Raw genomic sequence first — 123,475 nt, 5'->3', positions numbered from 1 at the left:
CTGTTCAAAGCTTTTGCATAACCTCATGTATATAAACAGAACTCCTTGATAATGTGATAAAAGTATCAGGTTGAAGTTCGAATTTCTCCCAGAACTCCAATGAATGATAGTTAGCATAGCACCATAGAGCAAGTGACACTAAATGAAACTGTTGAAATAACCAGAACATCTGCTTAACTGGGAAAAAGCACTACAGCAGGTAGCAGTCCCTGGCCTCACCTTCAATGTGCCTTGCAGGGGGACAATTAAACCAATATGCAATAGGCAGTCCATTTAAAGTTGCCTGCAACATAGCCATGCAAGACACAGCAACACAAATATTTGAGATTTTGGGGAGGTTGTCCTTCTATATAGGCAAGCCTTCAAATTCACGTTTTTCAGAAGAGGAATCAGTCAAATTAAATTTCAGTGGTAAAAACAATTAGTTCAAGCATGCATCCATAACAGAAGTCAGGAAACTAGAAATGTATTTTAAATAAGGGAAGTGAAACCAGGAATAAGATACAAGACAACAGAAATAGGAAGATCATAAGTGCAGATGCCTTGAATTAAATTCAAGGCAGATGGCCAAGGCTTCAAGAATTACAGGAAAGGGAAAATACCTAATAGTATAAGACACACTGAATTCATACTTTTGTCCATGCTGCCATTTAGGTCTAATCCTGTAATTTGTTTTGTATTGAAACAGATTGCAGAGCCACACAAGAAACAGGTTCATGCCCCAAACAGCATAGGAACAGGCAAAACAGGCAGAGTACACAGTGGGGAGAAGCATTTAAGTTCATAATGAAAAGCCCACCAGGGTAATTGGAAATCATAACTCCCAGATAATGACAAAGTAAGTGGCCTAAATTCATTTCTGGTAGAGATTAAAAATCAAAATCCTGCTTAATCCAGTCTAAGATAGATACAAATATCTCCTCCTTAGCTATTTCATAAAGCATATAAAGCATAGAGCAAATTATAGTATTAACAAAACTTTATATTAATACCCCTCACTGTGGCTACTGCTCCAGTTATTTAGCTTTATAACTAAGAAGCATGAACCCACTTCTTAGCAGCTTTGAGTAGTCCAGAAAATGATGCATTTAGTCTATGCACTGACAAGGAGAGGTGAATTGCAGCTGCCTCAGAGGTGGCTGACGTTCATGGGAGTACGGCATTTTGTCACACATGCCAAACCACATGCATTGTGCTGGGACACAGGAACAGCAGGAATAACTCCATTGCTCTCACTAACCCTGAGCCTGCTTAAAACAACCCAGTAAAGACAGTGTTCATTATATTTTCTGAAACACTTCTGTAACAATTTCAGATTAACAGTCAGGTTTCTAAGAAAAAGGAAAAGATGATCCTGGGAAAAGAGAATTTGGTAAGTGAGAACATCTATACAGCACAGAATTACACGGAGCAGGAAAAGGCTGTCTGAAGAAAAAACCTTGAGCATTCAGGCAGAGGCTTGAGTTGAGTCTGTTTCACCTTCTCACCTACATAGTAATTTATAGCACAAGCAAATTAAATGTAGACACCTTATATAAAAAAATTGTTACTCTGCTTTTTTATTTCTGACATATTGACTTTCATCACTCTGAAGTGATGAAACAAGATGCAGTCTCCTAATAAAATCTACTTACTTGCTAGTGTCCTGTCAAGATCAGCAATAAAGTCTTCCAGTTCTTTTGTATCTCCAAGCTTTGCTGCAAATTAAGAAGGTCAGCACAGCTTAAATATGACATTTCTCTGGCCAAGAGAACCCCCTGGAACTAACTGTACAGTTCCCAAATAATTTTCAGTGGTATCAAACATGCTCTGGATTATTTTCAGAAGTGTCTTCCTGACCTCTTTCCCTCAGCATGGTTGCTAAGATGTCCAAATGCATTCTCAGAAGATGGGAGAGAGCAATTTAAAACTTTAGTTTTCCAATTGATAAAAGCAAAGCAAGCCACTCAGTCTCCTTAAAGCAGAGGTTGAAGTGGGAACTAAAAAAACCAGGTTAACTAAACCATGTCCTTGCTACTATTGGATTCTTCCTTGTTTTGATATATATATATATTATATATATATATACACATATATATACATATACACACACACACACATTTATATATAAATAACTTGGATAATGCATTCACAGCCCTAAACAAACCCCACCCAGTTAGCTCCCAGTTCTGTCCAAATCTAAACCTCTTATATCATGTGAATCAGTGGTTTGCTTTGACATCAGTGTATGGACCATGATCAAGGACATAAGTTTGGATCCAAACATCCATCCAAATTTTCATTCCTAACAGAGCAACCCATCCCATTCAATCTACTTTTACTTCAAGTGACTTCCTTATCTCATTTCTGTGATATATTCCAAGCTGGTTCCAAGTCCATTTCTATCATTTCATCAGGAACAGTATCTTGACCTTTAGTACAATTCCTTGCCAAGGATTTCCTGCCAGTTTAACTTTTTTTTCCCCCTGCATATTAACTATGGCTCATTATTTCTCCCTAGTATCATGCTCCTCAGTAAAAACCCATTTTACCAGTTACTTGTGACTGGTCAATGCAGACAAGACCAATGAAAGCATGAAGAACTGAGTGCACACACAAGACTCATAATGAAAGCACCATGTAGTACATAAGTATGGCTGCTCCAGAGTTAGTCTAAGCTACCCAAATGAAACACTCCTGTGGAGTTGGACCAGCTGCAAGAGACTCCTTTCTGAAACAGCACAGCTACAAAGGAGGACGTAATTACTACATATATGGTTATCAGCAGTGCAAGGTCTACATGCATCTGAGTACATATTAACTAACCTGAATGGTAGCATATGGTTTCTGAGGAGTCACCTAACCTACTGCACCCTTGTATTCAAGTTAAGAATTTCTGTATATAGACAGGACACAGGCTACTTCATTACTTAAGTTAGAAGTAACACTTAACTCTGAAGTATTCCATAAGTAGCATCACAATTTTAGGTCAGCCAAAAACCAGTTTCCTTTAGCTTGGTGGTTCCAAGTCAAAAGAGTTGCCAGGCCACTTGCAAAGTGTGGGTACAGTGTGCTGTTGTGTTGATCATAAACAGTAACAGCACTTGCACCTGGAGCATGATTAGTTTTGCTGTCATCATAAAAAATGAGCCGAGTCATGTATGTGAATCCTTGCTCACCAGAAGACTATTCAGGTGAAAATGTGGAAGAAATGCAAATAAAGTTAAGTTTACCTTTACATGGAGTTACTGATGGAGATGGTAGACTTGGAGTAGATGTGGTTGGAGAATTCAGCTTTTCATCACTGAAGCTGAAACTATTTCTGTAAAGTGAATCTGCACCTGCAGGAAAAAAAAATTACATTACAAATTAGAATACCTATAATTAATACCTACTGCAAGCCTGCAATAGCCTTAAAGAGAAATGGGAGGTTTCCAGTACAGGCAGAGTCTGTACAACTCAAATTCAGACTTCACAGCCAGAGGAACAAATCAAATCATCTATCATTTGAAGGAAAAGCACATATGTTAAGCAGCAAGCCATCCTAGGACCAATCCTTACCACCTGATGAGGAAAATGCCAGCTTTCCGCACAGTCATCATCAATGGGGAAAAATTATAGGAACGCAAATTATCCAACATCCACTAAATTAGGCCTGGCACAGCCTGCCTGATGTATAATATTCTGGGAAACTTTGGTAACTTGAACTTTTTCCCAAAAGCTATTAGAAAAACCTAAATAAGAGTCCTAGCACAGGGACAGTTCCCCAGAAACATTGTTATCATATAGACCACAACTGCATAGTTTGCCACTGCAATGGCAGTAACAGAGCAAAAAGCAGTGTCTAGTTAAGAACAGAAATGCCTACATGCCCCATACCATTCATTAATACCATCTTTCTCTGATGCTGCACATAATCTGTCCAGTTAGGTTTGAACACAGCTGTGATACTGTATTCTGCTAAGTTCAGGGCTGAAAGGTCTGATTTGCTGTAGAATCAATACAATAGCTGTGACATCCAACTTATACCACCTTTAACTGATGAATACAGAATATATTCAGCATTGTCCTCACCCATGAAAAGTAGCTTCTGAAAAGCACAAAAAGCAATCTAAGGGAGGAGAAAAGAAAAACCTACCTAACTGCTTTGCATTGATATTTCTTACCAGCACTGTACAATGCAATATGAACTCCAGCACATGAGTGGACTGAAAGTAGCAGTTAGAGATATAACATTTCTTTTTGAAATCAGCTTATGGGCCAACTTTAAACCAAAACCACATTTTTTAAAGCCAAGATGCATAGCCCAGTGAACAAAAAGCTACTGAAAACATATCATTTTAAAAACAATACTTCTGATTTCTGTTGCACAAAAATATGAACTTTCACAAAATACAGCTACAGGGCAGAAAGCTCTGGGAAAAGGAGACTTCAGTCCTTGCTCTCTACCAGCTGCAACAGCCAAGATTTGCTCATTCACCTTCAAAAAAAGGCCTTGGAAGATTTCCATTGCAAGACAAGTCCAACATCCCCTGCAATCTAATAACTAGAGGCTAATGCCAAGGATCACTCATCACTGCTGCCCATCCTCATCCAACCCTTTCTTTTCCACTGTAATGCGAGTTTATCATTCATTACTTATTTTGTGGCTCTGAAGTTTGTATATACACACAGGTAGCAGAATCACACTATGATTTACAGTTGTTTAAAAAAAATCCTGTCTCTTTAAAGGAAATCCTTAAAAAGTCTGAGTTAAGTTACTAAGTTGATCTACATGAGTGAGGCTAAGGCAACTGCTGCAAAATTAGAGGTTTACAACAAATATGGATGTATTTTGCTTTGGCAAAGTAATTTGTAGTTAGTACTGACCTTTGCTGTTCCAATATATAGTTAAACCACGAAGCAAAAAACCACTGCAAAACCATGTAAATATAGAATGTTTCCATGAAATAAACAATTGAAAGGTTCCGGACAGTAATTCACCAAAGAAAGCAAGCCTCAGACTTTCCCTTTTAAAACAGGCAATGGAAAAGTTTTGCCATCTGACTCTAATATTATGTTCTTTCTAATATCATCTTTGATTAGAGCAGTTTTAAGCACTCATGGCTAACTGCTCCTGCTGGATTCAGTGCAGTTCTTTTACTGCAATTTTCAGTGAAGAAAGTTTTTGAGAAATTGCATCCCTCAAGCTTTGAAAGAAGTCTTAAAATTCCATTAAAATGTTTCTACAGATCATGAATTCATCACAAACAGTTCAACACTGAATGAACAGACTGTACAACTCACTCCCAATCAAAACACAGCCTATTTGATTAAAAAAGGAAGCAGGAATTTCTAATGCCATCAGTAAACAGGAGAAGTGTTTCTGGTATAAAGAGCTCATTTCACAATGCATATTTGCAGCCCTCAAGGACAGTGTTTATTTTGAACATAATGATGCTTACACTTTGCTGCATTGTTTAGTCTTCTGCCTAGAACAATCAAACATCTGTTCCAATACAGACAAAAATCACACCTTTGCCCTGCCTAAATTTCTGGCCTTAATGATTTAAAAGATTTCAAATCACATAATTACAAGTTACAAGGAAGTGATCTAGGAAGCCTGAAATTCAGACATACAAGCATGCTTTCTCATTATATGCAAAACTTACCATACTGCTCCATCACACTACTTGCACAGCAGCATTTCTAATTCCAATCTTCCCCTTTAATAAGGCTTCCTTTTAAGGAGTAAAAGCATAAGGGAGACAAACAGGTATTCTGAAGGTGCAAGAACAGGAAATCTTACAAAAAGGTATGCACATCTTTTCCTTAAATTGAAATACCCGGAAAGCAACCTATGTACCTGAAACTTCTGAATTTTCATCCCCTTGAATGTGTTAGGTGATTTCATAAAACGTGATTTCTCCATACAACTCGTTTCATTTTTTCATTATATTGTATTGCCTTCTTGTTAGAGACAGGTCATCAGAAATTTGAGGCAGCAATCTACTTCCTTAAAATATGCTACATCATATGAAACTGGGATTTATTGTTAAGATCAAAGGTCCATGTACTCAGTGCTCTGTCTCCAGTAGCAACTCAAACTCTTCTGTAGGCATCTGGTGGTGCAGGAACAAACCAATAGCTGCCAGATATACTCTACCAGTTCCTAGCAATGCACAGATCAACATACTCCTTAAGGCAGCAGTACCATCTTAGCATTCAGTAGTCACTAACGAATTTTTTCCATGACTATCTAGTTGCTTTGACAGTGCAAGCTTAACATCCACAATGCCTTAAGGCAATATATTTTACAGTTGAACTATACAATGTGTGAAGAAACACCTCCTTTTATTTGTTTGAAATCTGCTAGTTAAATCTGATGTTCTCATAGTGGGAGAGATTAACAGTCATTCCTACTTCATTTTCCTAATGCCACTTTGGATGTTCTGGAAGACTAGATTGTCCCCACTGAAGTCATCTCTTTTCTAGGCTGACAGACCTAGCCTGTTCAGTCATTCGGAAACCATTTCACATCTTCAGTTATTTGCATCGTCTTTTTCTGCATCTTTTCCACACTAATGTATAGATTGCAAGATTGCAAATGTATACTGGCTTTTCAGGATGACTGCAGCAGTATTAATAGTGGCCGATGTGTCATCTTTAAATAGTGGAGGCATTAGCACAGCCACACACATACTTCCACGGCATGTAACCATGAATACTTCTATTACACCAGGCATTAGTGTTAACAGGAGGCAATTCAGCCCCTTAGTAAATCTGCACCTGCTCAGTTTTGAAATCACAGCATTAAAGAGTTCTAGAGGCACTGAGGGCCTTTTGATGTGTTTAAAAGCCAGCAGGCATTTGTGTCAAAGCATTTACACACTCTTAAAAGTTACTGTGAAGATACACTGCAGGCTGTATCCATGCAAGAACTTGAACTGATGAACTTATTTTCCAATGCTTTTGATACAGAGAGACTAGAAGTTGAACCTGTTTCAAGAAAATGCACCAGTAGCTAAAGTGTAAAACATTGCTGAGAGCACAACAGATTATGGTTTAGCTTTTAGGTGTTATTATACCTTTGGCACAAGAAATGCTAAAGCATTTTCCTTCTCAACCTTTCATTTAGTCCAACTTTCTATTCACTATTCCAAGTCTAAACTTGGAAGACTCTTGTGCCATTGCTACATACTATACTGGCAAAGTGCATTGACTGGGCATGCAATTTATATAGGCAAGCCTGCATTTTTCTTTGCAAGCTTCTTCCAAAACAAGAAGCAAACAATATCTGTAAAAGTTCAGGTTTTTCAAATACAGCTGCATCTGCACTAAAGGTTTGACAATACAGCACTATTACAAATCACACTATAACCTCCTACATGTGCCATAGCTAGCAAAAACTTCTAAAAGCATCTCTTCACTTAGATGTTTCAGCATAAATGATGATCTAAAGTATGAAGCTGTTATACTTTGATTCTGTTGAATACATCAAGTTGAAGCATAATTAGTATTCATTCTGGTAGTTCAGCAACTCAAGAGTTTCTATTATTGGAGTAAATTACCTATTGCATCATGATTTCCAGCACTGACCCAATCAGCTGTTGTGTTTAACACAACACTTGTGGGCCAACTAAGATCATCTATCTGCACATGCTAGCATTCTTATTACTGTAAGGGCTACAGTCCAGCATTGTTATGCACAATATTTAACCACAACCACGGCAGACCTTGGCCAAAGATCATTTAGTCTAATTGGACAAGGTGCAGGAGAACCAAGTATTATTGTGCTCATTTTCCAAAGAAGTATCTTTGAATTCTGTTTTCCACCTAAGAGGCTGAAATGAGTAATAAGAATTTCAATTAGTACTTTTGGTGCTAGCTCCCTCAAGAGGAGCTTCTAAGGTAAAAGCAATATTTAAAGGATTAATTGTATTGATAAAGATCTTTTGTAAATACTTCTGTTTTCTAAATTAAACTGCCTCATCATACAAGTCCCAGAAGAAAGGCTTTCTACCTTATCCTGCTACAAAACAGCATTGTTCCAACATAGCCAATGTTAGTAGTTTTGAAGAAAATTAAATTTAAAACTGGTTCATATGCCCTGAAATAAACGATTGCAACAGTTTAAGATGTTACTGCCCAATCTTAGAATCCCACACTAGACTCAAAGATATAGCTGCAGGAGTGGCAGAACAATAGATATGCCTGACCTTCAGCCACTCCACACCAGCTAGGAGGATTAGATTAGTACTATCTTTTCTTGTTGGCAGTGTAAAGTGTAGTAGTCTGAACTGTTCTGTAAATACCTAACAAATCACAGTTGGAATCACCAGTACCACTAGATAGCAGGATTTTGTAAAGATGGAAAGTGCCTTTGTGAGCAAGAGCAGAATTCCAACTGTCTGCAGATAATATTGTTGGAATTTCTTTTGCTGTTACAGATTTTGTGTTTTAACAACTTGCTCTCTCAGCCTACTTTCTCTTCAATCCTGTGGTAATGTTTAACCTGAGTGTTTCCACAGGAATAGAGAGATCATGAATTCAGCAGTATACCTTCAAAGGACAGAGACCAAGGAAGGTAGACACAGGGAAAGAAAAACCTCAGTTTGAGCAAAGAGCCTAGACAAGCAGAAAACTCCGTGTCTATTCTTAGACTAGACATAGGAGTGTAGCTGGATTACATCAGACATTTCAGCTTGTTTTATAAAAGGACCTCTTCATAAAAGTCTGCAACTCTTCTCCAATCCTACTATAATTCCAAATTAAGAAATTTTCTGCACTGAACGATGTCTTTGGGAGAAGGGTTTTGCTGGGTCTTTTCTGAGAAAAGTATAGAGTTTCTAGCAAAAATATGCAGGGAAATAGACATTTGTTAATTTGAAATAAAACTGACAGTGCTAGAAGCTCATTCTGACTTCACATTTTTCAAATTAAACTAGAGTTTAGACTAGTCTAAGTGAGTTTACCACATAAGAAAATCAGGTTAGCTAACTTTTATTTCCTTTCCCTCAGTCATATCCTCATATGCTTGGCACAGTTGGATTCCAATAGACCACTTAGCATGTCTCCTACTCCAGTTTATGGCAGTGTCCAGAAGACAGCAACTTCTTCAGCAGAACCACCCTTCACATTATGCATCATTAAATGAGGAATCACACCACAGGTTGGAACCTGGAAGTTTGGCAAGTTCCTGACACATGATCTTTGATAACTTTACTCAAAGCCTTTAAATCCCATCTACCTCCATTAATGTATTCTGTCTAAATCAGTTCAGATGTGACAGATTTTTGTTTTCCAGGACTTCCTGAAGCTCTCATCTGCCATTTTGCATGAGCATGCTGTTCCTTACGAAGCTTCCTGCTCCGTAAGGAAACACCTTCATTTTCCTCAAAAGACCCTCCCTGTCAACTCTAATATAGCAATTTTAAGTATTGTTCACGATGAAGTTTTGAACCACAGCACATATGCTAAGTGACTATAGATAGGCTTTAACCACATAAGAGGAATGAAATCTTGATGCTGTTTTGTTTTCTCATGTTTTGCCAACAGTAGAGCATTTCACTGTATAGAAAATCTTGAAGCTATCTATTTTTGGTAGGAGTATGCTAGAGGTTAATGTAGCAGAATATCAGAGACTACACAAAACACAGTAACATGAGGGCTCTGCTATTGTAGTTAGTGAAAGACTCGATTTACAGGCTGCTCACAATTCATCAGCTTGAGTCAGTAAAGGCAGGCCTCATCTTACACACTCCAGCCTCCTAAAAGGTTAGTGTGTAATCTAAATCAGGTGTTCATTTCCAGACCTCTCTCCCTGTGGAGGGAGGTCTAGAAGACTTGCAAAGTGTGATTCATCCACTCTAGGAAACAGATGCATCAGCCTCAGGAGGCATCTATATACATCCACAGACTACAGAAAAAAACAAAGTGGTAGTTAGGCTAGATGTCAGAGTTTGGCTCAGGTAACATTAAGTGAGTTGTCATCCCTTGATGACAATGATGTTATAAAGTGCTCTGATACTAGGGAAAAGCAATAGGGATAGCCTAACCACTAAGAAGACTGTTCCTAATGTTTTAGTGTTAAGTCCCCAAAACTGCGTAGTAAGTCACTGAATTGATAAAGAGGCATAGCAGAAGTTAAAGGAGCAATTTTATAAGCAGGCGAAACTCTGTCAGCTTAAGTTTTGTAAAGCCACCTATATAGTTTCTAAACTAAAAGCTTTCTAAGATATACTTGGGTTTATTTGGTTTTTAGAACTTCTGACAAAGCAGCCATTGATTCTATTGCTTTCAAGGAGGACAGCAGTTTTCTCATTCTCACTCTTTGCAATAGGAAAGATGTATTCTCTCACTGACTAGCAAGAATAAGAGGGGTAAAACTTAAAGGAAAAAAAAAAGAAAAAATACATGATCAAAAAAATCAGTTTGTTTTACCTTTCCTGTTCAAAGCTGCCTTGATATGAGTTACTTACTTCTCTTGCTCTAAGCTCTGTGTGCTGTTTATATATACATAGCACATGTTGATGTAAATTTTTAAAATGACAACTTCCAAGCGGTGAAGACACCTCCACTGATTAAAACAAACAGCTGATTTAGTTTCAGTCAGTTCTTTGAAGTATTTCAGCTCACTCTCATCCAACTGATATTTAGGCTAGTAAAATACAACAAAGTAACCCTGAAAGTGCCCTTTCTAAGGGACTTGGTCTTCTAAACAGACAGGATATCCCAATATTTTACCACCCAGCCAGTATTTCAACCTTCCTTGTGCCAAGTTTCTCAGCCTTACCTACTGTAAGGAAAGAACAGGTCTGAGGTGCAACAAAACTCTCCTTTTCCTCACTGCTCCTCTTCAACTCTGAGGGTCCAGAAGGGGAAACAAAAACGCCAGAGGACTTTTGTCCTGACCTCTTCGATAGGGTGTGGGAGAGACAGGGCACAACCGATGCCTCTGGCCTCCACGGGGGCAAAACCAGGAGGGTCAGACGCGGCATTCTTGACAACCAAGAGAGTATGTAAACTGTGTTTTTAAAAAAATGTGGGTTTTTTTCTCCCATGCACCTCTCTCTTAACGAGGGGGATGCACCAGTTAAACACTTTTTTGATTTTCCCCGGTCTGTGAGATGGCAGGGACACGGCGGGGGGCCCCGCGGCAAGGCGGCAGCCGAGGCAAGCCCGTTAAGGGCGACCGCGGCAGATGCGGCGAGGGGAAGGGGCGCGCACGCACACAGACACACTCACTCTCGGAGTCGCTGAGGCCACTGCCGTCGCTGACGCTGGCGCTGCTCCGCCGCTTCATGCGCTCCAGGTGCTCGCCGTAGTGGAAGCGGCGCCGGCCGGCCGGGCACGAGAAGTCCTCCAGGACGGCGTCGAACTCCCCCAGCGCCTCCGCCAGCTCCCCGCCGTCCTTCAGCAGCGCTGCCGGGCACCGCCGAGCCGCTCAGCGCCGCCCGCCCGCAAGGCAGAGGGGCCCCGCCGCCGCCCCGCTCCCCCCGGGCGCCCGCCCCAGCCCCCCACGGCGCCCCCAGCGGCCGGGCGGCGCGCACCCACCTTCCCCCACCGCCCGCTGCGCCTGAGGCGACTTCATGGCGGCGGGCCGCGGCGCTGAGCGGAGGGCTGCCCCGCTGCTGCTGCTGCTGCTGCTGCTGCTGCTGCTGCTGCCGCCGCCGCCGCCGCCGCCGCCCGTGCCTGCCGCCGCCGCCCGTGCCTGCCGCCGCCAGCATCGGCCGCCTAGCCCCGCCGCCGCCTCTTATAGCCCTCCCGGGCTGGGGGCTGAGGCGGGCGGGGAGGAGGCGGAGGCGGCGGCTGCGGCCCGCCCTGCCCGGCGCCGCGCAGGTGTGCGCCGCCACAGCGCGGCCACGGCCGCCCCGAGAGCCTGGAGCCCGCGGCCGCGGCGGGGGGAGCCGGGAGAGGCCGCCAGGGCCCGGAGCGCGGCCTGCCCTGCCCCCAGCCCGCGGCGGGGCCCCGGGGAGCTGTGGGGAGCGGGCCGGGCCCCTGCTGCCCGCCGCACCTCGGAAGCCCCTTGCCCGCGTTTTGGGCTGCGGCCGCGGGGGCTGGTCACCGCTAGCGTTTAAATAACCACCACAAAATAAGAGCAGTTTCACCACGTGGAGCAGTTTCACTGCTCTTTTTTGGAGTATGCTACCACTGCCATACCCGAGTTTCCCACCAGGTGATTGGGGGGCACAAGGGCTCTGCAACCATGCGCCAAGCAAGGAGGGCGCTTGCTGCCCGCTCGGCATCAAAGGTCCTACTGCTTCCTGGAGCTTCAAGACCGAGCACAGCGTGGACACAGCAATTTAAGACTGGTTTGGTCACTCACCTACAAGCAAGCCAACCTAGATGCTCGATCTGAGGCTGGGGTTTCAAGAAAATCATCCATCTAACAGCTTGCTGCTACCAAAAATGGAAAGCCTTGCTCCTCTTCCTCTGATCTCCACCTCTGACAGCTCGATCAGCTCTGGCACTCCTGGCACTTCTTTTGGCTGATTCAGTTTGCTAGTCTAAACTAGTTAGGATTCAGAAGGGGGGTGCCTGTGGTGGCTTTCTGCTGGGCTGGTGACAGACAGCTCGTGGAGGGATACAGCAAGCATCAAACCCAGATGCAGGGACTGCAGGGAATCTTGCAAAAAAAGCACTACACTGGATCGTCATCCTTATCCAGTTGGGACACCTATTAGTCCCCACTAGTAGGGAGTACTGGACAAGACGAAGAGGCGGGCACCTGCATTTTTCATTTGATTTAAGCTTGCTATGAAAAGCCGGGTGAGCCTGTGGCTTCGCCCGTGGCAGCAGTGCCACTTCAGCTACTGCCAGGGGTGCGTTCCCCGTCACTGCACTTGCTGCAAGCCATTTTGTTCTGCCACCCTGTGTTGTGCCGATGTCTGTTTGTGCTGTCCTGTGGTTACTTCTTGGCCAGATTATTTAGTGAGCTGCTCAGTTAGTGAACCCGGCCACAGGGGCAGCTGGGCCGGTACGTTAAAAAGGGTGAATTGAGGACAGGAGCAGATGGCGGCAGAGATGCAGGGAGCTGCTCAAATACACAGACTCACAGTCTGCGCTGTATCAGCCAGGTTGCTCTCCAGTGGAGAGGTTTGCATATTCTTAGGAGGAAGATAATTGCGCTTGTCCCTAAGTCAGGTTAACCTGATGTATATGCATCCCATAGCTACCCAATGTTGATCTTTTCCTGTCTCTCGCTCATTTTAAATAAAAGCTGGCTGAGCAGCTAAAATATCAGTTGTGTTAAATACCCACTGGGCAAGATTCTGTCACATTCAGTTACAGCCAGTAACCCTGAAAACAGACATCAGGTGCTATTCCATGTGTATGAGTCAGGAGCTATGATTACATTTGTGTGTTGGTAAGAATATCTGGAATTAAACTATAAAAGTTGAGGACAGGGAGAGGGAAGAAAAATATTCTCAGAATCACCTTGAATGTGAGTAGTAATGACAATTTCTGACATGTTTTCATTGCTCCTGCAAGAAAAAAACTGAGAAAAGATACTTTCTATACAATAAATCATCAGTATTTGATGGGGTTTTGGGGTTTTTTTTTTGCCTTTGGATTTAGCAGGCAGCGCTGCTTCAGTATGACGGAATGGCATAAGAGGCAGACGATACGCAACATCATCCTCTCTGGCTTTCCTTCTTACGGGTATTTTTGTAGCACCTTGGAGCCCTTCTGTGCTGTGCAAATGACAAGCAAAGAGATGGTCGCTAACCTAAGGCACTTCCATGCATGCAAAGAGGCCGCACCTGGATGTGTGCAATGTGCTCATCCAAGGACTTTGAAGATGAGGGCGGTGGGAACTGACAACAGTGCCCTCTCTTTCCCTGAAAGGAATCGTTTCAACGGCCAAGATGGAATTACTAGTCCAAATGTCTGAGCAGTCCAGCCACGAGTAGCTCGCTTCTGCGGGAGATGGGGGAGCTGGTGTCAGTCACAGAGGTTTTACTTTTTGCACCGAGTAGAATTGTTTTGCCGGAAGAAACGCTGAGAGGAACTGACAGGTCCTTAAGTGCAGGCAGTGAAAGCACTCGCGCAGGGACGCAGCGTCGGCACCCTCTCACAACGATGGAGAAGAGGCACCCACCCCATGCGCAGAGGAGCAGCCTGACAGGCAGACTGTCGGCTCTGCAGCAGCGAGGAGGTGTAGTGCTGCGTTCGGCCTGCATTTGCTCTCTACCAGTCCCTTCAGAAAACACTGTTCTCTCTCCCGTGGACAGCTGAAGGTCTAGAGAGCAGGAATCACGTGAGAGGGGAGACCCTCACCTTTACAGAGCTGACCCGTGGCAGAAAAAAGTAACCAGGGCAGAAGTGTGATCCCCCCATCCACACCATTTGTGCCGAGCCTGCACACCAAAGCCTTTCCTCAAGCCTCCCCTTGCCCAAAGCTGTGGGCTATGGGACACCCCTTGTGGGGAAATGGCTAACTGCCTTGTGATTCTGGAGTCTCCATCCTTGGAGATGAAAAAGTCTTTGGATTACTTGGAGAAAATTGTTAGCAATATGAACCTAAAAGCAGCAAAGTCCACTGAATATATCATTCCTTTTTAAGTTCTAGCTCAGTGCTATTTCAGTACAGAGATAAGTTGTTGGAAATTGGAAATAATTTTTGAGGAATTTGGCATAAACCATTATTTACTTGAAATCTATTTTACAATTACTTTGACATTTCTGTACTGGCAGTAGATCTTGCACCTTGCCCAGGACCATATCCAGTCAGGTTATAAGGTTGGAGATCCACAACCTCTCTGGGCAGCCTGTTTCAGGCTCAGTCACCCTCACAGTGAAGAAGTGCTTTCTTATGTTCGGATGAAATTTCCTGTGTTTCAGTTTGTGCCCATTGCCTGCCATCCTGCTGCTGAGCACCACTGAGAAGAGTCTGATACCAACCCCTTTACACCCTCCCATAAGTTATTTATACGTATTGATAAGATCCTCCCTCAGCCTTCTCTTCTCCAGGCTAAACAGGCCCAGCTCTCTCAGCTTTTCCCTATAGGAGAGATGCTCCAGTACCTGAATCATCTTCATAGCCCTCCGCTGGACTCGCTCCAGTAGTTCCATGTCTTTCTTGTACTGGGGAGCCCAGAATTGAATACAGTGCTCCAGATTTGGCCTCACCAGGGCTGAGTAGAGGGGAAGGATCACCTCCCTTGACCTGCTAGCAACGCTCTTCCTAATGCAGCCCAGGATACCATTGGCCTTCTTTGCCACAAGTGTGCTTTTCTGGCCCATGTCCAAGTCGTTGTCCACTAGGTCCCACAGGTCCTTCTGTGCAAACCTGCTCATGACCTTGTTGGCCTCCAGCATGTACTAGTGCATGGGATTATTCCTCCCCAGGTGCAGGACTTGGCATTTCCCTTTGTTGAACTTCATGAGGTTCCTCTCTGCCCATTTCTCCATCCTGTCAAGGTCTCTCTGAAGTGCAGGACAAAGAACTGGTGTATTATCACTTCTCTCAGTTTTGTATTATCTGCAAACTTTCTGAGAGTGCCATCTGTCCCACCATCCAGGTCATTAATGGACATATTAAACAGTATTGGCCCCCATTTTGACTCCTGGGCGACACCACTAGCAGCTGGCCTCCCACTGGACTGTGTGCTGATGATCACAAACCCCTGATTCTGACAGTTCATCCAGTTTTTTAATCCACCTTACTGACCATTTATCTAGCCCATACTTCATTAGCTTGTCTATGAGGATGTTATGGGAAACAGCATCAAAAGCCTTCCTAAAGTCAAGATGGAGAACATCCACTGCTCTCCCCTCATCCATCAGACCAGTCGTCTCATCGTAGAAGGCTATCAGGTTGGTTAAGCATGGTTTTCCCTTCATAAATCCATGCTGATTAGTCCCCAAAACCTTCCTGTCATTCATGTGTCTGGAAATCATTTCCAGGGTTAGTTGCTCAATTACCTGCGCAGGTATTGAGGTCAGGCTGACTGGTCTGTACTTCCCACAATTCTTCTGGCCTTTCTTAAAGATAGGGGTGACATATTCTCTCTTCCAGTCCTCAGGAACCTCCCCTGATCGCCATGATCTTTCAAACATAATCAAGAGTGGCTTCACAATGACATTGCCCAGGTCCCTCAGGAATTGCTCAAGTCCCTCAAACTCAGATTTGTTGTTGGCCTTCTCTTCACTTTAAATGTTTCCTTTACACTCAAATTTACCATTTTCATGATCATTTGTAGGCATGATAAAGAAATGATTCCATAAACTTCCCTTCTTTATAGGCATGTGTTTGGGCACCTTCTTCCCTTAACAAAACCTGAGCACTGGGCTTAAAAATCCTTGGTCATGTTTACTGCTCCACAGGCAAGTGTCTTACCATTTCTTCCAGTAAATACTTATGTTTTCTACTGCAGCTCCTCTTTCTCCTAAGCAGTCTGTGATTCCACTGAATGCAGCTGAGATTTAGCTGGTGAATTTTAATCTTCCACTTAAACCTTTAGCTTATACGTGAGGAAAAAAAGATTGATTTTTATGCCTATCAGTTCTGTGTTAAAGATCATATACCCATGCAGCTGTATAAATATTCTTTAAGGGCCTCAATGTGCTCCAGCTCCCACATTAGATGTGTTTTTGTCATTGATGCCAACAGCAGCAGCCTACATCTGACAAAATGAAAAAAAAATCACTTTAAAGTGCAGTGCCCTGAAACTCTGCAGACTGACAAACCTGGCTGTTCTTTTTTTAAGTAGAAACATCCAACATGACTTGTAATGTAAGCCTCAGCTGTTGAATCCTTCCCTTCTTCTGGGCAGCAGCCCTAGAAGTGAATTTAAAGTGAATTTCTTCCTGACCATTCAATAGTGTCTCCAGATTCTCTTCAGCTGATGATACAATGTTTACAGTCTAACTTGTGGTTTTCTATTGCATTTTTAATGTCACTAACTTGTGAGCCACATGGCTATTTAAACCAAAAAAATCATGTCTGTGAATACTCTTCAGGGAAAGACCTTTAAAACATTAGCAGGTACTCTGATGTTGCCAGGTTGCAAGGTTCACACGGTATTAGTCTTCTGAGTGAAATATGGACTAATCTGGGACACAAAACTTTATCTTGCTACATTGAGGAGAATCTGAGACCTGATTTACACAGGTATTGGTGCTTGCAGCTTGAGTAATCTAGTTGTTTTCACATGGTTTCCCACAGATACCTACAGATCCATGAACTACTCCCGAGGCATTCATGCAAGACGGGAAAAAAGAAAAGTAAGAAGTACTGGAAGTAGATTAAAATTCATAGTACATATGCAGCTCCACTGGAAACTGGGGCCACAGATGGAAGGAATTTGCAAGTCAGAAATGGTTGAAAAGTTCTGGTCTGATCAATCACTTCTTTCTCCCATTTCAAAGATTGGAGTACCCCCAAAATATTGATCTTTCTGAGTAAACGCCATGTTCCCACAATTAAAAGCAGACTTTTAATGAAATCCAATTCCATATTCTCAACAGGTATTAATCTTGGACAAAGCTAGAATGACAGATCCCAGCCAGTGGAAGTAGCCTGGGGTTTTGAACGTATAATTTCTAGAGGTCTTTTAATAATTTTAGTCTGTTAAAGTAATAATTCTTTAAAAAGTAACACTACTAACTTTTAGCTGAAGGAAACCAAGGGACCCCTGAGTTTAGACATCTGTAGAGGAGAAAACTGAAAAGTGTCACAGGTGCCAGTGAGACTGAGACTCAAGGAAACCTAACTCCTTGAGCCACAGAGCAGAAATAACCAAACAACATGGTTATAACTTGTCTTGCCATTCAACATAACACAACCCTGCCCTCTGGATGCTGTTTTATAGGGTGAGACAGTAGTTAACATGCCATTATATTTTATCCTTCATGCTGCGCATGGAATTGCCTATTTGAGTGAATTGCTAAACTTATTCCGTAATGAGGACAGCTGCCTAATTAAAATTTGGCCGAGATCATCCATGCATTTTACATGGGTTACCTACTAGCATCAGAGGCATAACAACCTACATTTGCTACCAGCTGGGCTAAGTACAAGCCTGTGACCAGTAGCTGAATCCAAGACATCAGTGGGAAGACTGTGGCCTATAGCAATAGAATTAATCTTTTTGAGAAACTGCAGATACAACCTTATGCCAGAGAACTTTCACAGGCCTTTCCTTTGTCTTCTGCCAACTTTTTTCATTGATCTTAAACCTGAACCTGTACTTAACCCAAACTGCCGTAATTCCTTTTTTTTCCTTTCCAATTAATGCACAGTGAATGCTAACTCACAGACCAGGTCACTGACCCTGTGACTGTGACCGTGGGAACCAGGCACACATCCTCCTGCTGAATTTGGCCAAAACCTGCCTCTACTTTCTCCAACCAATTACACTTCTAACCCTTCTGCTTGTGAAATTAACTGTCTAACTGGGCACACAATATAACCAGTGCAGTTTTATCTTCCTCTGTTTTTCAGTAACTCAAGGCAGTAGCTCTAGGAGTTTTCAATTGATATATTTAAATAAATTATTTACTCTGGAACCTATTTATGACAGTTTAAATGTAACCACCATTGTTGCAGCTGGGTTAAAAGTCCCTGAAACCAATTGGCATAATTGCAAACTATGCTTAAGTAGCTGGAAGGGTCCTTTCAGTGTAAGCTTCTGTCCACAGCAGAGATATGCAAAATTTCTCAAGAATTTGAGTGTCCTGGTTCAAGGGACTTCAGCTGAGTATTGTATGGGAAAGGAGGAGTTCAGGTAAGGGGGGGGGGGGGTGATAGTGTGTAAATAAGAGATAAGGAAGTTTCAAAATAACTCGACTGAGTTCTGTTTAATGTGTTTTCGAGAGATGCTTAAAGTAACAATGTGACTTAATCCAAGGTACTTCTATATCAGCAATCTGCTGTGGAGCAATAATAATTCTGTTGCAGATCTGCTTTTGTCTCCTGTTGCCTTCTTGTTATTTCAGTCTCTAAGTCATTTTGGTGTGCAGGGAGTAACTTCTTTTTCCAGAGGAAACTTGACTGGAAGAACCAAGGACAGGAGACATATAGGTCTCAACCAAAGACTTGGAGTGGAAAACATGGAGATGGTCTTTCCTTGTCTGAGTCTTCCCGTACTCATGTTCTTTCTGCATGTTTGTGTTACAGAACTGCTGGGGGTACCTAGCATTGCCTCAATTTCTTCTTTAAACTGCCATTGTTTAAAATAAGCTGAACTTTAACTATCTATCTGGATCAAAAGAGACAACTGCTGACAGCTTAATGTCTTGTCGCATTTGCAGAAACACTTCTAATATCAAGTGGCATGACAAGTCTTTCTCTTCTTTTCCTCATCAATCACCAGGTTTTTCCAGCGATGCCTGTGTTTGTTTTATTAGTGCAAAACATTGGTGATACCCTGAAAATAGAATGTTTAGGAGCAAAGCAAAATGAATGGAAGGCAATATAAAAGTAAACATAAGGGATGTATTACATATTACAACCAGATTTTGGGGAACCTTCATTCTTGAATTGACTGAAAGTTGCAACAAAAATTCACGTCTGTCACAAAATCCTCAGAAGTTAGCCCAGACTGCAAAAAGTATGCATTGACCATAAACGATCTAGGCAGTACATAACGCTATGGTGGCAATGGAGACACATAAGGAGTGATTACGCTCCTTTTTAAAGTGAGATAGAACTAGGTGTAGGAGAAACCAGCCAAAACACAGCATGAAAGCTGTATTAAGGGAGCTGACTCTTAATGCAGGGGAGTGGATGATGTCTAGTAGACTTTTCCCTGCCAGTGAGAAGGTGCAATCAGAGAACAAGCAGAGAAAAGTGGTAGAAAAGCAGTATGACAGCAAGAGAAATGTAAGCAATGGGACTTTGATGGTAGGCCAGGAGGGGGAGAAGTTTTGGGGTGGGACTGCTGTCTGGCAACTGGAAGAGAAGAATTTTGATGCCTCCTTTTGATTCTTCCTGTTTCGGAAAAACAAGGGTGCGCAGGTATCCTCTGCATGGACAGGCTGCACAAGAGATTGCCCACAAGGCTGAGTAAAGGAAAGTCTTTGCTCTTCCATTAACTTCTGCCCTAACAGAAGTCATCCAAACGAGCTTGGTAGCAGCAAAACATCAGTTTAAAGGGGTGATGTGACATTTTTAAAAATTTGGAAAAACTATACACAAGTGCAACATAACAACAATTTTAACTTCTGTATTGTTAGGTTGTGGGCTCCAACTCAGATTGAACAGCTGTTTCTACCTCTGCCAGAGGCTACTGCTACCAGAGCAGAGCTGGTATAAGTTAATGAATGTGAGAAGCTGAGTTATTACCTTTCTGCCAGTATTCATGACTACTACTCCATCAAGAGACTTATACCATTTCAAATCCAAATGAGAAATTGTCACGGTTTTCCACACGAATTTGCTCTGAGCTATTGAGAAACTGAAGCGTTAAGACCGCTGAATACTGTGCTACTTCAAAAAAGCACTACCTGTGTCAAGAGCAGAAGGAACGTAGAATCAAGAGCAGATGATTAAATGCAAGAAACAAACAGGAATTTAAGGCATATGAGTCTTCTATTACATGAAAATTGCCTGACACACAAACCACACTGGAACCAAATTTTAAGACTCGTGAAGCGAAATATATAAGGCAACTCTTATGTATTAAAAATAATAAGACCTCTCTCATAACTCATCTCCATAACTCAAATAAAAGGCAGTGGAATCTTCAGACAGATATATTTTATATCAATGCCATTGTTTCCTGACTAAAAATTACTGTTTTTACTGTTTCTGTTACTATATCTCACATGGTCACATATATGTGGCCTGCTTGCTTGGCTCATTCATCTTGTAGTTTATATCCAAAGTTGTCTGGGGACTCTGTGCTTCCAGAGCCCTAAACCTGGCCAAGAAATCTAGATTCTAAATTGAAGTAATTATTAATTACAATAATCAAATATACTTGTGGCCAAAATACCTGGCCAAAAATATACTAACCATACCCAGGGAAAGAAAAATTTTCCTTGACTAAGATAAATTCTTATAATATTGCCCTAGGAACGTTGACTATCCTCTGGTTTGGGTTTTTTTTCTTTTTTAAAATTTACATGGATTTCCATTTTCTCTGTCTTACTTGCCCTTGTATGGATAGAGCAACACTTTGTCTTTTCCATGTTGCAAAAGCACCTTATTCTTGTATTGCACCAATTTCAAGGTAAGTCAACCCAGCATGGTCACAAGAATGGGGGAAGCCAGGGAAGGGAGTGGGTGCAGGATGTCATTCCCAGCCTTGCTACTGAAGCAGTCTGAAAGAATAGAGTCTTACTCTCCCTTTTGTGCTCTATTGGCATTAAGGAGGTAGGAGACAGAAAGAGAAGGCAAGATCACTTGTTTGCTGAAGACATATGGCTGCATATGTTATAAGTGTAGTTCTTTATTTACTTACAGTGTAGTAGTGCCAGTCACGGACCAGGACCCCATTGAATCAGTCACCATACAAACATGGAACAAAAGTAGAAATCCTTGTGCTTTGGTTAGCTAGTAAATCACCCTCATTTAAAGGACAGGGAATTGCATACTTACGGTTGGGAAATAATCACACTTTTCTTCAGCACACTGGACCCACTCCTGCTAATCAGTGCATAGGGGCTTGTGCAGATGGGAAGAATAGAATCACTGTTAGGGGCAGTGACCACGTACCACATCCAGTTCTTTCCTCTGACTGCTTGAGACAATTGCATTTCAATTTCAGAATAATTATTAAAAGCCCTGGGTTTTGTCCATTTTTCTCAGCCTAGAATAATTTTTGTGACAAGCCGTAGCAGCATCCTCTCATCCTCCCAAACGAAAGTTAAGTAAACCATGCTCTAATTCTCGCAGCCAGAGGGATGACCTGTGACAGCAACTTCATCCATATGCTCATTTTCTGTTTCCAGCTTCTATTTTATAAATAACAGGCTTTCAAAATTGCCCATGCCATACTGCTCAGAACCAATTTATTAGTGTTATTCCTACAACAAAAGATTTGCATGCAAAACCGCAGACACAGAATATTTACAGAGGAGGACAGCAGTTAAAAAAAATAAATATAAAATGCCACTGGAAAACATAGGCTTTGCCACTGTAAAGACTAGTGCTAAAACCAGCTCTGCACATCTGGGTTCATCTGCTATCATACTGAAAGCATGTGTATTAGGCCATTGTATCTGGGATTACTTCAGCCACAAGTCTTCTATAAGGCACACCTCAAAGAGCACGTATCAACTTACTATTTGTATAGCATTGCACCTGGCTTAGCACTTGACACAGAAATGAATTTCTTGTTATGTAGAGCTAGGGAAGAGAAAGTCTGGGGAGATAGTAACAAGTGATGTCTTTGGAGACAGGTGGTGGTCAGGTCCCCTCAGCCAACCTGTATTGTGGTAGGTCATACATCAGAGCTGGGACAGGCCAGGGTGGCCTTCAGCCAGCGTGGTCCTCATTCCTCAGGAAGGCCAGGGCTTCTTTCAAGACTGACAGCGTTGATCAGAGGTGGTCTATTAATAAAACAACCATGGGCAGAAACGGCTTCCCTGTGATGGGTTATCTGTTGCTGCCATTTCGTTGATGCCCCTTCTGCTGCTCAGAAATGGCTGGTGTCCTGATATTGTCCTTGAAGTGCATTAGGAAGAAGAGTGCTTGGCAGACTGAGGACTCAGAACAAACCCATAAGGATCGTGGTTTGTTCCAGAAATATATACCTTTTGTGTTCAGAGTTGGGGGAGCGGAATCTGTGCCTTCACAGAACAGCATTCACAGCCTGATTCAGCCAGATACTTGATTAGAGTTCACTGTCTTTCCATGTCTATGTACCTATTGTTGGTATAACAGATAACATCATGCAAAACTCAGAACTACCACCATCACTGACAACTACTGCAGGCTTTGGAACCTGTAGTCCAACAAATCAATAATGATTGTCTCTAGATGTGTGTATTTATACATACATATGGAATTAAAAGGGCATTGTTAACTTAAAGACATATAGTATGATTTAAGTATGAATTTTTTGTACATCTGAATTCTTGAAATTATATATATTCTCCTGACTTGAAGCAACTACATTATTAGAATTGGAGTACAAATATGTTGGACATATATGGATTTTTAGCAATATGTTTTAGAGCACTATATATAAGTGCTAAAAATGGCTTCTGAAAACATCACCAATGCATTAGTGTAGCATTTTGTGACAGCAAATGATGGGGTGGCTGGATGTAGCTCCAAAAGACAGGTATCCTGCTGCCTTCTTCCTCCCCTGCCCTTCCTGCCCCTCATTTCCTCTCCTCGCTGCGTCTTTCAGCCCCCTCACCATGTGGCTCCCATTTGCATTTGACTCTTTCTTGAGCAGCTTCAACTTACTCAACCAGCAGAAACGAACCTACTGGTTTCGCTGGGTAAGGTTCCTGCTAAATTGTTGATATAAGTCTGTTCACAGAAGTGAACAGTATGTGCCAAAGCCTAAAGCAAGGTGCAAGGCTGGAGGAAGAGTACGGCAGGGAGAAGACAAAATGTTGTTCCCCTTTTAGCAACAAGAAACCCTATGCATCTACATCTTTCAGCACAATGTGTAACACTCTAGGTGGCACATCATAATCCAGAAGGATACAAGCCTCACAAATCTCAGCATTGCAATAGCTATTTTTGGATGTTTGGCACCCTGGGGTGCACATAGCCTTGAACTGGGTTCAGAGGTCCTGACAGCAAAGTTTTCCAACCATCTCTTGATTTTTGAAGAATTCTCTGCTTACTAAAACAAACAAACAAACATAGGGAAATTGTAGGCTTTCAAAGAAAAGATTTACATCTATGGATATTGCCATTGGTTTACTTGTTTTTAGTTATCACTGTGCCCCACATAAGTAGCTTATGGATGCTTCAACATTTTCAGGAATGCTGTAGCCCAGCAAGAATAAGGCACCTACTAACATTTACAGCCACATGGGAAGGGTTACAGGTAACCTCTGCCCACAGTCGGAGCCTGCTGTAGCCTGGAAGCTCTGCAGTCTGCTCAGTACTGCTCAGGGCCTGGGTTAACCCTCAGTAGGTGTCCTCATCACCCAGGTTGGTACTCTAACCCCTCAGCTAATGAGTCATGGTCTCTTCTATGGCCCCAAAATAGTAAATTTATCCCTGGCAAATCTAACTGCTTCAGCCGCTGTTTTGAATGTCCCTAAAGAGACATTTAGGCATACAGGGAATGTTATTAATAGAAATAAAAGTTCCTTCAACTTCCGGTGTTCTCTAAGTGCTTTTGAAATTTAATCAATGTTTGGGCCAGCTAAACTTTGTTTAAACATCTTCAGTGACAGCTAACAGGCTCCTTTGGTGCCTAACTCCTTTTGTGGATCCTTTAACGCCTTTCACACTGATAGTTACAGGGCCAGGCATCAAGCAGTTACAGTTTGCTTGGAATTATTGATGTGTTTTATGGCAGCTTATTACTTGCATTATAAACCCTCGTCAGGACTAGAACTGCTCTGCGCTGGGAGCTCTATACACAACACAGGAAGATAGCTCCTAGTCTAAGCCTCATTTCCTGGTTTGCCTTAAGTTTGACCATTTATCATACATAACCGGCCCTGGGAATACCATCTATTTCCTTCTCCTCCCTTAGCACATAGCTAAAATACCTCTATGAACCTCTCAAAACCTGAATCTCCTCTTCAGCTTTAACAGCAAGCTCTCAAAGACTTCGTCTAGACTTGAAATATGTTTAAGCATTAAAGTTTGAGCAATGAACAGACAATATATTTAGTCTATGATGAATTAACTGAAGTGAATACCAGGCTTCAAGGCTGATGCGTTCTCTTCAGAAGCCTGAGGAGAGGGAGGTAGGACTCGGCTGATGTACACTTTCTGCATATGTAAGGGCTCCCCAGAAGGTGATGCTGGTCATATGTGGACTAAAACACCTTTCAAAGCGTCTCTTTCTCTCAACTGGTGTAAAAATAAGCCTAGGCAACCATGTCATCAACTCCAGAACTCCAAATCCTAAGGTTGTCTGGGTTGTATGAACCTAAGTCTAAATCAGTCATTTAAGCATGCACAGAAAAGCAATGATTTCCCTGAACTGCCTGAAAGAAAATAAAATAGATATTTTCTTATAATATTGTCTTATTATACAAACAAGAGCAAAAAGAATACCTGAAAATAAAGACAGCTGTTGCCTTTCATCACTGCAAAATTATTCTGCATGCAAGACTTCCCTCTAGTGGAAAATCCGTGAACTGACTGCTTTCTGTTATAAACTGCAGTTTAAACATGAAAAAACAAAGGCCAAAAGTACATACAATGATACCGTTGAAACAATAAATGGCCAGCATCACAGTTTCAAGCTGAAAAAATATAACTAGGATCCATTTTCGAGCTCCCAAGTACATTCATTTTCAATTATTTATCAGCTCACCATGTCAACTTCAAATCAAATCATGTCACTATGTAAAAGAAAATGGCTTTATCTGGTTCTGTATGTTAAATAATAACTTCCCAAAGTGCACAAACACATCATGGGCCTGCACATGTACATTGCATTTACACATGAAAATATGATTTGTATGTCTGACTCTTTTGTCAGGGTTAAAAGTTGAAGTCTTCCTAACTGAGGGATTCATTTGGGGAGTCTGGAGATGCTCAAGCAGAGCAGAACTAAGAAACCCCCTCCGCTGTCATCGCTAATTCTGAACTAAACTTTTATCATCCATAGGACAATAGGGTACAGTGTTTTCCATTAGTGCCTGGGCTTTTGGAACAGGCTTATTCCTCATGATGGGAAGTTTGTCAGCCTTTGGGTACATCAGTCTCTCTACATGTCTTTCTCCTCAGTTGTAGGAAAGAGAGAGGGAAACATTCATGTAGGACAGCAGTGCTACTGCAGGACCCCACGGGAAACTGGATGCTGGGTCAATTAATTCTCATTACATTTATGTTGTTAACACAACACTTTGGTTTGTGCAGGGATAAATGATGGAGATTTATAAAAGAAACAAGCCCCCAACAAAACAGTTCAATGCAAAGAATTTCAAAGATTTCATGACACTAGACAGATAAGCTTTTACTACAATTTGTAGCAATCCAAATCAGTCCATCAATAGTTTCTCATAAAGACTATGTGAGACATCTTGAAGATTTTGCAAAGATAGGTGATGAACATATGCAGTCTACCTACTCTCTGTATATGCCATAGCAAAATACTTTATGTAATTGCTGTGTAAAAAAAATCAAAACATTAGGTGCTGTGAGAGAGGAAAGGCTGCAGAACATCTGTTTTTTCTTTTGTTAGCACACCTACCACAGGATCAAGTCACAATTATGCCCAAGTCTCCCTGTTGCATAAACGCTCCAGTAAGATTAGTTACATGTATTTAGAAGCACCAGTGCTACTACCGGTTTTTCAGCTCCTCCTAGAACTGTTTCACAGGCCTCTGGAAGAAAAGGCAAAGCCACAACCTTGATAAAGCTGGACTGAGATGCCCAACAACCAGGAAGAGGTAACTCCCTGCTGCCAAAGGAGGCACATCATTTTCATTTTTAACACCCAGCTAATCAATATCGCTAAATAACAAGCAGTAATGGTTCCTACTTCAATACACTGGCAGTGAATCCAATACGAAGCACATTTGCCACCCAGCAACACACAGCACAGTTTAAGAAGGGCTGACCTATCTGTTTGCTGCTGCTGCTCATTTTGGTGATCATCCGATATTTTGGGAAGCCAGTTCATCCCGTTAACCACGAGAAAACTAGGTCAGCCAAAAAAAAATATTTCTGCCAGTTCAGCAAGCTGAACTGGCTCCCTGCTAACCCACACCCTGAACTATCTAATACTCTGAGGCATGTTTAGATAAGTAAGGTCCTGCATTCACAGGCAGCAGTTTGCTATAGTTTTCCTGCATTTGCAGGTTTTCCTCCTGCATGGACAGCAAACCATCTTAAGCAAACCAACCTGCAGGTTGTCAGGGCACACCTTATACCTTACTCCTCTGCAATACAGACTAAACGTGAAAGAGATTGTGAGAATACATCTCAAGATTGTCAATCGTTTCCATATGGTATTTATACATTCAGTGTTTCTTGTTAAGCTACTGAATCTTGCCTATAGAAGAATACAAATCTGCTAGAGCAAAACAGCATGGTCTACTTGATTACAGTCAAAGGCTGTTCTTTGTTTAAAAACAAATGACCGCCACCAGGGTACAATACTCAAGCTCTGTAATTTGTCTGTCTTTAATAATTCTTCCAAGCTGTTCAGGTTTAAAGCAGGAATGATTTCCAAGACTTTGCTATAGCTAGTCTTGTAGATGATCAGTGCTTCACTACCAGTCTACACCAGGGAATTTCCCTTATCAGAACCACTGCTACAAACACAAACATTACCAGTCCTTCCCACAAAGATATCTACCAATTAAAATATGCAATATATTAATACTTAGTTTATACAGGTCTGCTTGTGAGTTGCCATAGAAGCATCTTAAGTTGACTTACTGAAGGCCTGATGAAATGCATTAATTAAATGAGGTCAGGCTGGAGTCTCAGAACATTGTAGGGTAACATAGGTTGAGTTTACAGGTTGCCACATTTGGCAGCTTTGTATTTGACACTCTTTCCATCTCCCTGGGGGTCAATAGGTGGAATAGGTGGCGCTAAAAATAGCAGAGATCCTAGCCTCAGGCTTCATGTCTTTGCTTGGCTAGCCTCATTTCAGAAAAGATAGCCATCTCAGGCTTGAGATCTGAGAAGATCTGATACAGACTGCGCTACAGGAAAGGAGAGCTGAGGCTGTTGGACTCCAAGTCTTCTTCACTCCCACAAGCTGACTGGATCCACACTGGCCACAACTTCTTGACGTAACCCAGCAGTTATTTTGATCCCAGTGGACTGATAAAAAAGGAGAAGCCACCTCCTACATTCACTAGAGAAGGAAAGGTAGTTAGGGATGGGAAAGTGGAACAAGAAGGACACTTGCAGCAGAATAAATGACTTTTGAGATGACAAATGGCAAGGAGAAAAAAGATAAGACAGCAGTGCAGAAGTAAACATGCAACAATGAAAAAGAGATTAAGTATAAAACAAAAAATGGAGCTAGGCTAGCTGAATATATTTTAAAGTTTAGTAAATTGAAATGTGAAGTGTTGTGAGATTCAACATACAAACACCACTAGGATTTATATAACATACTCCTATACAGTGATTTTACACGTGTCAGAAAGGTGAACTCTGCTATAGCACATTTCCTCTGGGAAGACTTAGCAGGCCTGTTAGGCTTGATGCCTTTTCTAATGCAGTAGTCTTGGAAAGACATTATATGTTTTTAGAACATTTTAATGATAATAAAAAAATTTCCCTTGACATGTTACTCTCCATTATCCTTTGTTATCCTTCCCGTACCACCCTAATCTTTCTTCACAATGGTCTATAGGATTGCCAACATCTATTATTCCAGGCAGTTTGCACCTGTGATGCCAGTCCTAAGAAAACAGACAGCTTGTCTTCTAATTCTAAGGAAAAAGCAAAACCACCCACAGGGTGACAGAAGTATCAATTTTTCTATTTTCAGAATTCTCAAAAGAGCTTCTAGAATTCTACAAGTCTAAAAATCATAAAGCTATTAAGCTACTTTCTCAAGTGACAAACTGCTGAAAAGCTACCTCAGGTATTTTTGCTAGACTCTGATTTAAAGTGTCAAGCTATCATATCCAGATGGCTCAGATGCCACTCTTACCCTTCCATCTATAGCGCTGCAGCCTTCTTCGGGAGGCTTGGATTCAATCTCTAACAACTTAAATGTGATCTCTATATAAGACAGAAAGACTGAACTAATTAATGTCCGCCCCTTATACTGGCTGATAAAGTCCTTCTGGGGTGCAACTGAGGCAAAACAATCAGATTACGGTCAACTACCTTTCGCTGCTTGAGATATCTTTGAACAAGCTGTTCTAAAGCAACTGGCATGGTGCATGTAGGACCTTATTTCTCAGGGTAGTATGTTGCCTACACACATATCAATGTGCTAAATACATATTTTAGTCACTTACGGAGTTCATGTTAAACGTTCAGTGAATGTACAAGTGAGACAAGATGACTTTTTTTTTGGATAAACTACTGAACATGAAACAGGCTGAAGTTTGAGGTCCATAGGATATGCAAGAATTCCAAACCAAAGGCAAGTGTGTACAAAATAATTTATTACAGCATAACATATGTTGGCAATATTTTACAGTGAGTTTTCCATTCAACAATTTTGAATCTAAACAGATGACACACAAAGGAGACAATTTTAACTAGAACAGTTTATTTGTCTTAATAAAATCCCCTCTTCATGAATTTATATTTGCCTTAGAGGGGCTAGTTAATATTACTGAAATTATTTACATTGCAGTGAAATAAAAACAAACTGATCGAATGATTCCATTACAGTTTCCAGAAAACTGATTTTCTGTACAAGCCACAGTATAGTTATGTTTTGATAGCAGTTCTTATAGGATGTAAAGCTGTCATATGTAGCCATTTTGTCCAGCAATATTATGCTTTAAATAGCTATATTAGATTTAGACTTCCATTTTGATGTGTTGTACATTTAATAGTTAATGCACCAGAATACAGAGTAAGAAAAGGTTCCTTGTGATTTGTGGTCAGCCTCTTTGTGCTCCCTTAAATAGTTTTTAAACATAAAACACACTCCTCGCATACTATTTGCTTTGCAGCACCTAAAGCAATAGTATTTAGGCAAGAGAAGTACTAGTTTCTTGGCCGTAAGTCCACAGCTAAGACTTTTAATGGAGGTAATACAGTAAACTTACCAGTGAATTTTTACGATGTAGAGAGGAACCATATTCCCCATTACTGTACCTTATGCACCTGCCCAAAACTGGAGTAGCTTTTTCAAACTACATGAACAGATGGGGAGAAATCAAAAGGAAGACGAGCAAAGCAGAAGATGAAACAAGGGCAGACAACAGTATCAAATTCATTGTATTTTCAGGGAAATGCTTGAGAATACTCAAATTTAAAAAGTTAAACTGCCCTTAAACTTAAGGAAACAATAACTATGGAACACAAGGTAGAGAGAATACAGTTTTCAAAAAACTTTGTTTATACACAAACCTAATCTTCATATCCATCAACACTGGTTCCATGTAAGACACACAACTGACAAAAACATGCAAACTGCCAATGCTTTCATTGTCACTGTGCTTCAAAAGAAACCAAACCGACCAAAGAAAAATAATAAAAAACAGAAAAAAACCCAAAGAACAGTAAAAGATGAAGAGGGTAATTCAAGCAGCACTTCATCAGTCTTAATCTGCTAAAAACGCTCAGATGATAATTTTAACGAGATATGATCATATTTATATGTATATGTAGCAACACTTAGGTGAAAGCAGTCTTTAACATCCATAGACTTTTTTGTGGTGGAGGGCTGATGCAATATTAAAAGACTTAAAACTGTACAAGTATAAACATGAAAAATGCTGATTAAGGATAATGTTTACATAAATATTGGCAGTTTTTGTTGGGAGAAGAAAAAACAAACTAATAGCATACTCCATTTCATTTAACTATCCAAATATTTCATTTTATACCTGTTAAAGATATTTTAATACAACCTGGAAAAGTAACCCCGATCTGTACCCAGCCAGTCTGTATGTGATGAGAGTCAGAGTTTTGTATATATGTGTGCGAGTATGTATAGACACACGCACAGAGGCTTGCACACACTACTTCAAATTTCATTAGACAGCACATCATGGTTAATGGCTGCGTGGTTCACAGATGCAATGCTGCTATCATCCTCGTTTGTGGCAGGCATAAAGGCAGATGTAAAAGGAAACAGTTTATGACATGCTGCTTGATATTCTTCACATTGAGTGTGGCAGCTTCCAAAACTGCCATCAAGCAGTGCCTCAGAAACCTTTGTTAATGTCTAAAGAAACAAAAGTAACAGTTAATAAATGCAATTACAATTGCTTTATTATCACAGTTAAACAATACTGGCATGAGCAAATTCAGGTGCTCTGTTGGTATTTACATTACTTATAGTCACTTAGAGAAAAACAAAATTTACTAAAGTTGTTCTTTCAAATAATATTAATTTATCACTAAACACAAAGGATGTGTACTTAAGTATGTGTTATTTAAATCATATATACTTCTGGCTCTAAATAAAACTGTATCTTTTACCTTCACATTTTTGTCTCTCATATTTTTATCCAATCTTGTAGCAATGGCAATTGCTTTTTCTTGTCTTGATTTGTCCAGGAAATACATCATCTTTGCACCTATTGCAAGAAAGAAAACAGTACTGAGATATTAGCACTGCTAAATGCAATACTGCATTTACACACATGGAATCTGAAAAATTATAAATCAATGTGAATTAGGACTTCTTTAATACATCATCTTTTCCTCCCTTATTTATCGTTTAAAATTAATGAAACCAGATGCTAAATTGTAGTTCATTAGGAGCATAAGGGTAGAATAACACAGCAGGTCTGTTTCTGCAAAAATGAAAAGGCTCACTTTACTGAGGACATGTCAAAACACAGTCAGGAAATAAATGTAAAGTGTATGTTGATGACTAAGTTCTTCAAATCAGCAGGTAAAATGAAATTCATCCTACAAATCAGGAAGTGATTAAAAGACGTTTTCTCAGGGATACCCTGAATTCTTTTGAAAAGTACTGGAGTTATGTGAACTGACAGAACAAATAAGTTATTGAACAATTTTGGAACGCATTCCAGAAGAACGTCAGACCAGTACATCTGTGTGGCAGAAGGTAAGGTCAAGCAGAGATACTAATCCGGGGCTGAAAGAACTAGCTGAGGTACAGGGAAAACAATAACAAGTTTGGTGCTTTGCCTGGACTAGACAGCATTGCTGAGAAGTAAAACTGTTATTGTGACTATACAGCTTCTTGGACCACGAACAGTTTAACAGAACTGTCCCAACCATCTTTGCAAAATACCGCGTTGTTCCTTATACCATAACTAATTTAATTTAAAATCCTACCTTAAAAATGCAGGCATGCCATTGACTATCCTTTTCCCCCAAAACAAAATCCAGACACACTGCACTACATTATCTACTATAAAGAGCAAAAGTCTTCAGAAATCATTTCACCTGAAGTTATGAAAACCCACATTCTCCGAGTGTATTGTCTCATTCTTGCTCAACTTACTTCCCCAATTATTACAATTTATTTTTCCTAATTAATACAACTTTCTTAATTCTTACAGCTTTTTGCATCTGAAAGATTTCAGAACAGAAATTGCAAGAGTAAATATATTTGGGGTTGGGTTATCACTGTCAAGACACATACTAAATTCAACTTAGTTATGTTTGTTTAAAGTTATGGAGGTCATACTATAGAAGTTGGAAAAAAGGCTTAGAATTCTGTTTTTATTTTTACTAGTAACTATTCTAAGCTAAGAAATGCTCACTTGGACTCTCAGACCTAAGATATAGGTCTTTCAGACCTTTAGATGAGATTAAAGATGACAGTTTAAAAAGATACCTATATATTGCACAGTAGATGAGTCAATCATTTCAAACTCGTTTCAGCATAAACAGAAGACTGACACACAGATGACCTCCTAATGCTATAAAGGCTATGTCTATGGTTAGCCCCCTCCTGATTTTGCACTAAAGCTCTAGTCTTCATTTGTTCCCACTGTCTGTAAATTAATACACAGTTGGATCTCGGTGACCAATGGACCTTAAAGGTAGCAAGGGGCTGTCATGCATTTATGTCCCTCATCTCTACTGAATGTGAACAGACTTGCCCTCTTCAAAGGGGTCCCTGACGTCAGTCTAACATGGATGGCACAACTGTCCATGGCTAGCTTGGGTTCTTCTCTAAGATGTTAAAGATATAGCCAGTGTGAGGCCAAATCCATAAGTATTAAACAGTCTTAACCTGTACGATCGCTATGACAAACTGACTGTGCTGTTTTCCATAGTAATACAGGACAGGAAGGGAGAACCTGGAAAACATCCAGCCAACTTTATTATGCCTGAGCAGATAATAAAGAAACAAAGTAGAAGAACGCACCTGTAAGAATTAAGGAGCAACTATCAGCTGAGGTATCTCTATCTGACTTTCCCAGTCCTCAATTTCAGAGGAAAGGGGTGCAAGGATTTTTCTCCGAGTACTCTCCTGGAACAGGACTCCACCTTCTTAATGGGCTCTATCTGTTTGGGGTAGGATACCTAAGCCTTTTCTGAGCAAGATGAACAATCCTTGGGAGATAACTTTTCCCAGTGATTCTAGATGGAGCCCAGATAACTTTCACAAACCTCAGTGAAATTAGTACTGCTTCAGGTACTCTAAATGCCTGATAAATCTAAGCTTTTTCTTGCTTCCCAGCTGCTGGAGTGGTATTTAGTTTTCTCCTCTACTACGTTCTCAGGTGACATTACTTTTCATTCCAAAACTTTCTGGACTCAGTAGAAGCAACAAATTTCAATTCTAATTTCCTTCCAATTAACTCTAATAGCTGTTCATAGCTCTTTTAAACAAGAAGTACAAATATGTGATATTTCAATTTTTCATTGTTGCCTATAAAGCAGAAAAGCAAAGGTAAAGTAACAAGTCTGCCATTACATTTTTATTCATGCTGTTGCTACATGACAAAGGTATGGGTAGGAACAGAAACATCCCAGCTGATCAGGGAAAAGCACTGCTTGTTATAACAAAAATCTTTTCTATCAGCAGGGCTAAACATTCACAATTTATATTTTCTAATTATTTCAACACTGGAAGCTTTAACAGGAGGGATGACAGTGCTTCCATACGTGATTATTTGTGGTCGTTTAATCATGCTTTTTTGTAAGTGAGAGGCAGGTTCCTTATGCAGCTAATAAAAAAAGAATATTTTTTTTAACTCGGTAAAAATAGGCAGGAAAAATATACAAAATAACCATCCACTGAGTTTCTAGCTCGTTCCAGTTTATGTATGATTTGTTGAGTACAGAGAAAGATACACATTTGAATAACTTAAATCATCTCATTTTCAACAGCATTAAAATATTAAACAAACCTGACAGTTGGTGCTGAATGGAGGTAGCATTGTGTTTCAGAAACTCTTCATTAAAATTTTCCAAATTTTTATTAACAAAGATTTTCTGCATTTCTTGAGTTAGGACCTTGCTCACAATTTCAGGGAGGTTACTATGATCAGATACTAGAAGGGGGAAGGTAAAAGGGAGAGAAACAAAGCAGCCATTTAAATGACATCAGAAAACAATGTGAAACGATAAACGTCACTGCTAAAGAATTACCACTTTTTTTATGAGCTTGTACGCAGAAAGAAAAGTGATAGTTCAAAAGAATGTTAAAGTCAGCACAAGCTTTGCTATTTGGAAAACATCAAATTGATGTTTGATTCTGTTTTTGAATAATATTCATTTTGTATATGTACATATACACATGGCAGAAAAACATATGTTGCTAATCAGAGTGATTTTATTTAAATCACCTAATTCGGAATGAAGCCAGCAAGAAATATACAGTCAGCTTACTTTAACACTGTCTCATGTACCAATTTGTTATTTTCCTAAGAAATCTTCAAGGCTTTAAGTCTAAACTGATTCATGTGACAAAATAAAACACTAGATTTGGTAGTCCTTCTTCAGAGCAAACAGGGTAATACACTTTAGCAATTAAAATCTCTAGTGTGCTTGTTCAGTTTCATGTATTTTGTTATTTTTTTAATTTCATGTATTTTATTATTTTATTTCATATATTTTAATTTTTTTCCATGTCCACAACTATTACTAACAAACTTTCAAAAGTCTAATTGCATTTAAAATGCAGAACAAGTATTTATGTAATTTCATTTGTTTAACTGATATTAAGTGCTCTAGAAATGCATACAGATGCATCTGTAGATAAAGCATTCATAACAGCTTTCTGCCATGTAGATTTTCTACTGCCTAACACAAGTTCACAATACGTGCTTTGCTTCAGTCAGAATCTTTCTCGCATATCAGCCTTTCTTAAAACTTGTAAGAATTCAAAGGATCTTTGGAACACCTATTCTTCTGTGAAAGTATGAAGTATGAATACTATGAAGTATTGGGACCACGTGGTGGACTAATGGAGGAAGGAGTTTAATACACTCATGGGACACTATATAGGACAACCCCTATTTTCCTAGGTAATACCCAAAAATATAAACCATATATTTTTATCTGTCTTGCTGTAAGTTTGTTTTTGAGGAGTGTTTTTATGTTACATAACATCTAGTTACATCCATTTCACTTTCCATATCCTTATATATACATATGTATTCCCTACGTACATACCAGCTTTAGAGAATTTAATCAAGCATTCATGTAGCCATGGGTTATTACTGTTGATAGCAAAAGCTCTTTTGACAGACTGTAACATTAACAGAAACTTTCCTGTGGGAAGAGAAAAAACAAAAACATGTCGAGACTAAGAATATATAACTTTTTACATCTCTTTGTATGAGCTACTATTTTATTTAGTAAATCTAGCACAAACATTAGAAACATCAAAGCCTACACAGAACTGGAAAGAAGACACACTTCTCCAATCCAAATTACTGAAGAATACAGAAATATCTATTGCTCGAACTCTGGCAACACTGCATAAGTAATGTTATCTCATTTTTGTTTTCCCTAGATGCTTAAATTCACACTACAAGTAAATATTGTTTTCTACAGCGTTTATTAGTGTATACTACCAACTTTGCTCTTAGTTTTTAAAGTAAACTATTGGTGGCTTAACAAAATGATCTGTCATTGTGATCTTTCCGAAATATCTCCTTTATGAATTCTTGATAAGATGAAAGTCCCTGCTTCAGTCATCAAAGAAGGTATCCATTCCAAACATCAATTTTAGACTACAGTTGGATAAAATAGTCTGCCCTGAAGGAATAAAAGTCTGTAGAGCAAAAATAAAACTATGCAATACTTTACCTTTTCTAAAGTATATTTCAAATGCTAATAAATGTGTGTCTATGTTATCTCCAATAAGATTCTTAAGTGGTATAAGGAACTTAATTGCTTCCTCTAATGGATTTTCTACCTGTTTTAATAAAAACACACATAATTAAAGTTAAACCTAAAATAAATTTCAGACAAAAAACAGACTGATGACAGTTTCTGATATCAAGAACATTTAAATCATAGAGGCTAAATGTGAACTTCTGATAGCTTTCTGAATTAAAAGCCCCCAAAATTTTATTTGAACAGCCAGATTTAAAAGTGTTTATTCAAGATTTCATATTGAAAAAGGCAGTATCATTGCTAACTGTGGCACTGTTTATGTAATTTGCTTAGCTATGTTATAACTTAGCATTTAGGAAACAATTAAATATGATGACCTGGCACAACAAGCTTGATGTTCAGAAATTATTCTGATAAAGAAAATAGTTCTTTGTGCTCAGAAAAATGCTGGCTCAAGTCTTCAGATTCTGTGTACTGCAATCATATCTGTTATTTTTTCTCTATTTACTATATGAAAAGCAACAGAGCCCTTTGGGCAGGAACTATCTTTTCATTCAGTTTCTATCTTAATGAATAAGATTGGAATACCCAGAATTTAAAGTAACAATATCATTATTAATATAGAACTTTAATGTATTACAGAAAAAATTGTACTTTTCAGTATAAGTAAAGATAGACTACAAAATCTTATTTTTGCATGCAAAAATGATTTTAAGACTGCTGGATTCTTTTAGGAAAACCTGACAGTAATCCCACATTAAGGTAATCTTATGGTAAAGACATGAACTCAACATAAGGAGTAACACCATGCTAACCCTTTCCAGTTTCTCAGGAACTAGCTCTTCCCTGGGTCCACTAGTTTCCTCCTCCTCTTCATCTCGCTTTTTCTTTTGATTCTTTTGTTGTCGCTCTCTTTCTGCGTGTTTTCTTTCCTCTTCAAGTTTTGCTTTCTTCTGTGCTCTTCTTTGCTTGCTAAGCATTTTCTTCAGTTCTTTGGCTGAGAGATTTTCTACAGATTAAGGTAATAGATAATCTATATTACCAGAGAATCAGTATTCCATAAAAAAAAAAATCTTGTTTCTCTCAAACAACATGCAGATACCATTATGCTCCTTCTCCCTGCATGAAAATTATGTACTTCTACAGCAATTTCCTTTCATTTTTTACACTTGCCAGAGTACATCACTGCATAATCCAATATTACTACTGGATTACTATTTACAGCACAACACTTGTTCTTGCATATCTTCTCTTATATAGTTGTTATATAAGCCTCAACTATTTGAAAAGTTAACTACATAAAGTTGTTACATCTGTATGACAAGTTTTACCTTAGAAAAATAGACAGTGGTTTTCTCAAAGGTAATATCGAGCTCTTCATTCTAACAATAACTGGAAAGAGCATGACTGATTTACACTCCATATTAAAGCAAGTCCATTATCTTTCATGAGTGTGCCTACATGATCAATATACAGCCAAATATACAGTGCAGAATAGTCTTGATTTTCTGCAAATTCTAGGGCATACCTAACTGGACACAATCAAAAACTGTGATGTTATTTGGGGCAGGGGTAGGAGGGATAAGATATTCTATTATGTATTAACAGGGCCATTATAAGAGAGGTTAGGCTGCTTGCTGTGTTCAGATTTGTAGACTGGCCTAACATGTAGATAAACCAAAAAAGTTTAAAAAGCAGTTGTGTGAAAAGCAGAATAGATGAAACATGGTTTCCCACAGGCCCATATAAAAGTGGGGAACTTTCAGCTTTTCCCATTCAGCCCTCTTTCTTTCTTCCCTGCTGTCACATTGACCTAACCTGTTTTGCTGGAGTAAGGCCACGGTTTCTGCCAGTCGCCTTTAGTGCTTGATTGGGAACATAAGCTGTGCCAATGATGTGAGCATGGAACAGAAGAATGGGTTACAAGGGGGCTAATGCATCTTTTCATGGCTATGATGGCATCACTGCTTGCACCAGGCCCATGCTGGGGCCATCCAGCATCCTGAGATGGGGAAGCGAGGAGAAGCAGACCCTTAAGTCCTTTTTACCCCATTGACACACTGCTGTGTTCCCCTGCGGATAAGCCTACCAATCCCAATTCAGAACACCTGAATAAACTATATTATTCCAAGGGTCTTCCTCACCTAGGACAAACCTCTATTAAGATCCTGTCATACACCTATCTTATATTATATATAAAAATATAAATTAAAATTGGATAAAAAGATGCAAATTGTATTGTGCTGTGTATATGCATCTTTTTATATACATACATGCATATATGACAGATAGAGTAAAATTTATTATTTATCTCTGAAGGAAAGATAAGATTGTCCTGGTAACATTTAGTGGCATTTTTGGTTTAGTTTACCTTTTTTTGCATGCCAAATCTCCTTCCCCTTACAAAAAGCCATACATTAATTTTGTCCCTTTTATCAATATTTTCTGAGTGTTGCAGTGATTGTATAACATTAAATATATTAGCTAGTGTCACTGGTGCCATGAAAGGAGAAGCAATTATTTAGCTTAAAAAAAGAAAAAAAAACTAGTAAAACATTTGTCAACAACTCCTCAGACTTCTATACCATACCTAATGGATTTTCTAAGAAAACCTGTTTTCCATTTAATACTAGTTTCAGATCTCAGATGTATTAATTTTGCTAATACACACTGACTAATACACTACTTACTAATGTAGTTTTAAGTCCCAAAGTTAAGTGAAAAAATAATGAAATGCAGTGCAGTGCTCACTCATATTACTAGATTATAGGTGAAATAAATACATTTGATCAAAACTCAATTCTTACAACAACTCATAATATTTTGTGGGAAAGCAATCTATGTTTTGTAACTAATTTTTATGACATTTAACTATCTTTTGGTTAAAGAAACCTTTGATAAATGGCTGAATTCGATTTGACTTTTCCTCTTCAGATTCTGAAATGCCACTCTTTCCTAAGTATTCCAACAATAGCTAGGTTCATTCCTGTACTAGTTTACAAGATGGTGAAAGGAGAACAGCAAAGAGAAAGACAGCCATAACATGTTATCCACGATCTCTTTTCAGTTACTAATCAAATCATAAAAGACAGAAAAATGGAAAAACTTGTGTACAACTGATACTGATTCTACAGCACATAACTTACTTAGCTTAGTAAGTTTTTATTTCTGTCATGCACATATGAGCCTCCATTATGGTCTAGATACCTGAATTCACTTCTTGTTCTTTGCTTTCATTGGTAAGAGGATTATCATGTAGCTTCAAGTAGATTTCAATTGCTGATCGAGCAGCCTTGAAATAGAAGGTATGTTTCCTGAGCACATCTTCTAATCTCAAAAGGTCTACATAGGCACGAAGAGTCATCTTTCTCATACAGTATGTGTGGAAGTCAAATTGATCATCTGTTATCTCGAAAAAATGCTTCAAGGAAAAAAAAACAAAAAAAGTCTTAGACATTACCCTGGCTTCCTTCATCTCCATTTGATTAAAAATAGATAATAAGTAACAATTGATAATTATTTACAGGCAATATTGAACAAGCATAGGAATATTTTGATAATATTGATTGTCCAAGAGAGCCTGTCAGTAGGGAAAAAAAATTCACCCAGGAAAATTTCCTTTTGTTTGCAAAAAAACCCCCGAGATTATTAAAAGACTCCTTAAGAACAAAATGAAATGTGATTGTTCTGATAAAAAAACAATTAGCAGAAGACAGCATAAAGTTAATGTACAAACAGTTTTAAGATAGGAGACGTGACATTTTATGTTCAATTTTTTTTACTTCAAATAATAATTTTGCAAGTAACAGCCAGGAGTGAGATCTGTTGTATGTAAGATTAAAACTTTGATTACTAACCCGTTTTAAAAATCATTATCCTAGAAATTTTATATGCAAAGAAAATCATGCTGATTACATCAGCAAATATTTTCATTAATGTATGAGAAATATTGGGGAAGAGTACCTACTTACCCTTTCTACTTCGTGACATTTTTTCAAGGCATCACCATACTTCCCTAGCCTTTGATAAGCTGCAGCACATTCAGTTTGGAACCACATACACTGCATCTCATTTAGGTTTTCCATAGCAGATGTCCCTTCCTGAAATAAGCGTCATTATCACTTTTTGTCATTATAATTTACCAGCTTCTCCTTTTAGATATGGCTACTAGTTTCAGGCTGTTAGAAGGAAACAATACTTCAACTACTTGGAATATAATATAAAATGGCTGTAATCTCCCAACTACTGCGAGTAATACCTGTGATACTCTATGCTTCCCAAAACACAAAGGAATAGATTTAAGTCATTTGATAAATATCTTAAGAGGGTAAGAGTCTCTCTCCCCTCTCTCTTTTTCTCTATTTAAACTAACTCATGCCTATATATGCAGCCCTACTTTTATAATTTGGAGGCAGAAAATAACACTATTTTTGAAAGGCTTCATGTTTAGCTAACTTTTCTATTGTTTTTCCTTTGTCAGAGAAATTGCACCCACTAATCTAAAAATCCACAAATACACTTACTGCTTTGTCCTATAGTCTGAACACTTTCTAAATTTGTTTAGAACTAGTTTGCTAGTCTAAATAAATAAAGTTAGATTTCAACTTGATATTTTATGGGGGGGGGGGAGGGAAGAACTCTATGATTTATTCTTTACAATTCTAGTGTTCTAGATCAAAAACAAATAAACTGGAAGCAAACTAAATATATTATCAAGAACGCTAGCCACCAAATTCTCAAAACACTGGAGGGAAAAAACAGTTCAACTCACAACATTTAATTTTTCATATAAATTGTTTAGGATGAGATTTGTCCCATCTTACTGCAGGCACCTATGGTAGGGTTCTCCATTTCTTGCTCTGGCAATTCAGCCAAGAATACGTGTCAAGTTCTAGTAGTCAAATTTTTAAGGGTTCCTAGGAATAACTAGAAGACTCAGATTCACTTTCAAATGTTTTCTCACTTGAAATCAAGAAGAATTAAGGAGTCTAATTTATGCATGCGCACCAGAAAACCCCACCAACTAGCTGTCTTCATATTTAGTAACATAAATATTATGAAAATGTGGCCTATCTAAATTTTGTTCAAAGTCAAAAAGATTATAGAATTTAAAGTGCTTACCCTGCCTTCTAAGAACAGGATTTTCTTTACAAAATTTTATTCTGTAGCACTAAAGAATGAAATGTTCAAGTCCAAATTACATGTATGTTGAAGTTAAATCATAATATATATTGTAGCTTGCACATTCCTGTACAGTTAGCTCAGATTATATTACTGGAAAACAGCAGGTTTTGCAAACAGAATATGCATCAGATACATTTCCAGAAAGGTACTTATTATGGTACCACAAAAATATTTCTGGAAAAGTATTTTTGAACAACCATTTGATCAGTATTTACAGGGTCTCTACCTACAGTTATTCACTACTAAATGTAAGTTATGACAAGTATATCTTAGCAATGGACACTTTTTAAATAGATAAATTTAGCAGAGTAAAAAATACAGTGTCAGAGACAAACAAAAACTTCTTCTTCATTAAAGCAATCTACCTTACCCTAGTGAATTTAGAACACATCTCTTCTGCATCTTTCACCATATTTGCCCGCAGCATGTATTTTGCACATTTAGAATTGATAAATCTGTCTGCAGTATCCAAAGACTGTGCTTCATCCATCCATTTGGCAGCTTCCTTGAGATTACCTACATGCTATTTGAGAGAAAGTGAATAGTTAACTTTCAGTATAAACCTGATTTTGACTAACTACTGAAATCTACAGTTACTCGTATTTCTCCCCTAAAAAATATCAAAAATGCTGTATTATTACTTTTCTCTCCTTCCCACCCCCCAGGGATTTTTTCAAAATAACAATTTGCTACAAGTTGTGACTTGCTCTGCAAAATCTAACAAAACAAAAGGGTTTTCATTTTCTTACTGACAGAAGAGTGCACTAAAAGAAACCCACGCCAAAATCATCAAAAACTGAAACACTATCCACACATTCACACTAATTTAATAGGGGCCTTTTTTAAAAAAAAAAAAGTTATTTACTCCGAATGTTTAAATTAGCTTTTTACCTTGTAAATTTTTGCTTTTAAATAGAACAGTTCTATTAATGTTGGAGTGCTTGCAATTGCAGCATTAATGTAATCCAAGGCCAAAGAACACTGGCCAAGTTTGTCAAAGTGCTGTGCCAGGAAATACCGAACCCAAAGTAGTGTCGTTGGGGGCTCTTTTTCTCCATTTTCTGCAACAAAACACACAAAATTATGGTAACCTGTAAGGCTGAAGACTTCATTTTAAAAATATATGCAAAAAAAAAGAGGAAAATTTAGCAAATATTTGCTATAATGTATTCATTTACTGAAAGTTGTAATGACTATTTTCTTGCAAAAAATAGCACCACTCCAACAATTACTGGTAACTGCTATATAAACAGTATTAGCAATCACAGTGTAAATTAACATAAGTCTATAGAAACTTACCACATGGACTAAAAAGATCACAAGTTTTCAAAGAGGCTTCATAACCAGTAAGAAGTTCTTGGATTGTGGAAACCTACATACAAAAAGTATCAACTTAAAAGACTTGCTTTACTATTGTATATACATAAATTAACAAATATATCACTACAAATATTGGACAAATTTGAGAATCAATATTAAAATAGTTACTTTAGAACAATATTTGAGGTATCCTCATATAATTTACTTCACCTTTCAAAAGCTATCTTTGATCTCCCATTTTAAATGATATGGAAGGGAAACAGGTGTCACTATTTTCAGCAATAAGCCACCAAAAATTAATTAAGTGTATTTGATCAGAACCCTTCATAACTTGTAGGTATTGGGGGTGGCGGGCATGCTAGGGCCCTTCTTTTTAAAAAAAAAAAAGATTTAGTTTTTAACTGTACAAATTGAAGCAGTTTAACAAAGGTGTTTTCGAGAAGACTGAGCATGAACTTCTCATAACAATAACGACATAGAAAAGACTTCTGTGGTTTTCTGGCTGGCTGATATGTACTACTACAGAAGAATTTTTTTTATGTTGTTAAGAAGGTATTACTGCCTAGACTACTGGTTGCATCCTTTTATATTACAAAACAAAAATAAATAAATCTGACTGATTTAAGGCTAATACTTTCTGAAGTCAGACCTTGTCAGTGATCTCACTTGTTGATCACTGCAAGATGGAAGACCCAAAATTCAGGCATACAGTTTTGAATTCACACCATACAAGTTTGACATTAACAATACAAATGTTAGTATCTGTGCAGTTCATAACAACGAACTGTTCCAATTCATCATTTTACATGTGCCTGCCAAGTCTAGCAAGTAATCTGCTTCTCAAGGAAGCAAAAACAGAACTAAAAAAGAAATAAATACAATCCATGTATATATATTCAAGACGCTGAAGGGACTTAAAAACAAGATCTCATTGTGAGCATAGGGACAGCTACATTCACCAACTAGGTTTTTACCAACTATAGATTTCACCTAAAACCTCAATGGATAAAAGAAAGATGATCCTATGTGGAGAAAAAAAAAGTTAGTTGCAAGAATAAATCCATAGATACTGGGGAGAGTCAGTAAAACTAGAAGAAAAGTAGGATTTGATAAAGCATGCAACACCACTTAAAGATACACTTTTTACAGGAGGGAAAACAAACCTTGCTCTAGAAGATGGAAGTCTTCAATCTGACAGGAACTACTTTATTTAATCTAATTCAGCACGATACGCAAGAAATGCCAAATGTTTTTTTCAAAGACAGCAGAGAACTTGACATGCTCAAGTCACATGCGGCCAGTGTAAATGTCTCCAAAGTGTAGCAAAATTTATAAATAGGCTCGTTCTGGACAGCTCTGGGCCAATCTCATGAGAAATACTAGCTTCTGGTAAAAACAACCCTCATCAAGTATTACTAGACTTCAAATAATTTCATAACAATAAAGGAATGTTAAGAAGTCTGGAGTAAATGGACAAAGGCAAGTAACTGAATTACGTTGCTCTCTGGCCTCACAGATCTGTCTGCTAAAAGAAACCTTAAACATCCTCATAAAATCCTTGAAAATTTTCTTTTCTAAAATGAACTTGAGTGCTGAAGTAATCATCTCTCCAGGTAGCAGGCTTGCAGTATATATGTAGAACAGAAGAGGCTGTATTTCCTTGCTGCTTTTCACTGCAACTTCACATACTCCCAAACTTATCCTCTTGCGGCTGCTAACAAACTCAAATTCCTGCTGTGATCAGCCAGCTTTGCTAGACTGAAAATGAACGTGTAAAGGAAAAAAAACCTTCATTTTTTTGAAAAACCACACACACAAAAAAGCCTTCCAAACTAAACTCTGAACACCGATACCAATTTTTGCACGACTGTGAGAACACTCGGAGTACAGCCTCACAGTTGGACGAAAACTGTGCTGCCACCAAAAGAATGGTCTCATCACCCCTGGGCCACACATCTGCTCCCTGCGCTGGGTCAGGACTAGCGACTGTTTGCAGGGTTATGACCGATTTACTACCCTGCTCCACCTCAGTGTACATTCATTCACTTGCTTTTTCCAGCATAAGGGGGGGAGCTGGCAACCGGCAGACCTGGAGCAGTGAGAAGGTGAGAAAACTGCTTTTGCTTGCAGAATGGTTTTCAATCAGTTTATAGCAAGAGTGAAATAAAACCCTCTAATCCTGATGTGACTGATGATACCAAACTGCAGCATGTTTTAAAGGATGCTGAGTTCTTCCAAATTCAGAACTCTGCAGTGGTTTTGGCTTCTACAATCCAAGGAGGTATGCTGGAATTGTCATTCTGAAAAGTAGTTTGAACAATGTATTTGGAAAATACTGAAAGTATTCAGTGAAAGCAACAACTACAGAAAAATGTAAATCAGTTAATTAGACAAAATTACGTTATTGCAGACACTCTTGATGAAAACAGGTATCTCTGTTTCCTATGACTACTCGCTCAGAAATTCGTTTTTTTCCTTTTTTATACCTATGCTGTTTGCTTCAGTCTCTTGCCAGTAAACTAGGAAAATAATTCTAGGGTCACATGCCACTTCAGAGCAGGACAAATACTCTGGAAATATTAACTGTCCTTAGCTAGTCCAATTTCTGTGTTCAAATTAACTACAATTTAAGCAAAAAAATCTGTCTCTTGGACTTATCTCTAATCTGTATTCTAGACTTACCATTGTCACCTCAAAGGCATTAAAATTTCAGTATTTCTAGAAAAACACATTCTTCATGAACAGAAATTTTAAAATTTCTAAGTCAAACTGAAATAACTGGAAATAATACCATAATACTGGCCATGAGTTAATTTCAAATGGTACTATTCCAGAAAAAAAAGTTTCAGTCACTTCATTGCCATGTATCCTGAAAAAGCTTTAGGTATTACAAAAGCATAACATAAGTCATAAACAAATCTCAGGTTTTGCTATGACAGGAACAGAGCCAATTCCAAGACCACCAAATACCACAGAAACTAAATGTATGCTACTGGTGGAAACATCTCTTTACTTGCAATATGAAGCAGCCTTCATATCTTAGTCCGAAAAAAGAGAATCAAACCCCAAACCTTTTCAAAGGTCACTATCTACAGCTTTAATTACATTAGGAAAGAATGATAAGCTAAGCAGCAGGAAATCAAATGGAGAAGGGCTTTAGCTCCCCCATTAGCACAAGCTGGTGAAACACATTCCTCCACAGTGGGTGAAACAGTAATGTTTACGTATTTCTCCCTCCCACGCCTCATACTAAGATTAAAATCACATGTGCTCATAAACCAATACAGATTCTTGACAGCTGTAAAAATCTTAAAAGAATGCATCTTACACACTCTGCACTACTAGAAGTAAGAACCCCATAAAAGCTAGAATGCTTTTCAGTCTATTCCTTTGCAATTTATTTTCATTGCAAGGATTGTTTCATAACGTGCAGTTATGTCTTCAGGTGAGTATCTGAGAAATACAAATTGAAACTAGAATAACCATCATACATACACAACTGTGTGTGTATCTACACACTCATGCCTTTTATATGTGTATATATATTTTTTGCTTACCGTAAGCAAAACCAAAAAAATTTACTTAAGCCCCAATTCTAGACTACTTTGTTCTGTAAGCACTGGCTTTTACTCATCAGATCATCAATACTGCAAAGTATATCATATCCTCTTCTGTAAGGGGCAGCGTAAGGGGAAATTGTTTTCCTGATAAATGGTTGATGGCTAGAATTCTTTTATTGTCAGGCGCAGCTATTACGGTGGCACTTACGGACCAGTCATTAATGGAAAGCTGGACTACGTTATACCATATACCAAATGACTCCTGCCACAGAAATCTTTCATAAGATAAACAAAGAGTGAAAGAGGAATATCACACACACAAAAGACTGAACAACATGAGGATGGAAAATGGGATGTCAGGACTACAACAGTCTAACTGCTAGTTTCAAACTTTTTCTTCTTTACTCTGTGTAGGATATAAGCTGAACGGAATGACAAAGAAATAAAAGTAAAGAGGAAAACAATAAGGAAAGGATTTTAAGAGGAGAGCACATGGAACAAGGGTGAGGAGAAATAGTGGAAGATGATGTAGTTGAAGCCAAGAACCCACCAGCTTGGAGCAAGAATTCAAATTTTTCAAAGAAAAGGCTCAGAAACTCTCTGCGTTCATCGCTATGAATGTTAAGTTACTAAATTAATAATATCACAGAACTGTTGACATTGGAAGGGACCTCTGGAGATAGTCTAGTCCAACCCCCTCTGCTCAAGTAGGGTCACCTAGAGTATGTTTCCAAAGATTGTGTCCAGATGGCTTCTGAACATCTCCAAGGAAGGAGGCTCCACAACCTCTCTGGACAACCTCTTCCAGTGCTCTGTTACCCTCACAGTAAAGAAGTTTTTCCTCATGTTCAGATGGAGCTTCCTGTGTTTCAGTTTGTGTCCATTGCCTCTCATCCTGCTGCTGAGCACCACTGAGAACAGTCTGATACCATCCCCTTTACACCCTCCCATAAGTTATTTATACGTATTGATAAGATCCTCCCTCAGCCTTCTCTTCTCCAGGCTAAACAGGCCCAGCTCTCTCAGCCTTTCCTCATAGGGGAGATGCTCCAGCCCCTGAATTGTCTTCGTAGCCCTCCGCTGGACTCGCTCCAGTAGTTCCATGTCTTGTACTGGGGAGCCCAGAAATGGACACAGTGCTCCAAATGCAGCCTGACCAGGGCTGAACAGAGGGCTGAATAAATAATAGCTTTTTAAACAGACTTTTGTTTCAATGACAACCTTCCAAAGAATAATACTGTATTTCATTCTTCAGTAAAACTGTAACTGTAAGAAAAGGAACTGAAGATAATTCTCAATATCAATAAGGGTTTTGCAGCATAATATATAGTGGCCAGAATTAAGCTACATTTAATAGCCTATTTTTTTTAAAAAAAGACTAAGCCTGTTTATTTATCAGTGACAATCACTAAATTTAAGTATTTTTTCAGTTATTGTAATTGTATGGCAATTGTAAATCAGTAAAAAATTATTAGTGTTTCTGTTACACAAAGATGAGAAGATCCTGTAGTGAGTTTCTGAAGCAATCCATATATTTGACATCCAGCACAGGTTTGAGCCACTGCCTTCCGGATTCTTGGGGTATGATTAGAGTCTTCTCTACACTGTTCTCAAAGGCAAACAACCAGAAAGAAAATTTCAGTACTACTTCTGAGATGTATAGGTTTCAAGGTGCATCAATAAAAATGCCTAAACAACAGAATATGCCACTGACTTGTAGATAGAGATACAAAGGTCTTTCTATCTTAAGAAAATTTGTATCTATTTTAGTTATGCATTAGTGCAGAATCTTCAGGCAAGTCCCAGAAATATTTTTGAAAGATGTGTTTCATTTTATAAGAAAAAAAAATCATTGTTACTATAGGAGAGGACTTTACTAACACAAAGTTCATACATATTTGCACAAATGAGACATGCCTTGAACATCACCAGCAAAACAGAGAAGACAAAACAGTGTGCAAGAGCAAAAACAGAGAGCAGACAGGAACAAGGTCATGCTACTTGACATAAATATGTGCTGCATGACATTTTGATCACTAAAATGGCCCATAAACATCATGCATCGAGTGGATCACTTCCGGGTACTAACGTACAGTAGGAGAATGACACTTTAGAAAACCACTTTGACTGTTTCCTTACAGAAAGCCTAATAATCATATATACTGGAATCTATTTAAATATTTTGTATGTTGTTATTTAAGAGAACTGAAATTTGTTAAAGAATAACTGTTCACAGTTCTGTACCATATCCAGTAACTTATATTAAGAAAACCTTTTTTTCCCCACTGTGAACATTGACTTGTGAAGTACTACACAAAATTTAGATCTTTTCTGCAACTTTTGCTTTAAAAAATAGTTAAATGACAACTACATGTATTTGTGTTCCCAGTACAGAAATCTGTATTTTACCTACCCATACAGATCTGCATAGCACTACTACTGCTTACCACAGCCAATGAAGCAATTTTCTCTTTTTTCATTGACGAAGCAAACTTCTCTTGAATTTGATGACTACTTATTTGAAAAAGACGACTCCTGGAGACCCAAAAATGCCATCTTAATGGGCAGCTGAAATATGTCTCAAAGCTAAATAAATCAATCCCTTTGTTTCCATCTCAAAGTATAGTTCAACTTTGACAGTAATTCCCACTACCAGCACCGTAAAAGCTAGTGGCACCTGAACAAAGCTTTCAGGTTCCCCGAGTAAGAATAGTATTTCTTATGCAGAAAAGTGAGGCAGAGCTGGAGTTTGAGACACCACCTTTCCAGCAGAGCAGAAGAGATGTCAACTAGATTTTTAAAAAATCCTTTGATAATATCTATGTGAGAATTTGAAAAACAGCTGCCCTTATCAAAAGATATAGGAACCATTTGCAACTTGCTTAGTTATAGAGTTCACAAGGGAAAACTACTGTAGTGGAACTTCTGAAAAGTCATCATGTTCTGGAAAAGATGGATAGAGACTGGACAGCAACTTGAATGACAAACTATCAAAGTCTTTCAACAGTAGTAGTGGCAAGGCATTTGCCCTGGGCCAATGAAAAACCATGTTGGCACTAACAGATAGAGTCCCTGTGACCAAATTATTAGGAATATCTTTCACAAGAGAGAAACAAATATCTAGGGCATACCCTGAAAAAAATACTCTAAATTCCTTGTGGGAAATTAAAAAAAAACAAAAAACCCCCCAAAACCCTGTTCATAAAAGCACTATGCCAATAGCTGGAGTCTTAGCTACTCTGACACATCATCTAAGAAACAAAGAAAGTGTTCAAAGAGGCAATATCAATGGCCCCTGCAGAATATCTATGAACTTGGTACCAAAGTTAAGATAGGAAAAATTGACAGCAGCTGTTGGCTCAGATTTCTGGAGAACAGGCCTTTGACAGCAGTCTAATCAGGGCCTGTGCCTGATCTGTGCCACACAAATAAAAGCAGTACCAAATCATCCCTTTCTGAGTTGGGATGAAAACAAACTCAGGGCTGGGCTGCCCCAGCCAGTCTGTGCATGAGACAGTGGTATTTATGCACACACACACAACCAGCCAACACTATAAAGCTGAAAGCTGCAGGAGTTGAACCCTCAAGATAACAAAGGGGCATGATGCAAAGAATTGGTTCTGAGCTTCCTCTCAGCGCCACGTTACACGGCAGCTTCCTCAGAAACATCGCAGAGCTAAAAAAGCTCTGATACAGTAACGGTACAAACAAGAACATCTTCCAAAATAGTTACTTCCTGACGGATTCTCTTTCAAAACTCCCTCTGCTTACAGACGTGCCTTCATAGCCTCCCTTAAAGGTTTCCACAATTGCTTGTGATGGGTAAGACACAGGCACACAGCTTGACAAGGAACTTGGACCCCCCACCGAGGTTCCTAGGGGGGTAGCACACACAAGCATCCTGCTTTCAGAGCCAGTTAGGCTCTTGCCCAAGACACAAAATTGCAACCTGGAGTCTCCGCCTTTACAGATATGGAGACTTAGATCTGAACCTTCAGTTCTGAAAGATATTTACGGATGGAGATCTTTTGAGGTAACAGGGGCACACTTTCCATTATTGTATCGCATCTAGTACAGCCTTATCACATGATGGTATTTCATTCCAGGGGAATGAACATAACTTTCTGGGTGAAAATACTCAGGGGAAGGAATTTTCAAGTAAAGAAACTGCCAATTGACTCGGGGGGGGGGGGGGGGCGGTGTCAGCTCACAAATTCAAGCTAGAAAAAAAAGAAAAAAAAGCAACTACAAAACTACAACTGTAAAAAAGGTTTCACTACAGCCTAACAAAGACAAGAAGCTGTTCCACCTAGAGCCAAAAGGTGATTGCCATGAACTGAGATGTGCTTTTTATTGAGGAAGAGAAGAACAGAGCATACCAAACATGAGCCAGCTGGCACATTTGCACTGTACAAAAGGTCTGAGTTTAGCTCATACAGTGCATCCATGCAGGAAGGTGCATATGGGCAATCACCTAAAGAAGTTCCATTTCTTACGGCATACTACTAAAAATTTAACTAAAAGAATATTTAAGATCCCAGCAGTGCTAACTCTTGATATCTTAAACAGTTCATAGAAAAACTAAAAAAGCTCTTTAGCAAGCCTCACCCTGGTAAATTTGATTTTTTTAAAGCAATGTTCCTCCAGCATTTCAAAAATGTCCCATCTAGCTACTTCTAAATATGAGATAATGACATTCCAGGTTTGTCAGTGTAAAAAGGAAGACAGGAAGAAGGTATGCAAGTATTTGAACACTTCCAATTTTATTCAGGGAAGTGGTATGCTAACACAACAAGTTTCCTTAGTGTCACTTGAAAAGCTTCTGCTCCACAGCTTATTGTATAACTGATATAGTGTAATGCCACCAGGTAACGTACGGACCACAGAATAAGCCCATAAAAAGAGACTATTTAAATAAATTACTCCCACTGTAAAAGACTATTCAGCCTCCTTGAGAGACAACTTCCCTAGCTTGTATTTTAGCGTATGGCTAACGTTTTTGAGTGCAATAAAAATGATAGTCAACTAAAAGAACTATTTTACAACCTCATGCTGTGAAAGCAGAAATGGGATAACAAAGAACAAATTGTCCCCTCCTTAATACAAACCCGCTCACTTTTCTTATGAGTCTTAGACATATTTAAACTCCAATTTGCCTCTGTAAGAACAGCTTTGCTGTTCATTTTGCATAACACACAAAGTAAATGTTGTTTTGAAACTAATAGTTCAAATGCAGAAGTAGCTTGATTTATAAAGCAATCAACTGGCCATGAATACTTCTGCTTCCCTAAGAAAAGCACTGTTAAACGTGTGCTCACGCATACACAGCATAATGGGACAAAATCTGTCACTACTTTCACAGTTGCTTTAGGTTGACCTAAATAAGTGTTAAATGCCAAGAAATGTCAGTGAATTTTCAGTCAGATCCATTTCTTGATCTAACCTGCTAAGGAGCTGCACAAAATCCCTCACCAGCTTTCAGTGGGGAGCTACTCTCCAGTCACCTTCAAGTTACTGCAGAAACACCTTCTCGGTCACCTTGCAACTTGTCATCTTGGCCCAACCCATGAAAAATTTTTACTATTTACTTTTCCACAACTCTAATCCAATGGTATATCTTGGTTAGTGACTACCTCCAGCATTCCTCAAAGTGTGTTGTCAGGAATTTCACTAGAGAGGGACTGTCTAGCCCCACAACACATTAGCTCTGCAATACCATATTAAAAACAAAGCAAAACAAATAAACACAAACAACCCTCCCCCCCCCCAAACCAGAGAAGTTAAATGTTTCCTTTACTCCTGTCCACGTAAGCAACCAGTCCATGCGTTTCGCAAGTGGCAGAGAAAGTAGCCTTCCAAACAATCTATGCATTTAGAGCTGATCTACACTGTACAGAAATTTGAGAAGACATTGTTTCATCATAGATATTCATAGAAAGAATGAGATACAAGAGCTTTATTAGTTCTTTATATTTTCCTTTACACTTAGTTTCTCACAACCAAACCCTACCATTAATGACTCCTAATCACTTCTAAATATACAACACGTCCAATACAGAGTCAGATACCTTCAGTATTTTAAATTAATTAAAATCAAGCTAGAGCACTTTTCCTTAAATTAGGTCTGGAGGTGTTTTATGTGTATCATTGCCAGGAAGCTACATGATGTCTTCCTAAACACTACAGCTGCATGGCAATAAACCCGTGTGCATAACGTATGCACACCTGACTTCATATCATCAAATTTTATTCTGAGCAGTCTCTCAAGACAATGCTAAAACTCTCTGCATAAGTGAAGATTACTTTTGCTGTCCACTGTTGCTAACACTGGCACAGCTGCTCCTGAAAAACAAGTGCTGCTTTTTTCTGATGTCAATAATGTACCACTGAAGGTACAGAAAATTTGAAATACTTAATTCCAGGAAAAAACAAAAAAAAACAAAAAAAAACTTACTCCATTTATCTAAATAACTTTTAGTTTGTAATCCTCATTCAAAATGTAACTTGTAACATGGTGGACTCTGTATTTTCTACACTTGCTCAGCTAAGACAGCTTTTTTTTTCAGGGCATACTATGTACAAATGTAATAAACTGAAAAACTTATAATATTAGTAGCATATTATACACATTGTAATTGTTTTGACATTTTATACTGAACCATGCAATACTTCCGTCATGTGTGACTGCATTAACCATTTTTTGTCTTGAGTGTCTGCACTGCAAATTACTTTGTCTTTTACGTAATGGGCTTTGTACATGGGAGCTATTCTTGGAGGACAGAACTATCAGTACAGGAAAAACAGCCCTGTACACTAGCTCTATAGAGAACAGACTACTCAAGCAGAATGGCAACTAAGTCACAGAAAGGACACTCTCCACTAAAAAATATGCTGCTGTGTTGGAAAGGTTCAGCATGTATATGTTTACACACTGAAGTGTAACTTCACGTGACTGTTTAGAGCTGTGGAACAATTTTAGAAGTACAAGATCAGTCTCACATTAAGAAAGAAAAAGAAAGATAGATGATTATACAAAAGCCAGACACAAATTAGACTGCTTCAAATGTAGTAAGTTACATATTAAAACAAACCCCCAAAGTTATTTTAAAAGCAATGTTCTTTGAATATCTTTATAAACAACCTGGTAAGGCATCTCAACTGTGATAATACCACAATACCATCTGGAATGGAGAAATGCAGGATTCAGCCAGATTGGAAGTGAACTTTCATAAGGCTCTGCTTCTCGCTGAGAAGTGTCAGTAAGGCTCAAATCTTGTTGAGGAACTCTAGCATCTTTCCATTAAGAAAATAAAAGCATGACTAGGGTAATGAAATAATTTGTTTCAAATTCTGCCACACATTTAACTACTATTATCAGTATAATGAGATTGTTTCGAAATTGTGTAACTGGCCTCAGAACTGGTCCTTATTCAAGGACGCTCCAAAGAAAATGTATCTTGGCTACAGAATAGATGCAGCAAATGCAGTGCCCATACTAAAGCTACAGAATACTCTGAAGTATAAACACTATCATTTTAGCAAAAATTAACAAATCTGACTATCATTTTGGAATCGACTTCTTGCATCTGCTATAATTTTTTTGAAGCAAAAGCAAACACAAATTAGAAATTTAAGACTATCGATGAGAAGTTACACAATTTAGAAAGCTTTTGGGCAGGAACCATGGATTCAGAACAGAAGACTTACTTTCCCCGTGAAAATTATCCCATAGTGGTCAAGCTGTAAAATGTACATACTGAAAACAAACACACAGACAAAACACATAAAATGAAACACACAAAACAGAAGCTCAGTGACTGCACATAACACTCTTAAAGGCTTGATTAAGTTTCTCCTCTGTTTTCATGCTTCCAAGCACTGATTTTTCACTGCATTTTCAAAGGAAGCTATGCAACTTCAACAAGACAGTCCATACTGAAATCTCTATATAATTTAGAGAAGACTGTCCAGTTATCTGCTATCTCCAAGTACCTAAAATGAAGCCTCTAAGAAGTACCCAGTCCTGCACACTGTTTAAATGTATTAGACCTCTTCCTTCTGGAATTAATTTAAATAGACAAACAGGCTATAAATAGGATATTACTTTCCCAGACATACTACTATAGAGATGACAGAGCCTTATGAAACAGATTCCTATAGTTATAAATTGCAAAACTGTGCTAAGACAACACTCTATGGAGGTAAGCTTCAAATTCTTAGGCCTATCTTTTCAATTCACTCCACCTCAAATTAATCAACACTTAATAGCAAACTGCAAATAGTTATTTGATATGGTAAAATGGCAGATACTTTTTCTTAATATAATGAGTAGTAAGGAAGGAAAAACAATGCTTCAAAGCCAGAGACAATCAGCTGGCTAAGTGAGTTTCTGTTCTAATGCCATTGCTATGTCTGATTTACACTAAAGGCAACAGGTTGTGAGGTACAAATCAAGGAGCCGCTCCGAAATAAGTGTTGGAAATCAAGTTCCCCAGCAACATTATGTAAAATATTTAATTATGGTATATTTTCACTAAAGAGGCTTTGCCACATATATTATACACCAGACAGTGAATGAAGTAGAGAAAGAAATGGGATGAGGTTATATGAAGTTACTAGCACCCACAAAACAGATTTTATATTCATTTTCATATTGCCATAAAACATCTAGAACCAGATTTTCTAACGTGCTGAGCATTCCACATCATCTGAGGTCAGTGAAAGCTACTGAAGGTCAGCAACTCTGAAACCATCACTCCTGGGTTATATAACCAATGCCAGCAAAATCTGGCCTTGACATCTTACTACCTGTTTTAAATGTGTGAAACGTGGATAATATTTCCCCTATCTTTATAATACTGTGTCAAGATCAGTATCTTGTAAGATGTGACATGAGCCACTGAACAGCATACAAGAAAACTACCAGACAAAACTTGGATGAGACCACAGTATAAGAATACAAGGTTTACACTGGAAAATAAAAGATACAAAGAATAGCTTCATCCACTGAGTCATCAATGAAAGAAATCAAGTAAAAAGTATTCACCTGATTAGGTAACTAGAGACCTTCTGTAATGCACACCTAGGCAAAAGTGTTTTCTAATTTTAGAGCACTTGACTGCCATTTTGCTAATATTCCTTTTAATTCACAAAACTGTTGACACAATGAAATAAGTAAGTTCAAAACAGCAGTACAAGGTTGTACTGAAAGGTTTTACGACACATGAAAACAAAATCTTTTAGAGTTAACTAGTGCTCTAAAATGTCACTGTGGCCAACACATACAAAACTGTTTTCAACAGCAATTAGTTTTGAAAGCTCTTGGATAAGCCTGGGGACTGTATAAACAAAAGAAAGCAAACAACTTCATAGCAACAGAGTACCAGTAGGAACTACTGTGACCAGAGCTGTCAGGAATACTTATGGGTCCTCAAAATGGTATCTGGAGCAATTATTCACAGCATAGGCCACAGAGACCATCCTTTTCCACCAAAAAGTGTTCTTTATGATAAATTGATAAATGAGGTGCTATGTTTGTCAGCTCTTGGCTTACATGTTAACTCAGAAACGCAAACAATCAGTCACCAACATGTTTTATATTACTCATTCTCACTAGAGAGTGGAGGTATAAAATCCTGGCACCACCTGAAACAGTTTCTCATCCTTCTCCTTCCTCCACTTATTTTAAAATTTCCTAACTCCTTCTTAAGATATAGTTATATAGCAGAGATACTATCTTTTGATGTGAATATACCGGCTATTAGCCAGATCCCGAATGAGTCCACTTACCAGACTTCCACTCCTAGAATTTGAACTCAGAGACACTACTTTCTCTTGAAAACTAAACTGACAGAGGCAGCAAAAACAAAAGGCTGTACTCCTTGGTTGATCTCAAAGAGCTGTTTCATCTTAAAATGTAGAAAGAATTAGAGTGGAACTAACTGTTTTTCACTTCTTTATATAATCCACCAGTAGTTTGCAGATGACATCTAACTACAAAAACAGTTGCAACCTCCTTTATATCCTTTAGCTTTCCACATCAAGGAAAGAAAATGCCATCTTTCTTATAAGGGGTAAAGAAAGGTCTTCAGGGGAGACAGCCTACCTTCCTGTGTAGACAGTCTTACACCTTTTTTTGAGACTGATGTTTCTGATGTTTCTTCCAGCCAGACATTCTCATCCAGTATTTCCTCACAGTCTCCATGTTTTAAGTTACTCAGAAATAGGACACATGTGCGCTAATGTCGAGCTTCAATGGAATCAACGCACCTGCAACACAATCGACGCAAACCTTGATGTTGACTAATTGAAGGTCTTCGCTCTTTGGATTTTAATCTCATGGATACAGAGACCGGCATGTATGGGGAACCAAAGAGTATTTCTGAATATTGGTTAATTACAAAAAGAATGAACTTTTTTTTTCAAGCATTTCAAGACCTCTCTCTCTTTTCCTTGTGGAGGATATTATAAAAAAGTGTGTTCATTGTTATTTCTAATAAATCTGAACAGCAGTTTACAGAATGTGAAAATTCTTACATCCCATGCAGTTGCTTCTACACTTAGGCTTATTAGCTTCCAGCAAAACCATTCTGCCAAGAGCCGCAGTTACATTCACTTGAAACAGTAACTTTGCATGAACAACAAAACTCATAATAATGCACTGGCACTGCTAAACACATATTTTTGCTTCTTGAAGATGCCAACAACAGACTATGGTTAAGACTAAGTCTTGACAGAACATTTACATATTGTGCCTACTGTGTGAACTATTTTTAGGTACTCAGATATCAACACAATGAATATAATCTAAATGCCCAAGTATGTTTATTTAAAAACTAAAAGAAGTCTGATAAAGAAAAACTTGTTAAGCTTCAGCACTCTCTAGCTGGCTCTTGAAATGCAAGATTTAACATCATAAAAAATTTAGGTAGACTGGCCAGTTTACTGATACCCATGTTTTAACAATAAACAAACAGAAAGAACTAGTAGCTGGACAGTAAGTCTCTTCCATGCCAGAGAAAAGGATCAAGAAAACATCCATATCAAAATATTTCATATGCACACAGACTGTGTTGTACTGAAACATTTTTTCTGTAAATGCCCCATGCTCCTTAGCATGTATAAAACATTCACACTTCAAAACAGCTCACTCACGCAGCTGTACATTAAGTGGTTGCTCCAAAATGCTCCGCAAATAATGAAAACAAAACTTTTTATACTCCTTTAGAAATATCAGCCATAAGTAAAAATTCCACAATATCTACATTTTTAAAGTCATGTTTTGTTTAGATAAGGTTTCAATGTTCTAGAGGAAAGAGGGATATCTTGTTAGTAAAAAAGACAGACTTCCTTGTATAGAATGAAGCTCCCTTTTTATTATAGCCATCTACCTCTCAAGCTTAGAATTAACTCAGTTTAGTTACCTATAATTCTTATTATTTTGCCCATGATCAAAAGGGATAAAAACAACAAATCCAGTTTGAAAAGAAAACTACCTCAATAGTATAAATTACCTCAATGCTTATAAATTTACAGAATGAAAAGTCTTGCATCCCATGCAGTTGCTTCTACATTTAGGCTTATTAGCTTCCAGATGATGCAGAAGTTCAGCATTCAATGTCAAGAAAACCAAATGAAAAAAGAAAAACCCTCCAAGAGCAGTACAAAAAGAATGTGTCTTAGTGATGTTCTCCTTAAGTAAAAGAGGACAGAGGACTTTTTCCAGAAATAACTGCAGCTCTTCAGCACGCACCATCAATATAGACCCCAGTACACACAAGCACCTTCCTCATAACTATGTCAACCTTTTTTCTAAATCATGTGTTAGGATGTTTCAAATAGCTAGTGTTTCTTATTCTCACATGTTCAATCCAACCCTCTCTTAGTGATTGCTACTGCAGAAATCATTCTGTGAACATCTGTGCATATAACAAATGTCATAATATATTTAAAAAAACAGAAATGTGTGCAAATTTAAAGCTGTAAAGGTTCAGAAACTGCTACTCAAACACCTAAGCTGTTCCTTCAACAAGGATGGGAATTGAAGGAGACATGGTATGGACAACTGGGAATGTGAACCACCCTGTCCATGAGGGCTTCAAAGTGCAGAGCCCTTAGAAAATAATTATTTTTTGAACTGCATGACACACATACTCATGAGTCAAATCCCTAAGTAGCATCATCTGTTTGGAGTCATATAGTTTTTTTAATGTCTGTTTTCTCACCTTCAAGAGGCAGAGTATACAAAGACCATGCTCTTTTCAAGTAAAGAATTTGTATGAATTAAGAACCCCAACATCAAGAAGACAGATCACAGGATTTATGCATTATAACCTCTCAAAGAGCAGGTTATTTTAGGGTAAATAGCTATTTTAAGTATACGTTATTGCAGCTATCATTGCAGGGTACAGGAAGGCAGTATCCACTCTGGATAGTGAGAATGATGAATAATAGACACTGATGTTCAAAATATTCATCTCCAAAATACACCGCTTAATTTATCCATTGAGAATCTTGTATGTGGCATTTGTCAAGCATTAAAGAAAGAATGGTTCCACTGAGCACCCAACTGTTGCTGGAAAACAACACAGGAAGTCAAGATTAGGAACTTAGCATTCTCTGATCCTACTACAGAGCTGGACCAACAGTCCCTGCTGTATGACATTACAGACATGGGCAGCAGGTTTGCAAGACCAAACTGTCTATCAGCATGCAACTACTGAAAGCGAGCATGAACTGACTTGTAAAGTAGCCTAGACACTTTATTATGACTTTACTAGCATTTTATCTGTATCTCTTCCTCTTCTTTTCCTTCACCAACTAGGTTAAGGCAAGTAAATTCAATGCCAGTGAACATGCACAGCAACAGCATGGCCAGGTGACTGGTGATTCCAGAGAGACACAAAAATTCTTCATACAGCTTAACTGTTGCTCTTTACTCAACAATAAAAACAGGTCATCGGTGACAAAATGCAAAATGCACAGCTATTATATTGTCTATTAGAATTTGCACTGTGAACCCTGCAGAAATAAAGAGGGATGACACACATGCCACTGTGAACGCTGTAAGCTCCAGAATGGCGCATGGAGGACTGCGTTAAATCAATGGTTAGATCCCTTTATATCTATATGTAGCACCTAAGCCTAACCCCAGTACATTCTTGAATAAACAACCTACTCTTTCAGGGAGGAGCCTAACCTGAAGCAGCAGTTACAGATGCTTCACGTGACATGTGGTGAGCCATGTATGTACTCACACATTGCCTAATACTAAAGCAAGCCGACAGCCTTACAGTCATTCCCCTGTACTCACGGTGAATACATTTGTAGAAGGTAGATTCTGCGACAAGTACCTACCTTTCCCCTTTATGAATGGTCTATGAGGGTATGAAACAAGAAATTATTAGAATTGAGTAGGACGCTAGGCTGGCAAACAAATACAAAAACACAAATAAAGATTCCAAATCACAGTATTCTGATTAGTCACCTTCACAGTCCTGTATATATGCACTCATACATTCAAGGATAACTGTCTCCATTATGCCCTTTTACACTAAGTTTACTACAGGATCTCAGCGCTGGCAGACTGTTGTCCAAAATGCATTTGTCCTAATGTAATACTCAAGTACCTGTCACAGACTACCTTGTTTGACCAGGAAGTCAATGGCCACAATCCTAAACTTGTGAGTGAAACTCAGTAAGAAAATGCTATCACAGAATCATTAAGTTTGAAAAGGACCTCTGGAGATTATCTAGCCCACGCCTCATGCTCAAAGCATGGTCAGCTAGAGCAGATTGCTCAAGGTCATATCCAGTTAGGTTTTGAATATCTCCAAGGACTGACATTCCACAACCTCTCTGGGCAACCTGATACCATGTTTGACCACCCTCACAGTAAGAATGTTTTCTTCTGTTCAAAAGGAAGTTTCCTGTATTTCAAATTATGCCCATTGCCTCTTGTCCTGTTGAGGGCACCACTAAGAAGCATCTGACTTCACTTTTTTACTCTTCCTCCCATCAGATATTTATACACATTGATAAGAATCCCCTCAAGCCTTCTCTTCTCCAGGCTGAACAATCTCAGCTCTCAGCCTCCCCTCGTATGACAGGTGCTCCAGTGCCTTACATCTTCATGGCTCTTCACTGGACTTACTCCAGCATGTCCATGTCTCTCTCTAACTGGGGAGCCCAGAACTGAACAGGACACTCCAGATGTGGCCTCAGCAGTGCTAAGAAAAGGGGAAGGATCACCTCCCTCAACTTTCTGGTAATACGCTTAACAGCCTAGGATGATGTTATCTGCTTTTGACACAAGGGTATAATGCTGACCCATGTCCAACTTGTTGTCTACCAGGACCCCCAGGGCCTTTCCTACAAAGCTGCTTTCCAACCCGTCAGCCCCAGTCTGTACTGATACATTGGGTTCTTCCTCCACAGGTGCAGGACTTGGCATTTTCCTTTGCTGAACTTCATGATGCTCCTCTGTCAGGGTCTCTAGCCTACTGAGGTCCCTCTGAACAGCAGCACTGCCAGGCATGTGGTTTATCAACCACTCCTACTAGTTTTGTATCATCTGCAAACTTGCTCAGGGTGCACTCTATCCCACCATCTAGATCATTAATGAAGATGTTACACAGTATTGACCTGTAGGGAACACCACTAGTTGGACTTTGTGTTGCTGATCACAACATTCTGAGCCTGGCAGCTCAGTCGGTTTTCAGCCCATCTCACTGTCCGCTATCCAGTCCCTACTTCATCAGTTTGTCTGTGGGGATGTTATGGAAAACAGTACCAAAAGCCTTAGTAAAGTCAAGGTAAGAAACATCTACTGCTCTCCCCTTGTCCACTGAGGTAGTCACTTCATCATAGAAGGCAGTCAAGTTGATCTATGCTGACTACTCCCAATCACCTTCTCGTCTTTCATGCGTTTAGAAATGGTTTCCAGGATTATTTGCTTCCCAGGGGTCAAGGTGAGCTGACCGGCCTGTAGTTCCCTGGACCCTTCTCCTTGACCTTCTTGAAGATAGGAGTGACACTTGCTGTCTTCAGTCCTCAGGCACTTCTCCCAGTTGCCACGATCTTTCAAAGATTATTGACAATGGCCTCAGTAACATTGGCCAACTCCTTCAGCACTCGTGGATGCATCCTATCAGGTCCAAAGGACTTGCGTACATCCAATCTGTTAAAATGTTCCCTAACCTGATCCTTCTCTACCGAGATGTACATATTTAGGAAAGCAATGAAAGTGATACCCATATGTCTTCAAAATCACTGAGAAGCTGTACACATTCTTTATTGTCTGGGTATCTCTAACTTGTTATTTTTATCAGCAACTCTCAGAAGGCTTTGAAAACATTTACAAGTGTTGAGGCTGAAATGACAACCTCCAAAGGAAAGATGACAAAAAACTTTATCAGTAGAGGTGCTTAGAACTTCTCTGGATTATACCTCATGAAGAATTTTTCTTTTTGTTCAAGAACGAAAGTTTTCAGTGAAGTCACTGACAATTTACATCTTCTGTTTTTCTGTGATACATAACAGGGATCCATTTTTGGACATGTGAGAGAGTAAACACTAATATCATCAAGGTATCACCTAAGGCACCAGCTAGGCTGCAGCTGAGCAATCCATTCCCATTTTGTTGCACCCATGCTCAATTACAGAATATAGGCAAATGCTTTAGATCAAAAAGAGACTAAGAAGTGTCCTATCAGTGAAAAGCAGAGAATGATTCTTAGCAGAGGAATAAAAGTATCCAAAGTTCACCTTGGTGTCAGTGGATGGGAAAGAGGTAAACTCAAACTGCCTAATAACAGTGGCAGAGGCTTACCAATGGATACTAGTGACATCAATACTGACCCTGACATTAAGACAAGCAATATCGTCAATGCCTTGTTTGCTCCTGGTACTTTGCTCTTACTCACACATATGGGCAGTGGCACAGAAGATATTATAAGGATACTAGGTTTTTTCTGCACCACATATTCAAACCTGCTCTTGATAAAGACATACTCTTTGAAGTGGATGCTGTTAGTGCTGGGTCTGAACTGTAAAGTTGATACTGCCATAGCTCACATCAAAGCTGTGATGGAAAAGGTCGCAGGGCAGGGGGCTCAGTGTTTCAATTTCTAACACAAGTACTAGTGATTTTGACCATTCTTAGATGATCTTTTCCTGCTACTAAAACTCTTGCTAGGGCAACGGGGATTAAACTGGGGTATCCACTATGTAAAGCTTCCTTAATCCAGGTTTGATGAATTCTTTCTATCTTCAAGACTGAGAAAGACTTTCATGTAATCAATGAAGTATAAAGCAAGTCTCACATTCATTAAGTTACAAACGCAGGTTGAGAAGAAAAAGCGAGCTAAGTACCTGCTAGGGACATGTCCTCCTCCCAGGAGGGCTAGGCATCTGCTGTACCTGCCAATTAAAGGCACAGAATCAATGCATGAAGGGTACAGTTTAAACCACGGATTTAGTGTTCCCTACAATGGTGTTTAGAACAAAGTGCGCTCCCTCACTAGGTAATTTTCCCCATAATTTTTCCATTATGTGAGAAAACATCCAAATAAATTTAACACGGAAAAAAAGAAGTCCCAAAAAACAATCTAACATGGAATGAGTTTAAGATTGGAGAAAAGCAGTCAGTAAGACATTCATGAGGTTCCATCTTGGTATCTTGAACAACAACCAGAACCAAGAGTGTGTTATAACAGCATAAAAAACAGAAATTGCACAAAGAAGCACAAGCTGGTATTCAAAAAATGATCAAACTCATAGACCAGACACATGTTTACTGTGGAATCTATATCATGCATTCTCAGGAGTATAGATGATAATAGTTCCATGTTCTAAAAGCTATATTAAATCAAATCTTATTGAAGAAAAGAATGGGATGTTGCTGGTAGAATTTGTTATAATAGAAGAAACAACATTAAGCAAATCACAGAAATACTCAAAGACTATATTGGTATTTTCCCTATCTCAGTTTCTTCCCTCAATTTAGCAGCCATACATTAATGTAGAATACTACTAATCACCTACATTAAATAAATTTTAGATACAAATATAAGATTGTGTGTGTTTTCTGAAGACTGAATTTTCTATTCATGACAAAGCGCAAATCATTCTGTTCCTGAATGACACCCATCTAAAGGATACACCATACAGAAAGTCAAGAACATTCTTTCCTTTTATTCAGACTTTAGTAAATTCACCCATCATTTTATACACTAATGAAACTGTTACCAGCTCAAAGCAACCCGCACAACTGGAATAACAACTTATCCATGAAAATGTGTGAACTTAGCTTTCTCTGGAAATACTGGTGACTTGCATTACATTTGTGACCCTTTTGCTATGTATAATAACTATTTCAGTGCATTTATTTTCATATTTAAAAAAAAGTTCTTTATCTGATACTGTGAAGAGTGTGCTAGCTGTCTTCGCAACTGAAGAATTAGCCAACTGAGACACCAAGAACAACCACCACAAAGTTAAACACACTGTCTTTACAAGATATTACAAAATCATTTCTGAAAAAAATAAATACTGAGCTCAGAATGCAGGTCTGCTCTTTAACACTACTGATCTGCACAGAAAGGTCTCAGTTCTTGTTCAGACCAGCCGTTTCCTTTCTTGCCTTCAACTCAGTTCATTTGTAGAACCTGGTACAGTATTTTTACATTTGTGAGCTCTCTGCTTTTTATGTAACCACACCCATTTTATAGTACCACAACATGACCAAGAATCTCATATTCCACATTTTAAAAGCCTCAAACTATATTTACAGCATTTTGTAACTGCTGCCATATAATGAACAAAACTAGGACTTAGCTGATTTCTTCACAACACACAGCTACTTTAATAATTATCCAAAAAGAATAGAGTGCTGACCATAAACCATAATTCTTTTAAATAGGAACAAAGCCATCAAGACAGCATTTTATTTAAATAAAAAAGGAGTTCTATGATTGTTCTAACAAGTTGTAGGTAAAAAGTGATCTATAACCAAGTATCAATGATGATATATGACTGAACACAGTCTATTTAGTATCAGAAATTTGAGTAAGAAATTCTAGAAAATACATTAAGACTCAGCTAGATGGTCTGTTACCTTCGAATTCATCTTTTATTCAGATACAAAGGCATACAATAAGGCTGTGAACCAATACAGCAACTTGAGTAGCTATTAGTGCATAACCTCAGTATTTGTAAACAGGGAGCATAGCAACAATTATGGTCTGAAAAAAGATGCTGAACTGTTTACGTAACATATCCTTACTCCACATTATCCATGTCCTCATTACACAGAAATTAATTGCCAATATTAATTGTAGAAAATTAAACTGACAATAAAAATCTTCTTTTCAGTTTGCTTTTGTCCAGCACGCCAATTTAAAGTCCCTCTCATGTTTCTCATTTCAATATTATGTGATTTTGTGCAACAGCATGGTATAGAGGTGAATACAAGACACTGAACAGCTTTTTTTTTTTTTTTTTTTTAAATAAAACAGTATTTTAATCATCAAAAGCTCTATCCACAGCACAATACATGTGGTACAAGTAGTACAGTTTCTGGACAAAAGACAACTGCTAGCTCCACTCCTTCAAGCTCCTTCTTGGTTGCCCCTCAGTCTCTACTTCTACTTACATCTCCTCCAGTCTAGCAACTTGATAAAGAGGAAGAAACCTGTGCTACTTACCAGATTAACAGGACACCACAAACCCAGGTTAAGTTACAATTATTACTAAATAGGAACTTGAAGGATGAAATAATTTATTGCATAACTGACTTCTAGAATTAGGAAGCATCAGTCAGATCACTGCTTTACAAGCAGTCTAGGGCAACAGAATCTGTAGTCAGATCTTTGCTACAGAAGTGTGTACAGTAATTTACAGCAAAGCAAGCTTAACACTCAAATTTGTTTTCCACTAGCTTCCAGAGTTCTTTCAAAGTCTGCCTTAAGTGTCTCTGAAGCACATAATTATCTCATAAATCTCTGTGGGTTAACAACCTGGACCTAAAAGGTTACAATATTGCTGACTGTCAGTGATGAAACATCCTGCTAATTTGCTTATCTCAGGTTTCACCATCTCTGTTACCTTCTCAAAAGCCCAAAGTTCCAATTATTTAGCAAATCTTTAACTGCTTCCTTTTCAATCCTGTTGTGCTGCCAAATACAAATCTCTACACATCAAAAACTGAACATGAGGCCAACAGAGGATTTTTTTCTGCTCTAGAATTTTAGAGAAGCCAAATTACTTGTTTAAAATTAATACAAAGTACACAAGTCTTGGTAGAGAACAATAGTATTTATGAGGAAAAAAAGCTGTTGAAGTTTACTTCAAAAACAAAAAGCTTCAGGAATGCCAAGCAGCAAGAAGTGTACAGGAAATCCTTCTTTACTGAATAGACTTTAAATCCCCATGCCTTTGTTATCTGTTCTAGAAATTATCTCAAGATTCTTTTCACGCAAAAATACCTTTACGTTATTGTACTATGATGTCCTTCCTATTTACAGCGCCTAGTGTGACTTCATCCAAATGATCTGAAATATTAGTTCCATTCTAAGTGTGACGAAAGATTAAAAATCTTTCACCCTTAATCCAAGTAAAACTCATTCTTTGGTAAAGTGATGAAGAACCCCAGTTGTATTCCACACTGCTGTCCACTTAACATTTGCTAAAATATTCATGCAAACATATAATCAGCCCCCAAAATGGATAACTAAAAAAGTGGTCCTCTGCCCTCAGCACTTCAGTCATTCAGTTTGGGGGTTTTTTGGGAGGACATTTTGAACTGTTTCCAGAAGCAACTGCTATAGCTTGCTAAATGTTACAATTTCACAGAGAGATGATAATAAGATGACTGCATTAAGCATACCTATATTAATAACTACTTTAGGAACAAGTATAACAGTTCCCACACACACCAGTGAAACAGATGAGACACACTGCAGACACCTTGGGGTTCAAACATCAGTACTTAGGTGACTATAATGTAGATGGCTGTGCTCCCTCTACAGTCAAAAGAAACCTGCCAAGCACAGTCGAAGGAGTCTAGAGAACCATTCAGTTGATCATATGTAGGAACCTACTTTCAGGTGAGCTGAACTGTTCTCTGTACCCACTGAGCTAAATACATATGCCTGAATCTGGAGCTGAATGTCATTCTGTGGCTACTGAAAACACGTTTATCGGAGAATTCTATCCCAGAGACTAAAACAACCACAAACTGAAAGGTATTTGAAATTCGAGGACTTGGAAAAATATTTGTCCATAAAATAATTCATGTGTGCCCAAGGAGACATGGCTAAGAAAAATAAAACTACAGATAATTACTTCAGCCATCTTTTCACTGCATGATGGTTATGAAAAATTTTTGATTTTGTCAAAAGTTATCCTTATGGTATGTAAGAGTGATACTTTCTTATTTAACCAAATACTCTGAAAATGACTATCTGAATGCAGGAATGTACAGGAATGCAGTATACCCTCTACTTTGAGCTATGCAAAGATCTGTATATGTTTTTCTATTCCAGGAAATGTTAAAGTGACAGAAAAACAACACCCTGTCTTCACACGTTCTCTATTTAGGCACAGCTTGTTCATCACCAACGAAGTCTCAAAGGGTAGGAATTCAAACAACAGAACAAGATCTAGAACAAGGATAAAGCTATGTTCACATGGACAGGATAAGGCCACACAAGCATTGTATTCTTCTTATCAGCCTTCCAGAGCAAGGTAATTGAATAGCAGCATCTTTTATTGAATCAAATGCTTTAAAAACACTTCATAAATCTCTATATAGAGATGAATTAAGTCAACATCAATGAGAGCCCAGAAACTGCATGAAAGAAAAGACCATGCTATTTTATTTACAAACTGAAATAAGAAATTTGACTGTATCCCCAATTTCTAGCAAAGCAAAGAACTTAAAGCTAATTAAGTCTCCAATATATTCTGTAACAGTCTGCTCCAAAAGAGAAGGAAAAACATAAGATAATACTACTATTTCAGCTTGTTGAGGCTTTACAGTCAGAGGAAAAAGGAAAGCCTAAAATCATTAACTAGCTTTGTAAATTCCATCCAACTACACTACAACCCAAAGGAAAATCACTCTAAGTACTGCCCACTGAAAGCACTTGCAAGTTATCACTTAACAGTGCACACATCTCACATAACTGATCTGAAGCATAAGAACTGGGACAATTTTCTGAGGTGCATCAGATTTGACAGAAATTTTGATGTTGAAACAAAACATCAGGGCAGGTGTCAATTTTCCTAACCAGTGTCTTCCCCATCACCCCCATTCGTTCTGCCCTCTTCCCCCAAAAAAACCTTTTTCCTTGAGGAAAAAAAAATTGCTAAGCAACAGGAAGAATCATGCCTGGTTTTCTGTGGGTTTTGACCTGCATCCTCCAGCCTGTCCCCTACTCTACGTTCCTGCCATTGTTGCAGCAGCACTTAGCTGTTTGGCATTGTATGTGCTAAACAGGATATGCAAGCCAGTACCTGTGCCTTGTCCACCTGCTGAATGCTCACTGATGACTTCGTTCCTAAGCCCATACTAACTGCCCTTCCTACAGAAGAGGAGTTCTTGAATCGGTCACTCTTCTATTCTCCTAAAACCCAGTGTGTAAAAAATGTGGGAAAAAAAAAATTGAAGGGACCTTCAGTCAAATCAGCAGTGCTAACATACTGAAACATGGCAAGCTGATCATCAGCTAACAGAGGAACAGCTGGTCCATAACTCTCTAAATGGACCAAAATCCTAATTCTTCCCATCCCATTTGCTGAGATTATTTCCGCAACTTCCCACAAGTATAGAAAATCTGTTTTAAATCACTATCACAAAAACGTCTGTACTAGAATCCAAAGCATAGCTTCCACACTATAACCTTGATATTTTGAGCTTTTCCAAGCAGGTTAACTACTAAGCAGTTTTTAAAACCTTCCTGAAGAGTTTTCACTTTGATCCTGGATAGTCCTAGAGCTTTGTAGTTTGTGAAGCTGAAGCTAGTTTTCACCCAGAACTGAAACAGCAATCCTAGCAGACTGTTTTTAATTGAAACATACCAGTATTCCTTATGTTGAACATTTAGAATGAAGTACTAGCTTAGAACAATTAGATACCAAATAACATTTAGCAAACATTCATTTTCCACTCCACCATCTTTTTTTTTTCCAGATGCAGAGAGACAGAGAGAGAGAATATTAGTGTTTTTCCTTTAGAACCAGCTAGTCTTTACATTACCCTTTTCTCACCTTGCTCAGGTATAAAAGACATTTTTAACACTTAAGTGTTAAAAGATACTTACTGAGAAGTTCTAATCCTCATCTTCACTGTCTGAGCAAATAACGAAGTTATGATTTTCACCACTACTTCTCTGTATTTTTGCAGGCATTAAATAACTGACATTCTCCTTTCCCATATATAAAAATTCTAGGTACTATTTTTCGTCTGATTTTGTTATTAAGCACATACAAAGAGAAAATTTCTATTAATATAAACATTGCATTTTATCTTTACCCTGAAAACAAGTTTTATGACAAATCCTGGACCATCCTGGAGTTCTAGAAAGAACATTCTAGACTTAAATACCAACTTCTTCATAAAGTTCTCGTATCTACACTACTTCAAAATGCAACTGCAGTTGACTACGCCAAATTGCAGCCCTTTCTCAAAAATCAAAACAGTAAATTGTTCATTCCCATCTTCTATAGAATTTAGTATTTTCTCAGGTGTTTTCTAAAAGGCATAACATGATCTTAGCCAAATTCTTTCCATTTTTAAGTAAAATATACCAATAATGTTAAAAGGTAGCATTAGGTACCAACTTAGAACAAACAGACACCAACATTTTCCTGAGAGGTGCAGCAAGCATTAGTTTGCTTTTTGCACACTTTTTTACCCCTTACTCCCCAAACTTCAGAATTGTCATTGTTCAGAATTCGTTGTCACAAACTAAAATTGGCGCTTATCTCCTAGGTTCAAAAATCCTTCTGTTGTGTTATTGCTACATGAATACCCAACAAAGTGAAACACAAAACAGACTCTCTCTTGGGAAGAGGAAGAAGAAAAAAAAGAAGATAATGCTTTTGCAGAAGTCAGGACTGCACAAAAGTCCACGCTGGCAACTGAGAGACTCTGCATTTTAATAATTGTTAATTTTTAGGATTAAGTAGGTCTAAAAGGTATTAATTTGATACATAGAAGACAAGTAGCACCGCGACACCTTTCCTGATAAATACGTGTCCCAAAGCACAACGTTAGTCCTCAACTTTTTAACCTTGTGATGTCAAAAATGATTAAGTGCTAAAATTTTTCCCATGCCAAATCAGTTTATATCTTTTGCACCTAGATTTTAACATTTCAAATATCAAAGGGAAATCTTTCTAATTATTTCACTTTCTCTCTAGATATTCATTGCATGATCATTTAAAAAATTTAAATCCAGTTTCAAGACAGTTTACATTAAAAAGTGTATGTGTTAGAAGTATGCCCTGTGGAAGAGTCTGTCCTATACAGTATCAAAATTTATTAAAATCATGTCAAGCAAGGAGATACAGTATAGATTCCATTCTCCAAACAGAAACATATCAAAAATTTTACACTAGAACAAGAAACTCTTAGAATGAAGGACATTTTTAGTTCAACTAGAGGAATATCCACTGGTGGTTCTAAAGAACAAGTCGAATCATGTATTTAGGGTTTTCTTCCCAGCTACAAAAAGGACTCCTTAGCTAGTCATGAATGGATCAAGAGAACAAACATTATTGTTTGTAGCAAAAATAGCAACATCTGAACAGACTGACCTGTATTTTATTTCCTATACATTTTAGTAGCATACTTTAGTTTGATAATTAATTGTTACTATACCTTATCAGCACCTTGAAACAAAGAACTAAATCTGAAATAATTAACTCTGGTGTGACAAAAGCGTTCCAACACAGTGAGAATTTACAACAGCATAAATTTAACCCTAAATAAATTTTAGCTGAGAGACTGAAATATGAAACAAATCTCTTTGTGGTAAATGATAATGTATTCATGCAATTCAGAAATGTATGTAGAACAACAGTAATCCACGTGATATTTTAAAATATCATGATTTCTGGTGACATCATAAACCATAAGCTGAAAGAATTCTGACACATTGGCACTCAAAATACACAAAAGTAAAATTATCGGTTATCTAAAAATTTCAGTGCAGCCTTCAACAATCAGATTTTAAGCACTGTGACATCATAAAGTGCCTATGGAAATGCATGTTTCATACAGAGTAAACACCATCAAGTGATGAATTAGGTATGACAAAACAGCACGCTAATTAGAAAAATGTTCAGCTACAGTAAGTTATGTGGAAATGTATATAAACACATTTGGGTAGTCTATTAGAATACAAAGACTTTATTAAAACCAAATAAATACTAAATTTTACCTTTTCTGGATTGTAATATAAAGATTTCAAAGTGGTAAACAAGGGTGGACAGCCTTTACTGAAGTTAACCCTCAGGAACTTATCCATTAGTTGTCTAAATTTTTCACCTAGAAACAAAAGTGTATTTGGTTATATGTCAGTGATTTCAAGTGTTATATAAATATAAACACTAACTGTTGTACAACTCTGGATAACAGAGCAACTGAAAAACTGCAAATAAGGGTTGTCATGTTTCCTGTTATCAAGGTTGAGATGTAAATACTGCCCTAAAAAAGAAGTCAGAATAAAATACTTAAGTTGCTTGTGTTTATGAAACTACCAATGGGAAAACATGATAACACTCTTCAAACATGTTAAACCTGTTAAAAAGGGAAATCATTAACTGCTGGCTACACAGAATGTAGCAAGGGGTATTTAAATAAACACTAAGGAAAAATTCTAATTGTAAGAGTAACTAAGCATTAGAATGGATTATCTTGGAGATCTCGTAAAAGCTCCATCATTGGAAATTTTTATGATTAAGCTGGACAAATTTTTATTAGGAATAGTGCAGATATAATTTATCCTGCTTTGAGGAAGAAGGATGGATGAAATGAACCCTCTACCTCTCTTCTAGTCCTATTTTTTCTGAGTAGCACATGACTTCCGATGATAATATGATTGTTTCTGGAATCAGAAACAGAATAGAAGACTGGGTTACAGAAGGGTAAGCACCGTATCAGAAGCACCTTTACAAAAATAAACAGGCAGAAAGCTAGAAAAATATCTAATTATTTGATTATATTTTCAGTTAAAATCATGGCACTTGCAGGATGATACTTTTCTGAGAAATGCTGTTGCTGAAAAAAGCAGAAGAGAAGGTACTTTGAAGAGAAGGTATCCAATCAGAAATAATTGCTTTTCATGTTCTTACTCCTATGAATATCCATAGTAGCAGAATGACTTTCTCCTGTGATGACTTCTGTGATTTCAATTTTTTTTTTTTTTTTGCTTTGCATAGGGATGAAGCTGCTACACTTCACTGCCTATTTTGATGCAGACTTCTCTAATTCTCTAAACAAGGAAGTGCTACACTTTACTTAATGCTAACATATACCCATAAAACATTTGAAATAAATTCCAGTTAAGAATGCATTAACAAATTTGATTAATGGATCATTTTAATAAATACTCAGAAAATGAAGACATTACTCCTTTATATACAACATTCTTAACATACATTCCACCAATTCTAAATTATCCTACGTTTTTACTGTTACTGGCACTATTACTGCAGCTAATAGAAGTAACTCAAATTCTTCCCTGATTGTACTAAAACAAACTGCTAAATACAGAAACTCCTACTGTCTGTGGATGGGGGTCAATTACTTGGCTTTTAACACAGGCAAGTGGATTAACATAGGCAAGTGGATTAAAACCTGGTTTATCACACTACAAGAAGCTGCCCTATATGATCAAAAAAAAAAAAAAATCTGTCTCACTTTCTCAGTTTCTCCTGTTGAATTGTTCTACTTTCTATACCTGATTGAACAATTGTAATTAAGGCATTTGTTTAGAATGTAAGAAGGCAAAATTCAAGTTCTCATTAAGTAAATGCTTGTTTATAGAAAGCAGAATAGCTTAAAAAAAAAAAAAAAAAAAAAAAAAAAAAAAAAAAAAAAAGACAGAAGTGTATAAAAAACAGCTAGCACTCAGCTAGGACACAAAGACCAAGCTTAAAAGTTTACTCTCTAAATGAGGCACAGCAGGGACTTTACCATAGTAGCAGCAGATCCACAACAATGTAAGTTACTCTCTAACTGGACTGCCAGGCCCCAGCCTCCTTGGTCAGTCTGAAAAAAGAAATCGACCATCACGCTCTTTCTCCAAAAAGCTGATTTTCAGCTGGATCAAGAAGCTGATCTGTATCAAGTGCAGCATGATGGTGATGGAGTGCATGGCAAGGTCTGGAAAGGAGCAGGATTGCCCTTTTAATGACAGGCTGCAATTTAGAGTGTTTTAAATCAATTCTGAACCAACAGATGACAGCTGCAAGCAGCTGGTCACTGATCACCCTGGGACAGCAACCTCATTTAATCAAAAATTCAGTCCTCTTGAAATTTGCAAATACAGTTCTGCAAAAAGTTTGTTTCTATACTTAACACATTCTCATCATTAACTGCCTTGTCAGCAAAATTTCTGATCTGCTGTATTTATAAACACAATGATGAGTCATTTCAGAAACAGATACAGACCTATCAGAAGATTTTCCGCAAGTCCAAAAATAGTCCTATATATCCATGACCGATACAAGCTTAATAGATTAACAGAAACACAAGTTTTAATTCAAGGAAATTCTTATTTGTCATGAAACATCCCAAAAGGTAATCTACTGAGAGATTTTTCTTGACTAATTTAAACATGAATTATTTTGCTTTTATTTAGAGTATTGCTATAGCAGCTAGGAAGTAACCATTAAACATGAATTATTTTGCTTTTATTTAGAGTATTGCTATAGCAGCTAGGAAGTAACCATTATTACTAAACATACTTCTATTTAAAAGAACACTAGCTATGAAACTGGACTGTCAAAAATGATACAGTAACCCAAAGCAAAACATTCACAGTGAAATAAAGTCAATGACAAAACACCCTATTAATAAAATTATGGAAGAGCATTTTTCAGGCTATTTCCTTGTTTGATATTTATTAGCATAAACAATTTTATTTTATTGCATTCCAGAAGAAAAATAATTACTTGTCATATAGCTTTTCAAATCCAGATGAACCACCTTAAAATTTTGACTTTGTATTTTCAAAGAAACAGAAGTATCTGGGATTTAAGCAAGTGTTAACCTCATGGCTGATTCTCTTATGAGGCAATCACAATTTTGTGACTGCACACAAGAAAAGATGTATGCACATTTAGACTCCTGAGCAACATAAGAAAAAAGGACAGTTATGCTGTGTAGCATTTAAAGCAACAACACATGCGATGCTCCAAAAATGAGCCAAACTAAAAACTAAACTCAAGAAATCAAAAGCATGAGTAGGGATATTGGGAATCTGCAGCTGAACTTAGTTTTCAAGTGGATATTTCTGAATTTGTGTACTTGATATTTCTTTCCAAAATTTTCCATTGGAGATACAGTTATATAGCTATACTCCAAACCTATGTTTTTATGGGATTAACTGTTTCATTTAATCTCTCTCCTTCCATTTTAGAGGAGCATAGCTTGCTGGGGTTTTGGGAAGGGTTTGTTTTTAAAAAGTTCCCTCCAGAACTGAGGATATTTGTGCACTGTGGTTCCATACAACTTCTAAAAGGGCGCAGTCTCTGAAAAGACTTAGCTATAGAATAAATGATGATAAAATAAAGTAATTCATGCTACAAAACAGTGCAGACCTACCTTTTTTCCTATTCTTATTAAATTATAAACACAAAGTTGGTTTACACTGTAGATATACGTTTGAATGGTTCTATAAGAGAACACTGCACACCAATAAGATACTCAGTTTCATGAAATTGCTTTGGTGTTTTCTGGTATATCACCGCTATAACAACTGTTAGGAACTTTCTCAGACCTGTGCTGTTGGGATTGTTACACGCATCTTTCAGAACTGGTTTCAGAGTTTATAAACTTGAGGATGGGCTACCTCAAGCAGAAAGAATTTGCTTCACCTCCAGAGTGTGTAATTTTAAGCAAACAAATTTTAAGTCAAAAAAGTACAAAGAAGTCTGTATTACTAGAAGTCTGTATGGTAGCTGGACTGTAATTACTCCTCTGGCTTCTACTAGACTTTTACATTTTACAGGCAATCTACACTGCAGAATCAAGACCAACTGACTTTTCCCCTCTAAAATGAGCACTGAAATCACAATTTACAAATAAGCTAGGATATATAAATCTATTCCTCTAATTCAATAGCTTACTACACTTCTACCTTTTAGCTGATGACCATTAACTTGCATGATGTACAGGAGCAGAGAAATTATGCATAAGAGTTCTTAAAAATCTATACACAGTTCTGTACTGTAGTTTTATCAATGAAAACAAAATTACGTGTTTGGTACCATCACAGCAGAGTGTGTGAATTTTTGCTCTCAACTCCTGAAATACTTAACAAATATACTTTTGTCTATTCCAGGAAAAATGTATACATGTCATTTGTGTACATGTACAAATAGGTATTAAATGCATATTCAACATCCTGAAAAAAACTTAAGAAAAACAAGCAAAAAGCTAGTAGTATTATGGAACAGATATGCAACTTGTTACCTGAAACAAAGTTTAAAGGTAATCTTCTAGGCGAAACTGCTCTGGGATGCCTTTTACTAACATCTTCATAAATTTGAAGCCTCTCTTCTAAAGTGCCTATTATCAGTAAATATAATAGATATAAGTAACAACAGCGATAAAAAAATGTTCTTCTGAAGGTTTTGAAGTATTGAGAATTGATTTAAATTTATTATATAATTTGGACTTAAAACAATTGAAACATTTCAAGCTAATTTTCTCATTTAATCACAAACACTACCGTGTGAAACAGCGTATGTAAACACACCATACACTTAGTATGCAAGCACCAGCATTAATCACTATATGAATATTACACCGCAAACAGAACAATTGCCTTGCACCTTCAAACATACAGTACTAGAGTTTGTTTTCTTTCAGTTATATACTGTGTGGGTCCACTCATACAGTAGTTCAACATTAGTAGCTTTAGTTAACTGTTTTACCACTATACATCTGTGTTAGATAAATACTTAAAACATTTCGAAAAATATATTGTATTTCTAAATCATAGGTCTACAAATAGCATACTATACAAGCATGCCTTTATTGCCTTTGCTGGCATCAAAAATGTGGCACAACACTGCCAGGGTAAGCACTCAGCACCAGAACTGTCAATACCTCACGTTTAAGTAGCTTTGCTTTTGTTAATTTTCTTTCCACTCCTCCCCTTTCCCCCATAATATGCTTTGGAGCTCCAATGTGGTTAGAACTTAAATAAAACTAATCTGTTGCTTTTGAAATGCCACGTTCATATAATTAAAATCAATTTTGCTTAAAGATTTTTAAACTCACCAAGCAATTTAAGTACAACTGAATGTTCAGATCAAGACTATAGCACAACATATGTTTACTAAATACATCTGGTTTCTTTTCAAAAGGAAAAGAACTTAATCTTGTCACTGAGCTCTGATGTTGGGGGAGGGGGGATATGTTACCCAGTGTCTCCAGGAGATGTGCAATTCTAAGAGTCAATATATTAACATAACATTAGGATTGGTACTAAAGCATATAAAAAACCCTAATTGAAGTCACAAGTTGGAGCTCCAGAACTTACCATGGGGGAGGAAATAGTCCTAAGAACACCTAAAAAATAAAGTAGTATTATTAGTTTTATAAATTAGTACAGTTTTAATCAGGATTTTAATGCCAAACAAAAATAATACTGCATTGGCTCTTTGTTAAGAGGTACACATTTACGTGTCAACACATTCAGTATTTCAACTGAATCATCAAATACTTGGATAACTCATTTTCTGAGATAATAATCACAATCTTCAACTCTATGGATACACTAGGAAAAAACTGTCAAAAGGGCAAGACTGATCTGTGCATAAATATAAGAAATGTAACTATATTCCAATCACAAGCCATATTTTCCGGCCTTATTAAATCCAGACTGTAAAACTTTCTAAAACAAAGCTGGTTGAAAAATATAATGCAGCTATAGTATTTATGAATAATATTTTTGTGGGCTTATGATTTATGATGTCATCAGAATTACTCCAATAAAACCTCCTCTAATTAGTGAATTGTGAAATAAGGAAACCATTCTAACGCATGGACTGATACAAGTAAAACTTTGCAAAAGTTACTATTGCAATGTATTTATTACAGTATCTATTGCTGCAATACTGTAATTTTTTTTTAAAGCAATTATCTATTTTTCTGGAAGGACAGAACGGTAATAACAGAAGCTAGCTTCGAGGGGAAAAAAAGAAAAAAACTTTTTATCATGTTTATCACCTTTTCCTCCAAAGGATATCTAGCTTATAATAAAATTAAATATCTTTAAAAGGTTGAAACAGGTGTTTTTTCAGTATTTCTCTACATGCCCGTAGAAACGTAGAAAGAGGTTATCACCCCAACACGTCTCAAAATGACAACTCTAACTACAATCATGTAGCACAACGCAATCAAATACAACATAGGGAGCAATGAACTGCAATTTGATTTCCATATTCATGCATGCCAAGGAAAGGCTCTTTGAGTAAGCATATTAACAAACGCCACATTTAACTCCAATTTCTACAGAAAGACTTGTTATTGGTATTCGTACATGTATCTTTTTTCAGTGAACAAATTTTTAAAACAGATAAACAGGACCATCCTATTCACGATCAGAAGGAATAGAATTTTTTGCTGAGCAAAGCTTTTTCAATCTGAAGCTGTAATGTTATATCAACAAGAGAGGAAAGTTTAAGTATATTTGTGTATCATACATTTTCAATATATCAGCGTATCATAACTTACTAGGTTGTAGGGCCTTTTCCAAGCCTTCATAGTAATACCAGTTTTCTGCATTGCGCTCGATTAACTCCTTGTATACTTGACCAGCTTCTTTTAGTCTTCCCAACTTCAGTAACATTTCTCCTAAAAACAATCCAGGTAAAGGGTGAAAAAAGTTCTAAAGAACTGTGAATTACATGAAAAAAACATCACTGATGGCTTGGAGTAAAGTTTACAAAACTAGGTGCATAAAATTGGGCTCAATCATATATAGATACTTAAAAAGAGAGGCTTTATTTTTCAAAGGCATTTACTTGTGTGTTACAAGTGCTACTTGAAGTTACCACATGTAGAGCCGTCCAGCACAATTTGAGGACACTCAGCATTTCTGAAAAATAGCCTTATTTATTTGAATGTTCATATGTGTCTATTGAAGCTAGCTGCTGGGATTATCACTGACCAACAGAAAAACAAGGAACTATTCTTCCTTTCAGGACTCCAACAACTAACTGTGCTGCCTGTTACTAATAGGCTATACCTATATTTCATACCAACTACAACCAGTTAAATCACACTGGTTTACTGGTAAGTTAGATTGTGCAAGCAATGAGCAGTTAAAGAATATATGCCATTGCACTCCATAATTTTGCATATTCAGAACTCAGTAGGAGTACTTCAAAACCACAAAACTGTTGGCTGTTTTTAATTTTAACTGAATATTAAAGTTGATTTTTTTTTAAGTGAGGTGATACAAATAAAAACACTAGAAAGTTTAAGAAGGAAGCAAGAATATGATACTTCAGTCCTAAAAATCAACACATACCACAGAGTATTCTTATTATTATTCATTAGATTAAAACTGAGCTATACTAGTTTTAACTTACAGAAAGCTCCCTCTATATACACTTTAAAATCAGTAGCTCTGGTATCTCCTCTTTTCCAGTATCAATTCAAATTATATTACCTGCATCCACTATCCACTTTAATAGGCCAAGTTATTAGAACAAAAAAAATGCAAGTCTGATGTTACTTAGAATAGCTGTTTCAAATTGTTTCAAGATTTCACATATTTCTTTTTTCAATGTTCTATCCTACCTGAAAGCCAGTAGCAAAAATTTAGAACATGATTGGCTGGGGAAAAACAACAGCTTACCTTTGATTTCTTCTACTATTAACTTATCACATATTTGCTTTTCATATGTCTCTATATGTTCTAAAGACTCTTGAAATAGATCTGCCTCTCTCATCACTTGATTTTGGTATAAAATCAGTTCACTATATTCATAATCTATTTTATTAGGAGGAATCTGGGAGGAAAAAAAAAGCAATGGGTTAGTTAACCTATACCATCTACTTGTACCTCAACTGTATGCAATATTACAGAATATGAGATTGAATCAACAGAAGATACCAGATCTACATACCTATCTAAACATTAAAAATGTAAAATTCCCAATATTCACAAACAAATTAAATTCATTCAGGATATCCATTGTTACAGAAGAGAAAAAAAAATTTTTTTTGTATTTCACTTTTTCTATTATTACTGCCAGGTAATTAAAAACAGAGTCTTTGTCTTTCCTCATACAGTTCCATTAAACTTGCAAAGATCTTGGTAACCTCAGTCCTCCTAAAGGACTAATAAACCCCACAACAATTTTGACCTGAGCTCTGTAGCAGGATTGTGGAATATCACAATACTTCACTTCAGCATACCAAAAATTCTGGATCAAACTCCTTCCAAAAAGGAATGAGCCACCCAAACACTGGGTACAGCTTGACAGATGGCATTTCTCAGACAAGAAGTGTGCACTTCGCTCTCCAGCTGAACACTGTCTGTACTACACTTTGCTCCCCCTGAAAGGATAGTGCACAAGCACGCAAAGACTGTTTTGAAGTAACAGATAATCCTTCTGAGGTCTGCTGCCAGCTGCACACATGGGACTTCGCCTACAGGCTATAGTAACACTGGCATGTCATCCCACACCCATTGATGCATCATCCACGGAAAGAGGATGACACATTCAAAAACATTCCCTTGAAGGGAGAACTCCCTAAAATGTATTTGGCAATGAAAAGTCTTCCCAGAGTGGTGATGATTATTTCACACTAAGTACTCTTCACTACTATACACTGAAACTACTTCAGTTACCAGTGAATTGCAAGAATTTCAGAGACCAAATGCAGAAGCCTATAAACAACGCCCAGCAGGTCTATGCAACAGTTTACTACACGAAATATACTGCCTAACTTGATATTGCACAAGGAAAGACAGTTACTTGTTTTTATTCAGAAAAATATGAACATACAGACTGTAAGAAGCAGCTGAGCTTGATAAATAATGTTAACGATTTTTTCCCATGACACTACATACTGTTTCTTTCTGAGCAAACACTTGTAAGTCACACTGTTCACCAAATGGTTTACTATTACTTTTCTGTTCCCTGAATAATGCGTCCCCCACCTGCCTTAAAGAACCAAGTAAATAAAAAATGTAAAATAAATATAAATACATAAATATAAATAAATAAACAACATACTAAACTGGTTGAAATTAACATTCATATTAAAAGAACCTTGTCCTAAAGCACTACTTCCAGCCCTCCTCTAAGTGCAGATGAACTGTACGAGATATAATATTTTTGTAACATGCTTTTTGAATTTTCAGATGCAGCTTTTACAATACTGTAAGTTTTTAGAAGATGTAAAACTTTTCTATCAAAAAAGGAAAAATAGGAGATGTGCTAAAAGATAACATAACTACAGAAAGCATGTAAAAATGTGTATATTCAACTCTGAACATCAGTTTTGTGGCTGAAAATAACAACATTCAAATATTTTTAGCAATTGTTTGCATATTATAATAAATAATGGCTAATGGAATAAATAGCCTAAACTTTGCACATATCAGTCAGTAGCTAGCACAATCCTATCCATTTCATAATCAAGAACATTTCCTCTCTCTCCATCTGCACTTATTTCCACCTCTGCTCAGTTTTCATTCGATCTAAACACCAAATGACACTAACAATAAAATATGGTTACCCAGAAAGCATCAACTGCTTCACAGAATTTACACATGCAACAAGACTAACAGTTAAAGCATATCTTCCTCCAACTGCAGACATTTATCAGTTACCATCACTGCAATACCACAGACCTGAGATTACAGAACACCAATTTAATTCTTCTTTTACTACTTTCTTTACAAAAACATCCTGCCCTCCAATACAATACCCTTATATTCAGCACCTACAAATAAGCACACCTTTTTGGCACATGGTGAATTGTTTGTAGTCCTTAAATGTAAAGAGATTACTCTAACAACCTTTTAAATATGTCGCAAAGGCACAAGAAACACGTCAATTAACCTTCTCTTAACTTTTCTGGCTTGGCAGGACTAACATAAAAAATTGTGAAATGCCAATGAAGCAAATGAACTACCTTTTATATACAGGGCAAATCTACTAGAAAGATACTGTACTTACCGTCAGTCTCAATACAGAGCTACACCTTTACAAGTATGATAAGAAAACCCTTTTTTATAGAGAATTTTGAAATCTAATTAAATTAATTATCCTTTAAACATGCAATTCACCAGGAGACAAACAGCTTATGAACCTAATACTTAGCGTGGACAATCAGATCATCTTATAAAGAAAAACAGATTCTACAAGACATGTTTTTTAAACCATTATTGTTATTGCTGCATGATACATCTTATTTTTTTTTTTCCAGAAGAGTTATGATTCTTGTCGATGAGATCTCCAACCTTGTCTTGAAATCAATTCTGCTGTTTCAGAAGAAATTTTCTTCCTGTCCTGGACCAAAAAAGCTTTACAACCAATCAGATGCCCTAACATAAATGTCACTGAAAGAATGTGACAAGATGCAGCCAAAACATACCTAATAGCAGACCCCCAAAACTCCAGAGGTTTTCTGTCCATATCTGTTATTGTGGGCCTGATGCAGAAATTAGGAATAAAATAAAAATTAAAAATAAAAATTTAGCTCTGGAAAAGAAGAAAGGAAAAAATGGGATATACAACAGTAAAACAAATAGCATAATTGTTTTACACCTTGGTTCCCAAAGTTCAGATTCTAAAGTGACTTTTAAATCATCTGATTTAAGCTGTACAGCACAGGCTGTTACATTTCCTGCAGTGATATCTGCATTCAGTCTCATAACCTGTTTTTGATTGAAATATTGTGCATCTGGCTAATTTACAGTTTCCAGATGGCAGGCAGTGCTGATCTAGAGACACAAACAGACAGAAAATCCACCATTTCCCATGATGATAACTTAACAATTAGAATAAAACTGTCCATGGTAAAATGTGCTTTATTAATCATTTGAATTTGCCATTCAATTTCCAGCCACTAGTTCTTCTGTTTTTCTCCACTGAACAATCTTCTTAGCTATTATTCTTCCCAAAGACAGTACTTTGAGCTAAAATCATCTAATTTTCTTCTGTTTAAAGTAAGCAAATGGAATCTCAACCTTAAGCTGTAGGGCATTTTCTTTAGTCCTCTAATCTTTCCATATTGTTCTTTTCAATTCCCAACATTTTTAATAAGAGCCATCAGAAAGTCTTGCTCTCCCAATAATATTTTATCAGTGCTCTGTAGAGAAAACCCCTGCTTCTTCTTAGAAATATAAGGGTCTTAACTGCTTTTCACCCGTAAGTCTACACTGAGGGGACAATTTTACAATAAAATAAGCTAACTGCATCCTGGACCAAGAGGCAGCTCAGTTCCTTCTATCATACCCTTTCCTCTTTGTCCCTCTCACCTCACAGTTGTTCAAGTCCAGCCAATCAATCCTTCAAAAAACTGATTATTTTTCTGCCCCTTTAGCTTCCTGAACCAGGCCTCCATGAGTCAGACCGTGCCACACAAGGAAGCCATGGGAGCGTACAGGAGAGGTCATGCTACTGCTTTTGGCAGCAGCTTGCAGCTTGTTAGCTCAGTTAGGTTATAGTACATCTGAATATCTTAAGATGCACACATCTGAGCATCTTAAGATACTCATCTACAATAAAATGCAGCTCCTTGATCTTTTTCTTAATTTTACTGCTCGTTTCTGGCTGTTTTAAACCAGGTCTAAATGGGCAGAGCTGCCTGAGTAATCTAAGTAAATGTACGCAGAAGCCCTACATCATCATTATCTAACAACTAACATGACAGTAACACCTTTTACAAAACAGATTTTCTATTTGCTTCTTTACTCATTAACAACAATCGTAAACAGTCACTTACATCAGGCCTAATACAAACTGCCATGAAACTCCTCAGAAACATTGGTTTGATGAAGATTCCCATTGAGTAATAACTTTGAAACCCTTCAGTCATTCAACCTTCCTTTTCACAGCTTGACTAGTGACATACAATATTCAATCAAATAAGTTACAAAACTTTGTATTCACTCAGACTTCATATGTAAAGTACGGGGCAAGAGGGGAGATTTGGAAAGTAAATTCAGAAAGAAGTGTACCTTCTCAGAGATCCATGGACTATTCTGAACTCAACCATTTTAAGTGCATCATCAGCGTACAACTGGCTCAAGGCATCCACAGACTGTTAAATACCCAGAGACAGCACAAACAGCAGATTTGGGAACTCTAAGAGCTAAGCATGGCAAAACTGAGCTCAGATTTTGCCCAGGCTCTCCTACCTGTTCTGGACCCAGTGCAGCCGTATCTCTTCAAGTGGTCATGCTCTATGTGTGCCTGCACAGCAACGCACAAGAGCACTGCCCACACAACTTATCTTGCAAGAGAAATGGAAGCTAACAAGGTTATCTTTATTTTTTATGTTTTGGGCACAGGGGGTAGGAGGAGCAGGCAGTACATCACATAACTGTATCTACCTGTTCCAGAAAAGACAAAAGGCTTGATATGACTAATTTTCTATAAACTTGTGTTGTCTGACATTTATGGCATATTTCTGTCCTTTAATACTTGATCAGCTTTTCCATAATTTGCTTGTGAACAGCATTATGCTGTTAAACAGCTCATATTGTTTATATTATTCAGTTTATGGAAATTTCCCAAATATTGCAAGTCTTATTAAAGCTTGCATCAGAGCTGGAGATCATCTTGGGCTTTTGTTTTTTTTAAAAACAAAACAAAAAAAAACAAAACAAAAAACCCCATCATGATAGCTTGCACAGCAGACTCCACAAATGTAAAATGTTTTTCTGTGGTAGATGGTATTTAAACTTCGTTTAGCTGCTACACTGCAAAGTATATCATCATGACTCCTTTCACTTACAAGCATATTTACACACAACCTTTTAGAAAAGACATGAGCATTAACAGTATAAGCTCATTCTCTCAATACTACTGTTAAGTTCTTAGTCCTTTAAATTCCTAACAATTCTCTATAATTCATCACTTACAGTTCTTCCTTTTACCATCTATTATACATTATTTCTAATTCCAATATTCATTTCAAAATTAAATTCAGATGGGCTTTTGTTGACTCACTGCAGAACCATGATTTTTCGGCTGTCAGACACTCATAAACGATGACCCAATTTTCATTTAAATTCCCTGTTTAAGTTGTTATGCAACACTGGTGTTACAGCTCTTTTGAAATAGCAAGTTATATATCCCTGGCTTGCAACGTCTTCTGTTGACCACATTATAAGGATACAAACACTGGTCCCTCCCAGCAACTATTTTCTATTAATTAATTAAAATGTTTAGTCTGCTTCTGGCTCTCAGACATAGTTACCTCAGACAGGATATGACATTGTTGTTAACAAAAATACAAACAAACAAAAAACAACACAATCTATAGGACAGGTAATACTTTAGTGCTTGCTGCATGATACTTCCAGCATGTCTTCCAAGCCAAAGACTTCCATTTCTCTTTCTATGTTCCAGAATAATCAACACATCCATTCTGTTCTGTTAATTCAGAGTTTATGGTTTAGAGTTATAAATAAGGGAACAAGTGAATAACACCTCTCTCTAGGTTATATTCAGTGATGTCAGCATCATATCATTTGATTTATTCCAACAAGTTTCAGTGACACCAGTTCTTCTCTCAAAAGAAAAAAAAAACAAAAAACAAAAAACTAACTCTCCTTTCATACTGCTTTGACACCAAGCACAGATTTTAAGTGCATAATGCACAGATGCATACAAAACAATGAAAAAGTTTCTTTTCACCTTCTTTGCATTAGAGACATAACCACATTCAGACAACCTCAGAAAAAAGATGGGGGGAGCAGAGAGAGCGCGCACACACACGAGCAAGCAAGAGCACGCACAAGAGCAAGCAAGAATGAGAAAGAACACGCATCCAACATTAAACAGTACTTTCTGAAGTTTTATCTGCTATATTTCAAGAGACAGGCTCATTACAGGTTTTCTTTAAAGTCTCACAAATGTTAAGTAACTAAGTTTCCACATCTGCCTGTTCTTACACCCTCAATCCCAACAGCCTATTGCCAGGGAACAAGCAAGCCTATATAGTTTGCATCAGTTGCTAGCTACTGGAAGAGATTTCAAGGAGCTAAATGCTAAAAGCAAAAACCTCCACAAATAATAGAAATTTCTAATTCTTAAGTGTAGTTATTCAGACTCTCTCTTTTATCAAAAAAAAAAAAAAAAAAAAAAAAAGCAAGTATTTTCTTTCTATAACAGCAAGTCTTACCTGTTGGGTTTTTCTAAACTCTTCAAGTAGTTTTAAGGCCATATCATAATCTTTCAACAAATGATAAGCAATTGCATATCCAATCCAGGAAGCCCGTTGCGTGGGGCGCAGCTGGAGTAGCTGGTATCTTGTCTCCTTGAGTAAAAGGAAAGCAATTTAAATCAGCATAGATGTTAAAAAGTCATTAAATCATTTTGATGATTTAGTGCTACTACTGCTAATATTTTAAAAGGTCTTTTAAAAGTTCTAAGTTCAGCAGTTTTTGAAATTCTACCAATATAGTGAGAAGTGGCATGTTCACACTATATAAACTTGCAGATTAGATTGTAAACATAGGAGTCACAGCACAAAGCATAAAATCTGTTGTTACATAAAGGTATCGTTTTTGAAAATACCTCTTAAGGGCCTAAATTCTTTCCAAAAATAGAGCTTTGGAATCACTGAGAGGAGTTTCCATTAGAAAACATGAACTCCTGCTACTGAAAGGGCAGTCCCACTCTCCCCACACCCAGGCACGAGGTTCTGATCCTTACACTGCTCCAGCACTTCTCAGACGCCCTTCCTGAACCAGTCCAACTCCGTAAGCCAAAGGGTTATCTTCTTGTCTTGTATTAGTGAATTTACCATGCTCACTGAAGACTAACTAATGCCATACCCCACACTCCAGTCTTCTACTTTACATGAAATAGAAGTAACATCTTTCCCTTTGGCAGCCAGATCACTTTAGCTGTCTTTGAAACCACTGACTTGGTTGTTAGGCATATTTTAAAATTTTATTTATGATGAAAATCTCTGTTGGGATTCAAGAACTCAAGCATCACAAGACAAATTTCCCACATACTCGGTAAAACATAATCTGGTATTCTTTACACCCCTGGTTATGTCAAGCCCTCAATAGTTCATGAACTCTAAACATCAACATGGCTTCAAGTCTGGGTGTGTGGGCAGAGAGGGGAGGCACCGCAGTATTTAATAATGTCCTTCAAGATAGATTCAAGGTAGTTTTAGCATCAGAGTGAAGTATCTTTTAATATTCTATAAAAGACACAGTTTTATCCAAAACATTTCAAACTCATGGGTTTTTTTTATATTTTATTTCTTGAAACAACAGCCTTTCAGAGGAACACGGAAATTTTTGCAAAGCTGGTTCCTGTAGCATAGGGATCTCTATTTCAGTAAGTGCAAATGAATAAAAACTAAAAGTCATTAGGATTCAGGAAATAAAATTCCTCACAAAACTGTAATGGTATTCTGTTTCACCGCTCATTTCTGTTATACTAAAAAGTTTGGTTGCACAAATAACATATTTTGCACCAAGAACACCTCCAGTACATACCACCAAAACACTGCTTGCAGTACCTCACAGTAACATAGTAAGTACTCCCACTTTTTAAATTTTTTCAAGTCTTATGCTTTTTATTTTTTATTCAACAAAGCTGAAATGTAAACAGTAGGGACCCAAGTCAAGATTAAGTAAAAGAGGGTAGGTGCAAAATACTTGCTAAGAATCTAATGCATTTAATTTAGTTGACAAACAGAGCTTTAAAAGGTGATCCACAAATTAAATTGTACAGAGTAATTGTACTTCTGGAGTCTATTCTCAACTTTATAGGGAGCTCTGCAGCCATTCATTTTCACGCTTTCCTAGACAAGAGCTCAAAACACTTTCTACTTTGAAATAGTAAACAAAACAAAGAACTAGAAGCAAAATTACTAGCAGTAACAAAATTAATAATAGAGTAACAGAAGAATACTAACAGTAATAGAATTAATTAGGAATTTAAATAGAATACTTACTCTATATCCTTCTAAATCCCTCATCTGAATCTGCAAAAGAGAGAGATCTCTCAAGATCTGTAGATTATCTTTATCTAGTTTGAGCGCATTCCGATAGCATTTGATAGCTTCATCGTATTTCTTATCAGAGCGCTGCAACAGACCATACACATGCCAACCTAATGCACGTTAAGGAAGACGCACACACAATTCTCACAAAGTAACAGCAGTGCACATCTTACGGACTAAACAACTTGCTATTTTCCTTGAAGATCAACACTGTTACAAATTGAGTTTGATTACGCAGATTACTGACTTTACTGATATACACTTTTTAAACATTAAATGCTTCCAAATTAGCAATAAAATCATTTCCAAATTAGCAATAAAATCACTTCCAACATTCTGTAATCACATTCATTAACCCCCCCCCCCAAAATATTCACTTACAGAAACAACTGTGGTTCGCAATCTAACAGAGTTATTCCTAGTAGTATGTTGTAAACATATCTCTGTAAGTACAGCAGAAATTTTGATCCCCAAAGTGTCTCATTCTACCAATACAATTGCTGTGGAAGTTTTACTCTTCCCTACTTGCCTATCTGCAACCTCAATTAGTCTCCAGATTTTATAGTAAGGGGGACACACAGAGCTATATTTGATTGAAAAAGGAAATTTTAGCATGTCTGTCTCTTTTTGGTTGCCAAACATCCTTGTCAGATTCACAGCATCCCAGATTCCCAACACTACTGTGTCATTTCAATAGACTTTTCTTTCACATGCATCCTCATTTACCCTGGAAAGACTCTGAATTCAAAGCATGAAATCAACAGATATCATAGCAACACATTACACTGACTGTGTTTGCGTCAGTCTCCGAGAGCTGTATGAAAAGAAAGACTACTTGGCAAGATCTACTGTTTGCTACTCCGGGTTAGTACCTGCTCATTGAGGCAGCATCTTCCACGGTAGTAATTCTGAACTTATTTTTATCTTCAAATTAAAAGTAGCTCAAAAGTTCTCTCATGAACTTCTTCCACATGCCCTCCAAAGAAGCAAAACACTGCAAATCTTGGGAAGTGGTATATGCATCCTTCACCTACTCTCAATTAAAAAGATGGCACAAATAGCTCGTAGGGCTAACAGCCAAAAATTTAACAAGAGTTCCTATTCTACTGACCTGAAACAGAAGCAGCCCTTCCCTCCAAAGAATCAGTCATTTTGAAACTTTTCATTCTAAAGTAAGTCGAGAATGCACATCAAAAATTTCAATGGGTTAACCTGGTCAGATTAACCTAGAAAGCAGAACTACAAGATAGATGAGTCCTTCTCAGAGAGAAGGAATTTAACTCCTGAAGCAAGTTCTAAGTGTTAAGAGATAAAGTGGATCTGCAATTATGAAGAATAATGATATCAACATGACTCCAGCCAAAAGAAAAAAAAAAAGTTGCAACAATTAATAATCTGAAGGAAACTTCTAATACACAAGCAAGAGACCCTGTTTTATGTTTCTGCTAGAATAAATTCATTTCAGCTGGCTGCATGACACAGAAAAACTTCATATGCATCTTTGAGACTGCGTCTTCCATTGCTGCCATGATGATTTAAGACTACAGATGAGAGGGGGACAAAATGATGTTGGATGTAGTTTTAGCAGTAGGCCTAATACCCTTACCTCTCTCTATAAATCCTGCCTTTTGTCTTTGAGTGCAAGTAATCTGGAGATGGATCAAAGGCAAATGTAGTACCTTAACAAAGCAACTTCATGAACCGTTGACAGAACCTTGAGTAGGAAGATTCAATCCGAAAGAATGTGTGTACTTGACCAGTGGGACTACAATGATGTCTTGAGTAACATATTAGGAACCATTACTGTTACCCAACTGGTAATCTAGGTTTTAACCCTTTACAAGTCATATACTTCACCAAGCAATCAGGGTTTAAAAAAAAAAAAAAAAAGAAAAGAAAAGAAAAAGGCATAAATCCATTTAGAAATAAATCTATACTACTACCAAGCATAAGTAGTTATAACAGCCGATACCAGCCAATAAAGCAAGATGCAAAAACAGCCAGAACTGTCTCCTACAATAAATTGGTGGTATTTTACATGTGTGCCTACAATGTCCTGAAAATACGACATGCTGCTTTGTGAAACATTTACTCTTGAAATAAGCCTGATGATCCAACCCAACCATGATTCATGTTATATCCAGAATGGACCAAAACTCATCTGTAATTTGATCAGAACACTTCTGGATTCCTGAATAGTTTTAAACAGCCATTTTCCCCCCAGCCTTCAATGCTAGTAAGGAGAACTGCTTCATGTTGCATAAGAATTAAGACTTTCTTCTACTTTTCCACAAATCGAAACACTGAAGTGACTAGCTGTATTTTATTACCCTGTACCAAGTGCCTTTCAAAAAAAAAAAAAAAGTCATACTTGACAAAAAAAAGTATAGGCACCTTGGACAGTTACTATAAGGAAATAAGAATACATAGATGTATTTTGTGCCTCCTTGAAATCAGCTATGAGAATGAGGTGACTTGAGTAGATACAACCAGCCTCTCCCTTTAAACCAAAGGACAAGAATTAAGGTCATGTAAATCAAAGGCTATTTAAACTTTATTTTAGAGAAATTCCTGAGCTCTGCTTGGGTAATACTGGGCATAAGCAGGGCTTCAAGCTTTCAACAGAACTTCATGGCTGACCACAGGCATTTGCAAATGAATGTAGAAGGAACCTTTATTAAAAAGCTCAGTCTCAGGTCTCAATTTCCCCCTGGACTACATTACATTGTCTTCTAGGCTTGACTCTTCCTATGTACTAGAGCTAGAGCCCACCATCAGGAGAGACTCAGAGATTTAGACAGCAACACTGATGTTACAGCAGTTGTTTTTAAAATGTGATAATATAATAGGGTTGCTATTTCTTAAAACACCACAAGACAACAACAGAGAGAATTGTGACAACCCTTGCATGTCTGGCCTAGAATTAATTCAGTGCCAGCTATCTTCCACTCACTAGAAAAGCAGCTGTGCACAGACAGCTACCTCCTGGCTTATGAGGGGACTCTGTAGAACTGGAACAATACAGCAAAAGGCAGGAAGCTGGATCTTCTTGCTTGCAAGTGAAAGCTAGTTCTACAGACTATTACCACAGACGCAGCCCCCAAAAAGAACATTTGTGGCTAAGAGGATTCAGATGAATTTACACTTTCTTTGAAGTCAGAAGACAAAAAACCCTTGTAGCCCTCTTACACTAAGAAATTTAATGAGCAAGTAAAACAATGATAAAAATTCCACTAAACTCATAATAAAGTCAATTTTTTAAAACCTAAATCAAGGAAGTGTCCCCCTGCCTCCCTTCCCAAATTAGACTTGAAGCAGCACTGATTCTTCCAGTGAGCCCTCCAGCATTTGCAAGCAGGTCTTCTGAACAGTTTTAAGAGTCAGTGTGGATTTCTGACAAGAGTTAGGGATGCTGACAATCCCTACTCTGCTGTTTTGTTTAGGAATCAGAACTCTCAAGCTCTATTCCAACATACCCTGAATCTTTTACTCCCTAATTTAAGGTGTAAGAGTTCTTACACACAGATGAAAGCAGCTTTGGTATTCCTTAGATGTTCAGCTTTCAAGATCTAACATATTAAATTCCTATAGACCAACAAGTACAAGTTATATTTGTTTGTCACATGGCAGATTTCTAGTAACCCTGATGTCCTCCATGTGTTTGGGATTTTCTTCAACCTCAAACTCTCTGGAGGTTTGATATAGGGAGAGTGTAAACAGCAAACTCTTTGTCTTAACTGGATGGCAGTCAGAACATTTCTTTCAACTGTGATGCATTAGAAATATTTTTGGATGGTAAAAACTTCATGATTTTATGGGAAGTCTGTCCCCGAATAGACTTTACATGCATCTGAAGGGCATACAGAGCAAATTAGTGATTCTGTGTAAATCTAAAGTAGCCTCCTAGCCACGGCATAACAAACAGAAGCTACTCCCAGAGTTCTTGTGGAGCTGGTAAGCATTTCATGGGTACATGCTTCTGCAAGACAAGCTCTTAGACGGGATGTGTCAAGCCAGTAGACCTAAACCACCACCACTTAGACTTAGTAGCAAAATAGGTATTTTCATAGCACATCTAGACTGGATTTCTTATACCATGTTAAGAAAAATGTACCTTTAGAAAAGGCCAGATTTTACGAGAAATAGTTACTTTCTGCAGAAAGCAAGTGTCAGAGAGTCTTTTACATACAAGTGTCTCTTCCTTACAAAGAGATTTTATTTTTCTTAAAGATCCTGCAAAACTGTAAAAAGGAAAATAAAACCTTATTTCAAGCATTCAATTACAAATTAATATTCACTATATACCTTTTTGTGAATAGACTACATTATGTACTTCAGAAATACATACTGATGTAGCAACAGAATCATATACACAAAAGTGATAACACATGGAAAAAGGTCAGGTTATGTTCTACAAAGGATACAGACGTGACTCTTCACATCATTACGAAGTCCTTTACGAACAAATTCATATGCGTCTTCCTTCTTCCCTAAACAGTTCAAGGTCAATCCTTTCATAGCCAGTGTCTCTGCAAGAAACATCATATGCTTATTTTTGACTTCTCAGATGCCAGTTCCACAATACAGATAAACTTTGAAGTTGCTACACAGTTCCCCAATACATGATAATTATTTAGATCAGGATAGCTGCCTAGCACAGCTGAAGATTGTTACACAGTATTTTCCTTTCTGAAATTGGACTTAAAAGACCATGGCAGAGCACCACACAGATGTGACAAACACAGACAACGCTAATTTCATCAATAACAAAATACAACGGTTAACTCTTAAAGTAGTTAAGAATAAGTTAAAGCAATTTTAGAGAGCTTTTCATTGTATGTTAGAGCTCAAAGTAGGCAAAACATGCAAACTTTCATATGGTATAATAAAACCTAAAGAAACAGAGATCTTTGTCATATCACCTTCTCCATGAAAAGGCTGCTTACAAAGCCTTAGTTAAGAGTAACATTACCTTTTACAGTATTTTGGAGGTACAAGACTGTTTCAAAGTATATGTTTGATAAATTTTGTCAGTATTCAAAGAGGCACAAGATTACAAATGATATGCTGGTATGAGTATTGCTCCTCCGCACCATTCTTCAGGGAACACTGTGGGAAACAAGTTGCAGATATGCCCAAAAGCTATTCCAGATTCATGCTTTTTTTTCCTCGCTAAGTAAGGGATCACTTACTTTTGGCCTCTGCTAAAAGAGCATATTAATCACATTTTCATCCTAGTACTCCAGCTTTCCTGTAACTACAACCTTTTCCCCCATACCAGTGGAAAGGGCATATCATCTCAAGGTCAACCATAAGCCAGAAGGTCAGCTTGAAGTTTAATGGGTAGACCTGTCTAACATGATTTTCTGTAAAAGTATACCTAAAGTAAATGATGAGTCAAAAAAGGAACCAAGGTTTGGGGAGTTTTTTGTTTTGTTAAAGTCATCCTAAAAACAGACTGTAAGAATACAGAAAGCCAGAATGTTACCTCGCCAGTAACATCAGGAAGCCTGAAAAAGAGTATCCCTACTGAGTGAAGGGGTTCAGCCTTCTACCATCCTACATCGAAGAGGTAAGTGCCCAATGCATCTGGTGCAGCATTATGCAGCAATGCATCTGTTTGTCACCTTCTCACTAGAGGTTTCTAATTTCTTATCCCTGAAGCTAAGTGTGACAAGAGTGCAGCTTCCCATCAGATCATTTCATTGGCTTAGTTCTGCTTCAGCTGTTCATTCCAGGCTTTTGCTCCCAAGCTTCAAAGCCATTAGTGGCTCAGAGCCCAAGTAAGATGTGGACTGCCAAGGGAGCTATTTGTCCTGGAAAAGTTCAAGAGACAGCAAGAGCAGACAAGACCATAGAAATGTATAGCAAGAGGCTATAAAAATGCAAGTGCTAGTAGAGACAAGTGCATTAGGTCACAGAGATAGGCAGGCCTCTCTGCAGCTTTGAAGCAGCTCAAATACTGTATTTGTCTTTAGCAAAGTAATGAAGACAACCCAGAAACAGCAGGCACTGATGGAAGAATCAAACAAGAAGGATTAGTCACAAACATTTTTCCTATCTGATGATAAAATCTTGGCAAAGTGATTTTAGTGACAGAATACATGCAAACAGAATGTTAGAATGCTTCAACAGCAGACAACCAAGAAAAAAAAAACCCACAGTTTCAGAAGCAAAGATTTCCTGAAGCAAGCAATGGTAGCCCCATAACATGCCAGGACTACAGTATCTAACGGGGCATTAAGTTCTGACAGATTAAAAAGAAAAAAAACATAAAAGACATTTTCCTATCCAGTTTCCTGCAATACTTAACAGAACAGGATCTCCATATTGTCTTCAGCTTCAAGCCTTAGCATCAACAGTACTACACTTAACTGTGTTCCCTGTAAGTGGCAACTTGATTTGCAGTAGAGAAAGTTAATTCAAAGTATTCACTTGCCAAAGAAAGCAAGATTTTTAGTCCCTTTGCAAAACACCTTATTAAAAAAAAAAAACACAAACAAACAAGCCAACCACACCCACCCACAGAACACACCCACACACTACCACTCTGACCTGAAAACCTGGAAAGGCAACTTACTTGGAAGCTTAACTGAAGTGTGCTTCTACCATATATTTTGATCTTCACCATCCCATCACACACGAGTGCTTCAGGCTATGAGCTAACACAGAGACTTAGTCTGAATACACCAAGACTGAAATCCAGAGTATTATTCAATCTTAAAGACAGAATCATACTCAGTGATAGGATCTTTTCTTCCCCAGTACTATGAAATAGACTAACTGTATATTTAAACTCATGACAGGGAGAAGGGGGAGGGGAGAAAAAAGTCCCTTGAGGTCTGCAGTTACCTCCATGTTCAGCAAACTTCGGGTTGGAGAGGATCATCTTGCAGAACTTGAGTCCATTTTTGTATTGTTTTTGTTCATAGCATTTCTGGGGGGGGGAAAAAAGATGGATTACAATTACTGAAACACTTTTAGAAAACAGTATCTTAACATACTAGTACAAATGCAGCAGTTCTTTCAGTAAGATACCAGCAATCAGATCACTAATGAGTGCCAACTGAATGACTATTCATATTACATTGCCTCTCTTCAGCATTCACAACAGTACCTGCCTTCATTTACTTGCAGCTAATGCTCTACCTCATGGTCTCTGCTGAAATCTAATTCTTGGCAGGTAACAAGTCAGTAACTCCTTTACAATAGAAATAGGAAGGACAAGTAGAAGTGTCTTTACTTTGATATGGATATCCTTAAACTGGAGATCCGAGAACTTGATTCAACAGAACTTCTGAGAAGACTCAGAGGCTTAAAGAATCCAGACATTCCTCTCACCATCCCATTTCACTGGCCTAGTGACTCAGAAGCCTCAGAGAGAAGACTGTCTCCCATGTAGACTTTTTCAAGAAAAGAGAAACCATGAAGTAGGACAGACCTATTTGTGACCTCATGAAAGCCTGATGGGCTTTCTGTTGGAGGGAGAGAGGGAGAATTTACCAGGTCATTTAAGTCAGGCTCACATTTCTTTTCCCCAAAGGAAAAGCTTAACAAAAACACCACAGGCTTAAATTGGCACCACTTTAAGTGAATACAGTGTGTTGTCCTGTTCAAGTTTAGACAGCTTTTCCAAAAAGAAACTGCTTTTTCAGTTAAGTAATTCAGATCATTAACTCTACTAGATCACTTCCACTCCAATCAATCTTCTGGGGCAGAAGTAAAATCTATTTAGAAGTACACACACAAAAAGACATTTCAAAGCCACTGTCCCCTCACATACTTAGAGTTTAACAGATACTATGATAATGAGCTAGATTCATCAATTCAGTGGCTATCCAAATATTAGCTGAAAATAGGCAACATTTGCTTTCTTCAGATACAGGCTTCAGCATGGCACAGGTCTTAAGAGCCAGCTGCTTTAACAGGCTCCTCAGAGTCAAAGGCTACTTAACTTAAATAAATGCATATCGTAGCAACTCCTCTGCAGCCATAATACACCATCATATCGCTACCAGGGTACCAGCAGTACAGAGACACGCCTATGCTCACTTTTAGATATTTAGCTAAGGTGCCAAAAAAAAAAATCCTTTCCCACAGTGCACGGTAAGGAGCTACACTGCAGGGAGTTTAGACTCTGTCTAAAACTCCAGGCACTTTCAGTTAACCATGATTAACTGGAGACTAAATCACTGTATAATCTAGGTTGGCAGGAACCTTTGCACATCACCTAAATTCCCCCTTGAAACAAAGAGAGCTAACCTTGACATTAGATCAGGTTGCTCAGTGCCTTGCCTGACTGACTTTTGGCAGTGTGGACAGAGATTCCCAGAGACACAGTTATGCTATGGCAATTAACATTTAGACAATACCAAACCTCCCCCCCCCCCCCAAAAAAAAAAATCCTCTGAAAGTTTTAAATTGAGAACCAGTTTCCCATCTTCATCTGAAACAATCCAGGAAGCAAACCTGGAGACCTCCCTGGTGGAGGGGCAAAGAGGGGAAAATTCTCCCATTCATAAAAGGACAAGTTTGGTTTTTTTGTTTGTTTGGTTTTTTTTTTTTTTTTAAAGTCTTAAGACACTACTAACAATGCCTTCCGTATGCTTTAAGTTTATTCAGGTATGTATTAAAAAAAGTAACAAACAGTGACCATTCATCCATGTTTCTACAATTCTTGCAACATTGAGTGAAACTTAGAATACACAGTGATGCTTAACCATAAAACAGAAGCTATCTGGCTCAAGAGTATACTTAAGACTAATTAACTACTTGAGGAAGTTAGGGGTATTATCCTTATTCTGACTTTTTTCTTCTCTCTCTCTCTAAAAGGTGTTCCTTGTTGGCCTAGAACAAGAACTGAGCACCTAGAAAGTTATTTTAAGCAGGTACAATTTCAGCAAAACATATAGTAATAGCATTTGAAAGAGGGTTAGTCTCTGGTACCATTGTGCTTGGTCTCATGTTCCAATCAACACCTTAATTTTAAACCCAAATATCAGTAAGTAGTTTAAAACTGCTACTTAGAACAGTTTAGAGCTTAGTGTTTGCCCCACACTATCCAATGATTTGTGAACCTACTATACAGTTATAACCAAATCTGAGAGTTTTGGAAAACAAGCAAAACCACACATTTTCCAAAGGCTAACAGATGGATAGAAGAGATAAGTTAACGCTCTCCACTGTGAGAAAAGCACGAGCTCAACACTTGCTGTTGTTTGGCTTGCTGGTTAGATAATCAGCATACTCCTACCTGTCAAAGAACAAACAGGTTAGCTCAAAACCCGTCACAGACTGTAACATCTCTTGCCCAGTTGGTGGTTACCAGACAGAAGAGGAACTTGTATCAGCACAAAAGAGGGGCACACTACAGAAATACAGACTAAATCAGTACAAAACCTGACTTCATTTTATTCCACTGCTTGTGGTATAGCCTTGTTGGTCAGTCAAAAGGTGACTTCTCAGCCCACATCTATTCCAGAAATAACTGCTGATGTTAGTTGGTAACCTTCCCCCCGCCCCAACTCTGCTAAGCAATTAAAAGTTATTTTATGGTCATCATCAATATATACAGATATACTGAAAGGCTTGCAGATTTAGCTGCATTGAGAAGCCTTGGGTTTTTAATGTGTCCAAACTTAGGAAAAGGACTGCTTTTAAATTTGTTCATCTGTCAGACAACAGTGTATGAGCACACCATGCTCCACCTGCAACTTGTTTACAGAACACCAGAGTTTAATGCCACATGATACTACAAAATGGAACAGTACAGAAGGGAATTTCCTAGTTGAGAAACCTGATGGCTCCATTATGTATTCTCAAGTTGTGTACTAATCAGGACAAATATAGCTTAAGTGTATTCATTTAGATCAGTCCCACTGAATTAAGCTTTGATGCATTAATATTTCAAGCTAATATGCTGGATTTTTTGAAACAGCTCTCTGTTGTGCTTAATATAAGGCCTTTTTTGGCAATGATTTCCTGCTAAACATTTGGGCTTTGGCTTTAATTCTTACACACCTGAAACCTCAAAGGAAGCTTTTGGCAAGGCTAAAATATTATCTAGCACTTATGCTACCAGATGTTTCAGGAAGGATGTTACTTCCTTTAGCAAATGTCTCATCTTAGTTTATTCTCTTTTTGCAACACTAGCCTAAAGATAAAAATCTACTTGCAGACTTTGCTATACAGCTAAGCTAGACATCATTCTATACATATTGCTGTAGGCAACAAACTAGACATCAAATAGCACAACCTCCAGTAAGCAACTATAAAGTTAAAAAAAATACTATTAAGAAGAATACAACAATTTAGAGCAAGAGGAGATTTCAAACTAATTTGCACTGCTTTGCTTTTTCTACTTAAGACTTTATAAAAATTTAACTGGAATTTGTAAATTGTAACATGCCATCTTCTTTTAGATTGGGGGGGGGGGGGAACCTTACTCCTAGATACATATTAACAGAATTGAGGCTTTGAATGGCTCCTTAAGATTACTTGCAAACAAAATGACTTCCTGTACCACTGCTTAATTCTGTATGCTATTAATAGGTAAATTATGCTTAACTATTTGCAAAACTAGGATAGTACCTATGTTTACAGGCTTTACACCTCACTAGACAAAACATTTGTCACTTCAAGACAAAACTAGTCTTTTGAGAGAACAGTTATATTTTCAACATGTTGAAGTTTAATACATAGATCAGCAGTTTCAGAGCTGAAGAACATCTCATTATGCCCCTCACACATTAACACCTACTTAAGGGAATTTTCAGAAGCTGTCTAAAGAAGCAACCTCTACTGGCTACTCAAACAGGACTGCAGTTGTCATAACTGATCTCCCCTCCATCCCTCAGGCTTCCGAATGTGCTGAAGTGACACTGAATATGCTGAAGTGACATTATTTCAGCAACAATTCCAACTTCCATGTAAAGCCAAATAAAATGTAATATTACATTCGGGGGAAAAAAAAATCAGGACAGGTTTTTCATCAAACCAAACAGTAGCATTAAGCACAGCAACCAAGCTTCCTTGATCAACTTAAAATATTATAGTAGCTTGACATTGTTTGAGATGGTTTCTGGCTATGGATGGTTTCTGCTCTCATGGTGAGCAAGTGAAGTTTTCTTTAATAATGCTACTGTAATTGGAAAGAAAAATTGTTTGCCATCTCTTGACACAGCACGGAAAGAATGCTGAAAGTCAGTAGCACTGGAAATCTGTCCAAGCTGCAATGGTGATTAAGTTTAACAATAAATAATAACAAGAAGAAAAACACGCCCTACCACTGACTGTCATTCTGATCACTATCTTTTACTGGGAGCTATCTGACAAATATTTAAGAGCTGTTCAATTCTAATACACTTTTTCTGACCAAGCCCAGTCATCATCAACAGGGAAACATCAGCATACTGTCAGTGTTTCTCCTCTTAATTGAAATTTAACTCTTGAACCTTTTAAGAAACCTTCCTTGTTCTACTGTATATCTGCAAGGCAATGTCTTCTGTGTCTAACAGGCAACTGAATACTTCGCACTACAGTTCATGAAATTTAAGTACATTAATCAGATTTTAGGTAAAATTCAATAAATAGTTTGTATGCTAACAATGCTTGCTAAGTTATTCATCAACTTGATAGCAACGTTTGACACAATCTTGTTTGATTTTGATATCCAATTAACTTCTGAAAGAAATCAGTATTTGTGGTGGAAATGCTCTTTGCATCATGAAACATTTTGATACTTAGCAATACTGATGTAGGAAGAAAAGTTGCCATGATACTATTAAACTTTGGAGGCTAGGGATCTCTGCCTCCAAAGTTAGGTTATTCTCTGAACAGCAACCACCCCTCCATACTGATTTCAGCTCACTGATGTTTGAGAGGATGGAAAAAAAAGACTCAGTCTGAGGGAGGGGATTTCAGCTCAGAGGTCAACAAGGCTATCAGTACGACTCTTCATTTTTCAAGCATTTTCACAGCATTCTAGATGCCTTGTCCTGTGACAACTCTGTCACAGTATCACCATATTCTCCTCCCCATTCCCCCAAACCCTACCGATATTTCGTACATGCAGTGCCACTCCTACTCTGCTGGTGAAAGCATTTAACCTCATTAGCTGAAATAAAGAGGAAGCCAACTGACCTCCAGCCCTTCTCAGCTCAATTGTCAAAATGTACAGGCCACATATGTCACCCTGCTTCAAATCTGGGGACTTGGCCACGCAGAACAGTGCCAAGTCCCAGGCCATACATGGTGGTGCAAAATAAAACAAGTGGCCAGCAACAGATGTAGTGGTAATATTTTGGTCATCACAGTACTAATGTCACTGTAACATGTAAGCTTTTACTATCACAGCTCTCTGTACTTGAGAGCCTCTTTCCCTTAATCAACTTTTTTGTTGATTACAGTTCAAACATACAGATTACACAAAACAGATCTCACATTTCCACCTGTATTCTGTACAATAGCCGTTGTAGTTACTGTATGTATTCCACTTTGCTGGCAGAATAAAGCTGATATTGTGTTTACTATCATATTGAACGTGCATAAGTGAATGTTGTTCCAGAATTTTTTGTCAGGGATATTTTTAGCAGCCCTATAAACTATGCCCCAAGGGGGGGGGGGGGGGGGGGAGCTGTTTATTAAAATACTTGCCTTAATTTAAGATCCACTCTGTGCTGCACACACACATTCAATAAAACTTGAATCCCCAGGATATCCTTTGCTTTAAGCAAAGAAGCAGAAACAACACAGAGACCATTTAGTAGAAAAATTTCTTACACGTACTTAGCATCTGTGGCTTCCTAACACTTTGAGTTAGTAGAGCTTCTCTCTACAGTTCATGAACATGTGTATGCCTCTGTAAAATAGAAACTGTAGCAGCAACATTAGAAGTTTGACAAGTCGTAGTCTCATCACACATTTTATACTGCTTTTTAATGTGCAGTTTGACTAGAGTACCAAAGAGACCAATCTGCCGCATCTCCTAGGATGAAACTGCAATTTGACTAGCAAGAACTCAGATTGAGCAGGTGCTCCAAAAGCTACTGGAACCACATCTGCAAGTAGTTAGAGTAAATGAAACTATCAATGTGAGCAGTGTTCTGTGGGACCTGATACAGACATGCATGTAAAACTCAGGTTTTAAAGGTTAAGCTTTTTATGAGACATCTTAAAACAAGTTCAAGGCAATTGCAGATGCAAGCCTAAAAGGCTAACCTCATCACAGCATTCCACAGAATATTTCATACAGTGGTTCAGACTACAAAGTAAGAGAGTTGCATGAATCGTAAAAGATCAGGCCAGAGACTCACCTTGCACAGGCCACCATCAGAGGCAAGGTACAGTGGCAGATGCACAGGGAGAGGCTTAGTCATAAAACAAGCATTATTACAGTTCTCTCCAGAACGCTCTCAGCCTCCAGCTGTTTGCAGCTCACCAGTCCTCTGAACCAAAGCATGCATCTTTGCACACAGAAAAACTTAAAGGACTTCTTTCCATGATCGCATTCAGTGCCTAAAACTTTAGCAGCTACTACATCTTGCAGCAAGGGATTCCACAGTTTAACTACCTTTTGTTAAGAACTACTCCTCCAGTTTGGAGCCTGTCACTTCACAGCTACCATCTATGCTCCTGCTTCTAGTTTCCATTTTGGAAGACGACCAGACACATCCCTACTTCTCCAAATTGTTAATGAGTTCAGAGTCTCCTATTATGGTTTTCTCCCTTTTAGAAGGTCATTTCATACTTTTCTCCCTTTTCCAAGGAGACTGGTGAATAAAAGGAGACAGCAATCCATACAGTACTACAAATACTGGCTTGCCATGGACTTCGACAGTGACACAATACCACTCTTCTACCCAGAGAAGAGGGAATAATTCCCAGAATTCAATGGCTTTCAACTGCTGCACACTGGAACTGTTTCAACAGAACTCCCCCAAATCCCTAAAAATCTCAACCCTTCTGAGCTGAATACATCTATGGTAAATTAGGATTCTCAAACATAACACATTAATCTACAAGGAATTTTACTTTCTATCATTCAATTTATTTCAGCATCATGAAGTATTTAAGGCAGTAAAGGTGAAGGTTATCTGAAAAGCTGCAGGAGTAGTCTAGCATGACTGAACTCATGTTGCTATTTGTCAATTATTCTGTTCAACATAACTATAAATAATTTAGAAAAAGTTCCAGCCAAATCTTTGTGAGACTTTATTCCGAAAAATTTACCACCTATCCATGCAGGATCTTTCCTTAAGAGAAAAGTTCAGCATGAATAAACAACCAGTCTCATTCCACAGAAGCCTAGTTTGAGGGTGATGACAGTCACAAACCCCTCTTGAAAATTAGAACAGGAATATTTGGGATACAGTCTTCTCCAAATTAGACCCCTTTGAATCACTAACAACTGAGGCATGATTTTGTCTTATCAAGATTCATGTTGTCCTACTCAGTCATCTCTTTATCTATAGGTCTAACAGTATATCCTCTGCAATTCCATCAGTCTGCAGTTTGCCAGCTATCTTCAGCAACCCTTTTGAAAGTTATTATCAAGAAAACAGGCTGCATTCTTCCTATGCTATTCCCCTCCAACAGCACAAGTAACAACTGTACCCAAATCAACAGGCTTACTAGTTAGAGTTTTAGTGACAGCTCTATCTTTAAAGGAATTGATTTGTTAGACTTCAAACATCCACTACCCCAGATTACAATGGCTACCTCAGCTCTGTTACTCATTTACCTTGTGAGACATTAGTTAGCACAGCACCATACCTTCTTAATCATTGAGTTTAATAGTTTGGTAACTCCAGGAAACTGCTTATTTGCATGCTTGTAAGCCATTATTATTTCATGAAATAAAATGAGAACTGTCATAGTTTAACGCACAGGAATGAACTGCATCATCTCCTACAAACACTTGTATACATAACCTATCTGAGAAAGGCTCTCCAAAGAGTACTGTAGAAACCAGGCAGAAGAAAGGACAATAGACAGAAATCAAGCAATTCCTCAAGAGAGATAGGGCATGTTAGATAACTTAAGACTTCTTCACAAAAAAGTGAAAAATACATGCCTGAATGAACTAGGCAGCAACAAGTTATTACTACAAAATGATATAATTGAAGGTTTGGGGGATTTAATTAAAGTCAAAGGGAGTAAGTGGCAAAACTATTCTTCCAAATCAGCAAGAATGACACCCTACATCTGAAAGGGTACTATGACTTACCTCCCTTATAACAGAATGAAATATTAACAGACTAACCTTTCCTTACTGGAAACATATTTGCAACTAAAGAAACAGGCCTCTTTTTACATAACAATAATATATGGAATTCACTAAGAATTCAAATAATTAGCTATTTAAATGCTTAATGCAACTGTGGATAGTATCATGCATAAAAAAATATGGGGACAATATCTTACACCACGTGGTACAGGGCAGACGCCATCAGGCATTACAAGACAGTTACCTGTTCTTAAAAAGTCTGGACAACTATACCAGTATCATATCACCTCCACTGCTTTCCTCTAAGCCACTCTTATGGACTATCATGGTCTGTCTAGACAGAGTTGATTTCATTCTATCAAATTTAATTTGATTTCTTAAACCTATTTTTAATGTGAGATGTAGTTTGTAATCCAGGTTCTCAAACATAAAAGTTGAAGTTACATAAACAGAAATATACCTGAAGGCAAACTTTAAACTTACTCGGATATGCAAAATAAAAGATCTCCTTAAACTTAATAGAAGTAGACACCAAATGCAAGTTACCAAACTCCAGCATTAACAAGAAACATTTGAGTTACCATACACACCTGTTCATTTTAGATCCAGCCTGCCCGATTTCCTTAAAAAAGGATCAGAAGCTCAACTATAGCTGAAGCCTGCTTTTTAAGAGCGTGTGCGGGGGAGGGAGGGGGAGCATTCCTGTATTAAGCCTTTTTGGATGCCTTTCTCTCTTCCCGTAAAAGGAAGAGCCAGGAAGTTTCTAAACACTTCCTCCGTGCCTTTTGCAAGACTGGGAAGTGAAACAGAAGGGAGCTTGAAGTTGCTCAGCCACTCCCTTCCAAGCAATGTCACACCTGTAAGCGAGACAACCGCTTCCAGGGCAAGAGCACTTAGCCTAAGAAAAGCCCCCACAGAAGAGCCGGAGCAAGGCTTAAAAGGCAAACAGATCTGGAAGTCACGACAGTAACAGAGAAGAGATCTAGCGCTACCTCTTGCAGCCATACACAGAAACAAGAACCATTACCTACATGCTAGAGTTTTACCTATGCTGCAATGGCACTACTTATGTAATCACATCACAGCTAGTTTTAAGTCAGCTTGTTCAAGTACTGCCAAGCACACAGACATGCAAACTAACATTAAAGACTATTCACTCAGTTTCTTGAGATTTCACAGCTCACACCGAGCTCCACAAGGCCATGCCAGCTCTGTGTAAGCTGGGTGCACTATTATTTAGGCATCTTGTTCAGACTTAATAACCTCTCTCATATGTGTGTGTGTGTATATATATATATATATATACACACACGCACAATGAGGGACTCCCAAGTAATTCTCATGATCTCTGAACCTTCAGGTTTCCCATTTCATAACTGCTAATTCTCTGCAAACTGCTTATAAAAATACTTAGACTTAATATGTTAACACAGTTACCTCACATCTGTTGCAAGTGATTAAATCATTACATGCTTGTGAAGTCCTACTATACAGCCTTCCACATTCACAGTATTTTGTTGATTTCAAAAATGACCGTTGCATCTCCAGTCATTTCCAAGAATTGCGGCAGTGCTAAAGTAGGCAAAAGCTGCTTTGATCACTGAACAGCCTTTAGCACTACCTGCTCTATTACTACACTATAATATTCTTAAACATGTCAACCAACCCAAAAGTTGGATTTGGACTATGTAGACACTACTATTCCTGGAAGAGATCGCCATGAAAAAGTCAAAGGTAAGAAGTAGTAAGAAACCAAGTTTCAAGAAGTATATGAAATGACATATGAACTTTTCATAAGATGAAAAGTTTAACACTTTAGGAACAGTGACTAGCCACAGCACAGCACATCAGTTAACTCTTCAGAAGGTTTTAGAAAACAAGCATATTTCCATATGAGCTTCAGTGAAGTTATATTTACCTCATTTTCCTCACCTAAGAAGCTATGCTTGGTTCACTGTGCAATACAGAAAAAGAATAGGTTATCTGGAATATGATCTTCTAAAAGAGCTCTTATATTTATCACTTAAAAAATCAGAAGTGATTGCTACTGTGAACTTGTTTGCTACTAGTAAGAATAATCACTTAACTGTTCTAAAATTAGTCATTTATTTTTAGCAGCGAGAAAGAGGAGTGCTAGAATGACTTACTAAGATGCATACCATGAGCATGCAGTAAGCAACAAATCACTATTAAGCACTATTAGGTCTTTTAAAGTCTACATACTATCCAAAGCCAGCAAAAGAAAAGCACTCCAAAGCACCTGCTGAAGCTCACCAGCCACATGCACAGTACTGAGGATTACATATGCTCTTTGTTTTGAGTTCAGCTTCCTGAAGTTAAAATGCTCATCTCTTATCTACAAATTTAGTGAAACTAACCTAACAAGTTCAGATACAACTACAGGAATTAGTGTAGGCCAGCATTTTACCAGTGCGCTGCACAAACCTCCTCTGCCCCAAAAAGGCAAACTGGCATAAAAATCCTTTAAGTTTGCTGAGGCTGGGTCCCTGTTAGTATTACTCAGACACTCATAAAGAGCTTCCCCCCCCCCCTTTTAGATTTCCTTAAAAAGGAGCAGCATTAAAAAAAAAATAAAGTGATTAAGCAGAAGGTCATAGTTAAAATGAGTTCTTTCTTTAAAGTCACCTCATAAACGCCGAACACCCTTGCACCACGAGGTCTAAGAGGTGAAGCACCCTATGCCAGCCATTTAGCTGGGCCGCTGTAGCTCAGTGCACAAGAGTTGAGAAAACTTTTTCAGAGGACTTGCAGAGACCGGGTAAGTTAAGCTGCCAGACATCTTCAGCTGCACTTAAGACTTTCTAGCGACATAACTTTGATCTAGCCCCTCTAGTGAAACGGACATCCTCACTGCAGAGGAAGCACCCACGGAGAGCAGCTTAGCCGGAGCCGGTCTCCGCCGCGCCCGCACCCTGCCCTGCGGCCCGCTCCGGTCCTCCCGCGCCGCTGCTGGCAGCGCCGGCCCCTCGCCCAGCCCGCAGCCCCCACAAGCCATCCCCGACACCGGCACCGACCCGCGCCGCCTCCTCGGCAGGGCCACGGCGCAGGGGAAGCGACGGCGGGACAGCCGCGCTCGCCCCAGAGTCGCCGCGCCGGGCGGCGACGAAGGGGAACCGCGGGCCCTCGGCGGAGCAGCGCCTCCCTCGCGGCCTCCCTTCCCGCCCTCACCCAGTCGGGGGCGACACCGGCCCCGCGCCAGCGCGGGGCTCGCCCGGCCTGCGCGGCGGCCCCAGACAAAGGGAGGGGACGGCAGCGAGCCGGGAACAGCCGGGCCAGGAGGCGGTCGCGGCTCCCCCCAGGCGAGCGCCGCCGCAGCAGCCTTGGCCGCTCGGCCGGAGCCGAACTCCGGCGCTCCAGCAGCGGGCGGAGCGACCCCGCCGCGGGGCGGAGGGCGCCGAGCGAGGCCGGCGCGAGGGGGAAGGAGCGAGAAGGGCGGCGGCGGCGCGGGGCCGGTGGCTCACCAGGATCCGCTTGAAGAGGTTACTCTCCTTTGGCGGCAGCGGCACGGACGGCATGGCGCGGGCGGCTCGAGGGTCTCAGCGGGCGGGAGGCAACGGCGGCGAGGGAGGGGGGCGCCAAGGCGAGGGAGGGGGCAGAGCGCGGGGGCAGGGCGGGCGGGAAGCGGACACCGGGCTCCGCGGGGCGACGCGCGACTCCTGCCCTGGCAGCGGCGGCGACTCTCTAACTCATTGGCCTGCGCCGCCCGCCCCGCCGGCTACCCTCGGCCGCTGCGCGCGAGCGCGGCCCCTGTGCGCAGCTGCCGGGGAGGCCTCGCTGCCCAACTGACGCTGCAAAATGGCAGCCGGGGTCCCCTCCGCGCAGGCGCACCGCCGCCTCGCCCCGCAGGGGGCGGCGGGCGCGGAGTCCCCCGGCGCTGCCCGAGGCGGCCCCGCGGGGAGCGGCGCTGCCTCTGCCGTCCGCTTGGAGAGCCTCCCGGTCTGCTCCCCGCCCGCGGGGCAGCTGCGTGCGGAGCCGGGCGGCGCGGGGCTGCCGCTGAGCGGAGGAGACCTTGGGAGCGCCGCCGAGAGGGGCTCGGGCCTTTTGTCCGCTCCCGTGCCGCCTGCCCCGCCGGCCGCCGCGGCCCCGATCACGCGGCTTTTTGCAGCCGCTGTCTCGGGACGCCGTTGGCGCCGACGAGGCGGGGCCGCACGGCCGGCAGGCCCGGAGGATGCTGCTGGAGGAGGACAAAGCGGCTGCGGAGCCGCTTTGGGGAGGCCGAGCGCTTGCTGGGGTCTGGCTGGTGTTTAAGGAGACGACGGCAAACTACTAGTCCGACCTTTAGCCAGCGCGGGTGTCATCTGCTGCGTTAGTTCCACTTTCGGGAGTGGATTATGTGAAGCTTCCCCCAAACTGTCGTGCATACTTAGAAGTATTAATTCATGGCTTGGCTCCTTTGCCAGGGGAAGTTTAAGGTCTTCTGAAAATTAAATTTCCTTCTTATTCTTCCCAGAAATAGCTCTTAAATGAATCTGTGCGAGAATAAAAACAAAAAATAAAACAGCCCCCCCACCACTAAAGCCACTGGGCCTAGGGCATTTGCTTAGAAGGAAAACTGGTTAAATTAATCAAAGTTATAACCAATTAAAAAGACTATCTTACAGGGGAAAGTATTAGGCAGCCTGAATTAGAATTTCTGTTTATGTAATTATTCTGTTAAAATATTAATTATATTTTGGTATGTTTAAAAGAATATTAATTTTGTAATAATAATAGTTACCCACCTACTGTCTCAGATGATTAACATGATAGACATCTGCAGTAAAGCGAGTGTGTGAAAATAGCGTATAAGTGCCAATTAGAAAAGCTGTATATTTTATTTTATTTAGTTACACATAAAGTAGATAACTATGTGACTATGACAGGATGCCAGGCAGGTTGTCTTTGACTTGTAGGCAGTCACAAGCCTTGCTGCTGAAGGTGATGGACATGGTCGGTGCTTTCCTTTCAGGCTATGCAAGGGAACAACAATACTACAGGCTATTACACTTCCAGCATGCTATACCCAATTCTGTCTTTGCACTGTAATGATATAGTCCTTCCCAGCATAGCGTGGTATTCAGTATCTGATTTTTTCAAAGCAGGAGTATTGTTGACAAGGATGACCAACTAGATTTTGCCCTGCTGGATCATTTTCAGAGTCTTTTTGTACCACAGCATGTATTTATCACATCTTATAGCCTGCGAAAGCCTTGACTTTATGAACTCTAGTCTTCTGTCTTCTTAGCTAAAGGCATGTTATGCCTTCTGTCGGGCTGGGTGATAAAAAGATGCATCTCCAAGACAGTCAGGCTAATACTGTGCTAGGTGGACCCTTGGTCTGAAGTAATAGGCTGTTCTTAACAGCTAAATGTCCCTTTGTTTCCTGCTAGTCCAAATACTGGAAAGAACACTGTCTGAAAACAGAATGATTGCAAGTAAGGGGCAGGGGTTCGATTTGGGTTAGACATGTCTGTATTAAAGGTCTGTGTTAAAAGCAGCAAGAAAATGAAAGCAAGGAGGCAATAAAAGAATCATTTGTAGACTGGCTCAAAGGGAGAATAAACGAAGAAACGAGCTTTTTGGGGGGCTGAATGCTGGTTGAAAGTGAGGTTTGGGAATGCAGTCAAGAAAGCTTTCTCTTGTCATTTAATCCCACTGTGCTGGGCACAACAAAGCTCTTTCTACTGTCTTTGTTAATGAGCAGGACTGTATTCAAGATGCGTATGATTCTGTCACCGATTTTTCCTGCAAACAGAAACAAGTCAGAAGTCCGAAAGTTGACAAATTGTTTGGGTCAAAAGAGGGATGCAGTATCAAAGTGATACATATGTTGTAACAAGCTTGTGATTTTGTCATGTGCATCGCTTTACTCCAGGACTTATTAAGGTCAAGGTTTCTGTAAAAGTTGTGGCATGATGCTTGAAGATTGCTAAGCCCAGTCAGGGCCCCCTGAGGAAAAAAGGCCTCAGTGCAGACATAGGCCTGCCTTCATGCCAAGTGCATCACAAGGCTGGAGCCTGTTCTGTTTGATTAGCCATTTCTTTGGCTCCAGTATCTAAGCCAATAGGCAGCTCAGGATCACCAGATTTGGGATTTAAAAATACAGGCCTGTCGCTGGTATTCGTACCACCCCCAAAGTCCTGCTGTCATACTGCTATTACTCCTTCTGCTCCTTACAGCCTGGTGGGGCTGCCCTGGTTGCAGGGCACCCTGCCCCAAGCATGGTGCACCCCATATCCCTTGGTCCTCACCATCTCCATAGGCAGCTGCTATGGCAATGGTATATTATTTATGTGATATATGGTTTAAGGCATCAAAGCAAACTGTAAGGAGAGGGTTGGAGAAAAGCACAGACAGCAGAGGGATTTCCCGTCCTTCATACTCAAATCCCATATTCCATTTTAAAAGCATATAGGAAATAGAGGGAAGAAAAATATCTCTTATGCTTTCAGTATGAGATATGTGGTATGTGTCCTGTAGTTGATGGTGTATCTGGCAACCTTACTGACAATACCGAGTCCAGCCGATGTCTTCACTACGTGGGCACTGCCTGGTCTGCTGGCTGGTAAGGAGCATGGAGAATGTGTTACAGTGTTGTGTTTTCAGACTTAATTTAAAGAACTTGCCAACAAGGCATAATAAAAACTGAATCATATTCACTTTTAATCAGAGGCTGACTAGAAGAAGAAGTTCTGCCTGGAAGCAGAAGTAAAAAAATCCCATTGCTTGTTAGTCTTGCCACTTTATCCAAAGCATGCGCTAAAAGTCGAAGCGCCTTACCTTTGCTGCTATGAAGGGGAAAAAAAAAAAGACAATGAAGGTTTAGATTAGAAAGTCATATAGATATAAATAAAAATAATTATTTTTATTGTTGTTATTATATATGTGTGTGTGTATATATATATATATATATAAATGTGGGGGCTAGAACTGCAGGTGGTAAGCTTACGGTGGGCCGGGCGGCGGTGGCGGCGTCCGTGCTGGGAGCAGCGGTTTCCGCTGCACTTCCTGGCCGTCGCGCTGCGGCCCGGTGGGGACGGCGGGCCCGAGCCCTGCGTGCTGGGGGCCGCGGCTCCCCCACGGCTGGCCGTGCGGCGCTGGACGCAGGGGCCTTGTCACAGGGAGCGGCGAGGCGGGGAGGGCTGTGGCGGAGGCCCGGGCAGCCCCAGAGTTGTGCCTGCGAGGTACTGGCGGTGCCTGCTGCTGTTCCCAGGTGTTAACAGCATCTTTGGTTATTAGACGTGGCTTTTAAAAGGCCTCTTGAAACAGTCGTGGCATTGGTAAGTGGTGCCTGGGAATGATCTTTTAGTCAATAGTAAGTTAATTAGCAATTTAGAAGTTAGCTAATAAATTCGTAAGACGGTTGCCATTGTCTTTTTTTGCATACTCGTTTCAGTTTGTGATGCAGTTAAGCTGCCCGCAGGGTAACTCTGTCACGTAAAAAAAAGTAAGAACAGATTTGAAAAGCACGTATAGACAGTCCGCTGTTCATAGCTCCCTGAAGGTTTTATGTGTCTTTATTTCTGCACAAATGTTCTGAGACAAGATCTCTTTTAAGGAGGAGATGGCTTTTTGAAATATAACAAAAGCTCTACTGAAGTTTTGGACATCCTTGAAGGTCTGAGTCACGCCGTTGCTTAGGGTCTTTGGGCTTTAAAAGCAAAAGTTGTATTTTTGAGAGCTGAGGCAGAACTACTGCAAGTTAGTTATTAGTTAAATGCATTTCTTTTCCAGTAAACCAGTAGTTCTGTTAATGATGCTTGACACTTGACCAGAAGATGATGGGCCACGCTGGCATGAAATCTGTAAGACCAACTCCATTGACATCGGCAGATTTGGGCTTTTTCAAATTAAGTCTACGTGAGGCCCTGTGGAGCAAAGTCCAGGATTGTAGAGGACAGACTTCCCTGGTGAGGGAAGTGTGATCCCTGCGCTGCAGTTTTTAGTCACTAGACAGTCCACGGAGGGTGCTGTCAGCTTTCCGTAAATCAAAATAGTCCTGAAGTTGTTGCTGTGAGTCTGATAGCACTTAGCAGCCTGGGGAATCGGGGGAGGCGCAGAAGTGAAATAAAGGCCCTTCCTTCCCTCCATAGCTCTTTCAGCTCCTGCGGGCAGAAGAACAAATAGCTGGGCGAGCAGTTTGAAATACTTTGTTTTTTACTGTATATTGCTATTCTTTCATTGCTGGGCAAATGGATGAGAGGAAATAGATGAGGATAACTGGCGAGAAGAGTAGTTAGGATGTCATAGTAATGTGTTAGTAAAATGCCTGAAGATGTACAGAAACTCTTGTCACTAATGACTAAAAAAGTCATTGTGTCAGGGAATTGAAATATGTGCTTAAGGACACGCTGTTGCAAAAGTGTAGTATTTTCAGAACTGATTTTTTTTGTAGAAGTCAGTAGATGGGATTGTGGTACTGGTAGAGATACTGAGGAGTGCTTCCTTGTTTGTTAAACCTTTTCTACATGAATAGTCCTAGAATGAGAATGACTTGCATAGATACAGGAAGCAGGTTTAGATCTCTTGGTAGACCCTTGGGCATCAATATCAGTTTTTACAATCTAATAAGAATTCAAAGTATATTTTGTGATGTTGATGATGTAGAGTGCTGTGATGTACAATGAAGAAAAAAGATCTGTCCTAGAACGATAGTCATAAGGAGAGGCTATGTCCTGTAAACGTGTAGGCTAAGTTTGTCAGAAAAACAAAGGGATTGTATTTCAGAGGAGCTGCTTCTTATTCACTTTTCTTAATGAAAATATTTATCTCTCTTTGTATATCATGGAAAGGAGTACATAGGGAACAAAAAGCACTGCTCCCATGTCTTCCACGGCACTGATGCATAGGCAAGTAATTTCATGCACATGAATGGTCCCATTGACTAACCTGCTGCAAGATCTGCCTGATACTACTGTACTGATGTCCACATGCCCAAGTTATACCCTGTTACAGTAATGGGTAGAATTTTGCATGAGAAATCTGCACATTTCATATGTTCTCCATGTAGAATTCTGCTTCTCTAGTATAGATTTGTCTTCTCTCAGCAACATTGTAATTTTGCCAGTAGAGTGTGAAATGGCTGGCTTTTTCCAATGAGATGTATGGCAAAATAAAGCTGCTGTCTGTAAAGCAGCATCTACAGTAGAGCCTCCACAGCATAAGAAAATTGATGAGGTGAGGGAGGAGATTTTTTCCAATCCTCAGTCAGTACAACTGCACTGGCAACGTTTGCCAGTTTAAACGAGGGCTAAAGCAGGAATAGTTCTGTCCGTGACAGTTGGACTGTGTGTTGAGCCTGGTACTGATATTGAAAATAGAATGCTCCTTTTCCCCAGATAATAAAAAATCACCCATGTACTGTCTACTTCTAATTTCAGGTGGTGGAAAAATAAGAAACAAAATGAAACCTCTCCAAAGCATCTGGCATTTCAGGAGCCTGCTTACCAAGTGCTGCTGTCATGGTCAGCTTCACAGCTGTCCTCTTCCTTCTGTCGCTACGAAGATGGGTTATGTGATGGGACTGCACAACTGGAGGCCAAAGTCTTTGTTGGACACAACTAGAGTGAGTCTGACATTTAGCAGTCAGCTTAGGAAAAAACATCAGGATTCTCATGCGTTGTGGAAGCATGAGGCTATGCAGAAGTATCTAGAGACTCTACGCAAGGAATACCAGCAGGTTAGTCGTCTGTTAAATGCTGGCTCAATAAATGACTTTGAGGAAAGATCCCTGAAGAGAAGACATGCTAATCTGTCTCCAGTTGCAGCTCTATTTCAAGAAATCAAAGAGGCAGAAAGAGAGGTTCAAGAGTTAGAAGCCATGTGCAAAGGTAAGAATAATGTGTTTGCTCTTTTTTTGTTTTTTTTTTCCTCCAAAATACTGTCTTTGCTTGTGATAAGTTTTATTGCCTGGCCTTTAAGAAAGGCTTTTAAGTAAGAGTTAAGCTGGCCGTGGAACACTCTCTGGTCATATCTGTTCCTGGGAGCTTATGTGCTGCTCAAGTTTTCTTGATCCAACCATTTCCTTTCATTTTTACCTCCCCTCGCTTCAGTTTGAGGTCTTAATACAGCCATGCTGGCAGAATAGGGACCCTCTGGACTCTCACAACTATGTGTCTAGCAGAAATAATTTGGAAATGTTTCTGTTTTAAGGTTGTTTTTTGATGGAACCAACAATAGCATGAACCGAAGGAAGACATTTTAGTGAGTCTAGTGTATTTGACAAGTGCAGACTTCATCTATGTCATTTAAAATAGGATTCTCTCTAGCCAGTTCATTGATACTTATCAAGCAGACTAAGTGGACTTTCAACACTAGATGCTGATTTGTCAGCTTCTAATGTAAATGGCAAAAACTAATACTTCTTTGGAGATATTTGAGGAGTCCTACGTGGAATAAAAATTGATGATTATGTAAGAAGCATGTCTGGTGCTTTTGAGTACACTGTTACAGTAGAAGTTGGAGTGAAAAGTAAAAAAAATACTGTCCATTTTGATACTGGTCAGAAATGAGAAAGTACATAGGGAGTAAAGTAACTTACGGAAAAAGTAAAGGTGCAATGTTTTGACAAAAGTCATTCAGTTACAAGTGCAAGGCAGTGCAGACAGTAGGAGAGAAAAAATTTTGGCCTTCCTCCTATACCAATAGATGCTAAATTAATAGAGAGAGATAGTGGCCTGGAGAGAAAGGGCTTACATTAAAGAAGTGAAGCAAGAGAAAACCAAAGGAAAGGAGAAACAAATAGCCAAATGGAAGAAGAGGAAAGGTCACGGTGCATCTCAGAGAAGAGACCAAGGCATGCCAATAAAACTGTAAAAGCCATATTGAAATAAAGCTGATAAAAATGCATTTGCTTTAGAACGGTAGAAAATATTTATATTCTTTAGTTTTAGAAATAAAAGGGTATGTTTGTGCTTTTGAAAAATATGTTTTTAAAAATATTTTATTCCTCCCAACTCTCTCACTTCTCTCCCCTGGAGAAAGAGGAAAAGGAGTGAAGATGAGGAGGGACAAAAACTGAAAGCTGAAAAAGAAATGTTCTTGGAAGAATTAGAAAGTATTTTTAAAAAAACTGTGGAAAATTCATACTTCAGTTTACAAAGGCTATTTTTGGATCAAAAAAGGTAATGAAGAATTTTGGCCAGTTCCATAAATTATGATAGAGATGGATAAAGTGAGTTAGCTTTGAAAGAAAGAGAAAGAAACTGAATGGAAGAAAAATTACAGCCAAGAAGTTAATTAAATAGGGCCCAATTATACTATCTGTGCTTTCTATCATGTGGCCCAGTTAAAACACAGGTGTCCCATTCATTTGACTGTTCTTTGTTTTCTGTTTAGAACCCTAACTGAGCCTCTTCTCCTCCATACCTGAATTCCTCACAATTGCTGTTGGATTTAATTCTAGACACACTCAATGAAGCAGGAAAATATTATCCCCTGGTTTGTCACCGGTGATGGGGTAGATTAAATGAGGCGTCATGGGGCAGATTAAGTGAATTGTGAAAGATGAGATCTGCAGGGAGGTAGAAATGGGACACGGAGCCTTTGAACCTCAAACTAGTTGGTCCCCACCAGACCATTCTTCCATCTCTGCTCATGCTATTTAGTTTGTTACTGTTTAACTAATCATTAGCGATGCTTTATGGGTTATCCAGAAGCCTTTGATTTATTATGATGTTGTACTGCTCTTGTGTTGCGTAGAGGATGCCAGGCTCAGCTTTGGTCTGCCATCTTCTATTTAGACTCGCTCCAGTATGTCAATGCCTTTCTTGTACTGGGGAGCCCCAAACTGGACACAGCACTCACAGGTGCCAAGCAGAGGGAAGGGAATTTCCTTACGCAAAGCAAAGAGTTGAAGTGAGGTCTCCCACATCCTGGTGACTTCAGTCCACACCTCCCACATCTCATTGATCTCTTCACTAGCAAGGGACAGAGGGTTAGAAACCACACTATGACCACCACGCTTATATAGTTCATGTTCACCTTAATGAGTTGGCTACAAATTGTTCGATATATGGGTGTTTCTGGGCACATCCAGAAACCAAAACGTTCATCACCTGAGAAATTATAATAAGGGAAACTGAGGCAGTTGTTGTTCCCAGGCATGTTTTTGATGTATTTTGTCAAACCAATTTGTGGATTTAGCCGTGGACTGTCAGTATGTGTCACATAATTGTCACTATGTTATAACTGACAGTGAGTAACTGTCAGTGGGACTGACTTCTTCTGCAGACTTTGAGCCTTCAGCTAGCAATTCATAGGTAAGATATTTTGTGTCCCACTTCTAGTCTGCTACTATTTCCACTGCTGAAAATATGATCAGTTAGAAATACGCATCCTGGCTTGGGCTGCTCTTATTTGATATTTCATGCTGGGAAGATGGAACTGCATGTACTGCCAGCTTTTATATGCTGTAATGCATGTCTTTTGACAGCTATATTAGAGCTTGCCCTAAGCTAAGTGAGATTGGCTAACGTCTGTTCCTATTGTTGGAATTTAGAGCTAGACAGCAGAGATGAGAAACAACTTCTAGAGCTTGCCTTAGAAGAGAAGGAAACCCTTGATAAAAAAATCAACACATTGTGCAGAAAGGTGAGCCTGAGGTGAAATTATATGGCTTTGTAAATAGAAACATCAGAAAAATGCTCCTTTGTGATCTGAACAACAACCTATGATATGTGCGTTTAGTGAATCAGAAGTCCAGCTTCTTATGTTCTTCCTGAAAAGATGTGGCAACATTAATTATTAGTAAACCTCTTACTGACAAATGTGTCTTAGAAGCCCATTATTTTAGTCATTTTTGTTTGCTTGCTTGTCTCCAGATGCTGAAGGGGATAAAAATAAAAACAAAACTGTGAATCTATGCTATTGAGACCTGGCGTGACATCCTAGTAACTGTTCATGGCAGTGGAGTTACGTTCTCGAAAAGGTTTCTGATTGAAACTTTCAATGTTTAATTTTCTTTTCAGCTGACAGCACCCCATCAGTGGGGAAATTAACTATAAACAGAGAAATTGAAAAGATTGAGTGGAAAGCTCTGTGTTTGGGCTTATTTCTATGTTCAGATTAAGATAATAGGAATTAGAATCTTCTGAAAAATAAGATCAGTGTTTGTGTAAAAAAAAATGGCTGGTTTATAGCTAATAACTTCATTTTTCATAGGTAGTTGGGGCTGGTGTGGGTGACCTGACATATCGTTTTGTGGGGTCAGATTTTCAGCTAGCTTCCCTGTGGATGCACCAACATATCCCATTCCCACACTGACTGCACTGAGCTGCAATAGCCATTAGACAGTTTTTACTCCTAGTTACTGGTTTACCGATAGAAATTTGTGATTGTGTGTGCTCAAGCTGTGGTATTTGCGAAGGCTGTCTATAAATTTGATTTGAAGGAGATACAGAATCATGAAGGAGATAGTGACATTCTTTTTTTTTTCCCCTTTTCAGCTTTTCCAGATTCTAGTGCCGAAAGAAAAGTATGATGGAAGTCATGTCATATTAGAAGTGACAGCTGGCAGAACAACTGGAGGTCAGAAAGTCCCCACAGTAAAGATTACTTCAAACCTTCATCCAACTTTTTTAAGGCTCTTATGGGTTATTCGTAATTTATTTTTACACTTATAAAATATACACTATAAAATGGCACTGTCTAAAGAAGAGTATTAATCTATCTATTGACCGTGGTTAGAGTTGCAGCTAAATCTAAAAAGTGGTAGTTACTATTTTATGGTCTGCTATTTGTGTTGTAGCGCCTTTATATTTTTAGGTGACATCTGCCAACAGTTCACTAAAGAAATGTTTGAGATGTACCAGAACTATGCAGACTATAAATGTTGGACCTTTGACATTCTGAACTACACGCCGGCTGAGATAGGTACAGTAATTCTTCAGACATTCCTCCAAGACGACTAAATTAAACGCTGTCTTTTTGTGTTATATTTATCACACATTATTTGTCTCTATAGGTGGGTTGCATCATGCAGCTGCTCAAATTTCAGGAGATGACGTCTACAGGCATCTGAAATATGAAGGAGGGATACATCGAGTCCAGCGAATCCCTGAGACAGGCCTATCATCAAGAATGCAGCGTATTCACACTGGGACAATGTCAGTTATTGTCCTCCCTCAGCCAGAGGAGGTAAACTGTTAATCAGGGCAAGGAGGAGGTGTTTCCCTGCTCATCCATTTTGGCATTGGAGTAGATGTTATTTAAAGCCATGTTACTGTTACTGTTTTGGGATTTTATTGGTACCCAAGTGCTTTGTGCAAGTCTGAGCAAGTAAACCACAAGCTCAGGCAATAGTCTTCAGCTCTGTGTCTAGCTAAATGGTTCCTTACATGTTTAAATGGATCATCAGAAGCGACTTTGCAGAGATTTGCTCTTACCTGAAGTGGAAAGTAAATCAATGTTCATTTCATTAAACATTCCAGCCCCAACACTTACAAAACTGACTTGCTAGGAGTAACCCAATTTTAAATTATGTAATGTATTAAGACAGAGAATATATCCAAAGAAATATTTGATGTTGCATAGTAAAGTGATTCAGTAGGGCCTTTTGGATTTTTTTCCTTTTTTTTCATTTGAATTATTGGTGTCCTACTCTGCTAAATCAAGGAGAATATGCTTTGCATTTGAATGAGTGTGTTGGCAAGTCTTTCTGAGATCTCACAGATATTCAACCAGCAGTTTAAACACAAAATAAGCAAAACCAGATCTGGTAGACTTTTCTAGCAAGTTCTCCTGCTTCCTTGTAATGCTGTCCTTGCGACATTGTTCAGATCTGAATGTTCCTTTCCCATCCACTGAGCTTGAACTATGGTCTAGGTCATCATGGACTCATATTTCCAGTGCTGCAACCCTTTCTTGGATCTGGATACACCCAGTTTTCCTTACTTAGATGTTTTTAAGCACTGCTGTAAAAATCATTCAGGCGTGACTCGTTGAACAAGATCCTAGCACTGCTGGTTAGTAGTTGTGTTTGGTGATTTGCTTATTTTTCACTTTCGTTGCCAAAGCTGGTTTTATGAAAAGTTGTTTTGTTTTTTTTTTATGCCCCCTCCCCTTGTTTTGTGAAGGACCTGTAGTACAGCTCAAAAAAACCTGAAATACTTAAAAGAATTACTACAGTTAAAGAAAGGCAACAGCAAACATCTCTGTCTGCAAAGCATGTAATACTTTAAGTATAATAATTTATAGTTGTAGTGGAGTGATTTTGGGAGAGAAGTGAGAGTATAATTGAAAAGACATTCAAAAAACGTATTAAGGTGAACAGAAAGTAATGATTCGCTTTGATTCTAGGTCAATATTAAAGTGGATCCCAAAGATTTGCGTATAGATACATTCAGGGCCAAAGGAGCAGGAGGGCAACATGTTAACAAAACTGATAGCGCTGTGAGAATTGTGCACCTTCCCACAGGTAAGTCTGGCTGTATTTTGTGCTTCTAATCACTTTAAAAATCTGTATCCTGAAATGAAAACTTATGATCCTGCAAGTTGTCTCTTACAGAGAGTTTGTGGGTTTGGGCTCGGTACTGAAAAAGGTAGTAGCCCCTTCTCCTTCTGCCAATATTCTAGCAAGGCGATGAGTGAGGAGTATGTACCAGCAGCATGACGGTCAATATGCTGCTCTTCAGAGTATCTGTTTAACAAACAGAATGTCTTTGAGGAATGAAAGACAAAAAGGAGGGTGACAGGGACAGGATGGAAGGTGTAAATACTTCCTGCTGAGTGCTCTGTACCTTCAGTGGCAAGGGTCAGTGGCAAATGAGGATGCACATTGTCTAGCTGGAACCTGGGTAATCACAGGACTGAGAAGGAAGGAGACATGAAGATTTTCATTCAGTAGTAGATAAAACTATCCTGTCTTGAGTGGAAAAGTGAAGGAATACTAATGGAGAGATAATGTCTGTCCTGGACCACTCTGTCTTTCCCAGGATTTGTTTTTAATGAAATTCACTGGGCTACTATTTGGGTGCCGAATCGTTTTAGGCACAAGAGATTCCAGTGCTGACATGAAAACTGTTGTTTGCTATTTAAGTTTTTATTTCAGAAATAAAATGTGAAATAAAAATAAATACTAATTATCTCTTTAAGGCCTTTTTTATTGCTTTATTGCACTTTAAGCTTGTCCTGTATTGATTTGACACCCTTCTGTACTAGAATAATGAATTTTCCAGTCTCTAAGAGCTTATTGTAGACTAAGATGCTTAAAACCTGTATTACACTCTTTTCAGCATGCTCCTGTGGACTATGCAAATTACATTTTTAACATGAAATAGCTAATTGGAGTGAACCCCTGTTTTCTGGAGGCAATGTCAGAAGCTTATGTGCTTCATGAAATTGTAAAATCTTCCAGGCTTTTCTGTAGCACTGAACACAGAAACCCCTGCTGGAGCTGAGAAGAGTTGAAAAATGTACTAATAGTTTTTGCCAGTGAGTTCAAATGGCTTTTTATTTTGCAGCTGACAGGCCTACAAGCAAGCACTTTAGAAGGTTTCATTTGCCTAATGTGTTAGAATTAATTTTGTTTGTTTGTTTTTTGTTATAATGGGCCTTTGATCTGTGCTCTCTTAAATTCTTCTACAAAGGACTAACAGTTGAGTGCCAGCAGGAGCGATCACAGCAAATGAACAGAGAAATAGCTCTGCGGACACTGAGAGCTAAGCTGTACCAGCAGATCATTGAAAAACAACTAAGCCAAGAGCAGAGCGCCAGAAAACTGCAGGTGAGAACATGTGGTTAATGACATTTAAGGGGGGTGCTATGTTGTAGTTCTGTTGCTGATCATTTTTAGTGACAGTGGCAGAGCATATGAGTGTGTGTGTCAAACCAAGTGTGCTTACAAAGGAGAATCTTCTGTGTTAAGATGCAAGTCTGCTTTAAAACAGTAAGTCTGTTTTTTCTTACCCAGTTAACTGTAGTGTATACCTCTCAGGTAATGGAAAAAGAGTTTTTAATGAGACTGTGGCTGTAATCATCAAAAAGCTAACACACAACATTATGGGCTAACAACAGGGTCCTGGGCAATGTGCTCTATGTGACCCTGCTTGAGCAGGGGGGTTGGACTAGATGATCTCCAGAGGTTCCTTCTAACCTCAACCATTCTGTGTTGTAATGAATGTCTCTATTAAGGTCACATTTATACAATCAGAGCAGTAGTAAGGAGGTTTATTTTCCAATGAAAATTAGGATAAGATGTCCTCAGAGATGTATGTAAATCTAAAACAGTTTTTGATAAGATCACACAGAAATAAGAGTTTATAAACAATCTTTCCACTTCACAATTACATAAATTTATTAACCTTTTAAGGAAGAAACAACTTCCATAACAGTTACCTGAAGTTACACTGCAGACTGTATTTTTCTCTGAAAATGTGCTATCATTTTTTTCCCATTCTTTGGGCATTTTGCTGTTTGCAGTGTAAACTTCTACAGTGATCAACAGACATAAAAATACTTTAAAATAGTAGAATTTGTCCAGCTCAGCTATTTAATCACTAATTTCAGATTATATTTAATTGTATTGTTTTTGCAGACTAACTCAGTTGTTGTAATCTATGAGCCATTTATCTTTTGTTAATAATTTTATCTTGAGAGTCTTCAAAGCTGCATAAAGGATTTAGCTGTACATTTATATTAATACTATAGAAAATCAGGGGAAATTAAATTATTTTTTATAATGTTCCAGAATACATTAAATAAAATCCTTGTTTTGAAATATAAACGTGGATGCAGATGAAAAAGCCTGTTGAATCAGATATCCATTTCTCTAAGAGTTTTCAGCATTTAGTTCTCCATTCTAGGAAAGTAATCAATCAGGCAACAAAGCTATATTTGGCATTCTTTTAAAACTTTTATATTTGATTGCACTCCTGCATCTGACCACTAGAGGACTACTGTTCATATTCTTAATTTGCTCCTCTTCTGGTGTTAATTTCCGTCAGCCAAATATTAGTGTAACTGCTTTGCTACCCTTCTGTGCAGTACCTTTCGACTGTGCTACTTCCATTGTTAATGATGCCTACTCTCATTATCTTTTGTAGGCGTGGCAACAACCCCAAAAAGAAAAGAGCCATCTTACATGTTTGAACCAATGACACATATAGATGTATGTATCTCTTGCCTTACATGACCGTTGAGACTTAAGTAATTCTTCCAGTTACAGAGCTAGAAAAGAAAAAGTACACTGGAGGATGTTAAAACTTGATCTGTGATATAGAATAGCAGATAACACAGTTTAATAAGAGCACAATTATCAGAACAAAATCTGAAGTCAGTGACCACTAAGTTTGTAGGTAGAACAGGTTGATTCATTAACATTTATTTGAGACATGCTGCTTTATAAGAGATTCTTTTATTTTTAAAACCCACAACGTAATAAATTTTTTTTGTTGCTGTTTTACAGTTGGGAACAAGAGCACAGTCGGAGAGAATTCGTACTTATAACTTCACTCAAGACAGAGTCACTGACCACCGGATCTCATACGATGCACGCAATATCAAGGTAATGGTTGTTCATGAGAGCTTTAAAAGAGAGGTACCTGTGTGTACCATAAGCAGAAAAATTTAACCTTGTGAAAACAATTCAAAATGTATCACGAAATTGGGTGACCAGCCATGCACTGAACATCATAGACTTAGAAAGCTTAAACTTTTTTTTCTGCCTTACTGATGTGGTATGCTGTTAAAGATGACCTGTAAAGGAAATCCAGCAACTGGCCTAGTTCTGTGTATATTTTTCTCCTACTGTGAATGAAAAATGATCAAACATGTAGTTCTCACTTGTGAACTCTGGTCCCTTAGCCAATTGAGATACTTGGAGCTTATTGCAGCAAAAAAAAACCCTGAGAGGAAGGGGTTTTTTTAAATTAAGCCACAGTCTTCTCCTCCCTTTAATGTTAGAGGGAAGAAGGAAATAAGCTTTTCTTTATGGTTATCTTGCAAGCCACAGTTAAAGGAAACTGAGTGCTTTCATTGTAAGATTATCTGATGTTTTGAGTAAAATTCTACATATGATTCGAATCCCATATTTTCTACAAGGAAACAAATATCTAATAATGTATTTTTGTGTATTAAATTTATGCACAATGTTTTAAATTTTAGGACAAAATTTAGGATGACCCCTTTTTTTGGTTTATATTCCAGTTTTACTGTAACCTTACTGTACCTTCAGAGAACATAGAGCATGCTGAATATGGAATGGTTCATATTTGATGAAGCAGGATATAGGTATACTAATATCATAATGGAGGAGAATGGGAAAAAAGTTCTGTGATTGCATAAAAAATTGCATAAAAAAAATTGTTAGTCCAGCTTTTCACTTATTTAGTGTTGGAAACTTGTGGAATTTCTTATTATTGAATAAAACTTTGGAGCAGAAAACTGTCCAACAAAAGTTAGTTAAGCTTTGCTTGTAAAAGAAACCAGTTCTTAGCATGGGCAACAATATTGGAACTAAGTCGTTCCATTCCCGATTGTTCTTGCTAAGGGAAAATTCATGTAAATGCATAGGTTACGAAAGCATGGCAAGGAGGCACCAATAGCTCCTTTTGTTGGTGCCAGGATCAACATGCTTTTCAGAGGCAGCCAGCAAAAGTCGTGCTGCTGTGCACCACGCTGGGTTGCTTTCATGTGGGGGAGCTGCACAGACTGGCAAGTGGATGAGTTAAGATAAGACTCCAGGCAAAGTGTGTTCCAGGAACTCCTCTTTTGAGTAGTCAGCATTTCAAAATTATATTGGTGTACACTCAGTCGTGCTTTTATCTGTTGTTATTTTTCCATAGGAAATTCTAAGTGGGAAAGAAGCACTGGATAAGCTAATCAACAGACTACTGGAGTTTGCAGAAGTAGAGGCTCTCACTGAATATCTGGAAAACTTGCAGTCTTTGGAAAGAGGCTCCTGAAAACCTTGTGTACAGTTAAAGAAGAAATTTTGCCTTTAATAGCAAAATAAAATGGATGCATCTGTTAGATGATAGCTTGGTTAAAATCTATGCCTCTGTCTTTCAATATGTGTCATACGACCTTTTATATTTTGGCACGAATGGACTCAACGTGTTGAATTTATTAAAGTTTCCCTAGCAGAGGAGAACAGCCTGGGAGTACTGTGTGCACCAGCCTTCTCTCTGCCTTGGCAGTATGGCTTTGGTAAGCCAGACCCTCTCTTGTCCATATTGCAGCTGGACAGGTATGATGATGGAGCAGAAGAAATACCATGCAGTGCATGTGGTGTGTCCCTGTCTCCCCCCCCATTAAACTCCGTGGACACTGGGGATGGGAGATGTTCCTCTTCAGGTTAAAAAGCACCAAGCTTCCCTAACACAGCCTAGAATCTGGCCTCATGAATCATACTTACTTCTATCCATCCACTGAGTGAGCTCCTTAAATGTAGTCTTTTGAGTAATTGTATTAATATGTTTTTTTTTTTAATGAGTGTACAAAAGCAAAGGTAGCAATCTGGAGAAGAGTCCAGAATCTTAAGTGATGTGCCTTTCAGCTTTCTTGCAGACATACTTGGGCCAGTTTTGGGTGGGTGTGGACCACATGCTGCAATATGGTGTAAAAAAACCCCTTTTATCTAGCTTCGTATTAAGTTGACAAAATTCTGGAAGGAGTTTAGCAATGGTAACAGGTAGCTTCCTCCTTCTCAATAGAGAAAATGAACTCATAGTGGAGATGTAGTATAGCAAATAAGATAATTCTGGAATTCAACTAATTTCTGCCTGGATACTTTTGTGAATGTGTGCTGTTACTGAGGGCCAGCCAGATATCTTCAGAACACTTGTTTTTGGTAGGATTTGTATCCATGTTTTCACCTAAGCATGTATTGTGCAACATGCTTACAGCTACATGTGCGTAGGCAGTCAGTAGTCACATGCAGTGATTCAGGAATACTCACGTGTTTAACATTACACAAAAATATGTAACTGCATTGCTGAATTGAGCTAACTTGCTAGATGAATGTGTTCTTTTATCCTGCTATTCCCAAACTGTGCTGTGAAACTGCTCTTATTTTTCTGTACAGTCTTTTGAAAGTGACGACTCAATTCATTTTTGTATTCACACATTTTTGTAATCATGAATGATACAGGATTGAAAAAATGTCCATGTATTTTAACAAAGAAATTACTTCAATACTCCATTCTTCTAAATTAAGCGTAGTTTTTACTACTGTATTTATAACAAATAATAATTTGCTTTTTTAACTTTATTCAGATATATTAAGAAATACAGAGTTTGCACCAGTAAGAAGGCAGGAAAACTCCACTCAGTTTCTCAATTCTGGAATTATTTTCAATTCTGCTGTATTGGCACATTCTTATCAGCAAATTTTGTTGGTGAATTTTTGACTTGCTTGCAATGCTTAATTACAAAAGTTTTTTTTTAATTCATAGCTTTGTAAGTCAATCAGAAAACATAATATCATTTGACTTAGTCATTTGCACATTTGAACATTGACTACTCACAGGAAACAGTTCAAAAGAAAAAATACTTGCAGGAAGATACAAAACAGCTATATTTATGTGGTGCTGACAGACTGGCAATAGCTAATACAATCAGTTGTAGGAGAGTGTGCAGTTAACATGCTTCTCCAATTAACATGCTGCTTTAACTCACTTTGCAAATCAATTATTGATGCAAATATTATGCAAATCAAATTATTTTACTAATTATATATCTTGAACAATCTTAGAAGTTTCTTATAAAGTAAGCACTTAAAATGATCAAATTCTACCTCTAGTATTAATGCTTATGAAGAACCCTATGGAATTACTTTAAAAAATGAG

The 123,475-nt window shown here is 38.5% G+C and overlaps 3 protein-coding genes across 8 annotated transcripts in view; 1 reads left to right on the top strand and 2 right to left on the bottom strand.

Moving 5' to 3' along the window:
* RGCC (regulator of cell cycle) overlaps positions 1–11,742 on the bottom strand; it is a 12,398-nt gene extending 656 nt beyond the window's left edge. Inside the window, exons 1-4 of the mRNA XM_064504815.1 lie at positions 11,515–11,742; positions 11,206–11,382; positions 3,213–3,320; positions 1,635–1,697 (exon numbers count right to left, since the gene is read on the bottom strand). Coding sequence (XP_064360885.1) covers positions 1,635–1,697; positions 3,213–3,320; positions 11,206–11,382; positions 11,515–11,551 — 385 coding nt within the window. The 5' untranslated portion in view covers positions 11,552–11,742. The remainder of the gene's footprint in view (positions 1–1,634; positions 1,698–3,212; positions 3,321–11,205; positions 11,383–11,514) is intronic.
* A 17,389-nt stretch (positions 11,743–29,131) lies between these two features.
* On the bottom strand, positions 29,132–105,550 carry NAA16 (N-alpha-acetyltransferase 16, NatA auxiliary subunit). Of its 4 annotated transcripts, XM_026099188.2 has the most exons (21): positions 105,173–105,191; positions 93,317–93,401; positions 93,045–93,126; positions 90,889–90,993; positions 86,417–86,574; positions 84,620–84,754; positions 78,108–78,261; positions 76,979–77,098; positions 74,708–74,803; positions 70,449–70,555; positions 42,422–42,494; positions 42,014–42,183; positions 41,493–41,645; positions 39,910–40,038; positions 39,146–39,359; positions 36,754–36,947; positions 35,909–36,017; positions 35,270–35,368; positions 34,003–34,146; positions 31,145–31,242; positions 29,132–30,887 (listed from the first exon to the last, which is right to left on the bottom strand). In XM_026099188.2, exons 4-21 carry the CDS (start codon positions 90,980–90,982, stop codon positions 30,687–30,689), a joined length of 2,448 nt encoding a protein of 815 aa, XP_025954973.2. In that variant the 5' UTR covers positions 90,983–90,993; positions 93,045–93,126; positions 93,317–93,401; positions 105,173–105,191; the 3' UTR covers positions 29,132–30,686. The 4 variants fall into 4 exon arrangements, with proteins under 4 accessions (XP_025954973.2, XP_025954971.2, XP_025954972.2 ...); XM_026099186.2 differs by lacking the exon at positions 93,045–93,126 and having other exon boundaries at positions 105,173–105,550; XM_026099187.2 differs by lacking the exons at positions 93,045–93,126; positions 105,173–105,191 and adding an exon at positions 104,337–104,461.
* MTRF1 (mitochondrial translation release factor 1) lies at positions 104,876–122,839 on the top strand. 3 transcript variants are annotated; one of them, XR_010387226.1, is made up of 11 exons: positions 105,876–108,255; positions 111,071–111,520; positions 114,190–114,281; positions 115,136–115,217; positions 115,455–115,562; positions 115,654–115,826; positions 116,988–117,105; positions 118,277–118,413; positions 119,732–119,796; positions 120,094–120,192; positions 121,472–121,492. XR_010387226.1 is itself a non-coding variant. In XM_026099192.2 (10 exons), the coding sequence occupies exons 2-10, from the start codon at positions 111,094–111,096 to the stop codon at positions 121,589–121,591; spliced, it is 1,356 nt and encodes a 451-aa protein (XP_025954977.2). In that variant the 5' UTR covers positions 104,876–105,190; positions 111,071–111,093; the 3' UTR covers positions 121,592–122,839. The 3 variants fall into 3 exon arrangements, 2 of the variants coding, with proteins under 2 accessions (XP_025954977.2, XP_025954976.2); XM_026099192.2 differs by lacking the exons at positions 105,876–108,255; positions 119,732–119,796 and adding an exon at positions 104,876–105,190 and having other exon boundaries at positions 121,472–122,839; XM_026099191.2 differs by lacking the exon at positions 119,732–119,796 and having other exon boundaries at positions 105,883–108,255; positions 121,472–122,839.
* The last annotated feature ends 636 nt before the right edge of the window (positions 122,840–123,475 follow it).

This window comes from Dromaius novaehollandiae, chromosome 1 (genome assembly GCF_036370855.1).
Source record: "Dromaius novaehollandiae isolate bDroNov1 chromosome 1, bDroNov1.hap1, whole genome shotgun sequence".
Taxonomy (NCBI): domain Eukaryota; kingdom Metazoa; phylum Chordata; class Aves; order Casuariiformes; family Dromaiidae; genus Dromaius; species Dromaius novaehollandiae.
Note: the sequence above shows the minus strand (reverse complement) of the source record. Positions and strands in the feature narration are given on the sequence as shown.

What these genes read in the sequence shown, in the direction of transcription:
- NAA16 (XM_026099186.2), bottom strand. Translation starts at nt 105,226, where the DNA reads ATGCCGTCCGTGCCGCTGCCGCCAAAGGAGAGTAACCTCTTCAAGCGG. An exon ending in GAAGTTTGCTGAACATGGAG is followed by an intron (nt 90,994 to 93,316) that starts GTAACTGCAGAC and finishes TGTTTCTTGCAG; the next exon opens with AGACACTGGCTATGAAAGGA. An exon ending in CATTCAGCACCAACTGTCAG is followed by an intron (nt 31,243 to 34,002) that starts GTTTGTTTAATA and finishes TTCTTGCAATAG; the next exon opens with GTGCAAAGATGATGTATTTC.
- MTRF1 (XM_026099191.2), top strand. Translation starts at nt 108,174, where the DNA reads ATGGTGTATCTGGCAACCTTACTGACAATACCGAGTCCAGCCGATGTC. An exon ending in GTTAGAAGCCATGTGCAAAG is followed by an intron (nt 111,521 to 114,189) that starts GTAAGAATAATG and finishes GTTGGAATTTAG; the next exon opens with AGCTAGACAGCAGAGATGAG. An exon ending in TCCTCCCTCAGCCAGAGGAG is followed by an intron (nt 115,827 to 116,987) that starts GTAAACTGTTAA and finishes CTTTGATTCTAG; the next exon opens with GTCAATATTAAAGTGGATCC.